Raw genomic sequence first — 144,179 nt, 5'->3', positions numbered from 1 at the left:
CTCAGACACAAGAGGTATGTGGCAGGGTCTACAGTCAATCACGGACTACAGGAAGAAACCCAGCCCAGTCACGGACCAGGATGTCTTGCTCCCAGGCAGACTAAATAACTTTTTTGCCCGCTTTGAGGACAATACAGTGCCACTGACACGGCCTGCAACGGAATCATGCGGTCTCTCCTTCACTGCAGCCGAAGTAAGACATTTAAACGTGTTAACCCTCGCAAGGCTGCAGGCCCAGACGGCATCCCCAGCCGCGCCCTCAGAGCATGCGCAGACCAGCTGGCCGGTGTGTTTACGGACATATTCAACCAATCCCTATACCAGTCTGCTGTTCCCACATGCTTCAAGAGGGCCACCATTGTTCCTGTTCCCAAGAAAGCTAAGGTAACTGAGCTAAACGACTACCGCCCGTAGCACTCACATCCGTCATCATGAAGTGCTTTGAGAGACTAGTCAAGGACCATATCACCTCCACCCTACCTGACACCCTTGACCCACTCCAATTTGCTTACCGCCCAAATAGGTCCACAGACGATGCAATCTCAACCACACTGCACACTGCCCTAACCCATCTGGACAAGAGGAATACCTATGTGAGAATGCTGTTCATCGACTACAGCTCGGCATTCAACACCATAGTACCCTCCAAGCTCGTCATCAAGCTCGAGACCCTGGGTCTCGACCCCGCCCTGTGCAACTGGGTACTGGACTTCCTGACGGGCCGGCCCCAGGTGGTGAGGGTAGGCAACAACATCTCCTCCCCGCTGATCCTCAACACTGGGGCCCCACAAGGGTGCGTTCTGAGCCCCCTCCTGTACTCCCTGTTCACCCACGACTGCGTGGCCATGCACGCCTCCAACTCAATCATCAAGTTTGCGGACGACACAACAGTGGTAGGCTTGATTACCAACAACGACGAGACGGCCTACAGGGAGGAGGTGAGGGCCCTCGGAGTGTGGTGTCAGGAAAATAACCTCACACTCAACGTCAACAAAACTAAGGAGATGATTGTGGACTTCAGGAAACAGCAGAGGGAACACCCCCATCCACATCGATGGAACAGTAGTGGAGAGGGTAGCAAGTTTTAAGTTCCTCGGCATACACATCACAGACAAACTGAATTGGTCCACTCACACAGACAGCATCGTGAGGAAGGCGCAGCAGCGCCTCTTCAACCTCAGGAGGCTGAAGAAATTCGGCTTGTCACCAAAAGCACTCACAAACTTCTACAGATGCACAATCGAGAGCATCCTGGCGGGCTGTATCACCGCCTGGTATGGCAACTGCACCGCCCTCAACCGTAAGGCTCTCCAGAGGGTAGTGAGGTCTGCACAACGCATCACCGGGGGCAAACTACCTGCCCTCCAGGACACCTACACAACCCGATGCTACAGGAAGGCCATAAAGATCATCAAGGACATCAACCACCCGAGCCACTGCCTGTTCACCCCGCTGTCATCCAGAAGGCGAGGTCAGTACAGGTGCATCAAAGCTGGGACCGAGAGACTGAAAAACAGCTTCTATCTCAAGGCCATCAGACTGTTAAACAGCCACCACCAACATTGAGTGGCTACTGCCAACACACTGTCAATGACACTGACTCTACTCCAGCCACTTTAATCATGGGAATTGATGGGAAATTATGTAAATATATCACTAGCCACTTTAAACAATGCTACCTTATATAATGTTACTTACCCTACATTGTTCATCTCATATGCATACGTTGATACTGTACTCTATATCATCGACTGCATCCTTATGTAATACATGTATCACTAGCCACTTTAACTATGCCACTTGGTTTACATACTTATCTCATATGTATATACTGTACTCGATATCATCTACTGTATCTTGCCTATGCTGCTCTGTACCATCACTCATTCATATATCCTTATGTACATATTCTTTATCCCCTTACACTGTGTATAAGACAGTAGTTTTTTTTTGGAATTGTTAGTTAGATTACTTGCTCGTTATTACTGCATTGTCGGAACTAGAAGCACAAGCATTTCGCTACACTCGCATTAACATCTGCTAACCATGTGTATGTGTGACAAATAAAATTTGATTTGATTTGATTTGTTGTTAGCCACCTCTTGCGTTCCGTCAGTAGATTAGTGGGGTTCCGTGTGGTAGAGGGGATTAATCCAAATCACACAACAACAACAAAAATAAAAACAATAGATATAGTTATAGAGGCCCAAGAAGAAAACATAATAATAATACAAATAAATAAATTGTCCAATTGTCTATTCAGATAGCAGCCGGTAAGACAGCTAACGGTTAGCAGGCCGCAGATGGGCGTTCAGGTAACGTCGCGACGGAGGAGCCAGCCGGATCTCCTTCGGGATCCTCCTTCTAAGGTACAGCACGTGGATTTGGGAATGTCAATAGATTAAAAAAGTCAATAGATTTAAAAAAAATCTTAAAGTTGTGAATGATCTTTACACCGAGGTAGGTGGATTTCTGGATTGACAGCTCCTTTCAAAACAAACATCTCACATTTGGAAAGATTTAATGCCAAACCTGAGATTTTGGAGAACTGCTTCACGATATACAGTGCTAATCTAGCTTGAGACACATTTTACAAAAAAAGTGAAGTGTCATTCGCCAGTTGGGATATCTTGATCTCTGGCCTGGAATGGAATGCCTTCAAATGGACTTTGATGAACTAATGAGCATACAATTTGAGATACTAACTAAAATAAAAAGGGTCAAATTACTACAACCTTGTAGTATTCCTTTGTAAATGTTAAACCTTGAGGATGTTCCATGACAGAGTTTGATACAGCTATTGTCACCATTATACAGAGTTCTAATAGCATCAACAAAAACACAACCAAATCCTTAGAGTCACTCAAATTGTTATCTAAGGTGTAAAGATTCTCATAAAATGTAGTGGTAAAGTCTGATAACACCTCTCTATCCTCAGTGGTAACCCCATTAATCTTACATTTCCGAAGTGTGTTGAGTTCCCCTCTACTCTTTTCCAAATTAAAAAAGTAGCTAGTGTTCTTTTCGCCTTTTTCAAGCCATTGTTTTCTGGATCTTATGAAGGCTCCTCTAGCCTTTTCCTCATACAGTGTATCTAGTTGATTCTGTAAATCATTCAATTTAGCTTCCTCATTAAGATCAATATGCTCAATCTCTGTGATATCGGCAATTGTCTTGGAGAGTTCAGCTACCTCACATCTCCTTCTTAATTAAAGCTTGCCGTTTTCCATAAGTAATACAGGCTGAGCGGATTTTAACATTTCATCAGTTCACTCTATTTCCCATATTCTGCATTAGATGTAGCTAAACTCCAGTAAACAGAGATTAGATTCTTAATCACATTTTTTAAATCATCATGCAATAACAATGAGTTTTTTAATTTCCAATAACCACCAGAGTATTTCTTACCATCCTTATTGCACATTCTTACAGTCAACCATATGACTATGATCCGTCGGGACTGCAGGCAGTATTTTTACCTCTACAGTGTTGGGCTCAAGACTAGAGGTTATCACCCACAAATCAATTCTTGATTGTACTGAACAATCTCTATTACTCCATGTGTATTGTTTCCCTCCAGGGTTCTTAACTCTCCATATGTCAATTAAGTCCAGGCTTTGGCAGAACTTTGGCAGAACTTCACCAACTTGTTTAATGTTAGGCCTATGGGGCAATCTATCAGTCTCATTAGAATAAACCATATTAAAATCTCCAACTACAATCTGACTGGATGGATATTTTCTCAGAAGACTTTTAAGAATTTCCTCTAGAAGTAAGTTATTTGGAGGACTAGAACAGTATCCATATACATTACACAACACAAATAATCTGTCCATGTGGTTGATGACAGCTACTAGCCAATGTCCATTGGTGTCCATTTGAGTAAACAAAAATGTCCCTTTGAAATTGTGTGCTAAAATTGCAACCCCAGCTGAATGATTAGTTCCATGGGCCAAAAAAATGACATTGCCCCACTGATTTTTCCAATAATTATAGTCCTCTTTGCATGAATGTGTTTCTTGAACAAATACAAGATCTGCGTTGCAGTCCTTACAAAAAGAAAATTAAAAAAAAGCTTCTCTTCGACAGGTTTCGTATCCCTATGGCATTGATTGACAAACTTCAAGTTCATATCTATAGAATAGAAAGAAAAATCCTATGCAATCTCAACTCTACCGTCTCTATAAAGAGTTGCTTCATATACGTATTAACAGAAGTCTTAACTTTTGTAAAACAGTAACACCATATTTCAAAAAATAGAACGCCCAGTTTGCAGTGGGGAATGTTGGTGTTTACATACAGGAGAGGGAGAGCAAAACAACGACGCTGGACAGAGTGGAATCAGGTGTAGCAAAAAGGCAGTTTATTTTAAGATCAGAGATATCTTTGTTCTGCACCGTGCACGGACCTAAGCAATATGACTCTGTGAGGAGTCAGAATAATTAGGCTGCCCAGCCAGAGTTTACAGCAGAATGTATACACAGAATAATGTAGGTGGAGTCTCGTCGTGTTGGTCTTCTGACTGGTCCTGAAGAGTTGGAGGCGGGCCTGCTCTAGCCAGAGCAGGAGCCCCATTGGTGCACAGCAAAGTCCTTTGCTCTTGGCACCCGACCAGTAGGGGGGGGGGTAGAGTCTGAGTGTACAGTGCTCATGAAATGTATGTGTGTCAAGGAAGCGTGGATTTAGGTGTTTCCTGTCTTTGCAGGAGTGCATGCAAGGGTCAATGTCAGTGAGATAGTTTGGCACCCTAAGCTCGTTAGTGTTGCAGGCTGTTCTTTGTAGTTACAGGGGAGTATATTTGCGTGATGGCAGCTGTGTGTCCTTCGGAAAATCATGTTATTGCACGTAGGCTCTAAACTTGACTGAGGACACTGGGCCCAGAGTTATCTGAGGGCATCCGGTTTAACCAGAGCTTTGGTCTGCTAGTAATGCTTGATATTATTATTTATATAACAGGAAGGAGCTACCTTGTAAACCTACTGACAAAACAAATCACCCCGGTCGTATTTCATTTCCGTGGTGAAAAAGGCTCTGATTCCCCTGTAGTATCCACCTGTAGTAGTATCCACCCTTTCCTTGATTTCGGACCTGTTGTACAAGAGGCCACCATTTTGCCTTTGCTGCCTTGTCCGCTGCAGTCAGGTCCTCACCGAATCTAAATTCTCTCTTTCCGAAATGCGCTTTCCTTTGCTTTCTTCCAAACTGCATCTCTTGCTGTGCGAAAAGCAAACTGGATGATGATCGAGCGGCTGACGATGGTATCTTGTTTCATCCCAATACGATGAGCGACATCCACAGACATATCCATCGGGGAAGTCCGGCGCCACACGGTTACAGATGTCTCTTGCTTCACATTCTCATTTTGGTCCTCGGGGACACCGTAAAGCCAAGCCCCCACCTTCTCCGGTATCGCTCTGCTTCGGATAAGCGCTCTTGCATGTCTGCCATGGTCTTTTCCTGTGCAGTGCATTTATCAGAAGTAGCAGTGTTTGAAAGTTTAAGCTCTTCGATACTCTTGTATGCATGATTCAGAGAGATCTCGAGGTCAACTATTTTTGATGTGTTTTCGCGTATAATTTTCTCCAGACCATCGGCTCTTTCGTTTATCTTTGCAGAGACAGCATCGATTATGTTGACTTGTAGTTCGCGCAAAGACAATTATGTGTCTTTTTGGGTGCATGACTATTGACTGAATTTTCAGAATCAACCGAATGTCCAGAATCCTCCATTTCTTCTCCCGATGAGTCAGGTGGCGGTTTTTCTCCAATGTATGAGTGCTCAGCTAGCAACTGCCTACCCCTCCCTTTGCTCTTTCGCACATTTTTTTCTTCCATTTCCTAAAGTTTCAAATCAAATTAGCGGTCAACTAAGCGTTGTTCTCTATTTTGTTTACTATAATCCAAGTTCCGTTATATTTAAGTAAATTTGAGAGGGATAAAAGTTAAGGTTACTCGGAGCAAGCTAAAATCTCGTCTGCACTCGCCGCCATCTTCCAACCTACCCTTCACAACAGATCGCGGAACAGCACAGAGCTGTTGAGCAGAAGTGCAAGAAGTATGAATGCCCTGACCTCTGCATAGGCTGTATTGCCGTAAATGCTGCACGGCCAATGCAGACATCAGATTGACAATGCAGCACCTTTAATTATTGTAAACTCAATTTTTTTTTTTACAAAAATAAAACGGTTCCTGGAGTATCCTTTAAGGGGTTCTTCAAATTGAAACTGTGGGGGAACCGCTATAAATTCTTCGAAGAACCCCTTTTAATGGATCTTCCAACCTTTTGAATACACTTTCGGGTTTAATTTTTGAATAATATACGCATAACAATTACACTATTTTAGTTGTCAGTGTTTATAATGATTTTAGTGGCAAAGCAGAATTAGAAGATCAAAATATGAGGTTAACTTCCAGCAGAGCCCAAAGTGTAATGGGGCTGCAGGTAGCCTAGTGGTTAGAGGGCCAGTACCGAAGACGTGGATGTCCATCATGGCTGCCCCATAGTAATTTAAAACAAATATTAAACAGTAAGATGCAAAACATAACAGCCTGAGGGATTCCACAAAGAACAACTGATTAGGTATAGGTATGCCTTGCGTGTTGATGTTCTCTGTCTCCGTAGCCAGAATGATTTTGCAGTGCATGGTGATCGAACAGGTTTCCTTTTAAACCATTATCAAAAAGTGTTTTCTCATTCACCACAAAAACCACGGTATAGCATAACAATAACACTTGACATACCTTTGTATGCCTCCTCTTCTGTATACCTACAGACACAAAAGTGAGGAGATCTTGAAATTGTTCTGTTAAGTGCCTGCAAAAATGTATATATTTAAAAAAAATACCTCGCCCACCTTAGCCATTTGATCACTGGTTCATTGAGTGAGGGAATTATTTTATAAAGACAATGCTTTTGCTTGTAATTGCAATGTTTCAGGGATGCAAACCATCCTCCTGGTGATTCCAGGAGAGCTACTGGATGTACAGGCTTTTGCTCCAGCCCTGCTGGAACACACCACATTGTAAAACATCAGCTGCTCAACAGGACCTTGATAAGCTGGTGTGTTCGAGCAGGTAGTGTTTGAGCAGGACCTTGATAAGCTGGTGTGATCGAGCAGGTAGTGTTTGAGCAGGACCTTGATAAGCTGGTGTGATCGAGCAGGTAGTGTTTGAGCAGGACCTTGATAAGCTGGTGTGATCGAGCAGGTAGTGTTTGAGCAGGACCTTGATAAGCTGGTGTGATCGAGCAGGTAGTGTTTGAGCAGGACCTTGATAAGCTGGTGTGATCGAGCAGGTAGTGTTTGAGCAGGACCTTGATAAGCTGGTGTGTTCGAGCAGGTAGTGTTTGAGCAGGACCTTGATAAGCTGGTGTGATTGAGCAGGTAGTGTTGGATCAAAAGCCTACACACCCAGAAGCTCTCCAGATGGAGGTTGACAGACCACATGTGTTTTACACAGTAGCCCATCAGTGTAGTATTTTACTTTGTGGGGGTTAAGTGCCTTGCTCAAGGCCACAACGGCAGGAGATACTGTATAATACATGGGATCAGAGACCAGCAGCCTTCCATTGTCAATACCAGTGAAAATAATGAATGCTATTTTGTGAAGCGGTTCCATGCATCATACAACACAGTTTTCAGTCACCTTTTTGGCCCATGGCTTTACAGACCTTTTTGGCCCATGGCTTTACAGACCTTTTTGGCCCATGGCTTTACATACCTTTTTGGCCCATGGCTTTACAGACCTTTTTGGCCCATGGCTTTACAGACCTTTTTGGCCCATGGCTTTACATACCTTTTTGGCCCATGGCTTTACATACCTTTTTGGTCCATGGCTTTACAGACCTTTTTGGCCCATGGCTTTACAGACCTTTTTGGCCCATGGCTTTACAGACCTTTTTGGCCCATGGCTTTACAGACCTTTTTGGCCCATGGCTTTACAGACCTTTTTGGCCCATGGCTTTACAGACCTTTTTGGCCCATGGCTTTACAGACCTTTTTGGCCCATGGCTTTACAGACCTTTTTGGCCCATGGCTTTACATACCTTTTTGGCCCATGGCTTTACATACCTTTTTGGCCCATGGCTTTACAGACCTTTTTGGCCCATGGCTTTACAGACCTTTTTGGCCCATGGCTTTACAGACCTTTTTTGTGGGGGACAAGTGACTTGCTCCTCCATATATTTACATATTCTTAAGTCCATTCCTTTACTTAGCTTTGTGTTTATTGAGTATATGTTGTGAAATTGTTAGATATTACTGCACTGTCGGGGGGCTAGAAACGCACGCATTTGCTACATCCGCAATAACATTTGCTAAACACGTGTATGTGACCTTGAGCCTTCAGACAAGTAAAAAATGGTTACTATCAAGCCCTGATAACACATAAAGGGTGATGTCTACCTTCGGTCACTTCGGTGATTCTAATATTACTAGATGAAGGCTTTGAAAAACGTGGAGGGGAAATATATTTGTGTTTTGTAATTAATCATTGGACAGTAACGAAAATGTGTGTTATTAATGATTAAATCCATAATTTAATTTAAAAAAACATGCTGTGTTGCCCCTCCCATTTCTGTCTACCGAACAAATGTAACTATTCTTACAGTAGTATGTAAGAAGTGTTTTGTAAGGAAGGTCCCTGTTATCTCAATGTTGATAGGCCTGTATTAGTGGTGCGCGGGTCAGTTGTTCACCGGCACCCACGCAATTTAATAACCCATCTGCAACCGCCCGACTATATGTGAAAATATGACATCCTCACCCAACCCAAACCCGCTAATATAGAAAATGCGTGTATGCTACAGTCAGAGACCGCAGAACGATTTTTTTTGACAGGTGTTGCAGGATATGGTTTATTGATGCCTGATTCTATATATGTTTCTGCTTATCATTTCAGACATTTTGGGTGGGCTATTTGTAAGTCAACTTGTCTGTAATTAGATACTTGCAGCTTCTCTTCTGTCATTCTTCACTCCTGTTCTCCAGCCAAAATGTAGCCTGTGTGTGTAGGCCTATGATTTTACTGCAAGAAATGCTTCATTCTGCAGTAGGAGTTAATAATACGACTATGTGTGAGGTTATAGACCTACAGTAAATGTCCAGATTTCAGTTTCCATTTAACCCATCTGAACAGTAGGCTACAGTTCCCTTGATGTGCCATAGGCTTATTTGAAATCCCTGTGTTGTGACTGTGGAATTTGTATAGCACCTCACAATCATCACACATAACATAGCCATCATTGATAGCATCCTCTTTAACCACTTAATCAAATCTTTCCCAAACATTAGGCTACATTTCTGTCTCTTCCATCTCTACTATTTTTATTCTCAACTGTCCATTTCGCAGCTTTTCTGTTACTGAATTAAACATTGCCCTTTTTGCCTTCTAGGATCAACAACTGTTTCTGTACTTTGCAAAAGCATTAGGCATGTATGTTATTTGGCATGCTTGGCACACATATAGTTATTTTAGCCTTGGACTTCGCACTAATGCCAGGTAGCCTTAAAACCCCCTCGAGTATATTCAAAGTAACATAATAAAAACATCCCTATCAAAATCCCTAAATTTAAGCTACAGAATACATTTTAAAAAATGCGAGTGCTGCGTCACCATCGACCACTCCGCCTATGTCGCCCTTTCGCAGCTGAGGTGGAAAGTGGCAGAGCTATAAGCTGTTTGTCAGACCTTAAGACATCCCGAAAATCGGTCATCTCACCAAAGCTTCTGTAGGATCCGAACGGTTTGGCCTACAAACTAATATGATCACTCTATAGAAAGGGGAGACTCGCTTGAACACCATGGAGTTCTTCGTTTTGTCCTGGGACTGGTCTAAAGGTAACCCATACACATGAATGGAAGTATGGAGGTAGTTTTGTTCCAACAGAAATAAGGGGTTAAATATGTGTAAAAATATATAGCGAGATATATTTCCTGGGCTTTCTTATATCTCTTAGATATGACAGACACTTCAAAAAACGTATTCCTTATGATTTATTTTTTGACTGTCTTTTTTGTTGTTGACATTTATCAATGCGTTTCTATGGGCTACAGCAGTAAAGGCCAGATGAAATATATTTTTATACCTAAAGGGGTCCTACAATTCAAAATCAAATAGCTAAATGATCCATGGTATGACCGTCTTAAAATAATTCCTTATGTCAGACTTTTAAAAATTAAATAATGGAAAAAAAACTGAAATGTAGCCTACAACACATTTCTTAAATAATAAGTCCATATCCTCCAGTGGAGTTAATACAAGAATTGTCAATAAATAGCACAATAATTTGTGAATTTTTTTAATGTATTTTTATTTTTACTAAACCCTCCCATCACCCACCTGCACTTCATCCAGACAATATTTAATTACCTTAAACCCACCCTTCCCAAGGATATAAATACAGCGACTGCAGGTTATGAGTCTACCCACGCATCGCTAAACTGTACTGCAAGTGGACTGTTACCTGCATTACCTTCAGTTACGACAATTATAAGTAATGCCATGCAGACCGCATCTTTTGGCTAGTTTATATCTTAGAAACAAAGAGTAGGTCTGTATTGTTTTTGTTGCTTTACAAAGTAATTTTAATGCACAGTAAATGAACAGTTTCTTGCTCAGCCTCCTTTTCATGTTCAGCCAGGCCACTGTGTTTATAACCCTGCTAGTCTCATTCCCAACCATAACATGCTCTCTCACTACTCCACAGGTGCTGGTTGCTGGTTTGTGTGATCCTGTTGATTGGACCCCATGGTATTAATTTCAAATAGTCACTTAGTATGGTATTGTCAGATTGATTAATTGGAGGCACATTTTTATGTCTCTGTTTTTATGTCTCTGTTCTGAAGTCTCTTCGCAGGTCAAAGTTGAAGGCTTCAAGGGAGATAATGTTATTTTGCCTTGCACATACATTGAGAAGGCGTTTAAAAATGTCACAATTTTTGGGCAAACCGCAGATGATGTGACTGTCTACAGTATTATTGACGGAAAAGCAGATTTGGCCAAGCAATAATCTCAGTTCATCAACAGAACCAGTATGTTCTCTGATGAGTGGACAAATGGCAACTTCTCTCTCCTACTGATTGATCTCAATGGCACAGATAGTGGGAGTTATTCATGTTTCATACCAACAGAGGACATTCTTCGTCAAGTGGAACTTTCTGTTCAAGGTTTGTTTACAACCAAGTGTAACAGCCTCTTTTATCTATACAGTATTGGAATTTCCATTAACAGTTTCAAGACGTTGATGATACAGTATGATAACACATTGAAAATGTCCCTCTTTATTTTACAGAGAAACCAACTCCTGAGCCTAAACTAACTCCTGAGCCTAAACCAACTCCTGAGCCTAAGCCAACAAATAGCAGCAGCTTGAGCCTCAGAGGACAGAACCTCAGCCCCTTCCTGTTTCTCCTCCTCAGTCAAATGCTCTACCTTCTTTGACCCACAGCATAGAAATTGGTCATTGTGCCATTTTATGTGACATTGTTTTGCAATTTCTGTGTGTTCAATCGTCTGAAATATATTTTCTCTCTATATATATATATGACACTGCAAATATAGGCTACCACTTGCTAGAACTCTTTATAGACGCGATGAGTAAATGCATAACACTTTTTTAAACCTGGGCAATCTGTGAAATCAAAATAGGAAATAGGTTTGAAATGGGTTTGAAATAGGATTGAAATAGGTTTCAAATAGGATTGTGTAGTGTCACTCCTGTCAATACAGCTTCAATTACAAGGCTATTCAAGTATTATACAGCCAATTGACTGTCATTTTGGTGAGAACGTGAGATTGAAAATAATCGTGTGGTGTTTTGTTTCAATTAGCTTTTTCTTTTACTAAGACATTTTCTTTAAATTAAAGTAAATCTTCACTTCCTCAATACTCTTGAATAAAGTTTGTTGCTATTCCTTTTTGCAAACTATAGTTTGATCATGTGGTTGCACACTCTGTTCAGTCTCAAGGTCTCATCACTCACTGCTCACCGGTGGTGCCTGTCCATTCTGTAAGACCATTATTATGAATTTGCTTATTTATTTTACATTCATTTTACAATGAATGAAGTACAGTTGGGGGAAAAAGGTATTTAGTCAGCCACCAATTGTGCAAGTTCTCCCACTTAAAAAGATGAGAGGCCTGTAATTTTCATCATAGGTACGGACAGAAAGATCACGTCAATGACTCAACCCACTCAAGTGACGCATCCCTCCTAGGGACGGCATGGAAGAGCACCAGTAAGCCAGTAACTCAGCCCCTGTAATAGGGTTAGAGGCAGAGAATCCCAGTGGAGCGAGTTTCTCGTGTGTATCAAGAATGGTTCACCACCCAAAGGACATCCCGCCCACTTGACACAACTGTGAGAAGCATTGGAGTCAATATGAGCCAGCATCCCTGTGGAATGCTTAAGACACATTGTCGAGTCCATGCCCCAACGAATTGAGGCTGTTCTGGGGGCAAAAGGGGGTGGAACTCAATATTAGGTCTTTATGATAGAGGTTTTCACTCATATCCACATAGTTTTTCAGTATGACGTGATACAGTTGGTACCACCACCAATAACGTTGACATCAAGGTTATTTATTGTTTTGCCACTTAATTATTTATATTATCTTTATTTTGATGAAATTCAGATTAGTTTGTTCGTTTTCAGACTCAATTCACTAGTTTGTATTTAGTTTGATTGAAACATTTATATTTCGTTTTTATACTATTTAGTGTGAGTGTTGAGGACAGAAAGTAGGGTATTTGTGAGAGGCTTGGAGACCTTTATACGTTGTAGGCTTATAGTTTTTTGCGGGGGTGTCACTTCTTGCCACTGGGGGGCAGTACTACATAAGGTGATGGACCAGGACCATAGACTTGGATAGACATTACATCTCTGTATCTGTGTAATGATGGTGTCTGTGAGAGCATGGGCAGTGCCATTGAGGCCATCGCCATCTTGAAATTGTACATTTTCTCCTTCACAAGTGTCACGTAGAGTAGGCAAGAAGGCAATACTGGAAAACCTAACCTCTATCAAAATAAAAAGATGGCAGACGCAAATGTTCTTCTGTGCTTCAGGGTGTTTATTTACAAAGTGATTCCGGAACAAAAAACAACAGTACGGCCATCAAACATACACCTTATGGGACAGCTGAAAACAATGCTGCTCAATCCAAAATGCCTCTCCATGAACTGAAAGAGAGGCTCCTTTTGTAGGGCTAGCCCCTCCCCTCAGAACAATTAACACTAATTAATTAAGCAATTACCTAGTCAAACCTACATTTTCCATTTAACTAAACATACTAAAGTATATACATTGCAACATGTTTATGAAACAATATCACAACATAACAGTTAGAAAATGACATCACTACTGACAGTGTCTTTCAATATGCACATTTACATTAATGAGCCATTTGGGACAGGCATTACAAAGTCAGCCCAATTCCCTTTGCTCGGGTCCTTATCCAGAATACCCGGAAGCTACAGAGATAGAGAGGAACAGAACAAACAAACAAAGCGCTCATCCATAACATTGATAAGTAAAATACATATTGCTTGTATTAAATATGAACATTGACATAAGTGTGAAATGTATGTACTAAGACAGAGAAGTTAACTTGTATGTTGACCCAACTTGTGTGTCGACCCACATTGTCACCTTATCTGATAATGGAGCAGGGAGGAGTGATGAATGTGTGCATGCGTTAAAGAACCAAATGCTGCCCGCGGCCAGTGATGGAATTCTACGTCACATTACCGTCCTCCTTTCCTGAAGCGACGAGGTTCGGGAGCCTTGATAGGTAGTCCCCCGTGACGTTTTCTTTTCCTGCCTTGTGACGGACACAGAACCTAAAGGGCTGGAGCTCTAGATACCACCTGGTCACACGAGAATTCCAGTCCTTCATGGTCTGGATCCAGGTCAGGGCTCTGTGGTCTGTGTGCAGGTCAAATTCTCTCCCAAGAAGGTAGTAACGGAGGCTATCTAGGGCCCACTTTATAGCCAAGCACTCCTTCTCGATTGTAGAATACCTGGTTTCCCTGGGCAACAGCTTCCGACTCAGGTACAGCACGGGAAGCTCTTCTCCTGGCTCACCTTGGGCCAGTTAAGCTCCAATTCCCACAGCCGAAGTGTCCACCTGCACGAGTAAACTCTTCTGAATATCAGGGGTCTGGAGAACAGGGACTGAGCACAGTCGTTTTTTCAGTATCATGAAGGCTTCTTCACACTCCTCAGTCTACTTCACAGGGTTGCTGGCCACCTTCGAAGTGAGATTGGTCAGAGGGACAGCGATGGTCGAAAACTGAGGAATGAATCTCCGGTACCACCCTGCCCGACCTAGGAAGGACTTCACCCGTGTCTTGGTTCTGGAGAACCAATTCATGTTAATCTAAATGCACTGTCCAATTTAAAGTAGCTATTACAGTGAAATAATACCATGCTATTGTTTGAGGAGAGTGCACGGTTTTGAACATGAAAAGTTAAACAAATTAGGCCCATTTGGGTAGTCTTGATTTAAAAAAATTTAACAGATATGCAATGGTTCATTGGATCAGTCTGAGAATTTGCACATACTGCTGGCATCTAGTGGCCAAAATCTAAATTGCACCTGGGCTGGAATAATAAATAATGGCCTTTCTCTTGCATTTCAAAGATGATGGTACAAAAACAAAATACAAAAAAAGGTTGTTTTATTGTTTTCATTGTAATATCTTTTACCAGATCTAATGTGTTATATTCTCCTACATTAATTTCATATTTCCACAAACTTCAAAGTGTGTCCTTTCAAATGGTACCAAGAATATGCATATCCTTGCTTCAGGGCCTGAGCTACAGGCAGTTAGATTTGGGTATGTCATTTTAGGCTACTTTTTTTTAAAAGGGCCTGAGAAAAATCCAATCAGGAAGGGACTCTTATTTAGAAAGCTCTGCGTTCCTATGCGTCCCTATTGAGCAGTGAATGAGATATCAACCAGATTCCTTTTTCTATGGCTTCCCTAATGTGTCTAGTGTCACAAGACATAGTTTCAGGCTTTTATTTTGAAAAATGAGCGTGAATGACAACATTGCGTCAGTGGTCAGCTGGTGGCTCTCAGGGTGATTTGTGCGTAATAGACAAATCTCGTGAGTGAAAACATCCGAAGCTCATCAAAGGTAAATGATTTAATTTTATTGCTTTTCTGATTTTCGTGACCAAGTTGCCTGCTGCTAGCTGGGCATAATGCTATGCTAGGCTATCGATAAACTTACACAAATGCTTGTCTTTCTTTGGCTGTAAAGCATAATTTCAAAATCTGAGATGACAGGGTGATTAACAAAAGGCTAAGCTGTTTCACTATATTTCACTTGTGATTTCATGAATATGAATATTTTCTAGTAAGATTTTTTGTCCGTTGCGTTATGCTAATTAGTGTCAGTTGATGACAATTCTCCCGGATCCGGGAGGGCTAGTTCCAAGAGGTTTTAAAGGACCTTTGGCAGTGATTATAGCCTCGAGTTGTCTTGGGTATGAAGCTACAAGCTTGACACACCTGTATTGGGGAGTTTCTCCCATTCTTCTCTGTAGATCATCTCAAGCTCTGTCAGGTTAGATGGGGAGTGTTGCTGCACAGCTATTTTCATGTCTCTCCAGAGATGTTCGATCAGGTTCAAGTCTGGGCTCTTGCTGGGCCAATCAAGGACATTCAGATACTTTAAAAAAGCATGTATTTAACCTTTATTTAACTAGGCAAGTCAGTTAAGAACAAATTCTTATTTTTACAATGGCGGCCTACCCTGGCCAAACCCTCCCCCAACCCGGACGACACTGTGCCAATTGTGCGATGCCCTACGGGGCTCCCAATCACGGCCAGTTGTGATACAGTCTGGGATCGAACCAGGGTCTGTAGTGACATTCTAGCACTGAGATGCAGTGCCTTAGACCACTGCGGCACTCAGGAGGCCGACTTGTCCCAAAACCACTTCTGCGTTGTCTTGGCTGTGTGCTTGGGGTCGTTGTCCTGTTGGAAGGTAAACCTTTGCCCCAGTCTGAGCACTCTAGAGCAGGTTTTCATCAAGGATCTCTCTGTACTTTGCTCTATTCATCTTTCACTCGATCCTAACTAGTCTCCCAGTCCCTGCCACTGAAAAACATCCCCACAGCATGCTGCCACCACCATGCTTCACCATAGAGATGGTACCTGTTTCCTCCAGACGTGACGCTTGTCATTCAGGCCAAAGAGTTCAATCTTGGTTTCATCAGACCAGAGAGTCTTGTTTCTCATGGTCTGAGATTCTTTTAGGTGCCTTTTGACTAACTCCAAGCGGGCTGTCATGAGCCTTTTACTGAGGAGTGGCTTCCGTTTGGCCACTCTATCATAAAGGGCTGATTGGTGGAGTGCTGAAGAGATGAATGTCCTTCTGGAAGGGTCATCCATCTCCACAGAGGAACTCTGATAGAGCCCCAATCGGGTTCTTGGTCACCTCCCTGAACAAGGCCCTTCTCCCCCGATTGCTCAGTTTGGCCGGGCGGCCAGCTCTAAGGAGAGTCTTGGTGGTTTCAAACTTCTTCCATTTAAGAATGACAGAGGCAACTGTGTTCTTGGGGACCTTCAATGCTGCAGAAATGTTTTGGTACCCTTCCCCAGACTTGTGCCTCGACACAATCCTGGTTCGGAGCTCTACGGACAATTCCTGACTTGGTTTTTACTCTGACATGCACTGTCAACTGCGGGATCTTATATAGACAGGTGTGTGCCTTTCCAAATCATGTCCAATTGAATTTACCCCAGGTGGACTCCAATCAAGTTGTAGAAACATCTGAAGGATGATCAATGGAAACAGGATGCACCTGTCTAAAATGTTTTGGCAGCAGCTAATTTAACAAATACAAATATCTGAGCTCAATTTTAAGTCCCATAGCAAAGGGTCTCGTATCTGTTTTTTATTTGTAATTCATTTGCAAAAATCTCTAAACATGTTCTTGCTATGTCATTATGGGGTATTGTGTGTAGGTTGATGAGGAAAAAAATCTATTTAAATCTATTAAATCAATTTTAGAATAAGACTAACGTAACAAAATGTGGAAAGGTCAAGGGGTCTGAATACTTTCAGAATGGACTGTACAAGGCATGATCAGAGAGGGAGTGAAAGAGAGGTCATAGCCTGAAAGGTCATGGACCAAGAGTCCCTGGGGTGGAGAGAGACAAAAGGAGAGTCTCTCTCCACAGCTGGTCAGGAACAAACAGAAAGAGACAATGAATCTAAGACCCTTTTATAACCATTTAACTATGTTTAGATTCCAAATCTGAGTTGTTGACCAATAGCATTAGTATTGAGTTAACTAACAATCAGATTGGCACTCCCTTTCTGATCATGCCTTGGAGAGCGCATTTGGAAACTATTAGCTCTTAATTTCTCCATCCGTATAAATATTATTCAAATGCATCACTCTCTCATGGCTTCATGTTGAAAGCAAATTACTATCCAGTCTGATTTTCTTCAAGAAGGTTACATATATATATATATATATATATATATATATATATATATATATATATATAAAAATATTTTTATATATATAAGGCCAGTGAGTACATAGTAGCAACATGCATAACCTCCATACCAGACAGGCAAATTCAGGACATCTAAGACTACCCAAGCCAAGGACAAATTGCCTTAAATCTACAGTTTTATATAGAGCCATAGCTGAATGGAACTCTTTACCAATCCATATATCTCAGGCAAAATGTAAATCCACCTTCAATGGGAAAAAATAAAAGAACTCTAACCCCATAGACCATATGACTGGACAGGAAATAGAAAGCATCAACTGAATGGTTAATGTGTTTCCTGTCAGGAATTGTAATTGTCTTCTATTGTATACTTGTTAAATGTTTGTAAAGTATTAATTTGTAATTGTTTGTAATGTCTTATTAATTGGTGTTGGACCCCAGGAAGATTAGCTAAAGTTACGGCGTTAGCTAATGGGGATCCTAATAAAAATTCACAAAATTCCCATCAGACCTACAGGATGTAAAAACAGAACTTCTTCTAGCCAGAGGTGTGAAAGAATGGGGGATGGTGAGATCAACAAAGAGAAGGCTGAATTCCAGAGAAGACCATGAACCCTCTTGCATACAGTTGATAAGAGGAACTTGGGGGGCAGCCTTACACCCGCCAGATTCAGAACCTCAAAAATCCCATTTGTTTTTTCATTTTTGTTCAGTTTACTACAATAACCTTGTTTTTTTTGTCACGTTCCGAATACAATAGGTGTAAAGTTGTGGCCAAAAGTTTTGAGAATGACAAATATTAATTTCCACAAAGTTTGCTGCTTCAGTGTCTTTAGATATTTTTATCAGATGTTACTATGGAATACTGAAGTATTATTACAAGCATTTCATAAGTGTCAAGGGCTTTTATTGACAATTACATGAAGTTGATGAAAAGAGTCAACATTTGCAGTGTTGATCCTTCTTTTTCAATACCTCTGCAATCCGCCCTGGCATGCTGTCAATTAACTTCTGGGCCACATCCTGACTGATTGTCACACCCTGGCCTTAGTATTCTGTGTTTTTCGTTATTATTTTGGTTAGGCCAGAGTGTGACATGGGGGTTTATGTGGTTTGTTTTGTCTGGGGTTGTTTGTAGTTATGGGATTGTGGTTAGAGTAGTACTCTAGGTAAGTCTATGGTTGCCTAGAGTGGTTCTCAATCAGAGGCAGGTGTTTATCGTTGTCTCTGATTGGGAACCATATTTAGGCAGCCATATTCTTTAGGTCTCTTGTGGGTGATTGTTCCTGTCTTTGTGGCACCAGATAGGACTGTTTAGGTTTTTTCACGGTTCTTGTTTTGTAGATTGTTGTATTTTCATCTTTATTAAAGATGTACAAAAATAACCACGTTGCATTTTGGTCCACCTCTCTTTCACCAGAAGAAAACCGTTACACTGATGGCAGCCCATTCTTGTATAATCAATGCTTGGAGTTTGTCAGAATTTGTGGGTTTTTGTTTGTCCACCCGCCTCTTGAGGATTGACCACAAGTTCTCAATGGGATTAAGGTCTGGGGAGTTTCCTGGCCATGGACCCAAAATATTGATGTTTTGTTCCCAGAGCCACTTATCACTTTTGCCTCATGGCAAGGTGCCCCATCATGCTGGAAAAGGCATTGTTCGTCACCAAACTGTTCCTGGATGGTTGGGAGAAGATGCTCTCGAAGGATGTGTTGGTACCATTCTTAATTCATGGCTGTTCTTAGGCAAAATTGTGAGTGAGCCCACTCCCTTCACTGAGAAGCAACCCCACACATGAATGGTCTCAGGATGCTTTACTGTTGGCATGACACAGGACTGATGGTAGCGCTTACCTTGTCTTCTCTGGACAAGCTTTTTTTCAGATGCCGCAAACAATCGGAATTCATCAGAGAAAATGGCTTTACCCCAGTCCTCAGTAGTCCAATCCCTGTACCCTTTGCAGAATATCAGTCTGTCCCTGACATTTTTCCTGGAGAGAAGTGACTTCTTTGCTGCCCTTTTTGACACCAGTCATCTGTTACGCCCCTGAAAAAGGGGAGAAATAATCACGAGAGTGATACGGTCTTGTTTCCTCAATGAGAACTTTTAGTGCAATGAGGAAAGACCACGATTTCCCCGGGAACTTGGGTGGAGACTAGAGCAATTGATTTTAGGCTCATAGATTAAGAGCATTTAGTAGATCACAGATTAACATTTTACCCTTCCATTAGGCACCACAAAATAAAGTAAACAATATAACGTTTACACATTCCTCTCACAATTCGTACGCTTGACGGATTTTTAACTTTTTACACAATTATATGAATGTTATCAATCCCTATCAACTAATACTGAATGCATGATCTTTTTAACCTTAGATGTTTTAAGATCCTCACATACTATGAGCTTACTAAAACTTTTTGATGTATAATGGCCTATAGTTATAATTATAACAGGCTAGTATTTCCTTTAACCTGTCACACATCCTCCAAAAGTTTTCACCTCACTGTGCACTCACACCTTCCTGCTGCCATTCCTGAGCAAGCTCTGTACTGGTGGTGCCCTGGTCCCGCAGCTGATTCAACTTTAGGAGATGGTCCTGGCTCTTGCTGGACTTTCTTGGGCGCCCTGAAGCCTTCTTCACAACAATTTAACCGCTCTCCTTGAAGTTCTTGATGATCCGATAAATGGTTGATTTAGGTGCAATCTTACTGGCAGCAATATCCTTGCCTGTTAAGCCCTTTTTGTGCAAAGCAATGATGACGGCACGTGTTTCCTTGCAGGCAACCATGGTTGACAGAGGAAGAACAATGTCCTGGAGGAAGAACAAGGTCCTGGAGTGGCCTAGCCAGTCTCCAGATCTCAACCCCATAGAAAATCTTTGGAGGGAGTTGAAAGTCCGTGTTGCCCAGCAACAGCCCCAAAACATCACTGCTCTAGAGGAGATCTGCATGGAGGAATGGGCCAAAATACCAGCAACAGTGTGTGAAAACCTTGTGAAGACTTACAGAAAACGTTTGACCTCTGTCATTGCCAACAAAGGGTATATAAAAAAGTATTGAGATTAACTTTGGTTATTGACAAATACTTATTTTTCACCATAATTTGCAAATAAATTCATAAAAAATCCTACAATGTGATTTTCTGGATTTTTTTTCTTCTAATTTTGTCTGTCATAGTTGAAGTGTACCTATAATGAAAATTACAGGCCACTCATCTTTTTAAGTGGGAGAACTTGCACAATTGGTGGCTGACTAAATACTTTTTTGCCCCACTGGATATAGGTCCTGGATGGTAGGAAGCTTGGCCCCAGTGATGTATTGGGCCTTCCTCTGACACCACCTAGTATATAGGTCCTGGATGGCAGGAAGCCTGGCCCCAGCGATGTTTTGGGCATTCCTCTGACACAGCCTAGTATAAAGGTCCTGGATGGCAAGAAGCTTGGCCCCAGCGATGTTTTGGGCATTCCTCTGACACAGCCTAGTATATAGGTCCTGGATGTCATGAAGCCTGGCCCCAGCGATGTTTTGGGCATTCCTCTGACACAGCCTAGTATATAGGTCCTGGATGTCAGGAAGCCTGGCCCCAGCGATGTTTTGGGCCTTCCTCTGACACAGCCTAGTATAAAGGTCCTGGATGTCAGGAAGCTTGGCCCCAGTGATGTTTTGAGCCTTCCTCTGACACAGCCTAGTATATAGGTCCTGGATGGCAGGAAGCTTGGCCCCAGTGATGTTTTGAGCCTTCCTCTGACACAGCCTAGTATATAGGTCCTGGATGGCAGGAAGCTTGGCCCCAGTGATGTATTGAGACTTCCTCTGACATTAGTGCTGTATTGGCAAGAGAAAAACGAACACCTTATTTTTGACTTTCTGCAGAATGAGAATGTGGTCATGTAACAAGTTGACACCAATCACCACATCCTATTTTGTCAGATGTTGTGTTGATTACGGCTGCACTGAAATCGGTTGAGGGATGAGCAGAAGAGTGCAGAAGAAATAATAAAAACTCCACTTTGTCCCTTACAGCCAACAGAGCCTCATTATAACACACCCCTTCTTACATGTGTCTCTTGAGGTCAATCTACTCCAGATATATTAAATACACATTCTCACTTGACACAGTCAATGTAAATCAAAAAAGTTAAATATTCTAAATGACACATACACTGACTCGACCTGACTCTGAAGTGAGATGTCATGACGGATCAGACTAATTGAAGTGTACTATGACTACTTGTAGTGTCTTGTACGGTGATCCACTAGTAACGTAAGTTGAAGTTGAAAGTTAACTGACAATCAAGACATGGCTACTGTTTGAAGGTGGTGGTTGTGGTGGTGGTGGTGGTGGGGTCAATTAAATATATTGCTATTAAATTCAGGACTTGAATTTCAAACTTGTGATAGTAAATATTGCATGCCTACAAAGGAGTATGCCTATATAAGGCAAAGTCAAGTGGACTTGCCTATGATTGGTCTGACCTCTAGCACCCTATAAAACAACGTTGTGGTTTGTCTTTACAGCAGCAAAGAACGCTCAAACAGGCAACTGCTACACAAGCAGGACAACAACCCAATCACCACCACAAATTTGAGACAATGCTGAGAGTTGTGGGACATTTGTTGTGTAAGACAATTATTTTGTTACTACAATTAATAACTTAGGAGTCAAATGTGTAATTACCTGTTTGTTTCTAGGTCTCTTTATATGCTGTCGGGGAGCTGATGGCTTGACAGAGATACTGGTGGAACTTGGACAGAATACAATCATAAACGGTTCCGTTAACATAGAAAGTGCATACTGGTGCATTCAGCACCAACCACAGCCTCCATTGTTCATACTCCACTCTTTCACTAGTAGGAGTCCTGCTGCTTTTTATTACAATAATAATTATGGACAGAAATATTCATTAGAAACAGGAAAAAGATTGTTCATACAGAATGTAACAGTAGATGATTGTGGAGTGTACTACTGTGCAAAGAAAGAAGACCAGAGTCTCCTATTTAGCAATGGTACCAGACTCATGACCGCTGGTAAGTGCACATTTCATTCAATGATGAATATGTATGGTGTACAGATATGTATGGTGTACAGATATGTATGGTGTACAGATATGTATGGTGTACATATGAGCTACCTTTTGGGTATGTTCCCAATAATGGAAAATACTGTTTTTCAGTTTTAGATGTGGTTTATTTATTTATTTATTTTTTATTTTTTATTTCACCTTTATTTAACCAGGTAGGCTAGTTGAGAACAAGTTCTCATTTACAATTGCGACCTGGCCAAGATAAAGCAAAGCAGTTCGACAGATACAACGACACAGAGTTACACATGGAGTAAAACAAACATACAGTCAATAATACAGTATAAACAAGTCTATATACGATGTGAGCAAATGAGGTGAGATAAGGGAGGTAAAGGCAAAAAAGGCCATGGTGGCAAAGTAAATACAATATAGCAAGTAAAACACTGGAATGGTAGATTTGCAATGGAAGAATGTGCAAAGTAGAAATAAAATAATGGGGTGCAAAGGAGCAAAATAAATAAATTCATGAAATACAGTAGGGAAAGAGGTAGTTGTTTGGGCTAAATTATAGGTGGGCTATGTACAGGTGCAGTAATCTGTGAGCTGCTCTGACAGTTGGTGCTTAAAGCTAGTGAGGGAGATAAGTGTTTCCAGTTTCAGAGATTTTTGTAGTTCGTTCCAGTCATTGGCAGCAGAGAACTGGAAGGAGAGGCGGCCAAAGAAAGAATTGGTTTTGGGGGTGACTAGAGAGATATACCTGCTGGAGCGTGTGCTACAGGTGGGAGATGCTATGGTGACCAGCGAGCTGAGATAAGGGGGACTTTACCTAGCAGGGTCTTGTAGATGACATGGAGCCAGTGGGTTTGGCGACGAGTATGAAGCGAGGGCCAGCCAACGAGAGCGTACAGGTCGCAATGGTGGGTAGTATATGGGGCTTTGGTGACAAAACGGATTGCACTGTGATAGACTGCATCCAATTTGTTGAGTAGGGTATTGGAGGCTATTTTGTAAATGACATCACCAAAGTCGAGGATTGGTAGGATGGTCAGTTTTACAAGGGTATGTTTGGCAGCATGAGTGAAGGATGCTTTGTTGCGAAATAGGAAGCCAATTCTAGATTTAACTTTGGATTGGAGATGTTTGATATGGGTCTGGAAGGAGAGTTTACAGTCTAACCAGACACCTAAGTATTTGTAGTTGTCCACGTATTCTAAGTCAGAGCCGTCCAGAGTAGTGATGTTGGACAGGCGGGTAGGTGCAGGTAGCGATCGGTTGAAGAGCATGCATTTAGTTTTACTTGTATTTCAGAGCAATTGGAGGCCACGGAAGGAGAGTTGTATGGCATTGAAGCTTGCCTGGAGGGTTGTTAACACAGTGTCCAAAGAAGGGCCAGAAGTATACAGAATGGTGTCGTCTGCGTAGAGGTGGATCAGAGACTCACCAGCAGCAAGAGCGACCTCATTGATGTATACAGAGAAGAGAGTCAGTCCAAGAATTGAACCCTGTGGCACCCCCATAGAGACTGCCAGAGGTCCGGACAGCAGACCCTCCGATTTGACACACTGAACTCTATCAGAGAAGTAGTTGGTGAACCAGGCGAGGCAATCATTTGAGAAACCAAGGCTGTCGAGTCTGCCGATGAGGATGTGGTGATTGACAGAGTCGAAAGCCTTGGCCAGATCAATGAATACGGCTGCACAGTAATGTTTCTTATCGATGGCGGTTAAGATATCGTTTAGGACCTTGAGCGTGGCTGAGGTGCACCCATGACCAGCTCTGAAACCAGATTGCATAGCAGAGAAGGTAGATATAGGTCTGTAGCAGTTTGGGTCAAGAGTGAAGAGGGGGATGACCGCAGCTGCTTTCCAATCTTTGGGAATCTCAGACGACGCGAAAGAGAGGTTGAACAGGCTAGTAATAGGGGTGGCAACAATTTCGGCAGTTTAGAATAACTCAGGACATTTTACATTGTCTGTGGGTTATTTATCTTTTTTTCCACAGACTATCCAAACCAGACATCCAGCTACAGGTCATCATGGGAACTGTCTTCTGTTCATTTACAGTGTTCTGAATGTTATTCTGGTGGTTATGATCCTGGGTGAGTAAATGGAAATACTAGATAATATCAAAATATAAAAGTTTGAAATAGTTTAACATTTAAATGTTTGCTGAGTAGCCAATGTTGCTTGTGCAATGTTGATATTGACATATCAAATCAAATCAAATTTGATTTGTCACATACACATGGTTAGCAGATGTTAGTGTGAGTGTAGCGAAATGCTTGTGCTTCTAGTTCCGACAATGCAGTAATAACCACCAAGTAATCTAGCTAACAATTCCAAAACTACTCTCTTATAGACACAAGTGTAAGGGGATAAAGAATATGTACATAAAGATATATGAATGAGTGATGGTACAGAGCAGCATAGGCAAGATACAGTAGATGGTATTGAGTGCAGTATATACATATGAGATGAGTATGTAAACAAAGTGGCATAGTTAAAGTGGCTAGTGATACATGTATTACATAAGGATGCAGTAGATGATATAGAGTACAGTATATACGTATACATATGAGATGAATAATGTAGGGTATGTAAACATTATATTAGGTAGCATTGTTTAAAGTGGCTAGTGATATATTTTACATTTCCCATCAATTCCCATTATTAAAGTGGCTGGAGTTGAGTCAGTGTGTTGGCAGCAGCCACTCAATGTTAGTGGTGGCTGTTTAACAGTCTGATGGCCTTGAGATAGAAGCTGTTTTTCAGTCTCTCAGTCCCAGCTTTGATGCACCTGTACTGACCTCGCCTTCTGGATGATAGTGGGGTGAACAGGCAGTGGCTCGGGTGGTTGTTGTCCTTGATGATTTTTATGGCCTTCCTGTGACATCGGGTGGTGTAGGTGTCCTGGAGGGCAGGTAGTTTGCCCCCGGTGATGCGTTGTGCAGACCTCACTACCCTCTGGAGAGCCTTACGGTTGTGGGCGGAGCAGTTGCCGTACCAGGCGGTGATACAGCCCGACAGGATGCTCTCGATTGTGCATCTGTAGAAGTTTGTGAGTGCTTTTGGTGACAAGCCGAATTTCTTCAGCCTACTGAGGTTGAAGAGGCGCTACTGCGCCTTCTTCACGATGCTGTCTGTGTGGGTGGACCAATTCAGTTTGTCTGTGATGTGTATGCCGAGGAACTTAAAACTTACTACCCTCTCCACTACTGTTCCATCGATGTGGATAGGGGGGTGTTCCCTCTGCTGTTTCCTGAAGTCCACCCAGGTGATATGGAGGTGATATATCCTATGTTGTTGGTGAATATTTCAGTACATATCGTGGCCTTGGCATGTCAGAACAGAAACTGTCTTTCAAAACTAAGACCACCTCAAGATGCAGACCAGAGGTAAGAGACTTGTTGTACACCACCTGAACAGTTGCAGCATTCCCCCTCACAAATTGATTAAACTTAACAGTATCAAATACTGAAAACCATACAACATATCATGATGTAACTGACTGTAGGTATGGTCTTTTTAAAAGACTAATAGCATTGTTGTTTTGACAGAAATCAGTGACACAGATCACATCACCACCAAGAAGATTCCATCCTGAACTTGTATCAATAACTACAATTGCAGTATAGTGCATGCTTCCACAAGCGCAAACTAACAACTTCTGCAATGGGTATATTCTTCAAGTCATGTGACAATGTTAGTGAACAATGACTAAAATACTGTTGTGAATATGCCTGTATCCTATCACCCCTTTCTACCGCTAGTCAGTAATGAATAAATACGTGTTTCTTTCTTTCCCCCTACTTTGACATTTAATTGCACTAAAACACATGCATGATGTAGGTCTACTGCAGTGTTTCCCAAACTCAGTCCTCTGGACCCCAAAGGGTGCACGTTTCAGTTTTTGACCTAGCACTACACAGCTGATTCAAATAATCAACTAATTATCAATATTTGATCATTTGAATCAGCTGTGCAGTGTTAGGGCAAAAACCGAAACATGCACCCCTTGGGGTCCCGAGTTTGGGAAACGCTGGACTAGTGTGTTATTGTATTCATGAATGGTCAATCCATTAGTGTAACTATCTTCTAGTAAAATGTCATGATTACAGTAATCAGCTGCTTAACTTCCTTTTTGTTCTAAATCTGTAACTTCTGTGGAAATGTTCAAGGAAATTGCAATGAAGATCACAGGAACAAAAGAAAGGTATGACTCATGACTCACTCAGTTGAAGGTAAAGTAGAGCAGCAGTTGTCAGAAAGATATTACACAGTGGAAAGTAACACACCACACCACCACACAAACAGCTCATGTAATGGTCACAGGCTGTGGATTTATAACAGTATTTGTTCTAGTGATGTTTGTGAAAGAATTAGTCTGGCAAGAGGTTGTCTATTGCAATACACTTTCATAATAAATGATTTCCTATCAGCATTGGTCTTAAACTCAAAGAAACAAAGGCCTACCATGTAGATATGAACACTATTGGATGTGTAGAGGAAATCATGCAGAATGATTTAGCCATAGCTTTTGGACCATTAACGCAATATTCACCAGGGTTTCAATACCATTTAAATTCCAGTCAATTCAGGAAGTGCACTGAAATTCCAATTATCTTCTATGCTTTTCAATGAGGAAAATTTGGAATTGGAATTTGGTTTACTTTCTGGAATTAAAATGGAATTGACCCCCACCCTCATATTAACAAAACTCCTCAAATGGTCTGTCCTTGATGACACTTCAGTTACCCAGTGTTATGGCAGGGTAAGGTGTGACACTGCCTGGTGCTATGGGGTCTACATAGTCTTAGAAACCGACCCTCGGCAACACAGTGACTAGGGTCTGGTTTCAACGATGGACGTTTTTGGCAAAGAGGAACTCCGTATTTCCTCTATGCCAAAAGAGTCCTTCATTGAAACCACACCATTGTGTTGCCTAGTGATAGGTTTCAGACTAGTTTCTATGTATCGGGAAAATGGCTCTATCTACAGGGACACTACTGGGCTTCTTCCAAATACCCCCCTGTGACATCTTCCCCTCAGTCACTGTCTTGGGTCTTTGGCGGTTCTCCCTTTCCACTGCTCTCCAGGGGCCATATTCATAAAGCATCTCAGAGCAGGAGTGCTGATCTAGGATCAGGTCCTCCCTGTCCATGTGATCTTGTTCATTATCATCCAAAAAGCTCAAACTGATCATAGATCAGCACCAAGACACTTTATGAATAAGTGGCCAGTTAGGCCACCTGTTTCAAGTTTTATTAGACTCGTGTACGGATACACATAGTATACACTGTCCAATGAAATGATTACTTGCAGGTTCCTTCTCGACAATGCAAAACAATAAGAAATAAGAAAATACAAGAATAGCAACATGAAGTAAATGGCTCAGTTGAATAGAATAACCATCGTAGCATAAGTATAATATAGGAAGGCACACTTTATAGTCCAATATTTACACGTGTTTTGGGGAAGGGGGAATGGGGGCAAGTGTTTATACAATGTTGATACGGTGTAATAAGAGTGCCACTACACGGGTAAAAGACTACGGTGTTGCGCTCTTTTCTTCGTGTGCGAAATCTTAATGAACACAACTGTCCAGACGGTGGCAGTAATGCACCATCACAGATGGTTTGCACCATTACGGGCTCGCTTGAACCTGGTGTTGGGTTGCGACCGGTTTTCCATTGCAAGGCGTCCATCTGTCTCGAAGTGCCAACCCGCATTACCACTACCATGCGCTTGATGTTGGTCCAGTGTCATCTCAGTGTTTTAGGGAGCACCAGCTGATATAAAAGGAATATTCCATTTTGATAGCGCTCACCCATGTAGGCCTACATGTAACCAGGGTTAAATACATGGATAGCCTACAGGTCATTGTTCCTTCATTAGGTGTTGATTGGAAAGAATCAACAAGCGTCTGACACAAACCATTAGGAAAATGACGCAAGAATCTTAATGCGTAGGCCATTACAAATGCGCTGACAAATAAGATACACAGCCTCGCCTTAGTATGTAAAAGCAACACACCCCATTACCCCACCGTTTTTCTGGCGTGGTTTATCAAGCCCATAGGCCTAAACCTACAGTACCTGAGGGGAAACAGCTTTAATGGAACTTGAGCAAGCGACCACAGGCCTGTGTGTCGAGCGCACTGACAGTGCCATATAGTTCCAGACCTGTAGCCTATGTGCCATAAAAGGTCCAGGGGGCATGTTCACAAGAAATCTACAAATACACTCACTGTCAATAGCAAGTTTGGCTTTGATGCTGAATATTGCTGACAAGGGCTTTGCCAACTTTGTTTCCTCGCCCCTTTTTTCGACACACCCCCTTCGCGGATCGCGCCAATCTCATCATCTGTGTGTACATTCTCAGAATAAATTAAATCTCCAGGTACTTCATTATAGTCAACAATTTAATCTAATAATATTTGACACGTTTGGATCTAACTTTATAGGCCAACTAATTGCAATGTTGCCTCATATTTGGTTGACAGTAATTGTTAGTTAGGCCTATGTGGCGGTAGAAAAAACGGTTTTATAGAAATCCCTTTAGAAAGGAACCGTTATCTATTCAACAACCGTTTCACCACTGCGTATCGATCGCATGTAATGCCTTTACTGTGTGTGCGTTCATCGTGCTCATGTGAAATCCACCGCGGTGCAGAGCGCAATGAAGCGGCATAACCCCACGGGTTAGTTCCCATGGGACTGTAGGGGGAGAGTTGTCTGTCATTAATAACGGCAATCCAATTACGCGGACCCGGTTTGAGCTATTAGGATGCTTCCTTTTGCACAGTTTTAAACGAAATTGGTAGTTTTTCTCATGATACAGCGCCAAGTATTGTATATCTCTCTAGTCTGTTTCCATTATATTCCATTCTATTCTATTCCTTAGATTTAGGATTGATTTGGGGTCAGGTGATCGTAGATCTCTGGTTATAGACCTGGGCAATAGATTATGCTATATGTCTAAATATATGTTTTGCTGTCAGTGTTGGGTATGGTATATTGTCCAGTCTATGTCCCAAAGATTCCGGGGATAGATAATATTATAACATTTTCTATCCCGATTATACTGTATCATTTGTATACTTCTACTTTGAAGAAAGCAACAAACAGAAGACTTCATTCTCGAATTTACCCAACACTCTTATAAAAAAAGGTTCTGGATTGAACCAAAAAGGGTTATATTTCTTGTTTCATATATGGCACCCCGAAAGGTTCTATATAAAACCCTTTTGTAGGGTTCTTCTTCCTGAACCAAAATTGGGTAATATAGAACCATTGGGTTTCATATACTGTTCTATATGGAACCAATTTCGGGTTCTATATAGAACCATAAGAGGTGCCATATATGAAGCAAGCATAGAACCCTTTTTGGTTCTATCCAGAACTATTTTTCTAAGAGTGTTGGGTAAATTCGAGAATGAAGTCTTCTGTTTGTTGCTTTCTTCAAAGTAGAAGTATACAAATGATACAATATAATTGGGTTAGAAAATGTTATAATATTATATATACCTGGAATGGGACATAGACTTGACAATATGCCATACCCAAAATACATGTAGGCATATAGCATAATCTATTGCCCAGGAAGAAAAAAAACGAATATACACAGTAACCTATTTACCTTCAATATCTCCCTCGCTCGCTCGCTGGCGGTCTCTTTCGCTCTCCCTCCTCCCTCCCTTTGTTTTCGCTGTGGAGAGCGCTGGTGGAGCGAAGCGTGCAGGAGGTTTATGGTAATTGCGGTTCCCCGATTGGCCTTCTGGGTAGAGTCTGCGACTGGAACCGAGGCAACTCATTCTCCGCTGTACGTCTGGAGGCGGTAGTTGTGAGTGCTCTGAATGGTGCCATACGGAAGAAAACGGAACAGTAAAACTAGAACGAAATAAAAAAAACTAATGGGAACATTGACAGAAACACCCTAGCCTCTCACTGAAGATAATGGGCACTGTTAGCATTCTTTATTTGTTGAAAACGGAAATTCTCGCCATATTTTTGAGGTGGCGGGTGTGCTGTACGGCGAGCTCAACATGGCACTGCAATGCATAACCAGACTGAATTAGTTTATTGTTTATTGAGACCTACGACCGTTGTTGCCACCTGTGCTCCTTGAAACATTCACGACAACGATTCACTTGGTGTATTTTTACTAATGGATATATTTACTGGGAGCACTGCGACTCCGTGGATCTGTTCGTTCATTGTCGCCGACTCGTCATTCCCGGATTTTTACCAACTGGAAATGTATAAAGACTAAGGGTGTTTTCGTGATCTAATCTTACCTACATGTCATTTAACAAGCTCAACATTGTCACCCCTATTTGCTGTAAAGTTAAATTACAAAAGTGATATTAATCCCCGACGCACGAACTCTCGTTGGGTCGTTTTGACTGACTCGTGGAGCCTAGAGAACACGGCCAAAAAAGTTCCAACTAGACATTTTGCGTTTTGGCCAAGGACAATATAATTTAGAGAAATTATTCTGGAATTTCTATCAGGTAGGCTAAGATCATTTTTGTGAACGTTTGTGCCTTTGTTTTCCTTTCCATGTTTCGTTTTCTTTGCTTTTCTGTCTCGCTCCAGTCTGAAGACTCGATCTTGTTCGGCGTCGCTCTGACTATATGGAGACTTGGCCATCTGATAAGGGCTTCTACAAAGAACTGCGTATTTAAGTGGAATATTTAGTTGCTTGCCAATGTTTTGGAGTACTGAGAGATATGTGTTAACCTAGTAGAATATGTTTCACATAGGCTTTGTATAAACCTAGTCTAGCCCTACACCCGTTTCTATAGAAAGATTGTAGCCTATTGATGGTGTGATATTGGATGGTTTGGTAACGGAAATGTATTCATTAGTGTTGATTAAGCCTACATGGTTTATCGTTCATCCAAACTCCTTAGTAAGTAATAATGAGAGATCCAACGTTGTCACGGGACTTTCCAGCTCACCTTTTTTTCAGCCAGTCAGCTAAATTTAAAGGAAAATGTCAACAACAAAAAAATAGCGTGTAGCTCGTGTGTGATTTCGATGTAGGCTAATCTAATTCTCATGTTTCAAAAGAATGGCCTGGCATAAACACATTCATTGAGTCTCTGTGGGAATCGGCCTATAGGCGTTTTCTATATATAAAAATAAAGATTCCGTCTTAATTTAGTGCCTCGCCCATTTTTGACACCATCCCATATACATTGTGGAACGACTTTGCAGATAAACGCTTGTGGAGGTCATCTGTGTAATTTCACTGCGCATTTCAGCGAGTGGTGTGGTGGGCTGTAGGGTTTTCCATTTATGAACGACTTAATGGATAGAATGCGGCAATCAGGCTTTAAATGAATTGTTAACGGGCTCGGTGATCGAGCTCATTGAGACAGACGGGTGTAGATGTCCTGCAGGATAATGTAAGCCTACGTAAACGTGTATAAGGTTTCTGTCCCACATTGGATGATGCAAGGTCTGTTTTTTTGTACACTATATAATCTTGTCATGTTGGCAACTTGACGTGTTCTGTCGCCTTAATTTAAACGAGTCCGAACTGAAGTCCTCCCCTCGCCCCGGGGACGGGAAATGACTCTTGTCACAGGCTGCGCTACGGAATTCGACTCGTTGCATATACAGTACTAGACACAAGCAAGCGCAGACGCAGCAACGGAGTGCAGTGTTTTTGGACTCATTAACGCCTCAATTTGTGTTTTTAAACTTTTACTCCAAGAACAGAGCGAACACAGTGGAGAAGCAACTTACTGCGCTTTAGGCTCATAGGAAAATAATACAGGCCTATGCTGTTTATTTCACAAAAGTTATCTGGAATTTGTTTCCTGTTTCCTACTTTGCTACCATAAATTAATCCCGAATACTTGGTAGCCTAACTGAAAGCTGAATGTGGCATTAAGACCGAGGGGTTAGTTTAGTAGGCCCATTGTCACAGAGATTATTCACAAAATATTGTCCTTTATAGGCCTACTGAAGAACCGATTTCAAACTGATTGCATTTCAAGACTAGAAATGTTTATTGTTTATATTTCAATTGAACCAACTTGGTATGGGGGCTATGAGAGCGCAATTTACCCGCATTGCATTTGGCATAAATGAAGGCTATCATGCTGTTGACAACTATCTAGGCATATTTCATATGACAGTCGAATCTAATGAATGCTGTCACAAACTAACAATTAGGCCTACAACTTGGATACGTCTTGAAAGACATCCATTACAACAGTTACGCAACTACCTGTAGACCCGTTATGTTCAAATAACATATTTCAGGACACAAGAATGGATTAAACAGCTTGCCTAACCAATTGGTATTGTCAAAATCATACTTTTAAAATGATTTATCTGAGAAGAGACCTCCCTACTCGCATTCTGCATGTATTTGGTGAAGGCCTACGCCCCCCATTCTGTCAACCCGGGTTGTTTATTTTTAGCGCAGCCATCTCGGTCTGCTGGAGCCTTTGTGCACTCAACGCAGGCAGACAGACGAGTCGTGTCCAGAGAGACGGTGGTTTTGAGGATATTTTTTCCTTCATCCACCAGCTTGAAATGTGATATGGAAATAGTAAGTCGTTGGCCAACCGCCGAGAACATTCGGCGTCAGATAAACATTTGTTTAGGCTTTTTCTTTTGAACAATGGGAAGAGTAATAAGACATCAACGATAAGCGTGATTGATTCACGGTTGTCAAGCTTTTTCTGCTGTCACAATATTAGCTGGTTGTTGTCATGTAGGCCTAAATGAGGCCTTTCTCCGACAGTAGGCCTATAGGCTACTTCTAATATATGCCGAATTTATTAATAGGATATAGGTCCGCTATTTTCCCGAGTTTGACACAATCAGTGTGAAGGAAAATAAACCCACGGCACTGCAGTGAGCTGTAGAGAGAATTGCTTAGTCGACTCCCGCTGGAGATGTCACAGTTTGGTTGAAGCTTTTCCTCTACAAGGCGAGTCTCCCCTGGGACTGCGGTCCGGAAACAGGAGAGCTCTTCTCTCCGCTTCAGAGCGCTTTTGTGCCGCAGCAGGAGCTCTGTGTGCACGGTTCTCTGCGCTCTCTCGTAAAAGGACGCCTCCTGACGCCCACACATTGTTTTCTTTACGCGACGTTCTCACCAGCAGCCAGAATGCACCTAAGTAGAAAGGATAACAGCCCCGAGGTACCTTGCACTAGGGGCACATATTTTATTTAAATGGAACCCGGGGCCCGTCGAATTGGAGCAGCCAAGTTTTAGGTCAAGTGAGGGACACCTCCGTGGTGTTTGGCTGGCTGTTTCTGCTTGCCACCCATTGATTTTGTGAATTTGTCACGCCGTGCTTTGAATGACACGTCTATGATTCTGTAATATAAACGGTGCAATTAGACGGCATGTCGTACAGGTCGCATGATATCTGTTGGGTGCTCGTCTTATCCTAGGCCTATATCCTACAAATATCCTAGGTCGTTGGATAAAATCTAGCCTACATGTTTACGTTATTGATGAATTTGTCAGGCGAATCCACATTGTAAAACCACCACCATGCCCGCCGCCAGGGGTGTTGTCGTGTTTCCTAAATCCTGACACTGTCATTGTCAAAACGTGTCTGTGTAGGCTGATCCCCTGATGCAATAAAACACAATACAAACTGTAAAATTAAGTAAAACACTTTGAACTACTTTTTGGGTAGGCTTAGGGCCGTATTATTTTGGATTGGTTTGCACTAACAAACAAAGCCGTCAACCTCCAGGAGTGAGGGAGAGCGCAATGGTTTGGTTTCACATTGAATTGCCTACAGGAAACGAAATAACACGACCATTAAATGATTGCGCATACGGGGACTTGTTTTTCTGACCAGCAAGGTTTTATCCGTTCGAATAATGGCGCGCCTAACGCATCCATGGTTGTAATCTGAAGTCTGGACACGCTCGTTTCCCTGAAAATGATTAATCAATCGGAATACAACTAATCCATTTTATTTAGTCATTGTATTAATGAATTCAATTCTGTTAATGATTATGTTAATACATATGATATTATATTGCCATAATGCAGTATGCCTAGACAATCACACAAATGTGTGCATTGGCCAATGTCACAAATATAAATGTTATATTGAAATGTAAATGAATGTAGACAGAGGGACAAATTACAGATTAATGACGAATTGCTTGTCTCACATTGCGGTGAGTGAGTGGAACAATTCCCTTGGCTGCGAACCTCTTCGCGAAAGAACATTGCACGAGAGACCTCTGTTCTGTGTGACGAAGGGGGGAAGTTGTTTCGTAACAGGCTTATCAAATATCTGCGGTTAAGGAGCACAGGCAGGCTGCTGCTGGAGCGAGTCGCACGAAACAAAACCAGACTACAGGCTGCTTTGTCTGGGGCGCTGCTAGGGCATCCAAGCGTCATGAGAGTTGGAGTCAAAATAGAGATAGGGGGGAGGGACTCCAAATGTGAAAGATAAAGGGAAGCAAGGCCAAAACAACAAATGGCTCAGCTGGCACTTTGCATTTTAACTGGATTAAATAAAAAAACATGAGTTCATTTCTGGCCATTTCATTTAGACCAATAATAGGGCCCGCTTCATTTTCTGTAAAAAAATAAACACCAGTCAGACAGCTCAATAGGTATGGTTAGATATGCACTATATATATATGTGTGTGTGTGTATATATATATATATATATATATTCTATATATATATATATATATATATATATATATATATATATATATATATTCTATATATATATATATATAGTGCCCATCAAAAGTTTGTCTCACCTACTCAAGGGTTTTTCTTAATTTGTACTTCTTAATTTGTACTATTTTCTACATTGTAGAATAAATGTGAAGACATCAACACTATGAAATAACACGTATGGAATCATGTAGTAACCAAAAAAGTGTTGAACAAATCAAAATATATTTTGTTTTTGAGATTCTTCAAAGTAGCCACCCTTTGCCTTGATGACAGCTTTGCACAATATTGGCATTCTCTCAACCAGCTTCACCTGGAATGCTTTTTCTTTTCAACAGTCTTGAAGGAGTTCCCACATATGCTGAGCTGTTGGCTTCTTTTCCTTCACTCTGCAGTCCAACTCATCCCAAATCATCTCAATTGTGTTGAGGTTGGGTGATTGTGGAGGACAGGTCATCTGATGCAATACTCCATCACTCTCCTTCTTGGTCAAATAGCCATTACACAGTCTGGAGGTGTGTGGGGTCATTGTCCTGTCCCACTATGCACAAACCCGATGGGATGGCGTATCGCTGCAGAATGCTGTAGTAGACATGCTGGTTAAGTGTGTCTTGAATTCTAAATAAATCAAAGACAGTGTCACCAGCAAAGCACCCCCACACCATCACACCTCCTCCTCCATGCTTCACGGTGGGAACTACAAATGCAGAGATAATCCGTTCACCTACGCTGTGTCTCACAAAGACACGGCGGTTGGAACCAAAAATCTCAAATTTGGACTCCAGACCAAAGGACAGATTTTCACTGGTCTAATGTCCATTGCTCGTGTTTCTTGGCCCAAGCAATTCTCTTCTTCTCATTGGTGTCCTTTAGTTGTGGTTTCTTTGCAGAAATTTGACCATGAAGTCCTGATTCACGCAATCTCCTCTGAACAGTTGATGTTGAGATGTCTGTTACTCAAACTCTGTGAAGCATTTTTTGGGGTGGCAATTTCTGAGGCTGGTAACTCTATTGAACTTATCCTCTGCAGCAGAGGTAACTCTGGGTCTTCCTTTCCTCTAGCGGTTCTCATGAGAGCCAGTTTCATCATAACGCTTGATGGTTTTTGCGACTGCACTTGAAGAAACGTTCTACGTTCTTGACAGTTTCCGCATTGACTGACCTTCATGCCTTAAAGTAACGATGGACTGTCGTTTCTCTTTGCTTATTTGAGCTGTAATATGGACTTGCGCTTTTACCAAATAGGGCTATCTTCTGTATACCACCCCTACCTCGTCACAACACCACTGATTGGTTCCAATGCTTTAAGAAGGAAATAAATTCCACAAATGAACTTTTAAAAAGGCATACCTGTTCATTGAAATGCATTCCAGGTGACTACCTTGTGAAGCTGGTTGAGAGAATGCAAAGCTGTCATCAAGACAGATTGGCTACTTTGAAGAATCTAAAATATATTTTGATATATTTAACCCTTTTTTTGTTTACTACATGATTCCACATGTGTTATTTCATAGTTTTGATGTCTTCACTATTATTCTACAATGTAGAAAATAGTAAAAATAAAGAAACCCTTGAATGAGTAGGTGTGTCCAAACGTTTGACTGTTAGTGTGTGTGTGTGTGTGTGTGTATAAAAAAAACATATATATATATGTGTATATATATTTACATATGATTCATTCTAGGTGTTTGAAAAATGTAGAATTAACCCATTTACATACACAGGCTAGTCCCCCTCTCGACCACCTCCCCCAGCCATCCTCATGTACTTTGTTCCCCCTCAGATTTTTGGTGTACATGACACCCCTGGTCTGACGAATAGGTTTTCTCCGTAGCCTATGGAAAGCAGTTCTGTGAATCAGAACAAACAATAAAACCCTGTTTTCGCTCTAGAAATAAGCAATAAGTCTCCTTCTGCCTATTCAACAGCACATGCCGTTGATAGAGACTGGAGTTTGTTTATCCTGGGCAAGGGGGAGGGGTGTACGAAATGGGTTTATCTCTCCACTCCCTCCCGCCCTCTCCTCCTCCCTGTCGGCTGACTGAATGCTAGGGTCATGGAGGGTGTGGAGAATGAATGTGGAGAACGTGACTGAACTGTTGTTCCACTCTCTGCGCTATAGACTCCTCCTTGAGCAGAACTGGAAATGATTTAATGGTTGAGGTGAATGTGATGTCTATAGGGAATAGGTGAGGGATTTGTTTTTAGGAGTGAAGTGAGACCATTGGAATTGTCCAGGCATGGTCCTACATTGTGTGTGATCTGAGGTCCAGAGTGTATCAATTTGATGAATGTGCTAATGGCTAATAGGACTGTTATTACACTACATTATAATGTATTTTGTTCAAAAGACAGGTATTCATCTTCTATGTTCCTCTGTAGCTCAGTTGGTCCAGCATGGTCCTATGTAGTTCAGTTGGTCCAGCATGGTCCTATGTAGTTCAGTTGGTCCAGCATGGTCCTCTGTAGCTCAGTTGGTTGAGCATGGTCCTCTGTAGCTCAGTTGGTCGAGCATGGTTCTCTGTAGCTCAGTTGGGAGTCCCATTGGACGGCTCACAATTGGCCCAGCATTGTCCAGGGTAGGCCGTCACTGTAAATAAGAATTTGTTCTTAACTGACTTGCCTAGTTAAATAAAGGTTAAATACATGTTTTTTAAGTCGCTTTGAATGAAAGCATCTGCTAAATGGCATTCACATATAGTGCTACTGACTGGTACTCTGTGTGTGTATTGCTACTGACTGGTACTCTGTGTGTGTATTGCTGTTGACTGGTACTCTGTGTGTGTATTGCTGTTGACTGGTACTCTGTGTGTATTGCTGTTGACTGGTACTCTGTGTGTGTAGTGCTACTGACTGGTACTCTGTGTGTGTATTGCTGTTGACTGGTACTCTGTGTGTGTATTGCTGTTGACTGGTACTCTGTGTGTGTATTGCTACTGACTGGTACTCTGTGTGTGTATTGCTACTGACTGGTACTCTGTGTGTGTATTGCTACTGACTGGTACTCTGTGTGTGTATTGCTACTGACTGGTACTCTGTGTGTGTATTGCTGTTGACTGGTACTCTGTGTGTGTATTGCTGTTGACTGGTACTCTGTGTGTGTATTGCTACTGACTGGTACTCTGTGTGTGTATTGCTACTGACTGGTACTCTGTGTGTGTATTGCTACTGACTGGTACTCTGTGTGTGTATTGCTACTGACTGGTACTCTGTGTGTGTATTGCTACTGACTGGTACTCTGTGTGTGTATTGCTACTGACTGGTACTCTGTGTGTGTATTGCTGTTGACTGGTACTCTGTGTGTGTATTGCTACTGCAGTATCTAGGTTGTGCACATACTTCCATCCTTTACATTGTTGATTGTCACCTGAAGTGATGAACTGGAACTTTCTAAGGAGACTTTTATTCCACCAGAATTTGCCCCCAATCCACATGTGAGAATTTGCATACATCTAAAACGTTGGAAGTCCCCTCGACATGTTGTTTTTGCCCCATTTCTTTGTTCAGGTTGCTTGGCAATGGTAATGTTGTTTCGTAGCTGCAATGTTGCTATGCAAATGACGAAAGCAGCTAGCCAGAGGGGAGCATGGAGGAAGCGTGAGGTGGGGACAGTTTGATGGATGAAAATGGCCACTCTCTCCCCCCTCTCCCCCCTCCTTCAATGGCTGGAGATAAGGGCAGGCCTGCATTATTGAAATCCCACGTCTGTAAACCCATCAATAGCGGGTGACTGTGTGTGTGTATGTGTGTGGCATGCGTCTGGTGTGTGTTTGTGTATGTCATCTCCTGCCCAAGGCCCCCTCTCCTTTTTATGTCGCAGCCAAGCTGTGTGGCTGGAAAGCCCAGGTGAGGCAGCAAGCTGTGTGGCTGGAAAGCCCAGGTGAGGCAGCAAGCTGTGTGGCTGGAGAGCCCAGGTGAGGCAGCAAGCTGTGTGGCTGGAGAGCCCAGGTGAGGCAGCAAGCTGTGTGGCTGGAAAGCCCAGGTGAGGCAGCAAGCTGTGTGGCTGGAAAGCCCAGGTGAGGCAGCAAGCTGTGTGGCTGGAAAGCCCAGGTGAGGCAGCAAGCTGTGTGGCTGGAAAGCCCAGGTGAGGCAGCAAGCTGTGTGGCTGGAAAGCCCAGGTGAGGCAGCAAGGTGATTGCATCTTTGTCAGAGCGCAGCGAGCATTTCCCTGTGACAGATGAAAGCCACTGGGGCCGTTGGATTATGAGTTATGTTCTGCCTAGGAGACGAGCTGAGAGGAGGCATTTGTTATCATTGCTCTGGCTCCGTGATCCCAAACGGAAATATCAAATTGCTATACCATAGATGCATTACATTTGCTAAGATTTGATTAGTCCAAGAAATTGATCTGTTCACTGGACGTGCTACCTTGTCCCGGACCTGCGGTTTCTTCCTCTCTCTCTCTCGGTTTCTTCCTCTCTCTCTCCCGGTTTCTTCCTCTCTCTCTCCCGGTTTCTTCCTCTCTCTCTCCCGGTTTCTTCCTCTCTCTCTCCTTCCTCTCTCTCCCGGTTTCTTCCTCTCTCTCTCCGGTTTCTTCCTCTCTCTCTCCCGGTTTCTTCCTCTCTCTCTCCCGGTTTCTTCCTCTCTCTCTCCCGGTTTCTTCCTCTCTCTCTCCCGGTTTCTTCCCTCTTTCTTTCTTCCTCTCTCTCTCCCGGTTTCTTCCTCTCTCTCTCCCGGTTTCTTCCTCTCTCTCTCCCGGTTTCTTCCTCTCTCTCTCTCCCGGTTTCTTCCTCTCTCTCTCTCCCGGTTTCTTCCTCTCTCTCTCTCCCGGTTTCTTCCTCTCTCTCTCTCCCGGTTTCTTCCTCTCTCTCTCTCCCGGTTTCTTCCTCTCTCTCTCTCCCGGTTTCTTCCTCTCTCTCTCCCCGGTTTCTTCCTCTCTCTCTCCCGGTTTCTTCCTCTCTCTCTCCCGGTTTCTTCCTCTCTCTCTCCCGGTTTCTTCCTCTCTCTCTCCCGGTTTCTTCCTCTCTCTCCCGGTTTCTTCCTCTCTCTCTCCCGGTTTCTTCCTCTCTCTCTCCCGGTTTCCTCCTCTCTCTCTCCCGGTTTCTTCCTCTCTCTCTCCCGGTTTCTTCCTCTCTCTCTCTCGGTTTCTTCCTTCTCTCTCTCTCGGTTTCTTCCTCTCTCTCTCCCGGTTTCTTCCTCTCTCTCTCCCGGTTTCTTCCTCTCTCTCTCTCGGTTTCTTCCTCTCTCTCTCTTGGTTTCTTCCTCTCTCTCTCGGTTTCTTCCTCTCTCTCTCGGTTTCTTCCTCTCTCTCTCGGTTTCTTCCTCTCTCTCTCCCGGTTTCTTCCTCTCTCTCCCGGTTTCTTCCTCTCTCTCTCTCGGTTTTTCCTCTCTCTCTCGGTTTCTTCCTCTCTCTCTTGGTTTCTTCCTCTCTCTCTCGGTCTCTCTCTCTTGGTTTCTTCCTCTCTCTCTCGGTCTCTCTCTCTCTCTCTCTGTTTCTTCCTCTCTCTCTCGGTTTTTTCTCTCTCTCTCCCGGTTTCTTCCTCTCTCTCTCGGTTTCTTCCTCTCTCTCTCCCGGTTACTTCCTCTCTCTCTCCCGGTTTCTTCCTCTCTCTCTCCCGGTTTCTTCCTCTCTCTCCCGGTTTCTTCCTCTCTCTTTCCCGGTTTCTTCCTCTCTCTCTCCCGGTTTCTTCCTCTCTCTCCGGTTTCTTCCTCTCTCTCTCTCGGTTTTTTCCTCTCTCTCTTGGTTTCTACCTCTCTCTTGGTTTCTTCCTCTCTCTTGGTTTCTTCCGCTCTCTCTCGGTCTCTCTCTCTCGGTTTCTTCCTCTCTCTCTCGTTTTTTCTCCCGGTTTCTTCCTCTCTCTCCCGGTTTCTTCCTCTCTCTTTCCCGGTTTCTTCCTCTCTCTTTCCCGGTTTCTTCCTCTCTCTCTCCCGGTTTCTTCTTCTCTCTCCCGGTTTCTTCCTCTCTATCTCTCTCAGTTTTTTCCTCTCTCTCTTGGTTTCTACCTCTCTCTTGGTTTCTTCCTCTCTCTTGGTTTCTTCCTCTCTCTTGGTTTCTTCCTCTCTCTCTCGGTTTCTTCCTCTCTCTCTCGGTTTCTACCTCTCTCTCTCGGTTTCTACCTCTCTCTCTCTTGGTTTCTTCCTCTCTCTCTCGGTTTCCTCCTCTCTCTCTCTTGGTTTCTTCCTCTCTCTCTCTTGGTTTCTTCCTCTCTCTGTCGGTTTCTACCTCTCTCTTGGTTTCTTCCTCTCTCTCTCTCGGTTTCTTCCTCTCTCTCTTGGTTTCTTGGTTTCTTCCTCTCTCTGTCGGTTTCTACCTCTCTCTTGGTTTCTTCCTCTCTCTGTCGGTTTCTACCTCTCTCTTGGTTTCTTCCTCTCTCTCTCGGTTTCTTCCTCTCTCTCTCTCGGTTTCTTCCTCTCTTTCTCGGTTTCTACCTCTCTCTCGGTTTCTTCCTCTCTCTCTCGGTTTCTACCTCTCTCTCTCTCGGTTTCTACTTCTCTCTCTCGGTTTCTACCTCTCTCTCTCGGTTTCTACCTCTCTCTCTCGGTTTCTACCTCTCTCTCTCGGTTTCTACCTCTCTCTCTCGGTTTCTACCTCTCTCTCTCTCGGTTTCTTCCTCTCTCTCTCGGTTTCTACCTCTCTCTCTCGGTTTCTACCTCTCTCTCTCGGTTTCTTCCTCTCTCTCTCGGTTTCTACCTCTCTCTCTCTCGGTTTCTTCCTCTCTCTGTCGGTTTCTACCTCTCTCTTGGTTTCTTCCTCTCTCTCTCTCGGTCTCTCTCTCTCTCGGTTTCTTCCTCTCTCTCTCGGTTTCTACCTCTCTCTCGCTTGGTTTCTTCCTCTCTCTCTTGGTTTCTTCCTCTCTCTCTCTCTCGGTCTCTCGGTTTCTTCCTCTCTTTCTCGGTTTCTACCTCTCTCTCGGTTTCTTCCTCTCTCTCTCGGTTTCTACCTCTCTCTCTCGGTTTCTACCTCTCTCTCTCGGTTTCTACCTCTCTCTTGGTTTCTTCCTCTCTCTCCCGGTTTCTTCCTCTCTCTCCCGGTTTCTTCCTCTCTCTCTCTCGGTTTTTTCCTCTCTCTCTTGGTTTCTACCTCTCTCTTGGTTTCTTCCTCTCTCTTGGTTTCTTCCGCTCTCTCTCGGTCTCTCTCTCTCGGTTTCTTCCTCTCTCTCTCTGTTTCTTTCTCTCTCCCGGTTTCTTCCTCTCTCTCTCGGTTTCTTCCTCTCTCTCTCGGTTTCTACCTCTCTCTCTCGGTTTCTACCTCTCTCTCTCTTGGTTTCTTCCTCTCTCTCTCGGTTTCTTCCTCTCTCTCTCTTGGTTTCTTCCTCTCTCTGTCGGTTTCTACCTCTCTCTTGGTTTCTTCCTCTCTCTGTCGGTTTCTACCTCTCTCTTGGTTTCTTCCTCTCTCTCTCTCGGTTTCTTCCTCTCTCTCTCTTGGTTTCTTCCTCTCTCTGTCGGTTTCTACCTCTCTCTTGGTTTCTTCCTCTCTCTGTCGGTTTCTACCTCTCTCTTGGTTTCTTCCTCTCTCTCTCGGTTTCTTCCTCTCTCTCTCTCGGTTTCTTCCTCTCTTTCTCGGTTTCTACCTCTCTCTCGGTTTCTTCCTCTCTCTCTCGGTTTCTACCTCTCTCTCTCGGTTTCTACCTCTCTCTCTCTCGGTTTCTACCTCTCTCTCTCGGTTTCTACCTCTCTCTCTCGGTTTCTACCTCTCTCTTGGTTTCTTCCTCTCTCTGTCGGTTTCTACCTCTCTCTCTCGGTTTCTTCCTCTCTCTTGGTTTCTTCCTCTCTCTTGGTTTCTTCCTCTCTCTTGGTTTCTTCCTCTCTCTCCCGGTTACTTCCTCTCTCTCTCTTGGTTTCTTCCTCTCTCTCTCGGTTTCTTCCTCTCTCTCTCTCGGTTTCTTCCTCTCTCTCTCTCGGTTTCTTCCTCTCTCTCTCTCGGTTTCTTCCTCTCTCTCTCTCGGTTTCTTCCTCTCTCTCTCTCGGTTTCTCTCGGTTTCTTCCTCTCTCTCTCCCGGTTTCTTCCTCTCTCTCTCGGTTTCTTCCTCTCTCTCTCTCGGTTTCTTCCTCTCTCTCTCTTGGTTTCTTCCTCTCTCTGTCGGTTTCTACCTCTCTCTTGGTTTCTTCCTCTCTCTGTCGGTTTCTACCTCTCTCTTGGTTTCTTCCTCTCTCTCTCGGTTTCTTCCTCTCTCTCTCTCGGTTTCTTCCTCTCTTTCTCGGTTTCTACCTCTCTCTCGGTTTCTTCCTCTCTCTCTCGGTTTCTTCCTCTCTCTCTCGGTTTCTACCTCTCTCTCTCGGTTTCCTCTCTCTCTCTCGGTTTCTACCTCTCTCTCTCTTCTCTCTCTCGGTTTCTCTCTTGGTTTCTTCCTCTCTCTCGGTTTCTACCTCTCTCTCTTCCTCTCTCTCTCGGTTTCTTCCTCTCTCTCTCTCGGTTTCTTCCTCTCTCTCTTTCTTCTCTCTCTTCTCTCTCTCTCGGTTTCTTCCTCTCTCTCGGTTTCTTCTCTCTCTCTCGGTTTCTACCTCTCTCTTGGTTTCTTCCTCTCTTTCTACCTCTCTCTTGGTTTCTTCCTCTCTCTCTTTCTACCTCTCTCTCTCGGTTTCTTCCTCTCTCTTGGTTTCTTCCTCTCTCTTGGTTTCTTCCTCTCTCTTGGTTTCTTCCTCTCTCTTGGTTTCTTCCTCTCTCTCCCGGTTACTTCCTCTCTCTCTTGGTTTCTTCTCTCTCTCTCGGTTTCTTCCTCTCTCTCTCTCGGTTTCTTCCTCTCTCTCTCTCGGTTTCTTCCTCTCTCTCTCTCGGTTTCTTCCTCTCTCTCTCTCGGTTCTCTCTTGTTTCTTCCTCTCTCTCTCCCGGTTTCTTCCTCTCTCTCTCGGTTTCTTCCTCTCTCTCTCTCTCGGTTTCTTCCTCTCTCTCTCTCGGTTTCTTCCTCTCTCTCTTTCTACCTCTCTCTTGGTTTCTTCCTCTCTCTCTCTCTCTCTCTTGGTTTCTTCCTCTCTCTCTCTCGGTTTCTTCCTCTCTCTCTCTCGGTTTCTTCGTCTCTTTCTCGGTTTCTTCCTCTCTTTCTTCCTCTCTCTCGGTTTCTTCCTCTCTCTCGGTTTCTTCCTCTCTCTCTCTTTCTTTCTTCCTCTTTCTCTCTCTCTTGGTTTCTTCCTCTCTCTTGGTTTCTTCCTCTCTCTTGGTTTCTTCCTCTCTCTTGGTTTCTTCCTCTCTCTCTTTCTTCCTCTCTCTCTCTTGGTTTCTTCTCTCTCTCTCGGTTTCTTCCTCTCTCTCTCTCGGTTTCTTCCTCTCTTCTCTCTTTCTTCCTCTCTCTCTCTCTCGGTTTCTTCCTCTCTCTCTCTCTCGGTTTCTTCCTCTCTCTCTCTCTTTCTCTCGGTTTCTTCCTCTCTCTCTCTTTCTTCCTCTCTCTCTCGGTTTCTTCCTCTCTCTCTCTTTCTTCCTCTCTCTCTCGGTTTCTTCCTCTCTCTCTCTCGGTTTCTTCCTCTCTCTCTCTCGGTTTCTTCCTCTCTCTCTCTCGGTTTCTTCCTCTCTCTCTCTCGGTTTCTTCCTCTCTCTCTCTCGGTTTCTTCCTCTCTCTCTCTCGGTTTCTTCCTCTCTCTCTCTCGGTTTCTTCCTCTCTCTCTCTCTCGGTTTCTTCCTCTCTCTCTCTCTCGGTTTCTTCCTCTCTCTCTCTCGGTTTCTTCCTCTCTCTCTCTCTCGGTTTCTTCCTCTCTCTCTCTCGGTTTCTTCCTCTCTCTCTCTCTCGGTTTCTTCCTCTCTCTCTCTCTCTCGGTTTCTTCCTCTCTCTCTCTCTCGGTTTCTTCCTCTCTCTCTCTCTCTCTCGGTTTCTTCCTCTCTCTCTCTCTCGGTTTCTTCCTCTCTCTCTCTCTCGGTTTCTTCCTCTCTCTCTCTCTCGGTTTCTTCCTCTCTCTCTCTCTCGGTTTCTTCCTCTCTCTCTCTCGGTTTCTTCCTCTCTCTCTCTCGGTTTCTTCCTCTCTCTCTCTCGGTTTCTTCCTCTCTCTCTCTCGGTTTCTTCCTCTCTCTCTCTCGGTTTCTTCCTCTCTCTCTCTCGGTTTCTTCCTCTCTCTCTCTCGGTTTCTTCCTCTCTCTCTCTCGGTTTCTTCCTCTCTCTCTCTCGGTTTCTTCCTCTCTCTCTCTCGGTTTCTTCCTCTCTCTCTCTCGGTTTCTTCCTCTCTCTCTCTCGGTTTCTTCCTCTCTCTCTCTCTTCCTCTCTCTCTCTCTCGGTTTCTTCCTCTCTCTCTCTCTCTCTCTCTCTCTCTCTCTCTCGGTTTCTTCCTCTCTCTCGGTTTCTTCCTCTCTCTCGGTTTCTACCTCTCTCTCGGTTTCTTCCTCTCTCTGTCGGTTTCTTCCTCTCTCTGTCGGTTTCTACCTCTCTCTTGGTTTCTTCCTCTCTCTCTCGGTTTCTTCCTCTCTCTCTCTCTCGGTTTCTTCCTCTCTCTCTCTCTCGGTTTCTTCCTCTCTCTCTCTCTCGGTTTCTTCCTCTCTCTCTCGGTTTCTTCCTCTCTCTCTCTCGGTTTCTTCCTCTCTCTCTCTCGGTTTCTTCCTCTCTCTCTCGGTTTTTTCCTCTCTCTCTCTCTCTCTTTCTTCCTCTCTCTCTCTCTCGGTTTCTTCCTCTCTCTCTCTCGGTTTCTTTCTTCCTTTCTCTCTCTCTCTCGGTTTCTTCCCCTTCTCTCTCTCTCGGTTTCTTCCCCTCTCTCTCTCGGTTTCTTCCTCTCTCTCTCGGTTTCTTCCCCTCTCTCTCTCGGTTTCTTCCTCTCTCTCTCGGTTTCTTCCTCTCTCTCTCGGTTTCTTCCTCTCTCTCTCGGTTTCTTCCTCTCTCTCTCTCGGTTTCTTCCTCTCTCTCTCTCTCGGTTTCTTCCCCTCTCTCTCTCGGTTTCTTCCTCTCTCTCTCTCGGTTTCTTCCTCTCTCTCTCTCGGTTTCTTCCTCTCTCTCTCTCGGTTTCTTCCTCTCTCTCTCTCGGTTTCTTCCCCTCTCTCTCTCTCTCTCTCGGTTTCTTCCTCTCTCTCTCGGTTTCTTCCTCTCTCTCTCTGTTTTTTCCTAGGTTCCTGTCTTTCTAGTGAGTTTTTCCTAGCCACTGTTGTTCTGTATTGCTTGGTCTTCTGGGTTTTAGGATGGGTTTCTTTTTTTGTTCAAAGATTTTCTTTTCTTAACAATACACTTACCAACATCATTTAGTTAGTTATGCTCCAACTCTCTCCATCTTGTGCCAACATCAATTATTTGTAGTCTTAGTTCCGATAGTTATATATAGTATGTATAGATAGTTGTATATTTTCTTTCTAAGAGGAACTCTGACCAGTTCACCCGACGTGCTACCTTGTCACCTGCTGTTTTGACTCAGTCTTGCGCTCTTTGTCTTGCGCTCTCTAGGTTCCTGCCTTTCTAAGCACTTATTCCTAGCCACTGCTTTTCTGCATTGCTTGCTCTTTGGGGTTTTAGGTTGGGGTTCTGTATAAGCATTTTGTGACGTCTGCTGATGTAAAAAGGGCCTTATAAATTTGATTGATTGATGGTAACGCACAGTTGTTCTGTCTTTGTCTTGACAGGATTGTACCAGTGAGGGATGGTGGGAGGCAGACTACCCATGTGGATCTAACCATCCAGGAACCACCACATCACACAAAGCATGGTAAGCTACGATATGAAGCCCTGTCTGTAATGTAGTGTATGGCAGACCTGGAAGAGCCCTCCACAAGGGCTTTGGTTTTCATTTGGATGTAGGATTATTGTGGTGTAGCTACTCCTCCACTGGGCTGCCTGCTATCATTTCTAAATGGGTCCTACAGTTGATCCAATAGGAGATGACTCAAACAGCCGCCCCCATATCGTACCTTGCGCAGGCAGGAAACCCAATTAATCCACTTCCTGGCATCAGTACTCTACTCTGTCATGGACTCGCTCTGTCCAAATAGTATTTTGCTATCTCTCAAATACTTTGAGTGTTTGATTGAGCCTGCCTTGCAGTACGAGTTGGGTGAAAATGTGCACTTTTGGGATGATTTCATTGGTGCCATTGCACCAGGCAGACTCAATCAAGTGCAGCTGAAGTATTTGAATAAAAACCAATACTGTTTGAACCCAGGTATGGTTTGGTCTGTGGGAGTAGAACAGAGGGCTGGTCTACTGTAGCGGTACATCAGCAATCCAGGTAGACATGAATCCCCCTGCTAGTGATGATGGATCAGACTGATACATGTCGTTTTCCTGGCTGCCTCAAAGGCTTCTCTTCCCCTGTTAGGAATCAGCTGCAGCTAGCGCTTCCCTCTTACAAGAGCCAGATAGAGCAAGGATTCAATCCAAATGGCACCCTATTCCCTATATAGTGCACTACTTTTGACCAGAGTAGTGCTCTAAATAGGGAATAAGGTGCCATTTGCAAAGCAAGGCTCCATATTCTGCTGCTTGTGTGGTGTCTCTCCAATGACCTTGACTTTCCCTTGTTGTAGAGTGGGTCCGGAGACGTGTTCTTAAGTGTTGTGGTTACAGTATGGAGACAGGGCCTTTTAAAATGGAGCTCTCTGTTAAATGAATCCCCCTGTGCTTGATTAATGGAGATGTATTACTAATGTGCTCCTAATGGAAATTCTACAAAATATACCCACGTCTCCCGCTAGTGGTCTCTTGATTGTGTTAACTGTTTAAGAGGATCTTACTACAGCTTTAAAAGTTGATAGTGGATCTATTTTTATTGAGGGAAAATTCAACTTATTATATTTCCAAAAGTGAGTTAATTCACTTTAATATTCTCTAATGTAATATCACAAGAGCTTGTCTAGTAGGACTCCACAGTATGCTGAGAAACCATAAACGTGTATAAATGAGAATATCATCCCTTTAGTGCTATAAGGCTCAGTCTCTCATCCCTCTCTTTGGCGTTGTGTGTTGTCTTGTTGCAGGTGGATGCGAGTGCTGCTTGCAGAATGAATCCGCTAGCTGCCCTGGGCATGGACCGTAGCAGCCTGATGAGGGAGAGCCTCCGCGTCCACGGAGGGATGGTCTACCCGGGCATCCGCACCTTGTCCGCCTCCGAAAAAGCCAGGGAGGGGGTCTCCTCCTTGCCCCTGGGCTACGACCTAGTCTACAAACCCGAAGGGTTGACCTTGGACGGCAGGAAGCCTGGTAACGGTTATGTGGGTCTGTATAAGAGCTCTCCCCCTGGGTTGCAGAGGCCTGGTGGAGGAGGGGAGGGCCTGGGAATGGAGCGGCGTGTGGGGCCTGGAGATAAACCCACTGAGCTGGGCCTCAACGGCAACAACGGCTTCCTACGACTTCCCTGGGCAGTAAACCCGTACGCGGACCCCGGACTGTACCCCTTCCTGGACTCCTCCAAATACGCAGCCCTCAACATGTACAAGGCCTCGTTCCTGTCCCAGCCCTCACCCTACCTGCCCCAGCACCTGGCCTACCAGTCCCTGTGTGGAGGGGCGGGGGGTAGCGCTGCTGGGGCAGAGCGCCTCTTCTACATGCCCCCGTACCCCCCGGCCCCCATCTCCTCCCCCCTGGCCCCTCCTATGAGGATCCCCATGGCCACGGTGGTCCCCAACACCCTCTCACCGATGCAGGGTCTGGGGCCCCGGATTCACCATGAGGCCTCCCCCTATGGGTCCCAGCTTCACCAGCAGCACCAGGCCCACCAGCAGTCCCAACCCCATCACCAGTCACATAGTGACAGGCAGCCCCAGTCCCAACCCCATCACCAGTCACATAGTGACAGGCAGCCCCAGTCCCAACCCCATCACCAGTCACATAGTGACAGGCAGCCCCAGTCCCAACCCCATCACCAGTCACATAGTGACAGGCAGACACAGTCCCAACCCCATCACCAGTCACATAGTGACAGGCAGACCCAGTCCCAACCCCAGTCCCATAGTGACAGCCAGTCCCAGTCCCAACCCCATCACCAATCACACAGTAGAGACAGGCAGCCCCAGTCCCAACCCCAGTCCCATAGTGACAGGCAGCACAACAACAGCAGCAGTAGTAAGCTCAGCCGGACTTCCTCTAGTAAGAGCTCTGGCAGCAGCAGCATTCACAACAGTAGCAGTATTACCAGTAGTAGTGCTGGGACTGGCATTAGCAGCAGCCTACCAGTGGACTCCACCCAAGCACTTATAATGCAGTCCCCCGCACAGCCCCCCACCCTCCCCAGACCTCAGTCCCTCCCCCTCTCCTCTCATAGACAACAGCACTTTGGACATCCAGAAGTCACTGTTCAGAAGCCCTCCCTGCTCCTCCACCACCACCACCTCTTCCTCCCTGTCGGTGTCCCATCCTTTCTACATGAGCAGCATGTCCTCTGAGCACCGCTCCCCGGTGCGGTCCAGCAGCAACACCCACAAAGCCAAAGAGCAGGGCAGCAGCTCAGAGCACAGGAATGTGGAGAGGAATGGGGAAAGGAAGCGGAGCCAGTCCCCTTTAAAGACTTTGTCCTCTGATAGACCAGCAGTACTACAGGCTCCTGCCAAAGACCCTGCGGACAAGCCTCTGGATCTGTCAGCCAAAATCCTGGAGTTGGAAGGCTCCCCCAACGGATTCCCCCCAAAACTAGAGGCCTTGGCTAAGCTGGGCTACTCGCCCGCGGCTCGATACGGCTTACCCCCCAGCCGGGAGCTCCTCAAAGAGACCCTCTCCCCGTCAGGGGCTTCCTCCAAAACCTCTGAGAGGCCTGAGATCATTAGCACTTTACGCTCCTCCTGGGTGGTGCCCAGCTCGACCCCGGTCCACTCCAGCTCAGACGCCAACCACAACAAAGACCCCTCCGTCATCAAACATAAAAACCTGGAGAACTTGTCTTCAACGCAGCAGCGAAGCTCTTCCTCTCCCAGGATAGGTGAGGTCGATGGGGCTGTCGCCCCAAGCCATGCCCCAGCTGTGGTAGCCCCTTCTGGGAGCCGACCGTCCTCTGCCTCCGCCTCTCCCAAGGTCAACGGTGATTGGCCAAGATCCTCCCCCAACTACTCTGAGACAGCCCCTTCTTCCAACAGAATGGGCAGCCATCCCTCTTCTGGGAAGCCATTGAAACCCCTCAAGAAACCAGAGGCTCAGGAGATGCTCTTCAAACCCCAGCAGCCGCCACACTTAGACAACAGCCATCCGTCCGACAACAGCCATCCGTCCGGCCACCCCCCTAGCCAACTCTACCTCCCCCAGAGTGACGGCTATCTGCCCCCTAGCCTAGCCTACGCTAACAGATACCTGCCCTACTCGGTCCAGGAGAGCATGTCCCTGCCCCACATGCCCATGCCAGGCAAAGGCCCAGTGTACCCCCACCCTGTTCTGCTGGGCAGCAGCAGCCTGTACCCACCCCGCCTGCCCCCAAACACGGCCTCCCGTACGGCATCCCCCAGCCACGGAGACTACCTGACCTTCCATGACTCCCAGGAGATGGTCCACCCCCTCATGTCCTCGCCCCACACAGGCCTGGACCTCAAGACCAGCGAGCGCCTGCAGGAGCCCCGGTCCAGGCCCAAGGAGAAGATTTGGCAGCACCACGAGGGCTCTGCCCCGGCCTACAAGACCCAGGCCCCAGACACTAAACACACCCGCAGGGGGGACAGAGAGACCGACAGGTCCACAGGCCTGGGCTCAAAGAGCCTCAACCACAAGCCCCTGGCGGGAGCTAGAGAGGAGATAGTCTGTATCGACTTAATCCAAGACGATGGGGACAGCGACTCTCCCCTGACCAAAGCTGTCTCTCCATGCGCTAAGAGAGGAGACCCTTCCAAACCTGTGGGTAGTGGGAGTATCGGGAGAAACGAGGGGAGAGAGGCAGAGCTCCAGCACATGCTCCGTACCGGCCAGGCTGTTGAACTCAGGCCAGGCCAGGCCCACAGGCAGGCAGAGCAGCAGCAACGCAGCCAGCTGTGGCTGGGCTTCCACCCTTCCTCCCTCCGTCCTGAGCCCCCCTCCCTCTCCCCCTGCCCTTTCCCCAGACATGAGGAGGACAGCCCCAGCCCTGCAGAAAGCAGCCCCATCTCTGACCTGCCAGAGGAGCAGACCCTTCGCTGCGCAAGGACTTCTGGAGACCGCACCTCTTGGAACCGTAGAGACCAATCTTTAGAGGGCCTTAAGAGCAGGGACTGTACTTTTGAGGACCCCACCTCTGTGGACCGTAGTTCTGTGGACCGCAGTTTCTGGGACCATACGCATGAGGACTGTACTTTTAAGGACCGCAGCTCTTGGGACCGTACACGTGTGGATCTTACATGTAGGGTCCGCTCTTGCGAGGACCGCACCTCCCCAGACCACTCTCCTAGGGAACGCACCTTGAACGAATCTGGGTTTAGGAATGAAAGGACCATGGACCACTACTCAGACCTGGACAAGGACATGCACACGGACACAGAGTCCCACGAGGGTGAGGAGTACGACGACCAAGGCTGCCCCAGGGCCAGGAGGTCCAGCCTGGCCAAGCGCATCGCTAACTCCTCTGGCTACGTTGGTGACCGCATCAAGTGTGTCACCACCGAGCTGTACGCCGACTCCAGCAAGCTAAGCAGAGAGCAGCGGGCCCTGCAGGTAATCTCCCAGAACACATACATACCTAACCCTTTTAAAGTCTTTAAAATCATCTCCTTTCCTGGTTCCTACAGCGAAGCAGTATGTGTTGGCTTTTGTTCCAACCCAGGAAAAACACACCTGATTGAAAATCAAGATTTGGGATTTGATGATGACTTTCATCTGGTGTTTTAGCAGTTGGGAACACAAGGAAGGAAGACTGATAGGATGGGTCTTTCTAAGATTTCAGCCAGTCAGGTTTCACTGGGCAGATCTAAAGGAGATGGTGGTCTATAGAGAGCAGTGGAGTTGGAAGTACGAAGCTCTCTGCTCTGTATCAGCCCCCCTGCCCTGCCAAGCCCCGTCTCCACAAGCTCCAGTATAATTACTGTTGGCCGTTGCCTTCCCTCCCCTCTGTCTCCCTCCCTCCCTTCCTGCAATCCTCCCGCCTCCTCACCCCCGCCCACGCTATGAGCCTGTGGAGCTGACCTCCACTGCGGTGGTGTTTTAGTTCACAGAGAGAGCGAGTGAACACAACACGCTGTGTGTGTGTGTGTGTTCCCGCGCTGCTCAGCCAGGCAGAAGCTAAGCTGCTGGCTGTGTGTGTGTGTGTGTGTGTGTGTGTGTGTGTGTGTGTGTGTGTGTGTGTGTGTGTGCCATGGCAGCCTGTTAGGCTCTTACAGCCCCGGGCTATTGTTAACCTGCAGGTGAGGCCTGGGGATGGGGGGATAGATGGTGCTGAAGGAGGGGAGAGATAGAGGTAGAGCAGCCAGCCCCCTCCCTTCTCCCAGTCCCCAAAAGGCTCCTCTGTCCTCAAATTATACTCTGTTAACCTCCCCTCCCCCTCTCCCCCATCCTCCTCCCCCTAGCTCTGTTGGCTGAGCGCTGGGGTGCAGAGACAGCCTGGCTCTCTCAGCTCTGCTCTAGTGGAATCCTGGCTAATTCCAAGTCCTTCTCCGACGGTGGAGATTAGCGCCCGCTAGCAGCCCAACCTCTGCTAAACCGACTCAACACAGCCCTGCAACTAGAGCGGCTCTCGCCCCAACCCCAGCCCTATTCCCCAGCCTTATGCCCCAGCCTCATTCCCCAGCCTCATTCCCCAACCCCAGCCTTATGCCCCAGCATCATTCCCCAACCCCAGCCTTATGCCCCAGCCTCATGCCCCAGCCTCATTCCCCAGCCTCATTCCCCAACCCCAGCCTTATGCCTCAGCCTCATTCCCCAACCCCAGCCTTATGCCCTATTCCCCAGCCTCATTCCCCAACCCCAGCCCTATTCCCCAGCCTTTATTCCCCAACCCCGGCCTCATTCCCCAACCACAGTCTTATTCCCCAGCCTTCTTCCCCAATCCCAGCCTCATTCCCTAGCCTCATACCCCAACCACAGTCTTATTCCCCAGCCTCATTCCCCAACCCCAGGCTTATTCCCCAGCCTCATTCCCCAACCCCAGGCTTATTCCCCAGCCTCATTCCCCAACCCCAGGCTTATTCCCCAGCCTCATTCCCCAACCCCAGGCTTATTCCCCAGCCTCATTCCCCAACCCCAGGCTTATTCCCCAGCCTCATTCCCCAACCCCAGCCTTATTCCTCAGCCTCATTCCCCAATCCCAGGCTTATTCCCCAGCCTCATTCCCTAATCCCAGGCTTATTCCCCAGCCTCATTCCCAACCCCAGGCTTATTCCCCCACCCCATTCCCTAATCCCAGGGTTATTCCCCCGCCTCATTCCCCAACCCCAGGCTCATTCCCTAATCCCAGGCTTATTCCCCAGCCTCATTCCCCAACCCCAGCCTCATTCCCCAACCCCAGCCTCATTCCCCAACCCCAGCCTTATTCCCCAGCCTCATTCCCCAACCCCAGGCTTATTCCTCAGCCTCATTCCCCAATCCCAGGCTTATTCCCCAGCCTCATTCCCTAATCCCAGGCTTATTCCCCAGCCTCATTCCCAACCCCAGGCTTATTCCCCCACCCCATTCCCTAATCCCAGGGTTATTCCCCCGCCTCATTCCCCAACCCCAGGCTCATTCCCTAATCCCAGGCTTATTCCCCAGCCTCATTCCCCAACCCCAGCCTCATTCCCCAACCCCAGCCTTATTCCCCAGTCTCATTCCCCAACCCCAGTCTTATTCCCCAGCCTCATTCCCCAACCCCAGGCTTATTCCCCAGCCTCATTCCCCAACCCCAGCCTTATTCCTCAGCCTCATTCCTCAACCCCAGCCTTATTCCCCAGCCTCATTCCCCAATCCCAGGCTTATTCCCCAGCCTCATTCCCCAACCCCAGGCTTATTCCCCCACCTCATTCCCTAATCTAATTCCCAGGTTTATTCCCAGGCTTATTCCCCAGCCTCATAACCCCAGCCTCATTCCCCAACCCCAGCCTTATTCCCCAGTCTCATTCCCCAACCCCAGTCTTATTCCCCAGCCTCATTCCCCAACCCCAGTCTTATTCCCCAGCCTCATTCCCCAACCCCAGTCTTATTCCCCAGCCTCATTCCCCAGCCTCATTCCCCAACCCCAGTCTTATTCCCCAGCCTCATTCCCCAGCCTCATTCCCCAACCACAGCCCTATTCCCCAGCCTCATTCCCCAACCCCAGTCTTATTCCCCAGCCTCATTCCCCAACCCTATTCCCCAGCCTCATTCCCCACCCCCAGCCTTATTCCCAGCCCTATTTCCCAGCCTCAGCCTCTGCTGCCTGGTCATTGATTTTTCACTGAATTAATGTTTTGAATATGGGAGCCCAACAGGGAGGTTTCTATGACGCCCAAGATTGTGTGCTCCAGTGTTCATGTCTTTCTAGATTGGCATTTGGCTGTCAGAAACCCTGTTGTATTGAATTTGATCTATAGGCTATTATAAATTGGGTGGTTTGAGCCCTGAATGCTGATTGGCTGACAGCCGTATACCACGGGTATGGCAAAACATGTATTTTTACTGCTCTAATTACATTGGTAACCAGTTTATAATAGCAATTAGGCACCTCGGGGGTTTGTGAATTAGGCACCTCGGGGGTTTGTGGTTTATTGCCAATATACCACGGTTAAGGGCTGTATCCAGGCACTCCGTGTTGCGTCGTGCATAAGAACAGCCCTTAGCTGTGGTATATTGACCATATACCACACCGGCGTGGGCCTTATTGCTTAATTCACACCTCTGTTTACCTTGCTACTCTGACTTGTTTATTAAATCAATTCATATGCATAACTGTGTGATGATAATAGGATGGGTTTTAATATTAATGAATGTCAGTTTTCTATATCACTGAAATGACAGTTGTATGACTGAAATGACTGGCCAAAAATATTGAGCACCCGTTTAATTCAATTACTTAGATGGAAGGCTTAACACAAGAGGACAGTAAATTAAGTCAACCTGCTGCTTACTGTGAGGTCAGTTCATTTACACTTCTTATTCCAAAATTTGACAAATTATTATTTTCATTTTGGTTTTTGCGGTTTCAGGAGCGTAGTAGAAGAATCAGGCTTTTCTGTCGTTGTTTTTGTGTGTTTCTGTTAGACAGCCAGTCAGGAGTAAAAGTGGACAAGGGGCATGGAGTTCTGTTACCAGACCAAAACTGTTTTATTGATGTCAATGTTGTTAGCTGTTGTTGAGGTGACCTCACTGTAAGGCATGAACGGCTACAGAGAGAGTCAACAGAGAGTCTAAAATGGCTTCCTTTCCTTGTCCCCTCTCCTTCCTCAATCTGCACTAATCTGATCTCACAACAAGTTGACAGGTGAAGGTTAGGCTACAAAACAAACAGCTCTCCAGAGGCTGGCGTTCACCCTGTCAGGTCTTGCATCCACGTCAGTGCAGATGACGGAAAGGAGACCATAACTAAAGGGAGGAAATAAGGGAAGGAGGAAGGAAGTCACTTTGGCCTTTGGGGACGCAGACCCTTAGTAGAGGAGCAGGGAAAGAGGTCTCGTGCGGAGAGAGAGAGAGAGAGAGAGAGAGAGAGAGAGAGGGAGAGAGAGAGAGAGAGAAAAGAAAAAGAGAGCAGCGCAGGGTCGGTCTCATGACTGTGTGTGTGTGTGTGTGTGTGTGTCTGTAGCGTGCTATGCTGCGCTTCTCTGAGCTGGAACTGAAAGAGAAGGAGGGAGGAGGGGCGGCGGTGGACTTGGCAGACAGCCAGCGCGAGCGGAGAGAGGGGGATGGAGATGGAGGAGAGGACAGGGCGCGCTGCCAAGGCCCAGCCAGAACGGGGCCAGGGGCCTCAGCCCTCACAGAGGAGGCTGAGAAGGACGGTAAGAGGAACGCGGAGCGCTCAACATACACACACACACACACACACACACACACACACACACACACACACACACTCTCCTACCTACCTCAAAGAGCTGCTGCGTACTTCCTCCCTGCCCAGGGACAGCCCCAGAGCTGTAACACGGTGCAGCAGCTCGTAACCAGTGGATACGGGTAGGTAAACACATCCGCCCGACCTGCCTAGCCTCCCCCTCTCTCTCCCTTCCTCATGAGGGCTGACTGAGGGGTTTCTCTCTCTCTATTGTAACAAAACAGCCTTCATATTTAACCCTTCCCTGTCCTTCCTCCATAACAGGAGCTGCTTTGCATATGAAGCCACATCATTAGAATGCGTGGGAGAGGAATTTGGAGTCTATATTAGGGGAAGATACACACGCTGTGTGTTATAGCTCTTATGGCATAGTGCAGGGCATATAGCTGTTATGGCATAGTGCAGGGCATATAGCTGTTATGACATAGTGCAGGGCATATAACTGTTATGACATAGTGCAGGTCATATAACTGTTATGGCATAGTGCAGGGCATATAACTGTTATGGCATAGTGCAGGGCATATAGCTGTTATGGCATAGTGCAGGGCATATAGCTGTTATGGCATAGTGCAGGGCATATAGCTGTTATGACATAGTGCAGGGCATATAGCTCTTATGACATAGTGCAGGGCATATAGCTCTTATGACATAGTGCAGGGCATATAGCTCTTATGACATAGTGCAGGGCATATAGCTGTTATGACATAGTGCAGGGCATATAGCTGTTATGACATAGTGCAGGGCATATAGCTCTTATGACATAGTGCAGGGCATATAGCTGTTATGGCATAGTGCAGGGCATATAGCTGTTATGACATAGTGCAGGGCATATAGCTGTTATGACATAGTGCAGGGCATATAGCTGTTATGGCATAGTGCAGGGCATATAGCTGTTATGGCATAGTGCAGGGCATATAGCTGTTATGGCATAGTGCAGGGCATATAGCTGTTATGGCATAGTGCAGGGCATATAGCTGTTATGGCATAGTGCAGGGCATATAGCTGTTATGGCATAGTGCAGGGCATATAGCTGTTATGGCATAGTGCAGGGCATATAGCTGTTATGGCATAGTGCAGGGCATATAGCTGTTATGGCATAGTGCAGGGCATATAGCTGTTATGGCATAGTGCAGGGCATATAGCTGTTATGGCATAGTGCAGGTCATATAGATGTTATGGCATAGTGCAGGGCATATAGCTGTTATGGCATAGTGCAGGTCATATAGATGTTATGGCATAGTGCAGGGCATATAGCTGTTATGGCATAGTGCAGGGCATATAGCTGTTATGGCATAGTGCAGGGCATATAGATGTTATGGCATAGTGCAGGTCATATAGATGTTATGGCATAGTGCAGGTCATATAGATGTTATGGCATAGTGCAGGGCATATAGCTGTTATGGCATAGTGCAGGGCATATAGCTGTTATGGCATAGTGCAGGGCATATAGCTGTTATGGCATAGTGCAGGTCATATAGATGTTATGGCATAGTGCAGGTCATATAGCTGTTATGGCATAGTGCAGGTCATATAGATGTTATGGCATAGTGCAGGTCATATAGATGTTATGGCATAGTGCAGGGCATATAGCTGTTATGGCATAGTGCAGGGCATATAGCTGTTATGGCATAGTGCAGGGCATATAGCTGTTATGGCATAGTGCAGGTCATATAGATGTTATGGCATAGTGCAGGGCATATAGCTGTTATGGCATAGTGCAGGGCATATAGCTGTTATGACATAGTGCAGGGCATATAGCTGTTATGGCATAGTGCAGGGCATATAGCTGTTATGGCATAGTGCAGGGCATATAGCTGTTATGGCATAGTGCAGGGCATATAGATGTTATGGCATAGTGCAGGGCATATAGCTGTTATGGCATAGTGCAGGTCATATAGATGTTATGGCATAGTGCAGGGCATATAGCTGTTATGGCATAGTGCAGGGCATATAGCTGTTATGACATAGTGCAGGGCATATAGCTGTTATGGCATAGTGCAGGGCATATAGCTGTTATGGCATAGTGCAGGGCATATAGATGTTATGGCATAGTGCAGGGCATATAGCTGTTATGGCATAGTGCATGTCATATAGCTGTTATGGCATAGTGCAGGGCATATAGCTGTTATGACATAGTGCAGGGCATATAGCTGTTATGGCATAGTGCAGGGCATATAGCTGTTATGACATAGTGCAGGGCATATAGCTGTTATGGCATAGTGCAGGGCATATAGCTGTTATGGCATAGTGCAGGGCATATAGCTGTTATGGCATAGTGCATGTCATATAGCTGTTATGGCATAGTGCAGGGCATATAGCTGTTATGACATAGTGCATGTCATATAGCTGTTATGGCATAGTGCAGGGCATATAGCTGTTATGGCATAGTGCAGGGCATATAGCTGTTATGACATAGTGCAGGGCATATAGCTGTTATGACATAGTGCAGGGCATATAGCTGTTATGACATAGTGCAGGGCATATAGCTGTTATGACATAGTGCAGGGCATATAGCTCTTATGACATAGTGCAGGGCATATAGCTGTTATGACATAGTGCAGGGCATATAGCTCTTATGACATAGTGCAGGGCATATAGCTGTTATGGCATAGTGCAGGGCATATAGCTGTTATGACATAGTGCAGGGAATATAGCTGTTATGACATAGTGCAGGGCATATAGCTGTTATGGCATAGTGCAGGGCATATAGCTGTTATGGCATAGTGCAGGGCATATAGCTGTTATGGCATAGTGCAGGGCATATAGCTGTTATGGCATAGTGCAGGGCATATAGCTGTTATGGCATAGTGCAGGGCATATAGCTGTTATGGCATAGTGCAGGGCATATAGCTGTTATGGCATAGTGCAGGGCATATAGCTGTTATGGCATAGTGCAGGGCATATAGCTGTTATGGCATAGTGCAGGGCATATAGCTGTTATGGCATAGTGCAGGGCATATAGCTGTTATGGCATAGTGCAGGTCATATAGATGTTATGGCATAGTGCAGGGCATATAGCTGTTATGGCATAGTGCAGGTCATATAGATGTTATGGCATAGTGCAGGGCATATAGCTGTTATGGCATAGTGCAGGGCATAGTGCAGGTATATAGCTGTTATGGCATAGTGCAGGGCATATAGATGTTATGGCATAGTGCAGGTCATATAGATGTTATGGCATAGTGCAGGTCATATAGATGTTATGGCATAGTGCAGGGCATATAGCTGTTATGGCATAGTGCAGGGCATATAGCTGTTATGGCATAGTGCAGGGCATATAGCTGTTATGGCATAGTGCAGGTCATATAGCTGTTATGGCATAGTGCAGGTCATATAGCTGTTATGGCATAGTGCAGGTCATATAGATGTTATGGCATAGTGCAGGTCATATAGATGTTATGGCATAGTGCAGGGCATATAGCTGTTATGGCATAGTGCAGGGCATATAGATGTTATGGCATAGTGCAGGGCATATAGCTGTTATGGCATAGTGCAGGTCATATAGCTGTTATGGCATAGTGCAGGGCATATAGCTGTTATGGCATAGTGCAGGGCATATAGCTGTTATGACATAGTGCAGGGCATATAGATGTTATGGCATAGTGCAGGGCATATAGCTGTTATGGCATAGTGCAGGGCATATAGCTGTTATGGCATAGTGCAGGGCATATAGATGTTATGGCATAGTGCAGGGCATATAGCTGTTATGGCATAGTGCAGGTCATATAGATGTTATGGCATAGTGCAGGGCATATAGCTGTTATGGCATAGTGCAGGGCATATAGCTGTTATGACATAGTGCAGGGCATATAGCTGTTATGGCATAGTGCAGGGCATATAGCTGTTATGGCATAGTGCAGGGCATATAGATGTTATGGCATAGTGCAGGGCATATAGCTGTTATGGCATAGTGCATGTCATATAGCTGTTATGGCATAGTGCAGGGCATATAGCTGTTATGACATAGTGCAGGGCATATAGCTGTTATGGCATAGTGCAGGGCATATAGCTGTTATGACATAGTGCAGGGCATATAGCTGTTATGGCATAGTGCAGGGCATATAGCTGTTATGGCATAGTGCAGGGCATATAGCTGTTATGACATAGTGCAGGGCATATAGCTGTTATGACATAGTGCAGGGCATATAGCTGTTATGGCATAGTGCAGGGCATATAGCTGTTATGACATAGTGCAGGGCATATAGCTGTTATGACATAGTGCAGGGCATATAGCTGTTATGACATAGTGCAGGGCATATAGCTGTTATGACATAGTGCAGGGCATATAGCTGTTATGACATAGTGCAGGGCATATAGCTGTTATGACATAGTGCAGGGCATATAACTGTTATGGCATAGTGCAGGGCATATAGCTGTTATGACATAGTGCAGGGCATATAGCTGTTATGACATAGTGCAGGGCATATAACTGTTATGGCATAGTGCAGGGCATATAGCTGTTATGACATAGTGCAGGGCATATAACTGTTATGGCATAGTGCAGGTCATATAGCTGTTATGGCATAGTGCAGGGCATATAGCTGTTATGACATAGTGCAGGGCATATAGCTGTTATGGCATAGTGCAGGGCATATAGCTGTTATGGCATAGTGCAGGGCATATAGCTGTTATGGCATAGTGCAGGGCATATAGCTGTTATGGCATAGTGCAGGTCATATAGCTGTTATGGCATAGTGCAGGGCATATAGCTGTTATGGCATAGTGCAGGGCATATAGCTGTTATGGCATAGTGCAGGTCATATAGCTGTTATGACATAGTGCAGGGCATATAGCTGTTATGGCATAGTGCAGGTCATATAGCTGTTATGGCATAGTGCAAGTCATATAGCTGTTATGGCATAGTGCAGGGCATATAGCTGTTATGGCATAGTGCAGGGCATATAGCTGTTATGGCATAGTGCAGGGCATATAGCTGTTATGGCATAGTGCAGGTCATATAGCTGTTATGGCATAGTGCAGGGCATATAGCTGTTATGGCATAGTGCAGGTCATATAGCTGTTATGGCATAGTGCAGGTCATATAGCTGTTATGGCATAGTGCAGGGCATATAGCTGTTATGGCATAGTGCAGGGCATATAGCTGTTATGGCATAGTGCAGGGCATATAGCTGTTATGGCATAGTGCAGGTCATATAGCTGTTATGGCATAGTGCAGGGCATATAGCTGTTATGGCATAGTGCAGGGCATATAGCTGTTATGGCATAGTGCAGGTCATATAGCTGTTATGGCATAGTGCAGGGCATATAGCTGTTATGGCATAGTGCAGGTCATATAGCTGTTATGGCATAGTGCAGGGCATATAGCTGTTATGGCATAGTGCAGGGCATATAGCTGTTATGGCATAGTGCAGGTCATATAGCTGTTATGGCATAGTGCAGGTCATATAACTGTTATGGCATAGTGCAGGGCATATAGCTGTTATGACATAGTGCAGGGCATATAGCTGTTATGGCATAGTGCAGGGCATATAGCTGTTATGACATAGTGCAGGGCATATAGCTGTTATGGCATAGTGCAGGGCATATAGCTGTTATGGCATAGTGCAGGGCATATAGCTGTTATGACATAGTGCAGGGCATATAGCTGTTATGACATAGTGCAGGGCATATAGCTGTTATGGCATAGTGCAGGGCATATAGCTGTTATGGCATAGTGCAGGGCATATAGCTGTTATGACATAGTGCAGGTCATATAGCTGTTATGGCATAGTGCAGGGCATATAGCTGTTATGACATAGTGCAGGGCATATAGCTGTTATGACATAGTGCAGGGCATATAGCTGTTATGGCATAGTGCAGGGCATATAGCTGTTATGACATAGTGCAGGTCATATAGCTGTTATGACATAGTGCAGGGCATATAGCTGTTATGGCATAGTGCAGGTCATATAGATGTTATGGCATATTGCAGGGCATATAGCTGTTATGACAGTGCAGGGCATATAGCTGTTATGGCATAGTGCAGGGCATATAGCTGTTATGACATAGTGCAGGGCATATAGCTGTTATGACATAGTGCAGGGCATATAGCTGTTATGACATAGTGCAGGGCATATAGCTGTTATGGCATAGTGCAGGGCATATAGCTGTTATGACATAGTGCAGGGCATATAGCTGTTATGACATAGTGCAGGGCATATAGCTGTTATGGCATAGTGCAGGTCATATAGCTGTTATGGCATAGTGCAGGTCATATAGCTGTTATGGCATAGTGCAGGGCATATAGCTGTTATGGCATAGTGCATGTCATATAGCTGTTATGGCATAGTGCAGGTCATATAGCTGTTATGGCATAGTGCAGGGCATATAGCTGTTATGGCATAGTGCAGGTCATATAGCTGTTATGGCATAGTGCAGGTCATATAGCTGTTATGGCATAGTGCAGGTCATATAGCTGTTATGGCATAGTGCAGGTCATATAGCTGTTATGGCATAGTGCAGGTCATATAGCTGTTATGGCATAGTGCAGGTCATATAGCTGTTATGGCATAGTGCAGGCATATAGCTGTTATGGCATAGTGCAGGTCATATAGCTGTTATGGCATAGTGCACAGCATATAGCTGTTATGGCATAGTGCAGGTCATATAGCTGTTATGGCATAGTGCACAGCATATAGCTGTTATGGCATAGTGCAGGTCATATAGCTGTTATGGCATAGTGCAGGTCATATAGCTGTTATGGCATAGTGCAGGTCATATAGCTGTTATGGCATAGTGCACAGCATATAGCTGTTATGGCATAGTGCAGGTCATATAGCTGTTATGGCATAGTGCAGGTCATATAGCTGTTATGGCATAGTGCAGGTCATATAGCTGTTATGGCATAGTGCAGGTCAAAAAGCTGTGATGACATAGTGCAGGTCATATAGCTGTTATGGCATAGTGCAGGGCATATAGCTGTTATGGCATAGTGCAGGGCATATAGCTGTTATGGCATAGTGCAGGTCATATAGCTGTTATGACATAGTGCAGGTCATATAGCTGTTATGGCATAGTGCACAGCATATAGCTGTTATGGCATAGTGCAGGTCATATAGCTGTTATGACATAGTGCAGGTCATATAGCTGTTATGACATAGTGCAGGTCATATAGCTGTTATGACATAGTGCAGGTCATATAGCTGTTATGACATAGTGCAGGGCATATAGCTGTTATGGCATAGTGCAGGGCATATAGCTGTTATGGCATAGTGCAGGTCATATAGCTGTTATGGCATAGTGCAGGGCATATAGCTGTTATGGCATAGTGCAGGTCATATAGCTGTTATGGCATAGTGCAGGGCATATAACTGTTATGGCATAGTGCAGGTCATATAACTGTTATGGCATAGTGCAGGGCATATAACTGTTATGGCATAGTGCAGGGCATATAGCTGTTATGGCATAGTGCAGGTCATATAGCTGTTATGGCATAGTGCAGGATATATAGCTGTTATGGCATAGTGCAGGGCATATAGCTGTTATGGCATAGTGCAGGTCATATAGCTGTTATGGCATAGTGCAGGTCATATAGCTGTTATGGCATAGTGCAGGTCATATAGTTGTTATGACATAGTGCAGGGCATATAGCTGTTATGACATAGTGCAGGTCATATAGCTGTTATGGCATAGTGCAGGTCATATAGCTGTTATGGCATAGTGCAGGGCATATAGCTGTTATGGCATAGTGCAGGTCATATAGCTGTTATGGCATAGTGCAGGTCATATAGCTGTTATGGCATAGTGCAGGGCATATAGCTGTTATGGCATAGTGCAGGGCATATAGCTGTTATGGCATAGTGCAGGGCATATAGCTGTTATGACAGTGCAAAGCATATAGCTGTTATGACATAGTGCAGGTCATATAGCTGTTATGACATAGTGCAGGTCATATAGCTGTTATGACATAGTGCAGGTCATATAGCTGTTATGGCATAGTGCAGGTCATATAGCTGTTATGACATAGTGCAGGTCATATAGCTGTTATGACATAGTGCAGGGCATATAGCTGTTATGGCATAGTGCAGGGCATATAGCTGTTATGGCATAGTGCAGGTCATATAGCTGTTATGGCATAGTGCAGGGCATATAGATGTTATGGCATAGTGCAGGTCATATAGCTGTTATGGCATAGTGCAGGTCATATAGCTGTTATGGCATAGTGCATGTCATATAGCTGTTATGGCATAGTGCATGTCATATAGCTGTTATGGCATAGTGCATGTCATATAGCTGTTATGGCATAGTGCATGTCATATAGCTGTTATGGCATAGTGCAGGTCATATAGCTGTTATGGCATAGTGCAGGTCATATAGCTGTTATGGCATAGTGCAGGGCATATAGCTGTTATGGCATAGTGCAGGGCATATAGCTGTTATGGCATAGTGCAGGTCATATAGCTGTTATGGCATAGTGCAGGGCATATAGCTGTTATGGCATAGTGCAGGGCATATAGCTGTTATGGCATAGTGCAGGTCATATAGCTGTTATGGCATAGTGCAGGTCATATAGCTGTTATGACATAGTGCACAGCATATAGCTGTTATGGCATAGTGCAGGTCATATAACTGTTATGGCATAGTGCAGGGCATATAGCTGTTATGGCATAGTGCAGGGCATATAGCTGTTATGGCATAGTGCAGGGCATATAGCTGTTATGGCATAGTGCAGGGCATATAGCTGTTATGGCATAGTGCAGGTCATATAGCTGTTATGACATAGTGCAGGGCATATAGCTGTTATGGCATAGTGCAGGGCATATAGCTGTTATGACATAGTGCAGGGCATATAGCTGTTATGGCATAGTGCAGGGCATATAGCTGTTATGGCATAGTGCACAGCATATAGCTGTTATGGCATAGTGCAGGGCATATAGCTGTTATGGCATAGTGCACAGCATATAGCTGTTATGGCATAGTGCAGGGCATATAGCTGTTATGGCATAGTGCACAGCATATAGCTGTTATGGCATAGTGCAGGTCATATAGCTGTTATGGCATAGTGCACAGCATATAGCTGTTATGGCATAGTGCAGGGCATATAGCTGTTATGGCATAGTGCAGGGCATATAGCTGTTATGGCATAGTGCAGGGCATATAGCTGTTATGGCATAGTGCAGGGCATATAGCTGTTATGACATAGTGCAGGGCATATAGCTGTTATGGCATAGTGCACAGCATATAGCTGTTATGGCATAGTGCAGGTCATATAACTGTTATGGCATAGTGCAGGGCATATAGATGTTATGGCATATTGCAGGGCATATAGATGTTATGGCATAGTGCAGGTCATATAGCTGTTATGGCATAGTGCATGTCATATAGCTGTTATGGCATAGTGCAGGGCATATAGCTGTTATGGCATAGTGCAGGTCATATAGCTGTTATGGCATAGTGCAGGTCATATAGCTGTTATGGCATAGTGCAGGTCATATAGCTGTTATGACATAGTGCAGGTCATATAGCTGTTATGGCATAGTGCAGGGCATATAGCTGTTATGACATAGTGCAGGGCATATAGCTGTTATGACATAGTGCAGGTCATATAGCTGTTATGACATAGTGCAGCATATAGCTGTTATGGCATAGTGCAGGTCATATAGCTGTTATGACATAGTGCAGGTCATATAGCTGTTATGACATAGTGCAGGTCATATAGCTGTTATGACATAGTGCAGGTGCTGTTATGGCATAGTGCAGGTCATATAGCTGTTATGGCATAGTGCAGGTCATATAGCTGTTATGGCATAGTGCAGGTCATATAGCTGTTATGACATAGTGCAGGTCATATAGCTGTTATGGCATAGTGCAGGTCATATAGCTGTTATGGCATAGTGCAGGTCATATAGCTGTTATGACAGGTCATATAGCTGTTATGACATAGTGCAAGGCATATAGCTGTTATGGCATAGTGCAGGTCATAAAGCTGTTATGACATAGTGCAGGTCATATAGCTGTTATGGCATAGTGCACAGCATATAGCTGTTATGACATAGTGCAGGTCATATAGCTGTTATGACATAGTGCAGGTCATATAGCTGTTATGGCATTGCAGGTCATATAGCTGTTATGGCATAGTGCAGGTCATATAGCTGTTATGACATAGTGCAGGTCATATAGTTGTTATGACATAGTGCAGGGCATATAGCTGTTATGACATAGTGCAGGTCATATAGCTGTTATGGCATAGTGCAGGGCATATAGATGTTATGGCATATTGCAGGGCATATAGATGTTATGGCATAGTGCAGGTCATATAGCTGTTATGGCATAGTGCATGTCATATAGCTGTTATGGCATAGTGCAGGTCATATAGCTGTTATGGCATAGTGCAGGGCATATAGCTGTTATGGCATAGTGCAGGTCATATAGCTGTTATGGCATAGTGCAGGTCATATAGCTGTTATGACATATAGCTGTTATGGCATAGTGCAGGTCATATAGCTGTTATGGCATAGTGCAGGGCATATAGCTGTTATGACATAGTGCAGGTCATATAGCTGTTATGACATAGTGCAGGTCATAGCTGTTATGGCATAGTGCAGGTCATATAGCTGTTATGGCATAGTGCAGGTCATATAGCTGTTATGGCATAGTGCAGGGCATATAGCTGTTATGGCATAGTGCAGGGCATATAGCTGTTATGACAGTGCAAAGCATATAGCTGTTATGACATAGTGCAGGTCATATAGCTGTTATGGCATAGTGCACAGCATATAGCTGTTATAGTGCAGGTCATATAGCTGTTATGGCATAGTGCACAGCATATAGCTGTTATGACATAGTGCAGGTCATATAGCTGTTATGCTGTTATGACATAGTGCAGGTCATATAGCTGTTATGACATAGTGCAGCCCATATAGCTGTTATGGCATAGTGCAGGTCATATAGCTGTTATGGCATAGTGCAGGGCATATAGCTGTTATGGCATAGTGCAGGTCATATAGCTGTTATGACATAGTGCAGGTCATATAGCTGTTGTGGCATAGTGCAGGTCATATAGCTGTTATGGCATAGTGCAGGTCATATAGCTGTTATGACATAGTGCAGGTCATATAGCTGTTATGGCATAGTGCAGGTCATATAGCTGTTATGGCATAGTGCAGGTCATATAGTTGTTATGACATAGTGCAGGGCATATAGTTGTTATGACATAGTGCAGGTCATATAGTTGTTATGACATAGTGCAGGTCATATAGTTGTTATGACATAGTGCAGGGCATATAGTTGTTATGACATAGTGCAGGTCATATAGTTGTTATGACATAGTGCAGGGCATATAGTTGTTATGACATAGTGCAGGTCATATAGTTGTTATGACATAGTGCAGGGCATATAGCTGTTATGGCATAGTGCAGGGCATATAGATGTTATGTTATAGTGCAGGGCATATAGATGTTATGGCATATTGCAGGGCATATAGATGTTATGGCATAGTGCACAGCATATAGCTGTTATGGCATAGTGCACAGCATATAGCTGTTATGGCATAGTGCAGGTCATATAGATGTTATGGCATAGTGCAGGTCATATAGCTGTTATGACATAGTGCAGGGCATATAGCTGTTATGACAGTGCAAAGCATATAGCTGTTATGACATATTGCAGGTCATATAGCTGTTATGGCATAGTGCACAGCATATAGCTGTTATGACATAGTGCAGGTCATATAGCTGTTATGACATAGTGCAGGTCATATAGCTGTTATGACATAGTGCAGGTCATATAGCTGTTATGACATAGTGCAGCCCATATAGCTGTTATGGCATAGTGCAGGTCATATAGCTGTTATGGCATAGTGCAGGTCATATAGCTGTTATGACATAGTGCAGGTCATATAGCTGTTATGGCATAGTGCAGGTCATATAGCTGTTATGGCATAGTGCAGGTCATATAGCTGTTATGACATAGCGCAGGTCATATAGCTGTTATGACATAGTGCAGGGCATATAGCTGTTATGGCATAGTGCAGGTCATAAAGCTGTTATGACATAGTGCAGGTCATATAGCTGTTATGGCATAGTGCAGGTCATATAGCTGTTATGGCATAGTGCAGGGCATATAGCTGTTATGGCATAGTGCAGGGCATATAGCTGTTATGGCATAGTGCAGGTCATATAGCTGTTATGGCATAGTGCAGGTCATATAGCTGTTATGGCATAGTGCAGGGCATATAGCTGTTATGGCATAGTGCAGGTCATATAGCTGTTATGACATAGTGCAGGTCATATAGCTGTTATGGCATAGTGCAGGTCATATAGCTGTTATGGCATAGTGCAGGTCATATAGCTGTTATGACATAGTGCAGGTCATATAGCTGTTATGGCATAGTGCAGGTCATATAGCTGTTATGGCATAGTGCAGGTCATATAGCTGTTATGGCATAGTGCAGGGCATATAGCTGTTATGACATAGTGCAGGGCATATAGCTGTTATGACATAGTGCAGGGCATATAGCTGTTATGGCATAGTGCAGGTCATATAGCTGTTATGGCATAGTGCAGGTCATATAGCTGTTATGGCATAGTGCAGGTCATATAGCTGTTATGGCATAGTGCAGGTCATATAGCTGTTATGGCATAGTGCAGGTCATATAGCTGTTATGACATAGTGCAGGTCATATAGCTGTTATGGCATAGTGCAGGTCATATAGCTGTTATGGCATAGTGCAGGTCATATAGCTGTTATGGCATAGTGCAGGTCATATAGCTGTTATGGCATAGTGCAGGTCATATAGCTGTTATGGCATAGTGCAGGTCATATAGCTGTTATGGCATAGTGCAGGGCATATAGCTGTTATGGCATAGTGCAGGGCATATAGCTGTTATGGCATAGTGCAGGGCATATAGCTGTTATGGCATAGTGCAGGGCATATAGCTGTTATGGCATAGTGCAGGTCATATAGCTGTTATGGCATAGTGCAGGTCATATAGCTGTTATGGCATAGTGCAGGTGTTATGGCATATAGCTGTTATGGCATAGTGCAGGTCATATAGCTGTTATGGCATAGTGCAGGTCATATAGCTGTTATGGCATAGTGCAGGTCATATAGCTGTTATGGCATAGTGCAGGGCATATAGCTGTTATGGCATAGTGCATAGGCAGGTCATATAGCTGTTATGACATAGTGCAGGTCATATAGCTGTTATGACATAGTGCAGGTCATATAGCTGTTATGACATAGTGCAGGTCATATAGCTGTTATGGCATAGTGCAGGTCATATAGCTGTTATGGCATAGTGCAGGTCATATAGCTGTTATGGCATAGTGCAGGTCATATAGCTGTTATGACATAGTGCAGGTCATATAGTTGTTATGACATAGTGCAGGTCATATAGCTGTTATGACATAGTGCAGGTCATATAGCTGTTATGGCATAGTGCAGGTCATATAGCTGTTATGACATAGTGCAGGTCATATAGCTGTTATGACATAGTGCAGGTCATATAGCTGTTATGGCATAGTGCAGGTCATATAGCTGTTATGACATAGTGCACGTCATATAGCTGTTATGGCATAGTGCAGGTCATATAGCTGTTATGGCATAGTGCAGGTCATATAGCTGTTATGGCATAGTGCAGGTCATATAGCTGTTATGACATAGTGCAGGTCATATAGCTGTTATGGCATAGTGCAGGGCATATAGCTGTTATGACATAGTGCAGGTCATATAGCTGTTATGGCATAGTGCAGGTCATATAGCTGTTATGGCATAGTGCAGGTCATATAGCTGTTATGGCATAGTGCAGGGCATATAGCTGTTATGGCATAGTGCAGGGCATATAGCTGTTATGACAGTGCAAAGCATATAGCTGTTATGACATAGTGCAGGTCATATAGCTGTTATGGCATAGTGCACAGCATATAGCTGTTATGACATAGTGCAGGTCATATAGCTGTTATGACATAGTGCAGGTCATATAGCTGTTATGACATAGTGCAGGTCATATAGCTGTTATGACATAGTGCAGCCCATATAGCTGTTATGGCATAGTGCAGGTCATATAGCTGTTATGGCATAGTGCAGGGCATATAGCTGTTATGGCATAGTGCAGGTCATATAGCTGTTATGACATAGTGCAGGTCATATAGCTGTTGTGGCATAGTGCAGGTCATATAGCTGTTATGGCATAGTGCAGGTCATATAGCTGTTATGACATAGTGCAGGTCATATAGCTGTTATGGCATAGTGCAGGTCATATAGCTGTTATGGCATAGTGCAGGTCATATAGTTGTTATGACATAGTGCAGGGCATATAGTTGTTATGACATAGTGCAGGTCATATAGTTGTTATGACATAGTGCAGGTCATATAGTTGTTATGACATAGTGCAGGGCATATAGTTGTTATGACATAGTGCAGGGCATATAGTTGTTATGACATAGTGCAGGTCATATAGTTGTTATGACATAGTGCAGGGCATATAGCTGTTATGGCATAGTGCAGGGCATATAGATGTTATGGCATAGTGCAGGGCATATAGATGTTATGGCATATTGCAGGGCATATAGATGTTATGGCATAGTGCACAGCATATAGCTGTTATGGCATAGTGCACAGCATATAGCTGTTATGGCATAGTGCAGGTCATATAGATGTTATGGCATAGTGCAGGTCATATAGCTGTTATGACATAGTGCAGGGCATATAGCTGTTATGACAGTGCAGGCATATAGCTGTTATGACATATTGCAGGTCATATAGCTGTTATGGCATAGTGCAGGCATATAGCTGTTATGACATAGTGCAGGTCATATAGCTGTTATGACATAGTGCAGGTCATATAGCTGTTATGACATAGTGCAGGTCATATAGCTGTTATGACATAGTGCAGCCCATATAGCTGTTATGGCATAGTGCAGGTCATATAGCTGTTATGGCATAGTGCAGGTCATATAGCTGTTATGACATAGTGCAGGTCATATAGCTGTTATGGCATAGTGCAGGTCATATAGCTGTTATGGCATAGTGCAGGTCATATAGCTGTTATGACATAGTGCAGGTCATATAGCTGTTATGACATAGTGCAGGGCATATAGCTGTTATGGCATAGTGCAGGTCATAAAGCTGTTATGACATAGTGCAGGTCATATAGCTGTTATGGCATAGTGCAGGTCATATAGCTGTTATGGCATAGTGCAGGGCATATAGCTGTTATGGCATAGTGCAGGGCATATAGCTGTTATGGCATAGTGCAGGTCATATAGCTGTTATGGCATAGTGCAGGTCATATAGCTGTTATGGCATAGTGCAGGGCATATAGCTGTTATGGCATAGTGCAGGTCATATAGCTGTTATGACATAGTGCAGGTCATATAGCTGTTGTGGCATAGTGCAGGTCATATAGCTGTTATGGCATAGTGCAGGTCATATAGCTGTTATGACATAGTGCAGGTCATATAGCTGTTATGGCATAGTGCAGGTCATATAGCTGTTATGGCATAGTGCAGGTCATATAGCTGTTATGGCATAGTGCAGGGCATATAGCTGTTATGACATAGTGCAGGGCATATAGCTGTTATGACATAGTGCAGGGCATATAGCTGTTATGGCATAGTGCAGGTCATATAGCTGTTATGGCATAGTGCAGGTCATATAGCTGTTATGGCATAGTGCAGGTCATATAGCTGTTATGGCATAGTGCAGGTCATATAGCTGTTATGGCATAGTGCAGGTCATATAGCTGTTATGACATAGTGCAGGTCATATAGCTGTTATGGCATAGTGCAGGTCATATAGCTGTTATGGCATAGTGCAGGTCATATAGCTGTTATGGCATAGTGCAGGTCATATAGCTGTTATGGCATAGTGCAGGTCATATAGCTGTTATGGCATAGTGCAGGGCATATAGCTGTTATGACATAGTGCAGGGCATATAGCTGTTATGGCATAGTGCAGGGCATATAGCTGTTATGGCATAGTGCAGGGCATATAGCTGTTATGGCATAGTGCAGGGCATATAGCTGTTATGGCATAGTGCAGGTCATATAGCTGTTATGGCATAGTGCAGGTCATATAGCTGTTATGGCATAGTGCAGGTCATATAGCTGTTATGGCATAGTGCAGGTCATATAGCTGTTATGGCATAGTGCAGGTCATATAGCTGTTATGGCATAGTGCAGGTCATATAGCTGTTATGGCATAGTGCAGGGCATATAGCTGTTATGGCATAGTGCAGGTCATATAGCTGTTATGGCATAGTGCAGGGCATATAGCTGTTATGGCATAGTGCAGGGCATATAGCTGTTATGGCATAGTGCAGGGCATATAGCTGTTATGGCATAGTGCAGGGCATATAGCTGTTATGGCATAGTGCAGGGCATATAGCTGTTATGGCATAGTGCAGGGCATATAGCTGTTATGGCATAGTGCAGGTCATATAGCTGTTATGGCATAGTGCAGGGCATATAGCTGTTATGGCATAGTGCAGGGCATATAGCTGTTATGGCATAGTGCAGGGCATATAGCTGTTATGGCATAGTGCAGGTCATATAGCTGTTATGGCATAGTGCAGGTTATGCATATAGCTGTTATGGCATAGTGCAGGGCATATAGCTGTTATGGCATAGTGCAGGTCATATAGCTGTTATGGCATAGTGCAGGTCATATAGCTGTTATGACATAGTGCAGGTCATATAGCTGTTATGGCATAGTGCAGGGCATATAGCTGTTATGGCATAGTGCAGGTCATATAGCTCTTATGGCATAGTGCAGGTCATATAGCTGTTATGACATAGTGCAGGTCATATAGCTGTTATGGCATAGTGCAGGTCATATAGCTGTTATGACATAGTGCACGTCATATAGCTGTTATGGCATAGTGCAGGTCATATAGCTGTTTTGGGTGAACTTCCTCTCTGGATGTTTTGGAAACCAGTGGACATCGCACGCAGTGGCACACGTTGCCATGGTGAACCCCCCTTTGGTGGCGTGTTGCCATGGCGCAGACGCTGTCATTATGGGGTGCGCGCCGTCCCGAGCGGAGTGGCATGAGTCATATGATGCTGTTTGCCAGATGGAGAGATATTTGGGGCGCTGGCAGGACAGGACCTGGGGGGATGGGTGTGTGTCCCAGAGCAGGGCCAGTACAAGGGCAGCCCTGTGAGGCAGCACAGCATGTAGCCAGGGTCTGTGCTACAGCCAGAGAAAGAGAGAGAGAGAAAGCGAGTGGAAAGATAGAACGGGAAAAAGAAAGAGCAGGCGATGGAGAGCAGACACCCCCACCAGCTGCCTTTGATCCAAGCGGCTGCTTTAGAGCCTGGAGACATTCTCAAGGAGCCTTTTACAGCCCCGGACATGCAGAGGAGGGATTGAGGTCTGGAAAAGTGAGAGAGGACAGAGAGAAGGGGAGAGAGGGCAGAGAGAAGGGGAGAGAGGGCAGAGAGAAGGGGAGAGAGGGCAGAGAGGACAGAGAGAAGGAGAGAGAGGACAGAGGGAAAGAGAGAGGGCAGAGAGAAGTCGAGAGAGGACCGAGGGAAAGGGAGAGGGGAGAAAGGACAGAGAGAAGGGCAGAGAGGACAGAGGGAAAGAGAGAGGGCAGAGAGAAGGGGAGAGAGGACAGAAGGAAAGAGAGATGGCAGAGAGAAGGGGAGAGAGGACAGAGGGAAAGAGAGAGGGCAGAGAGAAGGGGAGAGAGAGCGCTGAAAGCAGCAGTGGGTGGGAATAGGGGGCAGAGCTGGAAGCCAGCCCGAGCTGATGTTTGAAGCTAATTTGAGCCCAGGGAGTCGGAAAGACCCAGTCGCTCGCTCTCTCTCTCTCTCGCTGCCTCTCTCGCTCTCGCTGCCTCTCTCTCTCCCTCGCTGCCTCTCTCTCTCTCTCTCTGCCTCTCTCTCTCTGCCTCTCTCTCTCACTGCCATTCTCTCTCTCTCTCGCTGCCTCTCTCTCTCGCTGCCTCTCTCTCTCTCGCTGCCTCTCTCTCTGCCTCTCTCTCTCTCTCTCTCTCTCTGCCATTCTCCTCTCTCTCTCGCTGCCTCTCTCTCTCGCTGCCTCTCTCTCTCTCTCTCTCGCTGCCTCTCCTCTCTCTCTCTCTCTCTGCCTCTCTCTCTCTCGCTGCCTCTCTCTCTCTCTCTCTCTCTCGCTCTCTCTCTCTCTCTCTCTCTCGCTGCCTCTCTCTCTCTCGCTGCCTCTGCCTCTCTCTCTCTCTCTCTCTCTCTGCCTCTCTCACTCTGCCTCTCTCTCTCTGCCTCTCTCTCTCTTTGCCTCTCTCTCTCTCTGCCTCTCTCTCTCTCTCGCTGCCTCTCTCTCTCTCGCTGCCTCTCTCTCTCTCTCTCTCTCGCTGCCTCTCTCTCTCCTCTCTCTCTCGCTGCCTCTCTCTCTCTCGCTGCCTCTCTCTCTCTCTCGCTGCCTCTCTCTCTCTCTCTCGCTGCCTCTCTCTCTCTCTCTCTGCTGCCTCTCTCTCTCTCTCTCTCTCGCTGCCTCTCTCTCTCTCTCTCGCTGCCTCTCTCTCTCTCTCTCTCGCTGCCTCTCTCTCTCTCGCTGCCTCCTCTCTCTCTCTCTCTCTCTCGCTGCCTCTCTCTCGCTGCCTCGTCTCTCTCTCGCTGCCTCTCTCTCTCGCTGCCTCTCTCTCTGCCGCTCTCTCTCTCTCTCTGCCTCGCTCTCTCTCTCTTTCGCTGCCTCTCTCTCTCTCTCTCTCTCCTGCCTCTCTCTCTCGCTGCCTCTCTCTCTCTCTCTCGCTGCCTCTCTCTCTCTCTCTCTCTCTCGCTGCCTCTCTCTCTCTCTGCCTCTCTCTCTGCTGCCTCTCTGCCTCTCTCTCTCTCTGCCTCTCTCTCTCCTCTCTCTCTCTCTCTGCTCTCCTCTCTTGCTGCCTCTGTGTGTGGGAAGAGCATGGTGGGCCTCTGCCAAACATAGTGGTGGCTTCTGCCTCTCTCTCTCTGCCTCTCTCTCTGCCTCTCTCTCTCTCTGCTCTCTCTCTCTCTCTCTCTGCCTCTCTCTCTCTCTCTCTCGCTGCCTCTCTTGCTGCCTCTGTGTGTGGGAAGAGCATGGTGGGCCTCTGCCAAACATAGGGGTGGCTTCTGCCTCTCTCTCTCTGCCTCTCTCTCTGCCTCTCTCTCTCTCTCTGCTCTCTCTCTCGCTCTCTCTTGCTGCCTCTGTGTGTGGGAAGAGCATGCCTCTCTTGCTGCCTCTGTGTGTGGGAAGAGCATGGTGGGCCTCTGCCAAACATAGGGTGGCTTCTGCCTCTCTCTCTGCTGCCTCTCTCTCTCTCGCTGCCTCTCTCTCTCTCGCTGCCTCTCTTGCTGCCTCTGTGTGTGGGAAGAGCATGGTGGGCCTCAGCCAAACATAGGGGTGGTTGCTGGGCTGGTTAGTGGCTGCTGTTTGTGTGGGGAGTATTTTCTACCTCGTCTTGAGACTGGACCAGCAGTCATCATTTTAAATTGATTTAGTTTGATGAGAGTGCTGTGGTTTCTCCAGTGCTGCTCAGTGTATTTGATTATCCCCCTTCTGTGTGTGTGTGTGTGTGCAGGTGTGCAGCTGACGTGCCCCAACAACAGAGTGCCTGTTCTCCAGCGATGCCCACACACTGAGGGCCTCCCACCCAGAGAGAGGGAGCAGGCTGGCCCCGACCTGGAGGAGAGGAAGAGGGGGATGATGCTGGAGAAAGAGGAGAGGGTGTTTGTGCTCCCACGGGAGCGGTCTGCCAGCCTGCCCACGGCCCCAGTGGAAAGGCTGGCCCAGAAGGATGCCAACCCTGGCATCATGCCCACCATGCCAGCCTCCATGCCCACCGCGGTGCCTGGCAGGAAACACGCATATGCCCTGGAACCGTGCCAGCCGCTCCAGGCCGACAGCCAGGGGAAAGAGCGGGAGGAAAATGAGAGAGAAGAGGAGAAGGAGGAGACGATGGATGTTCCATGCAAAAGAGCCAGGCTAACCAACGGTAAGGGCCCTCGTCATGGATCTACACTGCTCAAAAAAATAAAGGGAACACTTAAACAACACAATGTAACTCCAAGTCAATCACACTTCTGTGAAATCAAACTGTCCATTTAGGAAGCAACACTGATTGACAATACATGTCACATGCTGTTGTGCAAATGGAATAGACAACATGTGGAAATTATGGGCAATTAGCAAGACACCCCCAATAAAGGAGTAGTTCTGCAGGTGGTGACCACAGACCACTTCTCAGTTCCTATGCTTCCTGGCTGATGTTTTGGTCACTTTTGAATGCTGGCGGTGCTTTCACTCTAGTGGTATCATGAGACGGAGTCTACAACCCACACAAGTGGCTCAGGTATTGCAGCTCATCCAGGATGGAACATCAATGCGAGCTGTGGCAAGAAGGTTTGCTGTGTCTGTCAGCGTAGTGTCCAGAGCATGGAGGAGCTACCAGGAGACAGGCCAGTACATCAGGAGACGTGGAGGAGGCCGTAGGAGGGCAACAACCCAGCAGCAGGACCGCTACCTCCGCCTTTGTGCAAGGAGGAGCACTGCCAGAGCCCTGCAAAATGACCTCCAGCAGGCCACAAATGTGCATGTGTCTGCTCAAACGGTCAGAAACAGACTCCATGAGGGTGGTATGACGGCCCGAAGTCCACAGGTGGGGGTTGTGCTTACAGCCCAACACCGTGCGGGACGTTTGGCATTTGCCAGGGAACACTAAGATTGGCAAATTCGCCACTGGCACCCTGTGCTCTTGAAAGATGAAAGCAGGTTCACACTGAGCACATGTGACAGACGTGACAGAGTCTGGAGATGCCGTGGAGAACGTTCTGCTGCCTGCAACATCCTCCAGCATGACCGGTGTGGCGGTGGGTCAGTCATGGTGTGGGGTGGTATTTCTTTGGGGGGCCGCACAGCCCTCCATGTGCTCGCCAGAGGTAGCCTGACTGCCATTAGGTACCGGGATGAGATCCTCAGACCCCTTGTGAGACCATATGCTGGTGCGGTTGGCCCTGGGTTCCTCCTAATGCAAGACAATGCTAGACCTCATGTGGCTGGAGTGTGTCAGCAGTTCCTGCAAGAGGAAGGCATTGATGCTATGGACTGGCCCGCCCGTTCCCCAGACCTGAATCCAATTGAGCACATCTGGGACATCATGTCTCGCTCCATCCACCAACGCCACAGACTGTCCAGGAGTTGGCGGATGCTTTAGTCCAGGTCTTTAGTCCAGTGCCACCTCATCAGGAGCATGCCCAGGCATTGTAGGGAGGTCATACAGGCACGTGGAGGCCACACACACTACTGAGCCTCATTTTGACTTGTTTTAAGGACATTACATTAAAGTTGGATCAGCCTGTAGTGTGGTTTTCCACTTTAATTTTGAGTGTGATTCCAAATCCAGACCTCCATGGGTTGATAAATTTGATTTCCATTGATAATTTTTGTGTGATTTTGTTGTCAGCACATTCAACTATGTAAAGAAAAAAGTATTTAATAAGAATATTTCATTCATTCAGATCTAGGATGTGTTATTTTAGTGTTCCCTTTATTTTTTTGAGCAGTGTATTTACCTCTCCATTATTCTTCCCTTCCTCTTTCTCTCCCTCCTTCCTCATCCCTCGCTCAGTGACAAGAGAATCCCCCCATCCTGTCTGTCATCACTCTCTCCCCAGCCTGGATTCATCTGCTTTCATGTGGCTGGGCTCTCTCACTCCTTCTCTCCCTCTCTCCCTCTGTCGTTCTCTTCTGTGGTGGTGTCTTTCTCAGTCTTTTCATGTAGTGTGATGTGTGTTCAGTTGCCTACACGAAACCAAACACACACACACTCAGCTGTGATTCGTCAAGGGGCTCTGCGGTGTCGTGCTTCACAAACAGACCAGTTTGGTTTCAACCCAAAATAACATTCTGAGAATCGCTACTTTATTTAAAACTCTGTGGAATTGCTCCCATTTGTTGTTAACAGGGGGTTGGAGGTGAGCTCTTTCACAACAGCACAGCTTTTCATTTAAAAACAAATGTTTAACTTCTTTTATTAGCTGAGCTTCCAATGCAACTAAATTCATTAGATTCAAGCGCATTTCGTTACAATTCGTGCCTCTTTATTTGGAAAGGATCAACTGGATTTTTCCACCCAAATGTAATGACTGACTTGGTTTCCCAAACGTTGATTTAACCTCTGGTCGTCCATCTCCCCAGGCCCCACTGAGCCCGTCCCAGAGGAACTAAAGAACCTCAAGGTGTGTATCGAGCTGACCGGCCTCCGACTCAGCAAGCCCCGCCTCGCCCAGGAGCTCAGCCAATGGCAGGCCGCCACCCAGAGGTCGACAGAGGTCAACGGAAGCATGGCCAGGACGACGATCCTGCCCAACGGGTGCCCCGAGGTTGGCGTCACAGACAGGAAGGTTGCCTCACAGGAAGACCGGAGCCTGAAACGCAGGTCAGAGGTCAACGGCCACGCCTGGTGCCATGAAACGTTTGGTCACGGCGACATCGAGAGAGGTGCTTATTTTGGGTCTTCTAGAGTTTGGGTTTTCGTATAATATTCATCCATCCAACCATCCTTTCTGGCAGATGTTGACAACAGTTTTCAGTTGAGTCACGGAGGCATTGAGCTGTGTGGATGTGGAATGCATGATAATCATGTTCTTTACAACTGTCCATAAAGAACAATAACTCCACCTTTTATTGACTCAACATCAATAAAAGCCACTCCAGCGCTGTAGCGTTGAGTCACTCACTGCATTCAGCACCATGAATGTATTTCACTGCACATTTCACTGGACCTATTTTATTAGTTAAACATTTTGGGGACGAGCTTTGCTCCCATCTTCCACCTTTTTCACTGTAGGCTACGGGCGTGTTGCCTTGGCTAAATGACCTTGAAGATTGGCCTGTCGCCAGCTAGCTAGCGTAGTCTACGTCTTGTATGTTCCCTTCGGGGGTACAGAGGGAACAGAGGTCAGGGGAGTGGGCTGAGCAGTGAACGTGAAACACCAGGTGTTGGTGTGGTAACGAAGGCAGTAGGCAGCCGTTTTGGGGATATGTTAGTGGTTGTCTGGGTGACAGACGGCTTGTACCTCTCTCCTTCTCTCTCTTGCTCTCTCTCACACAACGTTCTCTCTCCCACTACCTCTCTCTGGCACTTAAACGATATCGCCGTGGCAACTCGTGCCTGGGCATAATGAGGCGTGAGATTCCACCGTTAATAACACTGGTAGTTCAACCAGTAGTTCTCTCTCTCTGCTTTTTCCTGGGGTTTTTTCTCTCCGCCAGCCATTGTATTTTTTCCCCCTCTGTCTCTCACTTTCTCATCTCAGCGTCTCCAATTTAGCATCTCTGATTTATTTCTGCTAGTCACCTGTTCATTCCTTCTCTCGCCTCTCTCTTTCTCCTATCTCTCTCCTTGATATCATATCTTCCTTCCTTGTCTTCAGTAAAGAGTCTAACTGTGTGAGCACTCACGGCTCCTCTGACGTATGGAACATGCAGAGGTGTGTGTCAGTCCAACTGCTCTTCTCTGAATTGCTTTTCAGCCGTGTTGCATTCTAATGGTTGTTTAACGAACCTACAAGCAAACACACACACACACACACACACACACACACTCAACGGTCCACAAATAGATATCCGCTTTGCATCAGACACACACACTCCTTCGCATCCCCTGTGCTACACACACCCCTCAGTCAGACACACACACATTCTCTGTGTAAGTGACTAGACACTACACACACACACACCCCACCCTTTGCATTAGTCTCGTTTGTCAGGGCGTTTAGAGGTGTGTTCAAAGCTCCTCCACGTTGTCCCAGGGTTTGTCAGGGCGTTTAGAGGTGTGTTCAAAGCTCCTCCACGTTGTCCCAGGGTTTGTCAGGGTGTTAAGAGGTGTGTTCAAAGCTCCTCCACGTTGTCCCAGGGTTTGTCAGGGTGTTTAGAGGTGTGTTCAAAGCTCCTCCACGTTGTGCCAGGGTTTGTCAGGGCGTTTAGAGGTGTGTTCAAAGCTCCTCCACGTTGTCCCAGGGTTTGTCAGGGCGTTTAGAGGTGTGTTCAAAGCTTCTCCACGTTGTCCCAGGGTTTGTCAGGGCGTTTAGAGGTGTGTTCAAGGCTCCTCCACGTTGTCCCAGGGTTTGTCAGGGTACGTTGACTCATTTGAAGATGTGCAGCTCCACCCCAGGCAGATAAGAGCCCTGTTAAACCTTGAGTGGTGTAAAAGGGGTTGAATAGGATGAGGGGTGACATGATGTTTAAAGTGGGTCCTCTAAGCCCTGGAGGAAACACAACAGTACAGGGTATTAATTACACCTTATTGGAGAAGGGAAGCGGTTTACACACCACACATGCTTTAGTGGGCGACACCTCTCTGGGGACTGTTCCCTGTGCTGGGGGGAGGGAGGGGGGGTCAGAGGTAGCTAGGGGATAATAGGCATCATCCTGCATACTGCGAGACAGGTTGACACACATGCACACACACATACACACACACACACACACTAAACAATAGGAATTGTTTAGTGGTAAGCAGAACATGTGCCTATTGTTGTCATGGTACCCAGTCTCTCCATAGAGTTCTTGAGAGATGCACACAATATAGAATGTGTCATTTTTTCCTCACACCATTTAGCCCCTCCTCTATTTAGCCCCTCCTCCATTTACTCGGAAAGAGCTGTGGTGTGTGACCAGGTAAGTGTGAGAACGAGTGCGTGTGTGTGGTGGATTGGCCTCTCCCCTCTGGATATCCTCAGAGGAGGAGAGAGGAGGAGGAGGAAGGCCATTTGCAGCGAGCCTCCCGCCCAGCACGATAAATCATTTACCAGATGGACGAGTTAAACCTCCCCACTGGCACTCTGAAACCGCCTCTCTGTCTCTTCACCACGTGTGTGTGCGTGCAAATGAGTGTGTGTATCGCTGTGTATTGCAGCTGCACCCAGTCTGTCATTTCGTATGTTTCATGTCGCTGTTGGTGCACGCAATGGAAAACAGCTGACACACACCCTCCTCTCGCTTCAGCTCATTCCCTTGTGTTTTCTCTCGCTCTCACTCTCCTGCACTCCCTCTCGCTCTCTTTGTTCTGCTCGTTCTCCCCCGCTCGCTCGCTCTCTCTCTCTCGCGCTCTTTGTCTCGCAGGCTTGCTGCCCTTTTGCAATCACTCTCCATCTCTTGCCCACCCAATCTCTCACCTCTCTCTCTCTCTCTCTCACCTCTCTGTTTTCCCTCTCTGTCTGTCATATTTCATATATCCCTCCTGTATCCCATAACCCCCTCCTCTAGATCCGAATCCCCAGATCCACGGATGTCTTCGTGAGAACGTCACTCTCGCATTCAGTCCCAGCCCTCTGTCTCATCACGTTCTCTAGGCCCAGCCCTCTGTCTCATCACGTTCTCTAGTCCCAGCCCTCTGTCTCATCACGTCTTCCCAGCCCTCTGTCTCACGTTCTCTAGGCCCAGCCCTCTGTCTCATCAGTCCCAGCCCTCTGTCTCATAGTTCTCTAGCCCAGCCCTCTGTCTCATCACGTTCTCTAGTCCCAGCCCTCTGTCTCATCACGTTCTCTAGGCCCAGCCCTCTGTCTCATCACGTTCTCTAGGCCCAGCCCTCTGTCTCATCACGTTCTCCCAGCCCTAGGCCCAGCCCTCTGTCTCATCACGTTCTCTCTAGGCCCAGCCCTCTGTCTCATCACCCAGCCCTCTGTCTCATCAGGCCCTCCAGGCCCAGCCCTCTGTCTCATCACGGTCTCTAGTCCCAGCCCTCTGTCTCATCACGGTCTCTAGTCCCAGCCCTCTGTCTCATCACGGTCTCTAGTCCCAGCCCTCTGTCTCATCACGTTCTCTAGTCCCAGCCCTCTGTCTCATCACGTTCTCTAGTCCCAGCCCTCTGTCTCATCACGGTCTCTAGTCCCAGCCCTCTGTCTCATCACGTTCTCTAGTCCCAGCCCTCTGTCTCATCACGGTCTCTAGTCCCAGCCCTCTGTCTCATCACGGTCTCTAGTCCCAGCCCTCTGTCTCATCACGGTCTCTAGTCCCAGCCCTCTGTCTCATCACGGTCTCTAGTCCCAGCCCTCTGTCTCATCACGTTCTCTAGTCCCAGCCCTCTGTCTCATCACGTTCTCTAGTCCCAGCCCTCTGTCTCATCACGGTCTCTAGTCCCAGCCCTCTGTCTCATCACGTTCTCTAGTCCCAGCCCTCTGTCTCATCACGGTCTCTAGTCCCAGCCCTCTGTCTCATCACGTTCTCTAGTCCCAGCCCTCTGTCTCATCACGGTCTCTAGTCCCAGCCCTCTGTCTCATCACGTTCTCTAGTCCCAGCCCTCTGTCTTATCACGTTCTCTAGGCCCAGCCCTCTCATCACGTCTCAGGCCCAGCCCTCTGTCTCATCACGTTCTCTAGGCCCAGCCCTCTGTCTCATCACGTTCTCTAGGCCCAGCCCTCTGTCTCATCACGTTCTCTAGGCCCAGCCCTCTGTCTCATCACGTTCTCTAGGCCCAGCCCTCTGTCTCATCACGTTCTCTAGGCCCAGCCCTCTGTCTCATCACGTTCTCCAGGCCCAGCCCTCTGTCTCATCACGGTCTCTAGTCCCAGCCCTCTGTCTCATCACGGTCTCTAGTCCCAGCCCTCTGTCTCATCACGGTCTCTAGTCCCAGCCCTCTGTCTCATCACGTTCTCTAGTCCCAGCCCTCTGTCTCATCACGTCTCCCAGCCCTCTGTCTCATCACGTCCTAGTCCCAGCCCTCTGTCTCATCACGTTCTCTAGTCCCAGCCCTCTGTCTCAGTCCCAGCCCAGCCCTCTGTCTCATCACGGTCTCTAGTCCCAGCCCTCTGTCTCATCACGTTCTCTAACGAGACCTTGGAGAAAAGTACATGCTTGTTTTGTTTTCATCCTAGAAAAAAGAGACGCTTGGGAAAGAACAGACTTTTTTTCTGGTGTTGGCTGTTGCACATGGCCTTGAAACAAACAATAGTCCATTCTATCTTTATCAGGTCCACCAGGTGTATTGGTGCTGGGCTGGAACAAAAGCCTCCACTCCCAGTAGTGCCAGGGGATAAGTAGTATTTGTAGTGTAATTTAGCTGGTTGTATTTGCTCTGTGGGAGATGGTTCTGTTTGCCGGGACTTGATCAGCTAACCTCTCCCTTCCCTCCCTCTGTCTAGTGGTGCTGCCGTCTGTTCCTCTGACTCCAGCGCATCGGGACCGCCTCTACCGGACTCCGTCCACCACCCCTGTCAGAAAACCACCCCTGCAGACCACCACCCCTGCCCTCACCCCCTTTCACTCCCTGGCCCCTGCACACCCCCACATCACCCTCACCCCCAGCCCTCCACGGCTGTCAGACAAGAGACAGAGGCTAAAAGAACACCGCAGGACCAGCGCTTTGGGACTGGGACCCACCGGCCCTCACCCCGACCATGACCCTAACCCAACGGGGGACCTAGTGGCTCCCAGACTCCGTCGGCACGGCGACCAGGACAAGCCCAAGGGCAAGCGGCAGTGCAAGACTAAACACACCAGCCAGAGGGAGCGGGAGAGACTGGGGAATGAAGAACTGAGGGAAGAGAGGGAGAGAGAGAAGCTGGGGATTGAAGAACTGAGGGAAGAGAGGGAGAGAGAGAAGCTGGGGATTGAAGAACTGAGGGAAGAGAGGGAGAATAAGGTGAGTGGAACACACACACTCCTTTTCACGCTTTTGTGCACAGACTCTTGTAGAAACATTCTCTCTGTTTTTTTGTCATCCTCTCTCCCAGTGTGTGAGAGATCGAGTCCTCTGTGTTCCACTGTGTGTTCCCATTGGCTGAAATCCCCCCCTGGGCAGAGCTCCTTAAATATGCTTCAAATCACAACCATGTTGATTATTACAATTATAGAGCTTATTGGAGCTCACTGGGAAAGCTCAGAGGGAGATGTGCTTGGGGTCACTGCGAGTGTGTGTTTGTGTGTCGCTGCTGTGACCTCCCCCTGCTCTGAGCACAATCCGCCCCAGACTGGAAGAGGAGGGATGAAAGGAGTGAGGGAGTGAGGAAGGGAAAGAGGGTGGAGGGTGAGTGTGCTCTAGAGGTCTGGACTGTGTCACGGAAGCACATTCTCCACAAAACACAGCAACCCCAGGGAGCGGGAATGGGCCTCGGCTGGTGTGTCATGTCTGTGAGAGCCTTGTCTCTGGCTATGTAGATCACAATACTGAGTGTACTGCAGGAGGTGTGTGTGTGTGTGTGTGTGTGTGTGTGTGTGTGTGTGTGTGTGTGTGTGTGTGTGTGTGTGTGTGTGTGTGTGTGTGTGTGTGTGTGTGTGTGTGCTGGCGTGTCTGTCCGTCCAGCCCTGAGGAATTACCCAGCGCAGCAGCTACAGCACGGCACCTGCACAATCACACACACACACACACACACACACACACACACACACACACACACACACACAGCCCTCCTCCCGAGCCCCTGTGCTCCCTTTCCTCTCTTTCTCCTCCTCCTTCCGCCTGCTGCGGTATTCACACACACACCCAGAGATCTCTCCGGGGCAGACGCGGTGGCTGTATCCTGTTTGCCGTTCGCTGGCTCCTGGGAGCGCCGTCGCTGACAGACGTGTCCAAACACACACACACACACACACACACACACACACACACACACTGTGCAGATCTATATCATGAAAGCATCGTAACGTCTTTCATGTTACTTTTCTTTTAGAAGCGTCACATTCATTTAACGTGTCTTCAGAATGTGTCAAATCAGAATGCGGAGCCTAAATATGGAGGGGTTTTCAGATCCCATTTAAAATATAGCATTTTATCATCTCATACATGGATGTAATATTTACATAAAACGTTGTCACACTCAGGGTAACAATCTAGATGTAGCAATCATCAACTATGGCCAGGTCGCAGTTGCAAATGAGAACTTGTTCTCAACTAGCCTACCTGGTTAAATGAAGGTAAAATAAAATAAAATAAAATAACTGGATAACCAACCATCAACTATTGATACTAACTGGATAACCAACCATCAACTATTGATACTAACTGGATAACCAACCATCAACTATTGATATTAACTGGATGGCCAACCATCAACTATTGAAATTAACTGGATAACCAACCATCAACTATTGATATTAACTGGATAACCAACCATCAACTTGATATTAACTGGATAACCAACCATCAACTATTGATATTAACTGGATAACCAACCATCAACTATTGATATTAACTGGATAACCAACCATCAACTATTGATATTAACTGGATAACCAACCATCAACTATTGATATTAACTGGATAACCAACCATCAACTATTGATATTAACTGGTTAACCAACCATCAACTATTAATATTAACTGGATAACCAACCATCAACTATTGATATTAACTGGATGGCCAACCATCAACTATTGATACTAACTGGATAACCAACCATCAACTATTGATATTAACTGGATAACCAACCATCAACTATTGATACTAACTGGATAACCAACCATCAACTATTGATACTAACTGGATAACCAACCATCAACTATTGATACTAACTGGATAACCAACCATCAACTATTGATACTAACTGGATAACCAACCATCAACTATTGATATTAACTGGATGACCAACCATCAACTATTGATATTAACTGGATTGCCAACCATCAACTATTGATACTAACTGGATAACCAACCATCAACTATTGATATTAACTGGATAACCAACCATCAACTATTGATATTAACTGGATAACCAACCATCAACTATTGATATTAACTGGATGGCCAACCATCAACTATTGATATTAACTGGATAACCAACCAACTATTGATATTAACTGGATAACCAACCAACTATTGATATTAACTGGATAACCAACCATCAACTATTGATATTAACTGGATAACCAACCATCACCTATTGATACTAACTGGATAACCAACCATCAACTATTGATATTAACTGGATAACCAACCATCAACTATTGATATTAACTGGATAACCAACCATCAGGAATGTGTATTTGTAACTGCAGTGTAGAATTTGTAACTGCAGTGTTGAAGATTAATTAGTAGAATTTGTAGCTGCAGTGTTGTTGACGATAAATGAGTAGAATTTGTAACTGCAGTATTGTTGACGATAAATGAGTAGAATTTGTACCTGCAGTGTTGTTGAGGATATATGAGTAGAATTTGTAATTGCAGTGTTGTTGAGGATATATGAGTAGAATTTGTAACGGCAGTGTTGTTGAGGATATATGAGTAGAATTTGTAACTGCAGTGTTGTTGAGGATATATGAGTAGAATTTGTAACTGCAGTGTTGTTGAGGATATATGAGTAGAATTTGTAACTGCAGTGTTGTTGAGGATATATGAGTATAATTTGTAACTGCAGTGTTGTTGAGGATATATGAGTATAATTTGTAACTGTAGTGTTGAGGATATATGAGTATAATTTGTAATTGCAGTGTTGAGGATATATGAGTATAATTTGTAATTGCAGTGTTGAGGATATATGAGTATAATTTGTAATTGCAGTGTTGAGGATATATGAGTATAATTTGTAATTGCAGTGTTGAGGATATATGAGTATAATTTGTAACTGCAGTGTTGTTGATGATATATGAGTAGAATTTGTAACTGCAGTGTTGTTGATGATATATGAGTAGAATTTGTAACTGCAATGTTGTTGAGGATATATGAGTAGAATTTGTAATTGCAGTGTTGAGGATATATGAGTATAATTTGTAACTGCAGTGTTGTTGAGGATATATGAGTAGAATTTGTAACTGCAATGTTGTTGAGGATACATGAGTAGAATTTGTAATTGCAGTGTTGTTGAGGATATATGAGTAGAATTTGTAACTGCAGTGTTGTTGAGGATATATGAGTAGAATTTGTAACTGCAGTGTTGTTGAGGATATATGAGTAGAATTTGTAACTGCCTAAGTTACAACAGTGTTACAAAGGTAGCGTATGAGAAAATCAGCTTTTTGTTTGGAGCTTTACATTTTGGAGTAACAATTGGGTGCGCGTGTGTATCCTGGGGCATTTCTGGCAGTGGGCAGTCGAGTCACGCTCTCGCTCCCCCCCATCTCTCTGTGACAAGCCAGTGCTCATGGTTATAAATGACTTTGCGAGGCCTCGGCCAGGGCCCCTGGAGAAGCGCTGACATTTATTAGCCCCGCCACCGCGCAGCCAACACGTGTGTGTGTGTGTAGGGCCCACAGTGCACACACACACACACACACACACACAACCTGTGGTCGGGAATAATTAGCACTTCAACCTAGACTAGAGCAGCGACCCTAATCTCCATAGAGGGAGAGGAAGGAGTAGGGAAAAAGGAGGGAGAGAGAAGAAAGGAAGGGGAGGACGGCATAAAGGATAACCTCCGCAGAGAGGGTGAGGACGGAGGGGGAGGGATGGAAGAGAGCAGCTCAGACTGTAAAAATAGAGGGAAGGGGAGTCTGAAAGACGGACAGCGCTCTGATAACCTCAGTATCGTGTTCCTCTTTCAGACTCTCTCTCCTCCTCTCTTCTGTTGTTCCCTCACCACAGCCATGTGTAAGTATGGGACGAGCCTGTAGGGCAGCGTCTTGTCGAGCCACACACACACACACCCACTGGAGAGAGGATAGCGTTATCTCAGTATGTGTGTGTGGAAGCTTTCTGTGGAAGATCTGACTCTTACGTTCTCCCTCTCTCTCCCTCCCCCCATCACACACAGCAGGTCAAGGAAAAGCGATGCAGCGAGAAGCGGAGGAGGTCTTCATCCCTGTCGGATTACTCCCACTCCTCCCCCGCCGCCCCTCTCACCCTGCCCACCCAGCTCAGCCCTCTGCCCAGCCCTACAGAGACCCAGGACCGCACGCCAACCCCCTCCAACCCCCCGGTGCACACCTCTACCCCTGCCAGCCGACCCATGCCTCCCGAGGCCCGCAGGCTCATCGTCAACAAGAACGCAGGAGAGACCCTGCTCCAGAGGGCTTCCCGCCTAGGATACGAGGTAAGATGATTTGATAACATATGTGGAAGGGCTGTACAGGGTGCTAGTGTGTTTGAAGTTTGAAGGGCTGTACAGGGTGCTAGTGTGTTGGTTTGAAGGGCTGTACAGGGTGCTAGTGTGTTGGTTTGAAGGGCTGTACAGGGTGCTAGTGTGTTGGTTTGAAGGGCTGTACGGGGTGCTAGTGTGTTGGTTTGAAGGGCTGTACAGGGTGCTAGTGTGTTGGTTTGAAGGGCTGTACAGGGTGCTAGTGTGTTGGTTTGAAGGGCTGTACGGGGTGCTAGTGTGTTGGTTTGAATGGCTGTACGGGGTGCTAGTGTGTTGGTTTGAAGGGCTGTACGGGGTGCTAGTGGGGTTTGAAGGGCTGTAGTGTGTGTTGGTTTGAAGGGCTGTACGGGGTGCTAGTGTGTTGGTTTGAAGGGCTGTACGGGGTGCTAGTGTGTTGGTTTGAAGGGCTGTACGGGGTGCTAGTGTGTTGGTTTGAAGGGCTGTACGGGGTGCTAGTGTGTTGGTTTGAAGGGCTGTACGGGGTGCTAGTGTGTTGGTTTGAAGGGCTGTACGGGGTGCTAGTGTGTTGGTTTGAAGGGCTGTACGGGGTGCTAGTGTGTTGGTTTGAAGGGCTGTACGGGGTGCTAGTGTGTTGGTTTGAAGGGCTGTACGGGGTGCTAGTGTGTTGGTTTGAAGGGCTGTACGGGGTGCTAGTGTGTTGGTTTGAAGGGCTGTACGGGGTGCTAGTGTGTTGGTTTGAAGGGCTGTATGGGGTGCTAGTGTGTTGGTTTGAAGGGCTGTACGGGGTGCTAGTGTGTTGGTTTGAAGGGCTGTACGGGGTGCTAGTGTGTTGGTTTGAAGGGCTGTACGGGGTGCTAGTGTGTTGGTTTGAAGGGCTGTACGGGGTGCTAGTGTGTTGGTTTGAAGGGCTGTACGGGGTGCTAGTTGGTTGGTTGGAAGGGCTGTACAGGGTGCTAGTTGTTGGTTTGAAGGGCTGTACAGGGTGCTACTGTGTTGGTTTGAAGGGCTGTACAGGGTGCTAGTGTGTTGGTTTGAAGGGCTGTACGGGGTGCTAGTGTGTTGGTTCGAAGGGCTGTACGGGGTGCTAGTGTGTTGGTTCGAAGGGCTGTACAGGGTGCTAGTGTGTTGGTTTGAAGGGCTGTACAGGGTGCTAGTGTGTTGGTTTGAAGGGCTGTATGGGGTGCTAGTAGGTTGGTTTGTTCTTCTGTCTCTCTCTCCCTGGGTTGTTGTTGTTTATTCTCTCCATCTCGTTCAGTTTACGTCTGCTAGTTCTCTTTCTCCCTTCACTTGTCTAAGAGACGAGAGGCCATGTGAGAGCCCTCCACCAGGCACAGAGCTCAGAGCTGTCGCCTAGCTAGCTTACACACTGCTTTCCCTCTCTCTCTCTCTCTCACACACACACTGCTCTCCCACATACACTCACCCTGCTCTCTCACACACACACTTGCTGGAGTATGGCTCTGCTCTTTTCTCTCTCCAAATCTCCAGTAGCTCTTAACCCTTTCCTACCACATCCAACCCAGTTTCCCAAAACTATATTTTTAAAAAGTGCCCCTAAAAAAACACAATTTGGATAAAAATTCCTCTTCTCACTTTCCTGGTCTAAACCCTGGGAATATTAGGAATATTGGGATTAAGTCCGTCCATGACTAATTTGTCCCCCCAGATTAATGAGCCTGTGGATTAGTTCCAGCAGGGCTGCCTGAAAGGACTGGCACTGCTCGCAGGAAACCAACCATTAATGCTGTTTGGAACGCATGACTCGTCCTCTCGCTCCCTTCCTCCTCCCTTCATCCCCGTCTTCTTACTCTCCAATGCAAAACATGGTAGTTTTAAAGGAGAGTGCAGTAGAAAGACAACCTTTTGAGACACGGGGAGATGAGCTGGGGGTAGAGAGTAGAGCTCGAACGAGTAATCGGAATGGCCGATTAATTAGGGCCGATTTCATAACAATCGGAAATCTGTATTTTTGGGGCGCCAATTTGGCAATTTTTTTATTTTTTTTTACACCTTTATTTAATCTTTATTTAACTAGGCAAGTCAGTTAAGAACACATTCTTATTTTCAATGACGACCTAGGAATGGTGGGTTAACTGCCTCGTTCAGGGGCAGAACGACAGATTTTCACCTTGTCAGCTCGGGGGATCCAATCTTGCAACCTTACAGTTAACTAGTCTAACGCAATAACGACCTGCCTCTCTCTTGTTGCACTCCACAAGGAGACTAACTGCCTGTTACGCGAATGCAGTAAGCCAAGGTAAGTTGCTAGCTAGCATTAAACTTATCTTGTAAAAAAACAATAAATCATAATCACTAGTTAACTACACATAGTTGATGATATTACTAGATATTATCTAGCGTGTCCTGCGTTGCATATACTGTGACTAAGCATACAAGTATATAAGTATCTGACTGAGCGGTGATAGGCAGAAGCAGGTGTGTAAACATTCATTCAAGCAGCATTTTCGTGCATTTTGCCAGCAGCTCTTCATTGTGCGTCAAGCATTGCGCTGTTTATGACTTCAAGCCTATCAACTCCCGAGATGAGGCTGGTGTAACCGAAGTGAAATGGCTAGCTAGTTAGCGCGCGCTAATAGCATTTCAAACGTCACTCGCTCTGAGCCTTCTAATAGTTCCCTTGCTCATGGGTAACGCTGCTTCGAGGGTGGCTGTTGTCGTTGTGTTCCTGGTTCGAGCCCAGGGAGGAGCGAGGAGAGGGACGGAAGCTATACTGTTACACTGGCAATACTAAAGTGCCTATAAGAACATCCAATAGTCAAAGGTTAATGAAATACAAATGGTATAGAGGGAAATAGTCCTATAATTCCTATAATAACTACAACCTAAAACTTCTTACCTGGGAATATTGAAGACTCATGTTAAAAGGAACCACCAGCTTTCATATGTTCTCATGTTCTGTGCAAGGAACTGAAACGTTAGCTTTCTTACATAGCACATATTGCACTTTTACTTTCTTCTCCAACACTTTGTTTTTGCATTATTTAAACCAAATTGAACATGTTTCATTATTTACTTGAGGCTAAATTGATTTTATTGATGTATTATATTAAGTTAAAATAAGAGTTCATTCAGTATTGTTGTAATTGTCATTATTACAAATAAATCGGCCGATTAATCGGTATCGGATTTTTTGGTCCTCCAATCATCGTTATCGGCATCGGCGTTGAAAAATCATAATCGGTCGACCTCTAGTACAGAGAGTCTCAAACTGAATGTGGTGTTTACCTGAGGTGGACAGCAGGACAGATAGAGTTGGTGTTGGAGGGAATTGGTAGTGTGTTCTATGAAATGGGAAGATGAAACAGTTTGGAGGTGGGAGAAATGGTTTCCCTCTAGATCAAAGGTAGGGTTGGTTTTAGTAGACCAGCGTCTGTGGCCAGGGTTTTGAGTGTGTGTGTGTGTGTGCTCTTCGTAGTGTGTGCACTGGAGGCAGTGAGGCATGCGCTCCAGACGGAGCTCTTTGATTTATACAAGAGGAGAGGAGGAGGAGGGCAGATTTAATCCTGTAGCGTCCACTCTCCTCCTCCCTTCCCTTGTTCTTCTTCTCCTCCGCTAGCCCTGTCCGCCCCTGAGCCCTCTCTCCCTCCCTCGGTCCCCGCTCGGCGCCGCTAGCCCTGTCCGCCCCTGAGCCCTCTCTCCCTCCCTCGTTCCCCGCTCGGCGCCGCTAGACATGGCTGCTGTGTTTGAGCGTAAACCCAACGGCATCTTGTTTTTCTAGCCTTCAGGGTTTTTTCCTCCCCTCCCTCTGTCTCCCCTCCCTGGCTTCCTCTCTCTCTCCCTACTTCACTTCCTCCCTCCCACTCTCCCTGATTCCCTCCCTCCTTCACTTCCTCCCTCCCCTCCCTCTGTCTCTCTCTCCCTCGCTTCCTCTCTCTCTCCCTCCTTCACTTCCTCCCTCCCTCTCTCCCTGGCTCCCTCCCTCCTTCAGCGGGCCCCCGACAGGAAGCTTTTCTAACTGCCTGAGTGTGATAAGCCACAAGCAGCTCCCTGGGGCCGCACTCTCTCTCTCTCTCTCACGCACACAGCGAAGCACGGAACAGCAGACAGTGAGCACTGTAGAGAATGCAGAGCAAGAGAGAGAGGAAGGCTGTGAAATACGACAGGGCTGTGAGGCCGGGCCTTTCAATGCGCCGCTCCCTCCCTTCCTCTCCTCCTCCCCCTCCACTCCACACGCTGGGCTTGCCGCCTGCCTGCCTGCCTGCCTGCCTGCCTGCCTGCCTGCCTGCCTGCCTGCCTGCCTGCTTTCGTTTCACAGCCCCTCCAAAACAAGTTCCAGTCAGTGTGCAGAACTGGGAGGCTCCGTTGGATCGATCTCTCCCGCAATCTTCACACTTGTATCACTTAGCCTTAGGACTGCCTTTAATTACACACACTCACAGCACACACACGCACGCACTCACTCACAGCACACACATGCACGCACTCACTCACAGCACACACACGCACTCACTCACAGCACACTCACAGCGCACTCACACCACACGCATGCAAATTCACACTCGGATTTTGGCATATCACACCGGCAGCAGTGCAGAATCTCAATTCCGTGCGTGTGTGTGTGGGTGTGGGTGATGTATATATCTACAGTGAGTCTTGTATATTTGTGTGTGGTTTTGGAGTGCAGTGTTTGTGAGTGGAATGAGGATCTGTGGTGAGGCATGGCGTTGGTTTGTGCTTCTTACTGTGGTTGCAAGAGACTGTTGTTTTTATCTGCTTGAATGGTTGACTTTGGTCATGCAGCCATTTCCATAGTCTCTCTGATCACAGCATCTATTCATTATTATAACTGGGAGAGAGCAGCTATCAGTTCACCACTAATATTATTTAGATTTTATTCAGCTGTTTGACTTTGTCTAATTTATTCAGATGAATTGGGTGTATTTGTTAAATAGGGAATATCTAGATCATTTGTGACTTTGTTTGCCGTTAAAATAAGCGATAGGATCCACCATGTTGCTTGCTTCTGTCATGTAGGTGAGGTCAATGTTCATGGATGGAAGGATAGAAAGTGCATAGTACTGAGACTGGTCCTCCTGTCTTTGTGTTGTCACTCGCTTGTCACCGACCAGCTAGCAGCGCCATACAAACACACACTCAACACAGTGCGTCTCCACTCAACACACACACAGCCCTGCCGGCTGTCGCTCTTACATTTGAGTCATTTAGCAAACGCTTATCCAGAGTGACTTGCATACGTTTAATATAATATTTTTGTATTTTAATTTTACTGGTCCTCCGTGGGAATGGAACCCACAATGCTCTACCAACTGAGCTACACGGGGACCAGCCAAAAGCCCTTTGACATGCACACACACACTCACTTCCTGCATATTTCAGAATCCTTTAGTCTTTGCGATGCGTGTCGCGACACATAAGTGGTCTCTCTTTCTTTTTATTTCTCTCGCTCTCTCTCTCTCTTTCTTTCTCTCTTCACAATCCTGCCGTGCCGAGGCTGGGTTGTGGGATATGTTAATGAGGCTGGGTTGAAAATGAGTCAAGGCTTTGTCCTATACCTGCCAGAACTAATAACACACACCGGGATGGGCACACCTAATTGTACTCATTTGCATGCTTACGTGTCCGAAGTAACTGATTGTCCTCACACATGCTATCCATAAAAAACACTGGAGGTTTTACTTCCTCAAGAGTTCACACGAATGACCTTTAAAAACACACGTGCAGCACATTCAATACAGACACTCATAAAGGCTAACAAACACCTATAGCTCTGCCCTCTAAAAATGCATGCTCACGCCATCTCTTTCACCCGCTCGCTCTCTCTCTCTCACACACACACAGGCCCTTATGTGAGAGTGCTGTAGGGTGTTATCGCAGCTCGTATCCTCCTCTCTTGTCTGTCTGCCAGACCTCAGAGACAGAGCCATTCAGACACATCCCCAGTGCGGTGCGCACACACACACATCCTCTCCATATCCCCAGGCCCCCCACTGCTCTCTCGACACCCCCCCTCCCCCTCCTCTCTCGCCACCCTCCCCCTTCAACGCTGTACTCCCACTCACTGGCTGGATGAGTACATGAAAAAAGCCAGAGAAAGGAGAGGGAGAAAGGAGAGATCACGCCCGCTCAATTAAAAGCTCCACTTAGTGTGCCCCGGCCTTTTCACGCTCCCCTCTCCCCCTCTTTTTCCTCCTCTTCTCCCTGCTCCTCTGTTCTTTTCTCTCCATCGTAATACACTGTGTGGTCTCCTAGTCTTTGTCTGCTGGTGAATGCAGGGTAAAATTAGAACCAGCATCAGAGAGAGCTCTAAACCACGCTGTTGTTTTTCACTTCCTGATTATCTAAACGGCGCCGGCCTAGATGACGCTTAGGACACAGTGAAAAATGGAGAGTATGCCTGTGTAGCGTGTGTGTATGTCCGAGTGTGTGTGTGTGTCCCAGTCTGTCAAGTGTTAGTAGATGAGAAACAACACTTCTTTGTGAGACTTGTCTATCATTACTGTATGTGAGGGAGTTAGGTAGGTAGTGTGTGGTGTGGTTGTGTTCTCTAGGTGATAGAGTAGCTATAGGGTTAACAGTCTGCGTGGGGGGGGGGGTGAGCCGGAAGGCCATCCGCCCTGAGGAGGAAGAGATGAAAGCGGAACTATGAAGGGAGAGCGGGAGGTGGGTGTTTTACTGCGACGGGAAGGAAATCAACAACCCTGTGCTCTCCACTGTGCTCCTCTCCTCTGGCGGCCATTAAAGCTGTGCTTTATCATGTGTTTAATGCCCCGCTTAGCTCCACCGACCGACCAGCCGGCTGGAAAACAGACAGACCTCCACAGCTCACTACAGCCCGCTGTGCTTTTAATATGTGGAACTGTACCATGTACACGTTCATAGCAGAATTGGGCCTAGTAGCTACCACACCACAGTAGTAGACTAGTAGCTACCACACCACAGTAGTAGACTAGTAGCTACCACACCACAGTAGTAGACTAGTAGCTACCACACCACAGTAGTAGACTAGTAGCTACCACACCACAGTAGTAGATTAGTAGCTACCACACCACAGTAGTAGACTAGTAGCTACCACACCACAGTAGTAGACTAGTAGCTACCACACCACAGTAGTAGACTAGTAGCTACCACACCACAGTAGTAGACTAGTAGCTACCACACCACAGTAGTAGACTAGTAGCTACCACACAACAGTAGTAGACTAGTAGCTACCACACCACAGTAGTAGACTAGTAGCTACCACACCACAGTAGTAGACTAGTAGCTACCACACCACAGTAGTAGACTAGTAGCTACCACACCACAGTAGTAGACTAGTAGCTACCACACCACAGTAGTAGACTAGTAGCTACCACACCACAGTAGTAGACTAGTAGCTACCACACCACAGTAGTAGACTAGTAGCTACCACACCACCGTAGTAGACTAGTAGCTACCACACCACAGTAGTAGACTAGTAGCTACCACACCACAGTAGTAGACTAGTAACTACCACGGTAGTAGACTGGTGGCGGCTGCGCCACGGTAGTAGACTAGTAACTACCACGGTAGTAGACTGGTGGCGGCTGCGCCACGATAGTAGACTAGTAACTACCACGGTAGTAGACTGGTGGCGGCTGCGCCACGGTAGTAGACTAGTAACTACCACGGTAGTAGACTGGTGGCGGCTGCGCCACGGTAGTAGACTGGTAACTACCACGGTAGTAGACTGGTGGCGGCTGCGCCACGGTAGTAGACTGGTAACTACCATGGTAGTAGACTGGTGGCGGCTGTGCCACGGTTGTAGACTGGTAACTACCACGGTAGTAGACTGGTGGAGGCAACACCACGGTATTAGACTAGTAACGACCACGGTAGGAGACTAGTAACTACCACGGTAGTAGACTGGTGGCGGCTGCGCCACGGTAGTAGACTGGTAACTACCACGGTAGTAGACTGGTGGCGGCAGCACCACGGTAGTAGACTAGTAACTACCACGGTAGTAGACTGGTGGCAGCTGCTTCACGGTAGTAGACTGGTGGCGGCTGCGCCACGGTAGTAGACTGGTAACTACCACGGTAGTAGACTGGTGGCGGCTGCGCCACGGTAGTAGACTGGTAACTACCACGGTAGTAGACTGGTGGCGGCTGCGCCACGGTAGTAGACTGGTAACTACCACGGTAGTAGACTGGTGGCGGCAGCACCACGGTAGTAGACTAGTAACTACCACGGTAGTAGACTGGTGGCAGCTGCTTCACGGTAGTAGACTGGTGGCGGCTGCGCCACGGTAGTAGACTGGTAACTACCACGGTAGTAGACTGGTGGCGGCAGCACCACGGTAGTAGACTAGTAACTACCACGGTAGTAGACTGGTGGCAGCTGCTTCACGGTAGTAGACTGGTAACTACCACGGTAGTAGACTGGTGGCGGCAGCACCACGGTAGTAGACTAGTAACTACCACGGTAGTAGACTGGTGGCAGCTGCTTCACGGTAGTAGACTGGTAACTACCACGGTAGTAGACTGGTGGCGGCATCACCACGGTAGTAGACTAGTAACTACCACGGTAGTAGACTGGTGGCGGCATCACCACGGTAGTAGACTGGTAACTACCACGGTAGTAGACTGGTGGCGGCAGCACCACGGTAGTAGACTAGTAACTACCACGGTAGTAGACTGGTGGCAGCTGCTTCACGGTAGTAGACTGGTAACTACCACGGTAGTAGACTGGTGGCGGCAGCACCACAGTAGTAGACTAGTAACTACCACGGTAGTAGACTGGTGGCAGCTGCTTCACGGTAGTAGACTGGTAACTACCACGGTAGTAGACTGGTGGCGGCAGCACCACAGTAGTAGACTAGTAACTACCACGGTAGTAGACTGGTGGCAGCTGCTTCACGGTAGTAGACTGGTAACTACCACGGTAGTAGACTGGTGGCGGCATCACCACGGTAGTAGACTGGTGGCGGCAGCACCACGGTAGTAGACTGGTGGCGGCAGCGCCACGGTACGAGGCGGAGGACACCGTTTGCTTTCAGCGCTGAAGTGTTGGAGTTGAAGTAGTGTGTTTGAATGTAGAGGGACTGTATGTTTGAGCACTGTTGGTGAGCTGTTTTTTGGAGAAGAGTCCATTTAAGAAGAGTGGGGGCTGCTGGTCGTTTGAACACTGTGTACTGTGTTATGGTCTATTTTGTTGTCCACCAGGCATGCCAACCGCAATGCCAACTCTCGCTGTTTAGCGCATAAATTGCCACGGCACTGGCAGTAGCAGGAGTTGGACTAATTTGTTTCCACGGCAGCCACATGACCACGCTGTATCTAAAGATACATACACTCTCTCTGTGTATGTGTGTGTGTGTGCGCTCAGCTCCCAGCACCGCGGTGGGGAGCTGTGAATGAATTCTATGAATACGGGTCGGGAGGGAGGGCACGTCAAAGCTGCACTACGCTAGCTGAATGCTAATGTCTGTTTCTGCTCTCTGTGGAGCGCTGCTGCTTGTCTCTATCTTTCTCACTCTCTTTCTCTGGACCTCTCTCTCTTTCCACGCTTCGCTACCCTGGTTCCTTCTGTTTGTCTGGGGTTGTGTGTGTGGTTTGATGCTAGCCACACTGGGCTGACTGGAAGGGTGTGTGTGGTTTGTTAACGGCGCCCGCCGCGCAGCGCTGTCTGACACAGGTAAATGAGCACATAGACAGAAGAGAGACTGCTGTCGACTTGATGCTTATTGGCTTTATTCTGCTGTTCTCATTCTATCATTAACAATATACTACAGGACTACATATTTCCGTTATCGAGGACTTTTTAGGTATATACATTCATATGCCTTGCTATGTTGTTGTCTTTAGGTCTCTCTTTATGTAGTGGTGTCTCGTCGTGATGTGTGTTTTGTCCTATATTTACATTTTTAATCCCAGCCCCCGTCCCCGCAGGAGGCGTTGTGCCACTTGGTAGGCCATCATTGTAAATAAGTATTTATTCTTAGCTGACTTGCCTAGTTTTAATGAAGGTTATATAAATAAATTAAATATTCTCATTGTGTTAGCCATAGTCACCTTGCTTTGGTCAGGCCTTGGAGTCAGCAAACTGTCTATAGAATTGCAATTCATTCCAATTCTTTGCCACTGTGACTCATGACATGAGTCATGTTAAAGAGATACTTCAGGATTTTGGCAATGTTTCCCAGGAGTCAGAAGAACTCGTGGATACCATGTATATGTCTCCACATGCGGTTTGAACGAAGTTGTTAACTAGCGCAACTGTAATTGCCAACTAGAGTTATCGCAATGCCTAGAAGTGTCTACCTCTAACGTCCTTCATACTGGACTCAAACATACAACTGGTATCCACAAGTTCATCTGAGGCTGGGGAAGTAAATTAAGGGCCTCATTGCCAAAATCACGAAGTATCCTCTTGACTCATAAGGCCAGGCACAGAAAGTGAAAGTAAGTGAATTGAAATTGAATCCCTCCTCAATGGAAAAAATAATTGGCTGTTTTTTTAAAATTCCAAACCTGAATTCAATTTGGTTTAATCCCCTTCACTGAATGGAGCTGGGTGGGGAGAAACAATTTAATGGCCCCTACTTCCCTGCTGTTGGTTTAAAGGATCTAGGAGGCATTCCGGCTCAAACATACTCTCCAGTGGCTCAGAATCCCAGGTTTTTAGGAGCAACTGCGCAGCCATTGTGGATATGGTCCATAACTGGCCAGCCTGAGCCATCACACACAGCCATCCAAATCCATTACCCAGATGTTAGTAGGAAATATATGGGACCGTTCAGGAGGGACAGATTGACTGGGCTATTTTGAGCCGCCCAGGCAGCCGTTTGATAAGACTTATTGAAAAATGAAAGGCTCGGCGACCACTCCACAGCATTTGCATAGAGATGGGAATCAGAGCGGAGGCTCCTGTAATGGCTTACCTTCCACTGCCCTGGTTGAGATGATGAGGGATGAGAACCGCACAGATCCAGTTCTCTGGACCAGTTCCAGTTCGATATCTCTTGGACACCATCTTCTGATATTAGAAGGACTGGCTAAGAGGGGCTAGGTAGTGTTGAGTCAGTCTGATACAGCTAGTGTAGTATGTACTTGATATTAGGACTGGCTAAGAGGGTCTAGGTAGGGTTGAGTCAGTCTGATACAGCTAGTGTAGTATGTACTTGATATTAGGACTGGCTAAGAGGGTCTAGTAGTGTTGAGTCAGTCTGATACAGCTAGTGTAGTATGTACTTGATATTAGGACTGGCTAAGAGGGTCTAGGTAGTGTTGAGTCAGTCTGATACAGCTAGTGTAGTATGTACTTGATATTAGGACTGGCTAAGAGGGTCCAGGTAGGGTTGAGTCAGTCTGATACAGCTAGTGTAGTATGTACTTGATATTAGGACTGGCTAAGAGGGTCTAGGTAGGGTTGAGTCAGTCTGCTACAGCTAGTGTGGTAGGTACTATCCTGAGGAATAACACAGGGTCTAGGTAGGGTTGAGTCAGTCTGATACAGATAGTGTAGTAGGTACTATACTGAGGAATAACACGGGGTCTAGGTAGTATGGAGTCACTCTGATACAGCTAGTGTAGTATGTACTTGATATTAGGACTGGCTAAGAGGGGCTAGGTAGTATGGAGTCAGTCTGATACAGATAGTGTAGTAGGTACTATCCTGAGGAATAACACAGGGTCTAAGTAGGTTTGAGTCAGTCTGATACAGCTAGTGTAGTAGGTACTATACTGAGGAATAACACGGGGTCTAGGTAGGGTTGAGTCAGTCTGATACAGATAGTGTAGTAGGTACTATACTGAGGAATAACACGGGGTCTAGGTAGGGTTGAGTCAGTCTGATACAGATAGTATAGTAGGTACTATCCTGAGGAATAACACAGGGTCTAAGTAGGTTTGAGTCAGTCTGATACAGATAGTGTAGTAGGTACCATACTGAGGAATAACACGGGGTCTAGGTAGGGTTGAGTCAGTCTGATACAGATAGTGTAGTAGGTACTATACTGAGGAATAACACGGGGTCTAGGTAGGGTTGAGTCAGTCTGATACAGATAGTGTAGTAGGTACCATACTGAGGAATAACACGGGGTCTAGGTAGGGTTGAGTCAGTCTGATACAGCTAGTGTAGTAGGTACTATACTGAGGAATAACACGGGGTCTAGGGTTAAGTTGGATCTTAGAATGAACCCAAGAGATTGTTCTCATTCAAATGTGTCGTCTGTTAGATTTAGATCAAACTTCCTATGGCTGTTGATGAATTTCACCCTTCTCAGTGTGTATCTGTTTCTTTTAAGCTTCATTGAATTAAATGGAATTTTGAATGGAACTGGAAGATGTGGACTAAAGCACCGTATTCCTTTCAGAACCCTATGAACTTCCCTAACCCCTCGGTCTCCTGTCTGTGGAGACCCTAACCCCTCGGTCTCCTGTCTGTGGAGACCCTAACCCCTCTGTCTCATGTCTGTGGAGACCCTAACCCCTCTGTCCCCTGTCTGTGGAGACCCTAACCCCTCGGTCCCTGTCTGTGGAGACCCTAACCCCTCTGTCCACTGTCTGTCTGTGGAGACCCTAACCCCTCTGTTCCCTGTCTCCTGTTTGTCTGGGAGACCCTAACCCCTCTGTCCACTGTCTGGTCCCCTGTCTGTGGAGACCCTAACCCCCCCTCGGTCCCCTGTCTGTGGAGACCCTAACCCCTCTGTCCCCTGTCTGTGGAGACCCTAACCCCTCGGTCTCCTGTCTGTGGAGACCCTAACCCCGGTCCCCTGTCTGTCCCCTGTCTGTGGAGACCCTAACCCCTCTGTCCCCTGTCTGTGGAGACCCTAACCCCTCTGTCTCCTGTCTGTGGAGACCCTAACCCCTCTGTTCTCTGTGGCCTATCTAGGATGTAGTGCTGTACTGCCTGGAGAACGGGGTGTGTGATGTCAATCACCGTGACAACGCGGGCTACTGTGCGTTGCACGAGGCATGTGCACGTGGCTGGCTTGCTATCACTCAGCACCTGCTGGAGCACGGTGCCGACGTCAACTGTAGCGCCCAGGAAGGCACCAGGTAGACACACACACACACACACACACACACTTAAGCATGGACACTCACTTTCTCTCTCACTAACACACAGGCCAGACATATGGACATGGACAATTGCCTTCCAAGGCTCTGTACATAACGCGAGTGTGTGTGTGGCATGTCTGTCTCCCTCCCCCCCAGGCCCCTCCATGACGCGGTGGAGAATGACCATCTGGAAGTGGTCCGTCTGCTGCTGTCCTACGGAGCTGACCCAACCCTGGCTACGTACTCTGGCCGCAGCCTCCTCCGCATGACACACTCCCACGGCATGGAGGGATTCCTCTCTGGTGAGACTGCTTTAGAGATGGTGTGTGTGTGTGTTCCTCATCTGTGGAGGACACAGTATCATCCTCGGGAGTTGCCCGCGTTACCCCACTATCAGGTTACTTAGCAACAGCTGTAGAGGGGTCATCCTCTAAGGGCTGGCCCTTGTGAGCGGTGCAGTGAGGGGGAGAGAGGTTGCCTGACGACTCAAACGGAATACTTCCACTGTTCTATGTTCACTACATACTTCAGTCAGAGACTGCCGTCAGGGAGGTCGTTGTTGGGGACGTCAAAATAAGGGTTGTTGTACAAAAACAAGTCACCGGCGATTGGATCATCGCTAACCAATCGGTGTATCAAAGCCAATGACGAATTTTCAAAACACGGCTTTGCCTACATGTGTTCTGGCTCTGGCCCAACACACCGGTTTCTGGGGGCCAGGATAGGGACAGCCTCATTACACACACACACACAAACACACAGACAGACACACACACAGTTTAAATGGATGGTGAGGAGATATACCAAGGGGAAGTAGAGGACAGCGTTCCATTGAGTGCTTGAGAGAACCGCAGTGAGCTAGCATCCCTCTCTCTCTTCCTCCCTCCCTCTCTCTCTCTCTCTCTTCCTCCCTCCATCCGTTCTCCTCCCCGGCTATTCAGGTCATTATTAATCAGCCCTGCTCTGGCGCACACGCTCTCCCTCCCTCACACACACACACACACACACACACACACACACACACACTTTCCTCCTCTTATACACACTCCAGCAGCAATTGCCAAACGGTGCCTAGTTCACTCCACTCACCTAACCTGATCTGTACTTCCCAGAGAGAGAAAACGCACAACAAATCCAATTCATTTAGGCAAAAAGGGGGATTAGAATTTCCCCCTTCAGCTCAATTCCACGGTGGCCCACAGTGTTGCTTCAGCTCCAGCCCTCTCTGCCTCTCTCCACTCACTAATCCTCAAGTGTTGATGAGTTGATACTATTTTACATAAGCCTGCCCACTAGGAGCACCCCAGAACCCACTAGGAGCACTCCCTCCCTCCTTGTCCTCTCCGCTCCGCTCCTCCCTCCCTGTCTTCTCCTCCCTCTCCTCTCTCTTCCCTCCCTGGACTCTCCCCTCTCTCTTCCCTCCCTGGACTCTCCTCTCTCTCTTCACTCCCTGGACTCTCCTCTCTCTCTTCCCTCCCTGGACTCTCTTCCCTCCCTGGACTCTCCTTTCTCTCTCTTCCCTCCCTGGACTCTCTTCCCTCTCTGGACTCTCCTCTCTCTCTTCCCTCTCTGGACTCTCCTCTCTCTCTTCCCTCTCTGGACTCTCCTCTCTCTCTTCCCTCCCTGGACTCTCCTCTCTCTCTTCCCACTCTGGACTCTCCTCTCTCTCTTCCCTCCCTGGACTCTCCTCTCTCTCTTCTCTCCCTGGACTCTCCTCTCTCTCTTCCCTCCCTGGACTCTCCTCTCTCTCTTCTCTCCCTGGGCTCTCCTCTCTCTTTCCCTCCCTGGACTCTCCTCTCTCTCTTCCCTCCCTGGACCCTCCCCTCTCTCTTCCCTCCCTGGACCCTCCCCTCTCTCTTCCCTCCCTGGACTCTCCTCTCTCTCTTCCCTCCCTGGACCCTCCCCTCTCTCTTCCCTCCCTGGACTCTCCTCTCTCTCTTCCCTCCCTGGACTCTCCTCTCTCTCTTCCCTCCCTGGACTCTCCTCTCTCTCTTCCCTCCCTGGACTCTCCTCTCTCTCTTCCCTCCCTGGACTCTCCTCTCTCTCTTCTCTCCCTGGACTCTCCTCTCTCTCTTCCCTCCCTGGACCCTCCCTCTCTCTCTTCCCTCCCTGGACCCTCCTCTCTCTTTCCCTCCCTGGACTCTCCTCTCTCTCTTCCCTCCCTGGACCCTCCCCTCTTCCCCTCCCTGGACTCTCCTCTCCTCTTCCCTCCCTGGACTCTCTCTCTCTCTTCCCTCCCTGGACTCTCCTCTCTCTCTTCCCTCCCTGGACTCTCTTCCCTCCCTTCTTCCCTCTCTGGACTCTCTTCCCTCCTGGACTCTCTTCCCTCCCTGGACTCTCTTCCCTCTCTGGACTCTCTTCCCTCCCTGGACTCTCTCTCCCTCTCTGGACTCTCTCTCCCTTTCTGGACTCTCTCCCTCCCTGGACTCTCTCTCCCTCTCTGGACTCTCTCTCCCTCTCTGGACTCTCTCTCCCTCTCTGGACTCTCTCTCCCTCTCTGGACTCTCTCTCCCTCTCTGGACTCTCTCTCCCTCTCTGGACTCTCTCTCCCTCTCTGGACTCTCTCTCCCTTTCTGGACTCTCTCTCCCTCTCTGGACTCTTTCTCCCTTTCTGGACTCTCTCTCCCTCTCTGGACTCTTTCTCCCTTTCTGGACTCTCTCTCCCTCTCTGGACTCTCTCTCCCTCTCTGGACTCTCTCTCCCTCTCTGGACTCTCTCTCCCTCTCTGGACTCTCTCTCCCTCTCTGGACTCTCTCTCCCTCTCTGGACTCTCTCTCCCTCTCTGGACTCTCTCTCCCTCTCTGGACTCTCTCTCCCTCCCTGGACTCTCTCTCCCTCTCTGGACTCTCTCTCCCTCTCTGTTCTTCCCTCCCTGGCCTCTGGGCCTTCTACAGCGATTCTCTGGGATTTTGTTTCCTAATATTGTTTATTTGCGAGGTAGATCCCTCGTTCCCGAATGCCTTGGACTGAGCAGGGAAACAAGACAACATCTGAAATAGCCGTGTGTTTCCGTGTCTGTGTGGAGCTGGAAGTATGGTGGTGATGTAACACAGAGGCGATGTGTGTCGGTAGAGAGAGTATCTCCATTGACACACACACACACACACACATACTGCCCTGAGCGCTGAGTGCTGCAATATCGTGACCCACATTACCCAGGGAGAGCAGAGAGCCGGGGGAGAGGGGGGGGCAGAAGGAGGGGTGGACGGGGGTAGCAATCCGAGCCATGCACCTCTCTTTTCTTCTCTTCTCTGCTCTCCCTCTCTCCCTCCGCTCTCCTCCCCTAATCACCACTTCCTACTTAGCATTTAAAACGGCTGCTTCCCCCGCAAACCACAGAGCAGCACGGCCACAGAGCAGCACGGCCACAGAGCAGCACGGCCACAGTGCAGCACGGCCACAGTGCAGCAGCACAGTGCCACAGTGCAGCACGGCCACAGAGCAGCACGGCCACAGAGCAGCACGGCCACAGAGCAGCACGGCCACAGTGCAGCACGGCCACAGAGCAGCACGGCCACAGAGCCAGCCTGTCATTTAGAGCTATGGGGAGCACAGTGCTCAGCTATACCCTGCTGACACACACACACACTGCAGAGAGGCATATACAGTGCCTTGCGAAAGTATTCAGCCCCCTTGAACTTTGCGACCTTTTGCCACATTTCAGGCTTCAAACATAAAGATATAAAACTGTATTTTTTTGTGAAGAATCAACAACAAGTGGGACACAATCATGAAGTGGAACGACATTTATTGGATATTTCAAACTTTTTTAACAAATCGAAAACGGAAAAATTGGGCGTGCAAAATTATTCAGCCCCTTTACTTTCAGTGCAGCAAACTCTCTCCAGAAGTTCAGTGAGGATCTCTGAATGATCCAATGTTGACCTAAATGACTAATGATGATAAATACAATCCACCTGTGTGTAATCAAGTCTCCGTATAAATGCACCTGCACTGTGATAGTCTCAGAGGTCCGTTAAAAGCGCAGAGAGCATCATGAAGAACAAGGAGCACACCAGGCAGGTCCGAGATACTGTTGTGAAGAACTTTAAAGCCGGATTTGGATACAAAAAGATTTCCCAAGCTTTAAACATCCCAAGGAGCACTGTGCAAGCGATAATATTGAAATGGAAGCAGTATCAGACCACTGCAAATCTACCAAGACCCGGCGTCCCTCTAAACTTTCAGCTCATACAAGGAGAAGACTGATCAGAGATGCAGCCAAGAGGCCCATGATCACTCTGGATGAACTGCAGAGATCTACAGCTGAGGTGGGAGACTCTGTCCATAGGACAACAATCAGTCGTATATTGCACAAATCTGGCCTTTATGGAAGAGTGGCAAGAAGAAAGCCATTTCTTAAAGATATCCATAAAAAGTGTTGTTTAAAGTTTGCCACAAGCCACCTGGGAAACACACCAAACATGTGGAAGAAGGTGCTCTGGTCAGATGAAACCAAAATGGAACTTTTTGGCAACAATGCAAAATGTTATGTTTGGCGTAAAAGCAACACAGCTCATCACCCTGAACACACCATCCCCACTGTCAAACATGGTGGTGGCAGCATCATGGTTTGGGCCTGCTTTTCTTCAGCAGGGACAGGGAAGATGGTTAAAATTGATGGGAAGATGGATGGAGCCAAATACAGGACCATTCTGGAAGAAAACCTGATGGAGTCTGCAAAAGACCTGAGACTGGGATGGAGATGTGTCTTCCAACAAGACAATGATCCAAAACATAAAGCAAAATCTACAATGGAATGGTTCAAAAATAAACATATCCAGGTGTTAGAATGGCCAAGTCAAAGTCCAGACCTGAATCCAATCGAGAATCTGTGGAAAGAACTGAAACCTGCTGTTCACAAATGCTCTCCATCCAACCTCACTGAGCTCGAGCTGTTTTGCAAGGAGGAATGGGAAAAAATGTCAGTCTCTCGATGTGCAAAACATATAGAGACATACCCCAAGCGACTTACAGCTGTAATCGCAGCAAAAGGTGGCGCTACAAAGTATTAACTTAAGGGGGCTGAATAATTTTGCACACCCAATTTTTCAGTTTTCGATTTGTTAAAAAAGTTTGAAATATCCAATAAATGTCGTTCCACTTCATGATTGTGTCCCACTTGTTGTTGATTCTTCACAAAAAAATACAGTTTTATATCTTTATGTTTGAAGCCTGAAATGTGGCAAAAGGTCGCAAAGTTCAAGGGGGCCGAATACTTTCGCAAGGCACTGTATACAACAAGCCAGCACTAACAAATGAACACACTCAGTGGGGTTGCAGGGTAATTGCCTCTTCATCCTTCCTTCCATTCTCTCGTTCCCGTCCTCTCTCCGTCTCAACTCCCAGGCTTTGTGTAAGACCACGTTAGAGACTGAGCGAGCGGAAGGCACGGCAAGCGCAAGGAAGCTAGAAACAGTGAGTGTGTGAAATGGAGAGAGTGAGTACGACTAAAAGACAGATGGAGGGAGTGTGAAGGGCTAGAGAGAGAGAATGAAATATAGAGGGAGGGATAGTGTGACAGAGAGAACTGGAACGAGGCTGAGCAAGCGTGAAGGAGCTAGAGAGAGAATGAAAGATGGAGCGAGAGGAAGTAGAGAGAGAGAGGGAGAGAGAGAAGGGGGGCGTGGTAAATCATCAGGTTTGTCTGGATGTGCTGCCTGCCAGTCTGATTTTCACCTCCTCCCCCAATGTGTTCTCTCTCCCTGGGAGCTCTAATCAGCAGCTAGCACAACACACACTTTCTTACTTTCCTTCGCCTCGTTCTTTCTCTCCTTTCTCTCTCTGCCTCTCTCTCCTTTCTCTCTCTTTCTCTCCTTTCCCTCTCTGCCTCTCTCTCCTTTCCCTCTCTGCCTCTCTCTCCTTCCCCTCTCTGCCTCTCTCTCCTTTCCCTCTCTGCCTCTCTCTCCTTTCCCTCTCTGCCTCTCTCCTCTCCTTTGCCCTCTCCTTTCCCTCTCTCTCTCCCTCCTTTCCCTCTCTGCCTCTCCCTCCTCCTTTCCCTCTCTGCCTCTCCCTCCTTTCCCTCTCTGCCTCTCTCTCCTTTCCTTCTGCCCTCTCTGCCCCTCTCCCTCTCCCTCCTTCCCTCTCTGCCTCTCCCTCCTCCTTTCCTCTCCCTCTGCCCTCTCTGCCTCCTTTTCCCTCTCTGCCTCTCCCTCCTTTCCCTCTCTGCCTCTCCCTCCTTTCCCTCTCTGCCTCTCCCTCCTTTCCCTCTCTGCCTCTCCCTCCTTTCCCTCTCTGCCTCTCCCTCCTTTCCCTCTCTGCCTCTCCTTTCCCTCCTGCCTCTCCCTCCTTTCCCTCTCTGCCTCTCTCCTTTCCTCTCTGCCTCTCCCTCCTTTCCCTCTCTGCCTCTCTCTCCTTCCCCTCTCTGCCTCTCTCTCCTTCCCCTCTCTGCCTCTCTCTCCTTCCCATCTCTGCCTCTCTCTCCTTCCCATCTCTGCCTCTCTCTCCTTCCCATCTCTGCCTCTCTCTTTCCTTTTTCCCTCTCTGCCTCTCTCTTTTCCCTCTCTGCCTCTCTCTCCTTTCCCTCTCTGCCTCTCTCTCCTTTCCTTTCCCTCTCTGCCTCTCTCTCCTTTCCCTCTCTGCCTCTCTCTTTTCCCTCTCTGCCTCTCTCTCCTTTCCCTCTCTGCCTTTCCCTTTCCCTCTCTGCTCTTTCTCTTTCCCTCTCCGTTCCGGGTTTTTTAATGAGGCTTAACTGCTGAATCCCTGAATGGCTGTAGCTGGCACAACACTCCCTTGCTGCCTCTGGCACTGCCACACTACCCACCCAACGCCAAGCCCCCGCACAGCTGCCCCCGCTCCCACACCAGCTCCCTGTGCACAAGCACACACACACACAAACACATACATAAACATACACACACACACACAGAGTGCAAACATAGTGACCTGCTGTCCAAGCAGCCGGAGCCGTTTTTAAATGAACACTCGGTGGAGTGAACACCCGGTGATTTACGTGTGTGTGTGAGAGAGGATGGCTCCCTAGCGGCTTTGAAGGCTCCCGAGTGGAATCTGATTAGAGATGCATGTCTGACACACACTGCCGCGCTCCGCCTGTTCCACCGTGAGGCAGAGTGAACAGGGAGGGCGGGGGCCAGGTTGGGGGCGGGGGCCAAGGTTGGGGGCGGGGGCAGGGCGGGGGCCAGGTTGGGGGGTGGGGGCCAGGGTGGGGGGTGGGGGGTGGGGGCCCAGGGTGGGGGCGGGGACCAGGGTGGGGGGCCAGGTTGGGGGGTGGGGGGCCAGGGTGGGTGGTGGGGGCCAGGTTGGGGCGGGGGAAGGTTCATATGGCCTCTTTTCCTCTCATCTGCAGCAGCGGCTTTCTCTATCCTCTGTTTTTTCCTTTCTTTTTATCATTGTCTCTCACCAATGCAGAGCCAGACGTCTCTACAAAAATATGCATCTCTTTCTCTCGTTCTCTCTGCTCTGTCCCTGTTTATAGCTGTACCGTGTCTCTCTCTGCTCTGTCCCTGTTTATAGCTGTACCGTGTCTCTCTCTGCTCTGTCCCTGTTTATAGCTGTACCGTGTCTCTCTCTGCTCTGTCCCTGTTTATAGCTGTACCGTGTCTCTCTCTCTGCTCTGTCCCTGTTTATAGCTGTACCGTGTCTCTCTGTCTGTCCCTGTTTATAGCTGTACCGTGTCTCTCTCTGCTCTGTCCCTGTTTATAGCTGTACCGTGTCTCTCTCTGCTCTGTCCCTGTTTATAGCTGTACCGTGTCTCTCTCTGCTCTGTCCCTGTTTATAGCTGTACCGTGTCTCTCTCTCTGTCCCTGTTTATAGCTGTCCTGTCCCTTGTATAGCTGTACCGTGTCTCTCTCTCTGCTCTGTCCCTGTTTATAGCTGTACCGTGTCTCTCTCTCTGCTCTGTCCCTGTTTATAGCTGTACCGTGTCTCTCTCTCTGCTCTGTCCCTGTTTATAGCTGTACCGTGTCTCTCTCTGCTCTGTCCCTGTTTATAGCTGTACCGTGTCTCTCTCTGCTCTGTCCCTGTTTATAGCTGTACCGTGTCTCTCTCTGTCCCTGTTTATAGCTGTACCGTGTCCTCTGTTTATAGCTGTACCGTGTCTCTCTCTCTGCTCTGTCCCTGTTTATAGCTGTACCGTGTCTCTCTCTCTGCTCTGTCCCTGTTTATAGCTGTACCGTGTCTCTCTCTGCTCTGTCCCTGTTTATAGCTGTACCGTCTCTCTCTCTCTGCTCTGTCCCTGTTTATAGCTGTACCGTGTCTCTCTCTGCTCTGTCCCTGTTTATAGCTGTACCGTGTCTCTCTCTCTGCTCTGTCCCTGTTTATAGCTGTACCGTGCTCTGTCCCTGTTTATAGCTCTGTCTCTCTCTCTGCTCTGTCCCTGTTTATAGCTGTACCGTGTCTCTCTCTCTGCTCTGTCCCTGTTTATAGCTGTACCGTGTCTCTCTCTCTGCTCTGTCCCTGTTTATAGCTGTACCGTGTCTCTCTCTGCTCTGTCCCTGTTTATAGCTGTACCGTGTCTCTCTCTGCTCTGTCCCTGTTTATGTACCGTGTCTCTGTACTGCGTCCCTGTTTATAGCTGTACTCTCTCTGCTCTGTCCCTGTTTATAGCTGTACCGTGTCTCTCTCTGCTCTGTCCCTGTTTATAGCTGTACCGTGTCTCTCTCTCTGCTCTGTCCCTGTTTATAGCTGTACTGTGTCTCTCTCTGTCTCTGTTTATAGCTGTACCGTGTCTCTGCTCTGTCCCTGTTTATAGCTGTACCGTGTCTCTCTCTGCTCTGTCCCTGTTTATAGCTGTACCGTGTCTCTCTCTGCTCTGTCCTCTGTTTGTTTAGCTGTACCGTGTCTCTCTCTGCTCTGTCCCTGTTTATAGCTGTACCGTGTCTCTCTCTGCTCTGTCCCTGTTTATAGCTGTACCGTGTCTCTCTCTCTGCTCTGTCCCTGTTTATAGCTGTACCTCTGTGTCCCTGTTTATAGCTGTACTCTGCTCTGTCCCTGTTTATAGCTGTACCGTGTCTCTCTCTCTGCTCTGTCCCTGTTTATAGCTGTACCGTGTCTCTCTCTCTGCTCTGTCCCTGTTTATAGCTGTACCGTGTCTCTCTCTGCTCTGTCCCTGTTTATAGCTGTACCGTGTCTCTCTCTGCTCTGTCCCTGTTTATAGCTGTACTGTCTCTCTCTCTGCTCTGTCCCTGTTTATAGTCTGTCTCTCTCTGCTCTGTCCCTGTTTATAGCTGTACCGTGTCTCTCTCTCTGCTCTGTCCCTGTTTATAGCTGTACCGTGTCTCTCTCTGCTCTGTCCCTGTTTATAGCTGTACCGTGTCTCTCTCTGCTCTGTCCCTGTTTATAGCTGTACCGTGTCTCTCTCTCTGCTCTGTCCCTGTTTATAGCTGTACCGTGTCTCTCTCTGCTCTGTCCCTGTTTATAGCTGTACCGTGTCTCTCTCTGCTCTGTCCCTGTTTATGTCCCTGTTTAGCTGTACCGTGTCTCTCTCTGCTCTGTCCCTGTTTATAGCTGTACCGTGTCTCTCTCTGTCTGCTCTGTCCCTGTTTATAGCTGTACTGTGTCTCTCTCTGCTCTGTCCCTGTTTATAGCTGTACCGTGTCTCTCTCTGCTCTGTCCCTGTTTATAGCTGTACCGTGTCTCTCTCTGCTCTGTCCCTGTTTATAGCTGTACCGTCTCTCTCTCTGCTCTGTCCCTGTTTATAGCTGTCCGTGTCTGTTTCCCTGTTTATAGCTGTACCGTGTCTCTCTCTCTGCTCTGTCCCTGTTTATAGCTGTACCGTGTCTCTCTCTGCTCTGTCCCTGTTTATAGCTGTACCGTGTCTCTCTCTGCTCTGTCCCTGTTTATAGCTGTACCGTGTCTCTCTCTGCTCTGTCCCTGTTTATAGCTGTACCGTGTCTCTCTCTGCTCTGTCCCTGTTTATAGCTGTACCGTGTCTCTCTCTGCTCTGTCCCTGTTTATAGCTGTACCATGTCTCTCTCTGCTCTGTCCCTGTTTATAGCTGTACCGTGTCTCTCTCTCTGCTCTGTCCCTGTTTATAGCTGTACCGTGTCTCTCTCTGCTCTGTCCCTGTTTATAGCTGTACTCTCTCTGTGTCCCTGTTTATAGCTGTACTCTCTGCTCTGTCCCTGTTTATAGCTGTACCGTGTCTCTCTCTGCTCTGTCCCTGTTTATAGCTGTACCGTGTCTCTCTCTGCTCTGTCCCTGTTTATAGCTGTACCGTGTCTCTCTCTGCTCTGTCCCTGTTTATAGCTGTACCGTGTCTCTCTCTGCTCTGTCCCTGTTTATAGCTGTACCGTGTCTCTCTCTGCTCTGTCCCTGTTTATAGCTGTACCGTGTCTCTCTCTGCTCTGTCCCTGTTTATAGCTGTACCGTGTCTCTCTCTGCTCTGTCCCTGTTTATAGCTGTACCGTGTCTCTCTCTGCTCTGTCCCTGTTTATAGCTGTACCGTGTCTCTCTCTGCTCTGTCCCTGTTTATAGCTGTACTCTGTCTGTCCCTGTTTATAGCTGTACCGTGTCTCTCTCTGCTCTGTCCCTGTTTATAGCTGTACCGTGTCTCTCTCTGCTCTGTCCCTGTTTATAGCTGTACCGTGTCTCTCTCTCTGCTCTGTCCCTGTTTATAGCTGTACCGTGTCTCTCTCTGCTCTGTCCCTGTTTATAGCTGTACCGTGTCTCTTTATAGCTGCTCTGTCCCTGTTTATAGCTGTACCGTGTCTCTCTCTGCTCTGTCCCTGTTTATAGCTGTACCGTGTCTCTCTCTGCTCTGTCCCTGTTTATAGCTGTACCGTGTCTCTCTCTGCTCTGTCCCTGTTTATAGCTGTACCGTGTCTCTCTCTCTGCTCTGTCCCTGTTTATAGCTGTACCGTGTCTCTCTCTCTCTGCTCTGTCCCTGTTTATAGCTGTACCGTGTCTCTCTCTGCTCTGTCCCTGTTTATAGCTGTACCGTGTCTCTCTCTCTGCTCTGTCCCTGTTTATAGCTGTACCGTGTCTCTCTCTGTTTATAGCTGTACCGTGTCTCTCTGTCCCTGTTTATAGCTGTACCGTGTCTCTCTCTGCTCTGTCCCTGTTTATAGCTGTACCGTGTCTCTCTCTGCTCTGTCCCTGTTTATAGCTGTACCGTGTCTCTCTCTCTGCTCTGTCCCTGTTTATAGCTGTACCGTGTCTCTCTCTGCTCTGTCCCTGTTTATAGCTGTACCGTGTCTCTCTCTGCTCTGTCCCTGTTTATAGCTGTACCGTGTCTCTCTCTCTGCTCTGTCCCTGTTTATAGCTGTACCGTGTCTCTCTCTCTGCTCTGTCCCTGTTTATAGCTGTCCCTGTTTATACCGTGTCTCTCTCTCTCTCTGCTCTGTCCCTGTTTATAGCTGTACCGTGTCTCTCTCTCTCTCTGTCTGTCCCTGTTTATAGCTGTACCGTGTCTCTCTCTCTCTGCTCTGTCCCTGTTTATAGCTGTCCTGTTTATCTGTCCCTGTTTATAGCTGTACCGTGTCTCTCTCTCTCTCTCTGCTCTGTCCTGTTTATAGCTGTACCGTGTCTCTCTCTGCTCTGTCCCTGTTTATAGCTGTACCGTGTCTCTCTCTGCTCTGTCCCTGTTTATAGCTGTACCGTGTCTCTCCCTCTGCTCTGTCCCTGTTTATAGCTGTACCGTGTCTCTCTCTCTGCTCTGTCCCTGTTTATAGCTGTACCGTGTCTCTCTCTCTGCTCTGTCCCTGTTTATAGCTGTACCGTGTCTCTCTCTGCTCTGTCCCTGTTTATAGCTGTACCGTGTCTCTGTCTCTCTCTCTGCTCTGTCCCTGTTTATAGCTGTACCGTGTCTCTCTCTGCTCTGTCCCTGTTTATAGCTGTACCGTGTCTCTCTCTCTCTGTCCCTGCTCTGTCCCTGTTTATAGCTGTACCGTGTCTCTCTCTGCTCTGTCCCTGTTTATAGCTGTACCGTGTCTCTCTCTGCTCTGTCCCTGTTTATAGCTGTACCGTGTCTCTCTCTGCTCTGTCCCTGTTTATAGCTGTACCGTGTCTCTCTCTGCTCTGTCCCTGTTTATAGCTGTACCGTGTCTCTCTCTGCTCTGTCCCTGTTTATAGCTGTACCGTGTCTCTCTCTGTACTGCTCTGTCTGTCCTGTTTATAGCTGTACCGTGTCTCTCTCTGCTCTGTCCCTGTTTATAGCTGTACCGTGTCTCTCTCTGCTCTGTCCCTGTTTATAGCTGTACCGTGTCTCTCTCTGTTCTGTCCCTGTTTATAGCTGTACCGTGTCTCTCTCTGCTCTGTCCCTGTTTATAGCTGTACCGTGTCTCTGTCTGTCTCTGTCTGTCCTGTTTATAGCTGTACCGTGTCTCTCTCTCTGCTCTGTCCCTGTTTATAGCTGAACTGTGTGTTTATAGCTCTCTCTGCTCTGTCCCTGTTTATAGCTGTCTCCGTGTCTCTCTCTCTGCTCTGTCCCTGTTTATAGCTGTACCGTGTCTCTCTCTGTCTGTCCCTGTTTATAGCTGTACCATGTCTCTCTCTGCTCTGTCCCTGTTTATAGCTGTACCGTGTCTCTCTCTCTGCTCTGTCCCTGTTTATAGCTGTACCGTGTCTCTCTCTCTGCTCTGTCCCTGTTTATAGCTGTACCGTGTCTCTCTCTGCTCTGTCCCTGTTTATAGCTGTGTACCGTGTCTCTCTCTCTGCTCTGTCCCTGTTTATAGCTGTACCGTGTCTCTCTCTCTCTCTCTCTGTCCCTGTTTATAGCTGTCCCTGTTTCTCTCTGCTCTGTCCCTGTTTATAGCTGTACCGTGTCTCTCTCTGCTCTGTCCCTGTTTATAGCTGTACCGTGTCTCTCTCTGCTCTGTCCCTGTTTATAGCTGTACCGTGTCTCTCTCTCTGCTCTGTCCCTGTTTATAGCTGTACCGTGTCTCTCTCTCTGCTCTGTCCCTGTTTATAGCTGTACCGTGTCTCTCTCTGCTCTGTCCCTGTTTATAGCTGTACCGTGTCTCTCTCTGCTCTGTCCCTGTTTATAGCTGTACCGTGTCTGTCTGTCCCTGTTTATAGCTGTACCGTGTCTCTCTCTCTGTCCCTGTCTGTCTGCTCTGTCCCTGTTTATAGCTGTACCGTGTCTCTCTCTGCTCTGTCCCTGTTTATAGCTGTACCGTGTCTCTCTCTGCTCTGTCCCTGTTTATAGCTGTACCGTGTCTCTCTCTGCTCTGTCCCTGTTTATAGCTGTACCGTGTCTCTCTCTCTCTCTCTGCTCTGTCCCTGTTTATAGCTGTACCGTGTCTCTCTCTGCTCTGTCCCTGTTTATAGCTGTACCGTGTCTCTCTCTGTCTCTGTCCCTGTTTATAGCTGTACCGTGTCTCTCTCTGCTCTGTCCCTGTTTATAGCTGTACCGTGTCTCTCTCTGCTCTGTCCCTGTTTATAGCTGTACCGTGTCTCTCTCTGCTCTGTCCCTGTTTATAGCTGTACCGTGTCTCTCTCTGCTCTGCTCTGTCCCTGTTTATAGCTGTACCGTGTCTCTCTCTGCTCTGTCCCTGTTTATAGCTGTACCGTGTCTCTCTCTGCTCTGTCCCTGTTTATAGCTGTACCGTGTCTCTCTCTCTGCTCTGTCCCTGTTTATAGCTGTACCGTGTCTCTCTCTGCTCTGTCCCTGTTTATAGCTGTACCGTGTCTCTCTCTGCTCTGTCCCTGTTTATAGCTGTACCGTGTCTCTCTCTGCTCTGTCCCTGTTTATAGCTGTACCGTGTCTCTCTCTGCTCTGTCCCTGTTTATAGCTGTACCGTGTCTCTCTCTGCTCTGTCCCTGTTTATAGCTGTACCGTGTCTCTCTCTGCTCTGTCCCTGTTTATAGCTGTCTCTCTCTGTTCTGTCCCTGTTTATAGCTGTACCATGTCTCTCTCTGCTCTGTCCCTGTTTATAGCTGTACCGTGTCTCTCTCTCTGCTCTGTCCCTGTTTATAGCTGTACCGTGTCTCTCTGCTCTGTCCCTCTGTCCCTGTTCCCTGTTTATAGCTGTACCGTGTCTCTGTCTGTTCTGTCCCTGTTTATAGCTGTACCGTGTCTCTCTCTGCTCTGTCCCTGTTTATAGCTGTACCGTGTCTCTCTCTCTGCTCTGTCCCTGTTTATAGCTGTACCGTGTCTCTCTCTGTTCTGTCCCTGTTTATAGCTGTACCGTGTCTCTGTCTGCTCTGTCCCTGTTTATAGCTGTACCGTGTCTCTGTTTATAGCTGTACCGTGTCTCTCTCTGCTCTGTCCCTGTTTATAGCTGTACCGTGTCTCTCTCTGCTCTGTCCCTGTTTATAGCTGTACCGTGTCTCTCTCTGCTCTGTCCCTGTTTATAGCTGTACCGTGTCTCTCTCTGCTCTGTCCCTGTTTATAGCTGTACCGTGTCTCTCTCTGCTCTGTCCCTGTTTATAGCTGTACCGTGTCTCTCTCTCTGCTCTGTCCCTGTTTATAGCTGTACTGTGTCTCTCTCTGCTCTGTCCCTGTTTATAGCTGTACCGTGTCTCTCTCTGCTCTGTCCCTGTTTATAGCTGTACCGTGTCTCTCTCTCTGCTCTGTCCCTGTTTATAGCTGTACCGTGTCTCTCTCTCTGTCTGTCTGTTTATAGCTCTGTCCCTGTTTATAGCTGTACCGTGTCTCTCTCTGCTCTGTCCCTGTTTATAGCTGTACCGTGTCTCTCTCTGCTCTGCTCTGTCCCTGTTTATAGCTGTACCGTGTCTCTGTCCTCTCTCTGCTCTGTCCCTGTTTATAGCTGTACCGTGTCTCTGTCTCTCTCTCTGTCCCTGTTTATAGCTGTACCGTGTCTCTCTCTGCTCTGTCCCTGTTTATAGCTGTACCGTGTCTCTCTCTGCTCTGTCCCTGTTTATAGCTGTACCGTGTCTCTCTCTCTGCTCTGTCCCTGTTTATAGCTGTACCGTGTCTCTCTCTGCTCTGTCCCTGTTTAGCTGTACCGTGTCTCTCTCTCTGCTCTGTCCCTGTTTATAGCTGTACCGTGTCTCTCTCTCTGCTCTGTCCCTGTTTATAGCTGTACCGTGTCTCTCTCTCTCTGTCTGTCCTGTTTATAGCTGTACCGTGTCTCTCTCTGCTCTGTCCCTGTTTATAGCTGTACCGTGTCTCTGTCTCTGTCTCTGCTCTGTCCCTGTTTCCCTGTTTATAGCTGTACCGTGTCTCTCTCTGCTCTGTCCCTGTTTATAGCTGTACTGTGTCTCTGTCTCTCTGCTCTGTCCCTGTTTATAGCTGTACCGTGTCTCTCTCTGCTCTGTCCCTGTTTATAGCTGTACCGTGTCTCTCTCTGCTCTGTCCCTGTTTATAGCTGTACCTCTGTCTCTCTCTCTGCTCTGTCCCTGTTTATAGCTGTACCGTGTCTCTCTCTGTTCTGTCCCCTGTTTATAGCTGTATAGCTGTCTCGTGTCTCTCTCTGCTCTGTCCCTGTTTATAGCTGTACCGTGTCTCTGTCTCTCTCTGCTCTGTCCCTGTGTTTATAGCTGTACCGTGTCTCTCTCTCTGCTCTGTCCCTGTTTATAGCTGTACCGTGTCTCTCTCTCTGCTCTGTCCCTGTTTATAGCTGTACCGTGTCTCTCTCTCTGCTCTGTCCCTGTTTATCCCTGTTTATAGCTGTACCGTGTCTCTCTCTCTGCTCTGTCCCTGTTTATAGCTGTACCGTGTCTCTCTCTGCTCTGTCCCTGTTTATAGCTGTACCGTGTCTCTCTCTCTGTTCTGTCCCTGTTTATAGCTGTACCGTGTCTCTCTCTCTGCTCTGTCCCTGTTTATAGCTGTACCGTGTCTCTCTCTCTGCTCTGTCCCTGTTTATAGCTGTACCGTGTCTCTCTCTCTGCTCTGTCCCTGTTTATAGCTGTACCGTGTCTCTCTCTGCTCTGTCCTGTCCCTGTTTATAGCTGTACCGTGTCTCTCTCTGTTCTGTCCCTGTTTATAGCTGTACCGTGTCTCTCTCTCTGCTCTGTCCCTGTTTATAGCTGTACCGTGTCTCTCTCTCTCTGCTCTGTCCCTGTTTATAGCTGTACCGTGTCTCTCTCTGTCCCTGTTTATAGCTCTGTCCCTGTTTATGTTTATAGCTGTACCGTGTCTCTCTCTGCTCTGTCCCTGTTTATAGCTGTACTGTGTCTCTCTCTGCTCTGTCCCTGTTTATAGCTGTACCGTGTCTCTCTCTGCTCTGTCCCTGTTTATAGCTGTACCGTGTCTCTCTCTGCTCTGTCCCTGTTTATAGCTGTACCGTGTCTCTCTCTGCTCTGTCCCTGTTTATAGCTGTACCGTGTCTCTCTCTGTTCTGTCCTGTGTTTATAGCTGTACCGTGTCTCTCTCTCTGCTCTGTCCCTGTTTATAGCTGTACCGTGTCTCTCTCTGCTCTGTCCCTGTTTATAGCTGTACCGTGTCTCTCTCTGCTCTGTCCCTGTTTATAGCTGTACCGTGTCTCTCTCTGCTCTGTCCCTGTTTATAGCTGTACCGTGTCTCTCTCTCTCTCTCTGTCTGTCCCTGTTTATAGCTGTACCGTGTCTCTCTCTGCTCTGTCCCTGTTTATAGCTGTACCGTGTCTCTCTCTGCTCTGTCCCTGTTTATAGCTGTACCGTGTCTCTCTCTGCTCTGTCCCTGTTTATAGCTGTACCGTGTCTCTCTCTCTGCTCTGTCCCTGTTTATAGCTGTACCGTGTCTCTCTCTGCTCTGTCCCTGTTTATAGCTGTACCGTGTCTCTCTCTGCTCTGTCCCTGTTTATAGCTGTACCGTGTCTCTCTCTGCTCTGTCCCTGTTCTGTCCCTGTTTATAGCTGTACCGTGTCTCTCTCTCTGCTCTGTCCCTGTTTATAGCTGTACCTCTCTGTGTCCTGTTTATAGCTGTACCGTGTCTCTCTCTGCTCTGTCCCTGTTTATAGCTGTACCGTGTCTCTCTCTGCTCTGTCCCTGTTTATAGCTGTACCGTGTCTCTCTCTGCTCTGTCCCTGTTTATAGCTGTACCGTGTCTCTCTCTGCTCTGTCTCTGTTTATAGCTGTACCTGTGTGTCTCTCTCTCTGCTCTGTCTCTGTTTATAGCTGTACCGTGTCTCTCTCTCTGCTCTGTCCCTGTTTATAGCTGTACCGTGTGTCTCTCTCTGCTCTGTCTCTGTTTATAGCTGTACTGTGTCTCTCTCTGCTCTGTCTCTGTTTATAGCTGTACCGTGTCTCTCTCTCTGCTCTGTCCCTGTTTATAGCTGTACCGTGTCTCTCTCTCTGCTCTGTCCCTGTTTATAGCTGTACCGTGTCTCTGTCTCTGCTCTGTCCCTGTTTATAGCTGTACCGTGTCTCTCTCTGTACTGTCTCTGTCCCTGTTTATAGCTGTACCGTGTCTCTCTCTCTGCTCTGTCCCTGTTTATAGCTGTACCGTGTCTCTCTCTGCTCTGTCCCTGTTTATAGCTGTACCGTGTCTCTCTCTGCTCTGTCCCTGTTTATAGCTGTACCGTGTCTCTCTCTGTTCTGTCCTGTTTATAGCTGTACCGTGTCTCTCTCTCTGTCTCTGTTCTGTCCCTGTTTATAGCTGTACCGTGTCCCTCTCTGCTCTGTCCCTGTTTATAGCTGTACCGTGTCTCTCTCTGCTCTGTCCCTGTTTATAGCTGTACCGTGTCTCTCTCTCTCTCTCTGTCTGTCCTGTTTATAGCTGTACCGTGTCTCTCTGCTCTGTCCCTGTCCTGTTTATAGCTGTACCGTGTCTCTCTCTCTCTGTCCCTCTGTCCCTGTTTATAGCTGTACCGTGTCTCTCTCTGCTCTGTCCCTGTTTATAGCTGTACCGTGTCTCTCTCTGCTCTGTCCCTGTTTATAGCTGTACTGTCTCTCTCTGCTCTGTCCCTGTTTATAGCTGTACCGTGTCTCTCTCTGCTCTGTCCCTGTTTATAGCTGTACCGTGTCTCTCTCTGCTCTGTCCCTGTTTATAGCTGTACCGTGTCTCTCTCTGTTCTGTCCCTGTTTATAGCTGTACCGTGTCTCTCTCTGCTCTGTCCCTGTTTATAGCTGTACCGTGTCTCTCTGCTCTGTCCCTGTTTATAGCTGTACTGTCTCTCTCTGCTCTGTCCCTGTTTATAGCTCTGTCTCTCTCTGCTCTGTCCCTGTTTATAGCTGTACCGTGTCTCTGTCTGCTCTGTCCCTGTTTATAGCTGTACCGTGTCTCTCTCTGTTTCCCTGTTTATAGCTGTACCGTGTCTCTCTCTGCTCTGTCCCTGTTTATAGCTGTACCGTGTCTCTCTCTCTGCTCTGTCTCTGTTTATAGCTGTACCGTGTCTCTCTGCTCTGTCCCTGTTTATAGCTGTACCGTGTCTCTCTCTGCTCTGTCTCTGTTTATAGCTGTACCGTGTCTCTCTCTGCTCTGTCTCTGTTTATAGCTGTACCGTGTCTCTCTCTGCTCTGTCCTGTTTATAGCTGTACCGTGTCTCTCTCTCTGCTCTGTCCCTGTTTATAGCTGTACCGTGTCTCTGTCTCTGCTCTGTCCCTGTTTATAGCTGTACCGTGTCTCTCTCTCTGCTCTGTCCTGTTTATAGCTGTACCGTGTCTCTCTCTCTGCTCTGTCCCTGTTTATAGCTGTACCGTGTCTCTCTCTCTGCTCTGTCCCTGTTTATAGCTGTACCGTGTCTCTCTCTGCTCTGTCCCTGTTTATAGCTGTACCATGTCTCTGTCTCTGCTCTGTCCCTGTTTATAGCTGTACTGTGTCTCTCTCTGCTCTGTCCCTGTTTATAGCTGTACTGTGTCTCTCTGCTCTGTCCCTGTTTATAGCTGTACTGTGTCTCTCTCTGCTCTGTCCCTGTTTATAGCTGTACCGTGTCTCTCTCTGCTCTGTCTGTCCTGTTTATAGCTGTACCATGTCTCTGTCTCTGCTCTGTCCCTGTTTATAGCTGTACTGTGTCTCTGTCTCTGCTCTGTCCCTGTTTATAGCTGTACTGTGTCTCTCTCTGCTCTGTCCCTGTTTATAGCTGTACTGTGTCTCTCTCTGCTCTGTCTCTGTTTATAGCTGTACCGTGTCTCTCTCTCTGCTCTGTCTCTGTTTATAGCTGTACCGTGTCTCTCTCTCTGCTCTGTCCCTGTTTATAGCTGTACCGTGTCTCTGTCTCTGCTCTGTCCCTGTTTATAGCTGTACCGTGTCTCTCTCTCTGCTCTGTCCCTGTTTATAGCTGTACCGTGTCTCTCTCTCTGCTCTGTCCCTGTTTATAGCTGTACCGTCTCTCTCTCTGCTCTGTCCCTGTTTATAGCTGTACCGTGTCTCTCTCTCTGCTCTGTCCCTGTTTATAGCTGTACTGTGTCTCTCTCTCTGCTCTGTCCCTGTTTATAGCTGTACCGTGTCTCTCTCTCTGCTCTGTCCCTGTTTATAGCTGTACCGTGTCTCTCTGCTCTGTCCCTGTTTATAGCTGTACCGTGTCTCTCTCTGCTCTGTCCCTGTTTATAGCTGTACCGTGTCTCTCTCTCTGCTCTGTCCTGTTTATAGCTGTACCGTGTCTCTCTCTCTGCTCTGTCCCTGTTTATAGCTGTACCGTGTCTCTCTCTCTGCTCTGTCTCTGTTTATAGCTGTACTGTGTCTCTCTCTGCTCTGTCTCTGTTTATAGCTGTACCATGTCTCTCTCTGCTCTGTCCCTGTTTATAGCTGTACCGTGTCTCTCTCTGCTCTGTCTCTGTTTATAGCTGTACCGTGTCTCTCTCTGCTCTGTCTCTGTTTATAGCTGTACCGTGTCTCTCTCTGCTCTGTCCCTGTTTATAGCTGTACCATGTCTCTCTCTGCTCTGTCCCTGTTTATAGCTGTACCGTGTCTCTCTCTGCTCTGTCCCTGTTTATAGCTGTACTGTGTCTCTCTCTGCTCTGTCTCTGTTTATAGCTGTACCGTGTCTCTCTCTGCTCTGTCTCTGTTTATAGCTGTACCGTGTCTCTCTCTGCTCTGTCTCTGTTTATAGCTGTACTGTGTCTCTCTCTGCTCTGTCTCTGTTTATAGCTGTACCGTGTCTCTCTCTGCTCTGTCTCTGTTTATAGCTGTACCGTGTCTCTCTCTCTGCTGTTTATAGTCTCTGTTTATGTTTATAGCTGTACTGTGTCTCTCTCTGCTCTGTCTCTGTTTATAGCTGTACCGTGTCTCTCTCTGCTCTGTCTCTGTTTATAGCTGTACTGTGTCTCTCTCTGCTCTGTCTCTGTTTATAGCTGTACTGTGTCTCTCTGCTCTGTCTCTCTGTCTCTGTTTATAGCTGTACTGTCTCTCTCTCTGCTCTGTCCCTGTTTATAGCTGTACTGTGTCTCTCTCTGCTCTGTCTCTGTTTATAGCTGTACTGTGTCTCTCTCTGCTCTGTCTCTGTTTATAGCTGTACCGTGTCTCTCTCTGCTCTGTCTCTGTTTATAGCTGTACTGTCTCTCTCTCTGCTCTGTCTCTGTTTATAGCTGTACTGTGTCTCTCTCTGCTCTGTCTCTGTTTATAGCTGTACTGTCTCTCTCTCTGCTCTGTCCCTGTTTATAGCTGTACTGTGTCTCTCTCTTCTCTGTCTCTGTTTATAGCTGTACCGTGTCTCTCTCTGCTCTGTCTCTGTTTATAGCTGTACCGTGTCTCTCTCTGCTCTGTCTCTGTTTATAGCTGTACCGTGTCTCTCTCTGCTCTGTCCCTGTTTATAGCTGTACCGTGTCTCTGTCTCTGCTCTGTCTCTGTTTATAGCTGTACCGTGTCTCTCTCTGCTCTGTCTCTGTTTATAGCTGTACTCGTGTCTCTGTCTCTGCTCTGTCTCTGTTTATAGCTGTACCGTGTCTCTCTCTCTGCTCTGTCCCTGTTTATAGCTGTACCGTGTCTCTGTCTCTGCTCTGTCTCTGTTTATAGCTGTACCGTGTCTCTGTCTCTGCTCTGTCTCTGTTTATAGCTGTACCGTGTCTCTCTCTCTGCTCTGTCTCTGTTTATAGCTGTACTGTGTCTCTCTCTGCTCTGTCTCTGTTTATAGCTGTACCGTGTCTCTCTCTCTGCTCTGTCTCTGTTTATAGCTGTACTGTGTCTCTCTCTCTGCTCTGTCTCTGTTTATAGCTGTACTGTGTCTCTCTCTGCTCTGTCCCTGTTTATAGCTGTACTGTCTCTCTCTCTGCTCTGTCCCTGTTTATAGCTGTACTGTCTCTCTCTCTGCTCTGTCCCTGTTTATAGCTGTACTGTCTCTCTCTCTGCTCTGTCCCTGTTTATAGCTGTACTGTCTCTCTCTCTGCTCTGTCCCTGTTTATAGCTGTACTGTCTCTCTCTCTGCTCTGTCCCTGTTTATAGCTGTACTGTCTCTCTCTCTGCTCTGTCTCTGTTTATAGCTGTACTGTGTCTCTCTCTGCTCTGTCCCTGTTTATAGCTGTACTGTCTCTCTCTCTGCTCTGTCCCTGTTTATAGCTGTACTGTCTCTCTCTGCTCTGTCTGTCCCTGTTTATAGCTGTACTGTGTCTCTCTGCTCTGTCCCTGTTTATAGCTGTACTGTCTCTCTCTCTGCTCTGTCCCTGTTTATAGCTGTACTGTCTCTCTCTCTGCTCTGTCTCTGTTTATAGCTGTACTGTGTCTCTCTCTGCTCTGTCCCTGTTTATAGCTGTACTGTCTCTCTCCCTGCTCTGTCTCTGTTTATAGCTGTACCGTGTCTCTCTCTGCTCTGTCCCTGTTTATAGCTGTACCGTGTCTCTCTCTGCTCTGTGTCTGTTTATAGCTGTACCGTGTCTCTCTCTGCTCTGTCTCTGTTTATAGCTGTACCGTGTCTCTCTCTGCTCTGTCTCTGTTTATAGCTGTACCGTGTCTCTGTCTCTCTAGAGTATTTTTCCGACCTGAAGGGGCGTGAAGACACTGACGAAGGCATCTACTGGGAGTTTTACGGCAGCGCTGTGTGTGGTGAGTACACACACACACACACACACACACACACAGGAGAAGAGAGGGAGAGAAAGGACCAGCAGGAAGAAGACAGAGAAAGACCCTCAGGTAAATCTCTGTGGGAGTCTTCTCGGATGAAACCCACATTGATTCAGAAGGACAACCTCAGAAAAAGAGAACAGTGGCTTCTCTTGTATCCGATAGATTTTCCCTCCCAGCTACGGAGCGAGCTACGCTTTTGTGCCTACCTCACCTCCTGCCTCCCTACTCTCCTGCCTACCTCACCTCCTGCCTCCCTACTCTCCTGCCTACCTCAACTCCTGCCTCCCTACCCTCCTGCCTCCCTACTCTCCTGCCTCCCTACTCTCCTGCCTACCTCCCCTCCTGCCTCCCTCCTCCCCCTACTCTCCTGCCTCCCTACTCTCCTGCCTACCTCACCTCCTGCCTCCCTACTCTCCTGCCTACCTCACCTCCTGCCTCCCTACTCTCCTGCCTACCTCACCTCCTGCCTCCCTACCCTCCTGCCTACCTCACCTCCTGCCTCCCTACTCTCCTGCCTACCTCACCTCCTGCCTCCCTACCCTCCTGCCTACCTCACCTCCTGCCTCCCTACTCTCCTGCCTACCTCACCTCCTGCCTCCTGCTCCTCCTCCTCCTCCTGCCTACCTCCCCTCCTGCCTCCCCTCCCCTCCTGCCTCCCTGCCTCCCTACTCTCCTGCCTCCCTCACCTCCTGCCTCCCTACTCTCCTGCCTCCCCTGCCTCCTCTCCTGCCTCCCTACTCTCCTGCCTCCTACTCTCCTGCCTACCTCCTCCTCCTGCCTACCTCCCTCCTGCCTCCCTACTCTCCTGCCTCCCTACTCTCCTGCCTCCCCTACCCTCCTGCCTACCTCACCTCCTGCCTCCCTCCTGCTCTCCCTGCCTCCCTACTCTCCTGCCTGCCCCCCCTCCTGCCTACCTCCCCTCCTGCCTCCCTACCTCCCTCCTGCCTCCTGCCTACCCCCCTCCTGCCTACCTCCCCTCCTGCCTACCTCCCCTCCTCCTGCCGACCCTCCCTCCTGCCGACCCTCCCTCCTGCCGACCTCACCTCCTGCCTCCAAACCACAAGTTTCTCCCATTTATTGCTTACAATCAATATTGATGGCCCATGTTGAAATCCAACTTGCAACCTTCGCATTGCCGACACCCACCGCGCTCCAACCAACTGAGATATGTGAATCTCAATGCCACGCGGAAAGGTCTCCGGTTTTAACAAGTGATGCTATGGAGGTTTGAGCTCCAGAGAGAGGAGGAGGGGGAGGCTACTACAGAATGGGCCTCACTCCAGCTGTTAGGAAAGCAAATTCCCTCCTCTCCCACTCCCTCTATCCTCCTCTCTCCACTCCCCCTATCCTCCTCTCTCACTCCCCCTATCCTCCTCTCTCCACTCCCCCTATCCTCCTCTCTCACTCCCCCTATCCTCCTCTCCTCCTCTCCCCCTATCCTCCTCTCCCCCCTCCCCCTATCCTCCTCTCTCCACTCCCCTATCCTCCTCTCTCCACTCCCCCTATCCTCCTCTCTCACCCCCTATCCTCCTCTCTCACTCCCCTATCCTCCTCCTCCTCCTCCTCTCCCTCCCCCTATCCTCCTCTCTCCACTCCCCCTATCCTCCTCTCTCACTCCCCCTATCCTCCTCTCTCCACTCCCCCTATCCTCCTCTCTCCACTCCCCCTATCCTCCTCTCTCCACTCCCCCTATCCTCCTCTCTCCCACTCCCCCTATCCTCCTCTCTCCACTCCCCCTATCCTCCTCTCTCCCTCCCCCTATCCTCCTCTCTATCCTCCTCCCACTCCCCCTATCCTCCTCTCCCACTCCCCCTATCCTCCTCTCTCCCTCCCCCTATCCTCCTCTCTCACTCCCCTATCCTCCTCTCTCACCCCCTATCCTCCTCTCTCCACTCCCCTATCCTCCTCTCCCACTCCCCTATCCTCCTCTCTCCACTCCCCTATCCTCCTCTCTCATCTCCCCCTATCCTCCTCTCCCACTCCCCTATCCTCCTCTCTCACTCCCCCTATCCTCCTCTCTCCTCTCCCCTATCCTCCTCTCTCCACCCCTATCCTCCTCTCTCCACTCCCCCTATCCTCCTCTCTCCACTCCCCTCTATCCTCCTCTCTCCACTCCCCCTATCCTCCTCTCTCCACTCCCCCCTATCCTCCTCTCCTCCTCTCTCCCCTCCTCCTCCTCCTCCTCTCCCCCCCCTATCCTCCTCTCTCCACTCCCCCTATCCTCCTCTCTCCACTCCCCCTATCCTCCTCCTCCTCTCTCCTCCTCCCCCCTATCCTCCTCTCTCCACTCCATCCTCCCTCTCCTCCTCTCTCCCCATCCTACTCTGTCCCCCTATCCTCCTCTCTCACTCCCCCTATCCTCCTCTCTCACTCCCCCTATCCTCCTCTCTCACTCCCCCTCCTCCTCCTCCCCTCCTCCTCTCCCCCCCCTATCCTCCTCTCTCCACTCCCCCTATCCGCCTCTCTCCACTCCCCCCCTATCCCTCTATCCTCTCTCTCCCTCCCCTATCCTCCTCTCTCCTCCCCTATCCTCCTCTCTCCCTCTCCCTATCCTCCTCTCTCTCCCCCCTATCCTCCTCTCTCCACTCCCCTATCCTCCTCTCTCCCTCTCCCCCTCTATCCTCCTCTCTCCCCTCTACCCCCCTATCCTCCTCTCTCCACTCCCCTATCCTCCTCTCTCCACTCCCCCTATCCTCCTCTCTCACTCCCCTCTATCCTCCTCTCCTCCACTCCCCCTATCCTCCTCTCTCCACTCCCCCTATCCTCCTCTCTCCCTCTCCCCCCTATCCTCCTCTCTCCTCTCCCCCTATCCTCCTCTCTCCACCCCCCTATCCTCCTCTCTCCACTCCCCCTATCCTCCTCTCTCCACTCCCCCTATCCTCCTCTCTCCACTCCCTCTATCCTCCCTCCCCAGTCCCTCTATCCTCTGCCTCTATCCTCTCCCTCTATCCTCTGCCTCTATACTCCCCTCTCCACTCCCTCTACCCTCCCCTCTCCACTCCCTCTACCCTCCCCTCTCCACTCCCTATACCCTCCCCTTTCCACTCCCCTCTATCCTCTCTACTCCCCTCTATCCTCTATCCTCTCCTCCCTCTATCCTCTCCTCTCCCCCTCTATCCTCCCTCTATCCTCTCCCTCTATCCTCCCCTCTACCCTCCCCTCTATCCACTCCCTCTACCCTCCCTCTATCCACTCCCTCTACCCTCCACTCCTCTACCCTCCACTCCCTCTCCACTCCCTCTACCCTCTCCACTCCCTCTCTCTCCCTCTCCACTCCCCTCTACCCTCTCCCTCTATCCTCTCCCTCTATCCTCTCCTTTCCACTCCCTCTATCCTCTCCTCTCCACTCCCTCTATCCTCCCCTCTCCCCCTACTCCCTCTCCACTCCCTCTACCCTCTCCACTCCCTCTATCCTCTCCCTCTATCCTCTCCAGTCTCTCTATCCTCCTCTCTCCACTCCCTCTACCCTCTCCCTCTATCCTCTCCTCTTTCCATCCTCCCTCTATCCTCTCATCTCCACTCCCTCTATCCTCCCCTCTCCACTCCCTCTACCCTCTCCACTCCCTCTATCCTCCCCTCTCCACTCCCTCTATCCTCTCCAGTCTCTCTATCCACCTCTATCCTCCTCTCTCCACTCCTATCTATCCTCCCCCTCCATCTATCCTCCCCTCTCCATCTCCCTCTATCCTCCCCTCCCACTCCCTCTATCCTCCCCTCTCCCTCCATCTACCCTCCCCTCTCCTCTCTATCTCCCTCTACCCTCCACTCCCTCTACCCTCCACTCCTCTACCCTCTCCACTCCCTCTACCCTCCTCTCCACTCCCTCTATCCTCTCCCTCTATCCTCTCCCCTCTATCCTCTCCTTCCACTCCCTCTATCCTCTCTCCACTCCCTACTCCCTCTATCCTCCCCTCTCCACTCCCTCTATCCTCTCCCTCTCCTATCTCTCTACCCTCTATCCTCTCCCTCTATCCTCCCCTCCCTACTCCCTCTATCCTCTGCCTCTCCCTCTATCCTCCCCTCTCCACCCCTCTATCCTCCCTCCCCACTCCCTCTATCTTCCGCCTCTATTCTCTCCCTCTATCCTCTCCCTCTATCCTCTCCCTCTATCCTCCCCTCTCCACTCCCTCTATCCTCCCCTCTACCCTCCCCTCTCCACTCCCTCTACCCTCCACTCCCTCTACCCTCCCACTCCTCTACCCTCTCCACTCCCTCTACCCTCTCCACTCCCTCTATCCTCTCCCTCTATCCTCTCCTTTCCATTCCCTCTATCCTCTCCTCTCTCCACTCCCTCTATCCTCCCCCTCTCCACTCCCTCTATCCTCCCCTCTCCACTCCCTCTACCCTCTCCACTCCCTCTATCCTCCCCCCTCCACTCCCTCTATCCTCCCCTCACTCTATCCACCTCTCTCCACTCACTCTATCCACCTCTCTCCACTCCCTCTATCCTCTCCCACTATCCTCTCCCTCTACCCTCCCCTCTCTACTCCCTCTACCCTCCCCTCTCCGCTCCCTCTATCCTCTCCACTCCCTCTATCCTCTCCTGTCTCTCTATCCACCTCTATCCACCTCTCTCCACTCCCTCTATCCTCTCTCTCTATCCTCTCCCTCTACCCTCTCCACTCCCTCTACCCTTCCCTCTCCACTTCCTCTGTCCTCCCCTCTCCACTCCCTCTATCCTCCCCTCTCCACTCCCTCTATCCTCCCCTCTCCACTCCCTCTACCCTCCCCTCTCCACTCCCTCTATCCTCTCCCTCTATCCTTTCCCTCTCTCCACTCACTCTATCCACCTCTCTCCACTCCCTCTATCATCTCCCTCTATCCTCTCCCTCTACCCTCCTCTCTACACTCCCTCTACCCTCTCCACGCCCTCAATCCTCTCCCTCTACCCTCCCCTCTCTACTCCCTCTACCCTCCCCTCTCCACTCCCTCTATCCTACCCTCTCCACTCCCTCTATCCTCTCCCTCTACCCTCCCTCTCCACTCCCTCTACCCTTCCCTCTCCACTCCATCTACCCTCCCCTCTCCACACCCTCTACCCTTCCCTCTCCCTCCCCCTCTACCCTCCCCTCCCTCTCCACTCCCTCTATCCTCCCCTCTCCACTCCCTCTACCCTCCCCTCTCCACTCCCTCTATCCTCTCCCTCTATCCTTTCCCTCTCTCCACTCACTCTATCCACCTCTCTCCACTCCCTCTATCATCTCCCTCTATCCTCTCCCTCTACCCTCCTCTCTACACTCCCTCTACCCTCTCCACGCCCTCAATCCTCTCCCTCTACCCTCCCCTCCCTCTACCCTCCTCCCTCTACCCTCCCCTCACCACTCCCTCTATCCTACCCTCTCCACTCCCTCTATCCTCTCCCTCTATCCTCTCCCTCTCCCTCCCCTCTCCACTCCCTCTACCCTTCCCTCTCCACTCCCTCTATCCTCTTCACACCCTCTATCCTCTCCCTCTACCCTCCCCTCTCCACCCTCCCTCTCCCTCCCTCTCCACTCCCTCTACCCTCCCCTCTCCACTCGCTCTATCCTCTCCCTCTATCCTTTCCCTCTCTCCACTCACTCTATCCACCTCTCTCCACTCCCTCTATCCTCCTCTGTCCTCCTCTCTCCACTCCCGCTATCCTCCTCTCTCCACTCCCCCTATCCTCTCTCCAGTCCTGGAATCTGAGGCATGAGGGTCTATTAGAGACCCACGACAAACTACCAATTAATCCCCCTCTCCCTCCTCCTCTGCTCACTCCCTCCTTTCCTCCCCTCATCCCCTCCCTTTCTCTGAATTGTCCCTCAGACCACAGCCGCCCCCCCGTGTTAGAACAGCAGGGAGAGGTTGGACTTCCAGCTGGAGAGGACATAGAACTGTATTACATTCCTGCATCATATTACAAACGGAAGTTGAAGGTCATAATTCATCTTTCTCTGTGATTTGAGTGTCACCGGTGACAACTTTGTGGAAATTCTTCAAGGACGTTTCAAATGTTGCCTAATGGACAACGCTAATATTTCATCCCCTCTTCCTGCAAGAAAACAGCTAGATATTACATGCTAATACCACCCCTAGTCCTGTGAAGGCAGAAGTGGATGAAGTGGGGGTGGACGGCTGCTAGGATCTCTCCATACCTGCATTATTCAACACACTGATACACACACACACCCTGCGGTCGGTTCGGTGGGCTGAGTGGAGCTGGGCGCCCCAGGGCAACACCTGGCTTCTTCATGCTATCATTGGAGGGAGGTGGGGGCCAGCCAGCCAGCAGTACAATGCTCTGACTGTGCCTGTTTGACGAGGCTGACCTTATCTGCCACAGGCATTTATCTCCAGCTCAACCCTGGCTGTGTGTGTTGTGGGGGGTGATGCAGGTGTAGACAGTCATGTGCGTTTCATTTGGAATGTTTGTTTGTGCCCACCTGTTTGAGTTCTGCAACCTGACCTGTGTAGTACTCACCTGTCATCGCCACTGATGCAGAATAGTGTTGTAACAGTGTGTTTGGTCATCTCTACAGAATAGTGTTGTAACAGTGTGTTTGGACATCTCTACAGAATAGTATTGTAACAGTGTGTTTGGACATCTCTACAGAATAGTGTTGTAACAGTGTGTTTGGACATCTCTACAGAATAGTATTGTAACAGTGTGTTTGGACATCTCTACAGAATAGTATTATAACTGTGTGTGTGTGTGTGTGTGTGTGTGTGTGTGTGTGTGTTGCAGAGTCAGGTGAGGACCCAGCAGCCTATGACATCCTGGCTAATCCCCCAGGCCCAGGAGAGGAGGAGGACACAAGGCAGGGCTTTGAGTTTGAGTTCTCTGACCGACCCCTCCTGCCCTGCTACAACATTCAGCTCTCCCTCTCACAGGGGTAAGTGTCTGTGTGTCATTATGAGCTCCAGAAATATAAATGTTCCTTCCGGTTCTGACTATAGTTTTGAATCGGTTTCTGTCCTGCAGTAAGCAAAATAATGAGCTTTAGTCTGTCCACCTGTGACCGCCCATTACATTACAGTATTGTCACGGTTACCCAGCCACATTATAACAGTGTTGTTGTTCTCACCAGTAACCCTACACTTCACTGCATGTTGGGTTCCCTCCATCCATCCGTCCCTCCTGTCCCTGTTCCAGTGTGTTATTAAACAGACGAGAGGAGGGTCATTATGATCAGGGTATCAGGGTATCGATAAAGTCATTAGTCACACCGACCTGGGGGAGGGAGGGGGGAGTGTCATTAGTCACACCGATCTGGGGGAGGAAGGGGGAGGGTCATTACTCACACCGACCTGGCGGAGGGAGGAGGAGGGGGGTGTCATTAACCAGGGGGCTCGCCACAGGAGGAAATGATTTATGTGGAGGGAAGAAGGTAGACTAGTAGAAGCAGAGCTCTTTAATACTGTGGGTTGCTCTGATATGAGGGAGGAGAAACATTAGGGGTTGGAGAGATGGAGAGGAACAGAGGGTGGGTAAAGAGACAGAGAGGAGGTTGGATAGAGGATTTTAGAGAGAACGATGGGAGGTTTGATAGAAGGATGGTAGAGAGAGGAAATTTGATAGGATGTTAGAGAGAGAGGAGATTTGATAGGATGGTAGAGAGAGGAAATTTGATAGGATGTTAGAGAGAGGAGATTTGATAGGATGGTAGAGAGAGGAGATTTGATAGGATGGTAGAGAGAGGAGATTTGATAGGATGGTAGAGAGATGAGGTTTGGTAGGATGGTGGAGAAAGAGAGGATGGTAGAGAGAGAGGATGTTTGGTAGGATGGTGGAGAAAGAGAGGATGGTAGAGAGAGAGAGGAGGTTTGATAGGATGGTGGAGAAAGAGAGGATGGTAGAGAGAGAGGAGGTTTGGTAGGATGGTGGAGAAAGAGAGGATGGTAGAGAGAGAGGAGGTTTGGTAGAAGGATGGTGGAGAAAGAGAGGATGGTAGAAGGAGAGGAGGTTTGGTAGGATGGTGGAGAAAGATGGGATGGTAGAGAGAGAGGAGGTTTGGTAGGATGGTGGAGAAAGAGAGGATGGTAGAGAGAGAGGAGGTTTGGTAGGATGGTGGAGAAAGAGAGGATGGTAGAGAGAGGAGGTTTGGTAGAAGGATGGTGGAGAAAGAGAGGATGGTAGAGAGAGGAGGTTTGGTAGGAGGATGGTGGAGAAAGAGAGGATGGTAGAGAGAGAGGAGGTTTGGTAGGATGGTGGAGAAAGAGAGGATGGTAGAGAGAGAGGAGGTTTGGTAGGATGGTGGAGAAAGAGAGGATGGTAGAGAGAGAGAGGTTTGGTAGAAGGATGGTGGAGAAAGAGAGGATGGTAGAGGAGGTTTGGTAGGATGGTGGAGAAAGAGAGGATGGTAGAGAGAGAGGAGGTTTGGTAGAAGGATGGTGGAGAAAGAGAGGATGGTAGAGGAGGTTTGGTAGGATGGTGGAGAAAGAGAGGATGGTAGAGAGAGAGGAGGTTTGGTAGAAGGATGGTGGAGAAAGAGAGGATGGTAGAGAGAGAGGAGGTTTGGTAGAAGGATGGTGGAGAAAGAGAGGATGGTAGAGAGAGGAGGTTTTTTAGGATGGTAGAGAGAAATATAGAGAAGATGGAGATTGACGCTTACGCAGCACGGCAGGCTGCCGTTAGCCGGAGACGTTAGCTAGAGACTGTGTGAATGCAGACAGCGCTAATTGCCTCCCACACCGTTTTCCTCCCGGCCTCGTCACTCACCCTCTCTTCCTCCCCTCCCTCTCATTCTCTCCCTCTTGGCTGCAGTGCACTGTTCTGTGTAATCTTCAGTCTGAGCACCGCTCTCTCTCCTCTTGTCTCTCTCTCTCTCCACCTCTCAGCGGAGCTCCCCTCCCCCACTCGTTCTTTCTCTCTCCATCTCTCAGCGGAGCTCCCCTCCCCCACTCTTTCTTTCTTTCTCTCTCGCTCTGCTCTCGTTCTCTCTCTCCTCTTGTCTCTCTCTCTCTCCACCTCTCAGCGGAGCTCCCCTCCCCCACTCGTTCTTTCTCTCTCCATCTCTCAGCGGAGCTCCCCTCCCCCACTCTTTCTTTCTTTCTCTCTCGCTCTGCTCTCGTTCTCTCTCTCCTCTTGTCTCTCTCGGATCGCTCTGCTCTTCTGGCTGATGCAGTATTAATGGATCTCCTGGGCTGTGAGGCCGGCCTGCGCTCTCTCTCACACTCACACACACACACACACACACACACACACACACACACACACACACACACACACACACACACACACACGGAGGCTCGGCAGCGCTTGCATTTACACTCCTCTCCCCATTCAGCTGCTCCCCAGCCGCAGCGCTACACAGCTAACCATTTCAAGTGCTATCGATTTGAACAACGCCTGTTGTTCATCACCTACCCTACCGTGTGTGTGTGTGGGGGGGGGGATTCACAGAGCGCCCCCAGAAAAGCCTTTGTGTTTATATGTGTGTGACAGATGTTGAAAACCCCAACCACGGTGCTACAGCCCATAATTACAGCTAGTGTTGAAAAGCTGGAGCCACTGGTGTCACATCACAAGTGTAGAGCCGTGCTAACCCGTTCCCTCTCTTGCCTTCTCTCTCTTTAACCCCCTCAGTCCCAGAAACTGGCTGCTCCTATCAGACGTCCTGAAGAGACTCAGAATGTCCTCCAGGGCGTTCAGGGCAGCCTTCGCCCATCTGGAGGTAGCAACCATCGCCGAGGCAGAGTTCTACAAGCAGGCGTCACTGTCGCAGCTCTTCTCGTGTCCCGACGAGCTCGCCGCCTTCCTCCCCGACAGCAAGGAGCTGCTGGACCTGGTTGAGACCAGCTCGGAGCTGGCTGCGCTGCTGGGCTCCTCGCTAGAGTGTTTGGACAGCCAATGGGAGCCCAAAGGGGCCCGGGTCAAAGCTAAAGCCCGCTCGTGACCCTGAGATACACACACACACACAGATGGTGACTCTCAATAAGATCTACTTTCTCCTGAAGTGGACACTCCTTCACTAGTTCCCACAAATCTGGTGCAGTTATTTGGCTAGTGGTAGTTTTCCACCATGTTTCTTATACCAGTCCTTTCCTTTCAAATCGGTGCAGGGAAGTGAACACTTTGGGAGGAAGGAGAGAGTATTGGGACGTAGCCAACACACACACATGCTCCATGTGTACGTTCCCATGTCCTGTGAGGACTGGACGTTGAATACTGGACAGTATCCCTTCAAAGAGGAAACAGACCCCAGCGCCACACAAACTGCATTTTTTAAATAAATATATTATATATGTGTACATTAACAGCCGATTTTATTTGTTTTATATATATATATATGTATGTATGTATGTATGTATATCCATACTGTATATCTGCTGCTTTGGTTGTCATGTTGTGGTCAGGTTGTGGGTTTTGACACTGTTTGGGTTGACTAGGCTAGTGAACAGGTCAGGAGCAATGTGGACCTCTGAGGTAAAGGTTATTGTTTGAGTTTGGATCATGGCAGTGCACTTGATTTGAGCTTTACCGACCCATTGGACTTTGACAGATATATATATATATATATATATATATAGAGAGAGAGAGAGAGAGAGAGAGAGAGAGAGAGAGAGAGAGAGAGAGAGAGAGAGAGTGAACTGTGACAAAAACATTTTAGCACTCATGGCTCATCCCAAAGATTTGGGGATTTTATTTTCAACATTGTCTAAAAACCTAGCTTTATTTGTATCTTATTTATGACAATGAGGAATTAAGATATTTGATGTGGGTTTTTTGTAAAATATAAATGTAAAATACTACAAGCCATTTCAATTGAAGAGTGAGATTCATGCTTGAACTTGTAAATAAGATGACCATTTCAGTAACTGTTTTTCTGACTGGGGTGTTTGGTTTGTTTGTTTTGGCAATGTAAGTGTTTAAACTTTGTAATTAAATACACTATTATTTGTATTTATATTTTACAAAAAAAATAATTTAAATAAATCGCAATACAAGTTAACCTTTATCGTATTTTATTCATCTAAATCATTTCCATTTTTAGGTTTGTGAAATTCTGGTAATTTACCCAAAATTCCCAGTTTTTCCAGAAATTCTTGTTGTAGGATTCCTCCCTTTTCCAACCAGCACTATGGAAAAACACAGTTTGTCACCTATTTATTTGGTCTGAAAAATACTTTACTATTCACATTTGCCACTATGAATAACCTACCTCTCGATTTTGGATAATCTAGTCTAGAAATACAGTGCTCCCACACAGCTGTTTTTTCTCTTGCAGTCGGCCCGGTGGTTTGTGTTTGTATTGAATCCTGGTTTTAACTTGCCACGCTGGCTCTCTCGCGTTCCGCTCCTCTCTCAGGGCACTGTACTTTCCATCCGTGTTGATCTTGTTTTATAAAGAGGAAGAGACTTGTTGCCAGCAGGAATAGTTTGGTTCGAGTCAAAAGTAGGCTAACCCTTGTCCCCAGGATCCCAAACGCTTATATTTCCACTACGCCCTTCCCTTCACACACACAGTTCTCCGTAGTTAAGTAGAAAAGTCTGTCAGATTGTGGGGGGAAAATAGGACCTAATTTATTATTCCGTGGTTGTTGTTGGCCTTGAAATAGCGAAAGATGAATTATCTGTGTGGTTTATGTTTGCGTAATATCCAAATCAGTGTTTTACAAAGCCATGCAGGCTAACAAACACCGCCAACAAGTTGACACAATCTACCCCTGCATAGCAGCGCCTGACTATCCGCAGGAAAGCCTGTTTGCGCCAGATGCATGTTGTTTAATCTGTAGTCCTTTTCTAGCTCATCAAAATGAACGTCTGTCGGTCTTGTTGATTTACCTCCGGTGTTTTATGTCCTAAGTATAAGGATATGAAAGTATCCCCTAGGCAACACACGTTTCCCCCGTCATATTTTATTTTATTTCCAAAAATAATGACCATCCTATATATAGCCCCTTTATTCGTGTGCTAGCATGGTCCGATAAAGTATGCCTATTTGAAATGTAGGCTAGCGCCTATATCCAAAAGCAGCCATCAACATTATAAACAATCTAACCATTTTTTTATGTAGGCTAACATTATCAATTAAGCAAACCGGTAACGTTTTCTCTTCTGCCACACCAATTAGCGAGGTTTGGCTAGATTTTCCCTCTCCTGATCTTTTTTTGGGGTGAAACGTGTGTAGGCTACTTGATTAAAAAAACTATAAATTACATTAGTGGGGTAATTATTTCCTTCCCGTCATCAAATTGGTGCTACCACGTGGGCTAATCCCCCGTTTATCTATTCGCTGTGACATTGGAGGCTCTGGAGCGCGGAGGGGCGTGTGGAGAGGGGAGAGAGATAAAGGAAGCCTTGGCGGCAGTACCCGGGCGCATCTGTTGAGAGGCGAAGGGAGGGGGGCCTGCACGCTCTCTACATATATTGTTTACTGCTGTCATAAAGACGTGCGCGCGCACACATTCTCGAACCTAGGCGTGTATACAGTATTTATGTGCATGTGTCTGTCAAGGGGGAGGTCGGGCTGTGTGAGTAAAGTGCTTGTAGCGGAGACGCGCAGATTCTAGTTTGGGCAGGAAGAAGGGGGAAAACTTTCAAGTGGATTAAATAACCTCGAAACTAATAAATTCAGCGGAGGCCTTTCAGGACGCTACGCAATGCGGTGCCGAAGCACCAGGCCTTCAGAGAGAGAGGGAGTACGAAGCGGGGCTAAGGTGTTTGCAATCAATCTCAGACTAAAGCGGGGGAGGGAGCCTCACTGAAAGGATCGCATTATTCTGCTCTACAAAGGAAATCGGAGAGTGCCGTCTCTATGGGCCCTTGGCTGCATATTATAAGAGAGACAGAGAAGCAGAAATTGTGTGTGTGTGGGGGGGGGGGATCTTGTTGTCTCACACCCCTAGTGTGCATCTCCGTGATTTAGCTGCCAGATACTAAACTGACATTAATACCATACATGGCTTAACCTATAGAATGATATCCAATCCACAAATTGACCTCTGGAAGTCTAGAATCTTTATGACTTACCAGTTGGTATTCACACACCCTTCCACACACATTGTCGAACATAGAGGGTAGGCTAGGGTGTGAGACAGAAGGCTTTACGTATGGCTACGTACACACACACACACACACACACACACACATCGCTGCTCTCTGGTAGCTAAACAGCTACCATCTGCTCCCCCTAACAGATATGAGAACGGGATGGGAGAGGTCTAGAGGAGAGGACGGGATGGGAGAGGTCTAGAGGAGTGGACAGGAGAGGAGAAGACTGGATGGGAGAGGTCTAGAGGAGTGGACAGGAGAGGAGAGGACTGGATGGGAGAGGTCTAGAGGAGAGGACGGGATGGGAGAGGTCTAGAGGAGTGGACAGGAGAGGAGAGGACTGGATGGGAGAGGTCTAGAGGAGTGGACAGGAGAGGAGAGGACTGGATGGGAGAGGTCTAGAGGAGTGGACAGGAGAGGAGAGGACTGGATGGGAGAGGTCTAGAGGAGTGGACAGGAGAGGAGAGGACTGGATGGGAGAGGTCTAGAGGAGAGGACGGGATGGGAGAGGTCTAGAGGAGTGGACAGGAGAGGAGAGGACTGGATGGGAGAGGTCTAGAGGAGTGGACAGGAGAGGAGAGGACTGGATGGGAGAGGTCTAGAGGAGAGGACGGGATGGGAGAGGTCTAGAGGAGTGGACAGGAGAGGAGAGGACTGGATGGGAGAGGTCTAGAGGAGTGGACAGGAGAGGAGAGGACTGGATGGGAGAGGACGGGATGGGAGAGGTCTAGAGGAGTGGACAGGAGAGGAGAGGTCTAGAGGAGAGGACGGGATGGGAGAGGTCTAGAGGAGTGGACAGGAGAGGAGAGGACTGGATGGGAGAGGTCTAGAGGAGTGGACAGGAGAGGAAAGGACTGGATGGGAGAGGTCTAGAGGAGTGGACAGGAGAGGAGAGGACTGGATGGGAGAGGTCTAGAGGAGTGGACAGGAGAGGAGAGGACAGGATGGGAGAGGTCTAGAGGAGTGGACAGGAGAGGAGAGGACTGGATGGGAGAGGTCTAGAGGAGTGGACAGGAGAGGAGAGGACTGGATGGGAGAGGTCTAGAGGAGTGGACAGGAGAGGAGAGGACTGGATGGGAGAGGACGGGATGGGAGAGGTCTAGAGGAGTGGACAGGAGAGGAGAGGTCTAGAGGAGAGGACGGGATGGGAGAGGTCTAGAGGAGTGGACAGGAGAGGAGAGGACTGGATGGGAGAGGTCTAGAGGAGTGGACAGGAGAGGAGAGGACTGGATGGGAGAGGTCTAGAGGAGTGGACAGGAGAGGAGAGGACAGGATGGGAGAGGTCTAGAGGAGTGGACAGGAGAGGAGAGGACTGGATGGGAGAGGTCTAGAGGAGTGGACAGGAGAGGAGAGGACTGGATGGGAGAGGTCTAGAGGAGTGGACAGGAGAGGACAGGATGGGAGAGGTCTAAAGGAGAGGACTGGATGGGAGAGGACAGGATGAGAGAGGTCTAGAGGAGTGGACAGGAGAGGAGAGGACTGGATGGGAGAGGTCTAGAGGAGTGGACAGGAGAGGAGAGAATGGGAGAGGATCGGAGGGAAGAGGTGCGAGAAAACAAAGGAAACTTTAGGATCTGTGTCTGTTCTGTTGAAGCCTCCAAAGACTAGGCCAACGCAGATTCAACAGGGGCAGTGTGTGATTAAAAGCCTACCTTAATTAAACGTGTTGGTGGCAGTAGTCATTTGAATTGATTTGAATTAATTCGACAGGTATTTTTAATTAAGGAAAGGCTTAAGGCCTTAGTGATGACTCATCCTACCCTGCACCAGTCAGCCCCATCAATAGGCCACGCTAGGCTCTGTCCTTATTCGTTATTATAACCTTGTAATAATGTTATTATCAATGGACCATTACCCTAATCCCAGTGACCTTCTGACCTCTGTCAGTCATCACAAGCCCCTTAATGCATTCAGGACCAGTCTTCCCCCTCTACATCCCTCTCTTTAATTTATTCAATTCAATTTAGTGGACTTTATTGTCATGGCAAGTTAAATGACTTACATTGTCAAAGTACACATATAACAACCATGGTGGGACTAACAGTAGTAATAGTGGTAGTGGTGGTGGTAGCAGTAGGGGTAATGATATGCGAGGAAGGGTTCTCTCACACACTCGTGATCTCTCACTCACTAACTCATTCTGTCTTTCTCTCCCGCTCCCTCATCCATCTCTTTAGCTCCCTCTTTGTCCCCCTTACTTTCACTGCCCCCCCATCATCTCTCCTTACCTCTCTCTTCACAGGCTGTGTTCTAACCAAGGCTATCTTATCTTAATCTACTGATCGTCTACCTACAGGGTGTTCTATGTGAATAGGACAAGGTCAGTAAAGGTCTTTTTTTGAGAGCTGCGTTGGACAACCATACTGATATGAATGACTGTACAGCAGCAGCGATTTAAAGGCACCTCTGAAACAACAGCGTTTATAAGAAAGTTAGCGCAGACATCTCTTTCTGTCTTCAAGATAACGCTGGCTCGGCTTCCTCTGTGCTCAAAAACAATCAGAAACGCGGCAGATCGAGGGGGAAATGGAAAGAGGGCCGGAGGGGGTGTTGTGATAATGCGAGTGCCAGCACTGAATACACAGCACCAACACCCGCTCTCTCCTCTTCGCTTGCTCCGACTGTGTGTGTGTGCGCTTGCATTTACATGCGTTTGAGCGAATACAAGCAGAGCCTTGGACTGATTCAACTGCTGCAGAACAAAGATCGGCTACAGCAACTTGAAAGTAGCTGCAAAAGATGGTCGCTTCACCTTAACTCTTGCCTAAAGCTAAGCAATAATGGGTTTGGTCATTTGAAAAGGTTCCTTTTGTTTGCTGAAAAACTTTTCTTCAGCATGATTGTGATATGATTTATTGGAAGGCCAATGAGGGTACACCTGGGTCCTCTGCACACCTACATGTACAGTGGCTTGAAGAAGTATTCACCCCCTTGGTATTTTTCCTATTTCCTACAACCTGGAATTAAAATAGATTTTTGGGGGAGTTTATCATTTGATTTACACAACATGCCTACCACTTTGAAGATACAAAATATTTATTGTGAAACAAGAAATAAGACAAAAAAACAGAACTTGAGCGTGCATAACTATTCACCCCCCCAAAGTCAATACTTTGTAGAGCCACCTTTTGCAGCAAATAGAGCTGCAAGTCCCTTGGCGTATGTCTCTATAAGCTTGGCACATCTAGCCACTGGGATTGTTGCTCATTCTTCAAGGCAATACTGCTTCAGCTCCTTCAAGTTGGATGGGTTCTGCTGGTGAAGAGCAGTCTTTAAGTCATACCACAGATTCTCAATTGGATTCAGGTCTGGGCTTTGACTAGACCATTCCAAGACATTTAAATGTTTCCCATTATACCACTCAAGTGTTGCTTTAGCAGTATGCTTAGGGTCATTATCCTGCTAGAAGCATGCCACCGCCATGCTTCACTGTGGGGATGGTATTCTCAGGGTGATGAGAGGTGTTGGGTTTGCACCATTCATAGCATTTTTCTTGATGGCCAAAAAGCTCAATTTTAGTCTCATCTGACCAGAGTACCTTATTCCATATGTTTAGGGAGTCTCCCACATGCGTTTTGGCAAACACCAAACGTGTTTGATAATTTTTTACTTTAAGCAATGGCTTTTTTCTGGACACTCTTCCGTAAAGCCCAGCTCTGTGGAGTGTACGGCTTAAAGTGGTCCTATGGACAGATACTCCCAATCTCTGCTGTGGAGCTTTTCAGCTCCTTCAGGGTTGTCTTTGGTCTCTTTGTTGCCTCTCTGATTAATGCCCTCCTTGCCTGGTCTGTGAGTTTTGGTGGGCGGCCCTCTCTTGGCAGGTTTGTTATGGTGACATTCTTTCATTTTTTAATAATGGATTTAATGGTACTCCGTGGGATGTTCAAAGTTTCTGATATTTCTTTATAACCCACCCCTGATCTGTACTTCTCCACAACTTTGTCCCTGACCTGTTTGGCAAGATCCTTGGTCTTCATGGTGTCGCTTGCTTGGTGGTGCCCCTTCCTTAGTGGTGTTGCAGACTCTGGGGCATTTCAGAACATGTGTTTATATACTGAAATCATGTGACACTTAGATTGCACACAGGTGGACTTTATGTAACTAATTATGTGACTCTGTAGGTAATTGGTTGCACCAGATCTTATATAGGGTCTTCATAGCAAAGGGGTGAATACATACGCACCCACCACTTTTCTGTTTTTCATTTTGTAGTAATAATTTGTAGTAATAAAGTAATTGTTTTCATTTCACTTCTCCAATTTGGACTTTTTTGTGTATGTCCATTACATGAAATCCAAATAAAAATCCATTTAAATTACAGGTTTAATGCAACAAAATAGGAAAAATGCCAAGGGGATGAATACTTTTTTAGGGCACTGTAGTTTTAGCCCACTGACTAGGTCTGGGAGCTAACACAATTATTCAGTTCTCACGTAAGGTTGGGCTACTCATCAATCGAGCATAGTACACCGAACAACCTCCGCTTCTCACTCACTCACACACACACACACCCTCCAGCTCTGACCTCTCTTTGGAAGAGAAAGTGGTTACAAATTACTAAACACTGCATTTCTCAGAGGTCATATGACAGCAGAGGGGTCATATGCTGAGAAGGAAAACAGTCCTCCTCCACCTCCTGTCCCAGCTAGCACATAACGTTCTGAGAACCATATTTTTCTTAGAGCTTGGTGAGAGTGTGGTTGTCCCATGGTTATTTTGCATACAACCTTCCCACAACTTTCTGGGAATATTATAGAATAGTTGCTTGGCTTTGGAACATCCTCAGCACATTTAAGGAACTTGACAAAATAATGTATTTTATTGGTATTTCATTACTTTAACAGTGTTTCCTAAAAATGTAAATCTGGTTAAATGTAATACATTTTTTGTTTATGTTCAAGGAACTTTCTCCAACTGGTTTGATATTGGGAATAGTTCAGAGAACATTAAGAAACAACATTCTTCTGTGGGATTTTCCTCATTGTTCTACTTAACGTCATGTTCTCAGAACATTATGAAAACATTCCATAAAACCACACGAAGACATTAGTAACGTTCAAAGAATGTCATTTAAAAATGTATACTTTGGGTTCTCAGTGTCAACAAAACTCACCCTCTACCTTGTTAATTGTGTTCAGGTGTGTTGGCCAATATTTGACCACACCTGGTCTTAATGAGTGCTTGTTTCCTTTAAAATGGAGTCTGTTTGAATAGACTAAAATTAACAGTTTGTATGAGTAAAAAACATGGCATGCTAGCTGCCTCCTGGTGGCGTAGTGAACTAATTCCATAGTTAGAGAACAGAAGATCATAGGTTTGAATCTCACTGATGCGGTGCCACAATAAAATAAAAAAATGTGTTTGCATGGTTAAGGCCGAAGCAAATACATTAACCATGTGTCCTATCTTTTGAAAAAGTGAACTTAAGCTAGCAGAGTTATTGCTGAAACATTCAGTGAACGTTTTAAGGAAGTTATAAAAATACCTCCAAATATCCAATATATTCTATTTCAGATTGTAAATAAAACCTCCCAGGAAAATGTCCAGGGGACAATAGTAAAACATTCCCAGAACAGGCTAAATGTCCAGGGACCATAGTAAAACATTCCCAGAACAGGCTAAATGTTCAGGGGACCATAGTAAAACATTCCCAGAACAGGCTAAATGTTCAGGGGACCATAGTAAAACATTCCCAGAACAGGCTAAATGTCCAGGGGACAATAGTAAAACATTCCCAGAACAGGCTAAATGTCCAGGGACCATAGTAAAACATTCCCAGAACAGGCTAAATGTTCAGGGGACCATAGTAAAACATTCCCAGAACAGGCTAAATGTCCAGGGGACAATAGTAAAACATTCCCAGAACAGGCTAAATGTCCAGGGGACCATAGTAAAACATTCCCAGAACAGGCTAAATGTCCAGGGGACCATAGTAAAACATTCCCAGAACAGGCTAAATGTTCAGGGGACCATAGTAAAACATTCCCAGAACAGGCTAAATGTTCAGGGGACCATAGTAAAACATTCCCAGAACAGGCTAAATGTTCAGGGGACCATAGTAAAACATTCCCAGAACAGGCTAAATGTTCAGGGGACCATAGTAAAACATTCCCAGAACAGGCTAAATGTCATTCCCAGGTTCAGGGGACCATAGTAAAACATTCCCAGAACAGGCTAAATGTCCAGGGGACCATAGAAAACATTCCCAGAACAGGCTAAATGTCCAGGGGACCATAGTAAAACATTCCCAGAACAGGCTAAATGTTCCAGGGGACCATAGTAAAACATTCCCAGAACAGGCTAAATGTTCAGGGGACAACATTCCCAGAACAGGCTAAATGTCCAGGGGACCATAGTAAAACATTCCCAGAACAGGCTAAATGTCAGGGGACCATAGTAAAACATTCCCAGAACAGGCTAAATGTCCAACAATAGTAAAACATTCCCAGAACAGGCTAAATGTCCAGGGGACCATAGTAAAACATTCCCAGAACAGGCTTGTCCAGGGGACCATAGTAAAACATTCCCAGAACAGGCTAAATGTCCAGGGGACCATGTAAAACATTCCCAGAACAGGCTAAATGTTCAGGGGACCATAGTAAAACATTCCCAGAACAGGCTTGTTCAGGGGACCATAGTAAAACATTCCCAGAACAGGCTAAATGTCCAGGGGACCATAGTAAAACATTCCTAGAACAGGCTAAATGTTCAGGGGACCATAGTAAAACATTCCCAGAACAGGCTAAATGTCCAGGGGACCATAGTAAAACATTCCCAGAACAGGCTAAATGTTCAGGGGACCATAGTAAAACATTCCCAGAACAGGCTAAATGTTCAGGGGACCATAGTAAAACATTCCCAGAACAGGCTAAATGTCCAGGGGACCATAGTAAAACATTCCCAGAACAAGCAAAATGTACACTTCCATTCTCAGAATGTTTAAAACTTTCCATTTTACTGGTTTCATACCCAGAACCAACAGGTAAACAAAAACGTATGTTCTCACAACTTCCAAGGAACCAAATGTGCTATCTGGAGTGTCATCAACTCAAAGGAGATATGGGAGGATGGCACAGCTTAGTCTCCTGAAGAGCTTCTATACAACTTTCTTTTTTCCCTGGCTGCTGCTTTCAGAAGATCCCTTCCTCCCCCTCATTTTCCAATCTGCCCGTGACTCCATGTCTTGCTGCGGAAGCAGAGGCCAGGAGTGGAATTCTTTGGGGGAGGAGTGTAATTCCCGAGCTTTAGACTCATGCAGACCATTCTCTCGACACAGACTTACATGTTAGTCATTTAGCTGACTTAAGTGTGTTCAGCTAAGGTAAGGCCTAAAAAACTATTTAATGCTTGCTATAATTCAGCATCAGTGCAAAGCACATAGAGTCTGTGGTGTGTGTGCTTGCGTGCGTGTGTGTGCAGACAGGCGCATTGCCTCGAATGTTCAATTGTATCCAATTACAGCACATGCGGCGATACGGAAGGAATAACTCTTTCTTTGTGACAGCCAGATGTGATTATTCCATACGCAACACGTGAAACGATGTGAAAAACATTGTTCTTTGTAGGAAAATCTCTCCAATGAGGGTTGTCTGAGGACGTATCTCTCAATAAGGGCTTAGCCTCTATCTCTCTCTCGTGCTTTCTTTCTTTCTGTCCCTCCCCTCCCCTACCTCCTGTCTTACCCCCCCTCTCTCTCTCTAACAGCCTGTCAGTCAGCAGCAGCTGTAGGGTCTGTCAAGGTGTCCGCTGACGGCCCGTGTCTGAGGCAGCCGCAGCCTCTGCATCAAAAAGACAGCCGTGTGTGTGCCAAAGGTGAAAAGGCTTCTGCTGGATCACCCCATCTTTCTCTCGCTCTCATTCTGGGTGTGATGGTGATGTGTCCTCTATGTCTGATGGTGGAGTGTGTGTGTGTGTGTGTGTGTGTGTGTGTGTGTGTGTGTGTGTGTGTGTGTGTGTGTGATGGCTGTGCGGTAGCGTGGGGAGCTGCAGTTTGATGATATTAAATATTAAAAGGCCTCCATGAATAATGGAGTCTGACAGCTCGTCCCCAGTGTCTGCCTGGCTCTGCTGCCGCACACACACACGTGGATGAGTGTGCGCTGTTCTACAAAGGCCACTCCCTGGTCTTTCTCTTCCTCTCCCTTTGTCCTGCTCTCTCTTCCTCTCTCTGTTGTTGCTCCTGTCTTTTCTCCATCCATTCTCTGTTCCCTCCCCTCTCCAGAGACCATCCGTCCCTCTCAACCCCCTGTTCCCCCACGGGGTCCCTGTCCTGCAGCCTGTCTGTGTCAACCTCTCACACACCATCTCACACACACACACACACACACACACACACACACACACACACACACACACACACACACACACACACACACACACACACACACACACACACACACACACACACACACTCTCTCTTGCCTTATCTGTTCACTGTCACCTCACTGAAGTGTGTTTCCAACCGTTGTCTGCACCATGTGAGAAAACATACACACACACATTTAGAAACACACAGGTAGTCTCATAACACATTCTCTCTGCTATCAGTCCTCATCTGTTGGTTGAGCTCTGCTATCAGTCCTCATCTGTTGGTTGAGCTCTGCTATCAGTCCTCATCTGTTGGTTGAGCTCTGCTATCAGTCCTCATCTATTGGTTGAGCTCACTATCAGTCCTCATCTATTGGTTGAGCT

At 47.2% G+C, this 144,179-nt stretch overlaps 1 protein-coding gene across 1 annotated transcript; it reads left to right on the top strand.

Moving 5' to 3' along the window:
- Window positions 1–30,309: 30,309 nt before the first annotated feature.
- On the top strand, window positions 30,310–133,446 carry LOC112237477 (BCL-6 corepressor-like). The gene is given in 15 exon segments (XM_042319483.1): window positions 30,310–31,018; window positions 46,652–46,734; window positions 48,002–49,257; window positions 49,259–51,623; window positions 54,932–54,988; window positions 55,654–55,846; window positions 75,360–75,773; window positions 77,975–78,277; window positions 82,921–83,420; window positions 87,467–87,745; window positions 100,583–100,749; window positions 100,909–101,054; window positions 122,432–122,509; window positions 129,240–129,387; window positions 132,081–133,446. Coding segments are annotated over 14 exon segments (6,219 nt in total). The 5' UTR covers window positions 30,310–31,018; window positions 46,652–46,731; the 3' UTR covers window positions 132,391–133,446.
- The last annotated feature ends 10,733 nt before the right edge of the window (window positions 133,447–144,179 follow it).

The sequence above is a fragment of the Oncorhynchus tshawytscha genome, unplaced genomic scaffold, assembly GCF_018296145.1.
Source record: "Oncorhynchus tshawytscha isolate Ot180627B unplaced genomic scaffold, Otsh_v2.0 Un_scaffold_4246_pilon_pilon, whole genome shotgun sequence".
Lineage (NCBI taxonomy): Eukaryota > Metazoa > Chordata > Actinopteri > Salmoniformes > Salmonidae > Oncorhynchus > Oncorhynchus tshawytscha.
The sequence above is the reverse complement of the archived record's forward strand: the minus strand, read 5'-3'. Positions and strand labels throughout refer to the sequence as shown.